General features: G+C 44.2%; 1 protein-coding gene across 1 annotated transcript; it reads left to right on the top strand.

Annotated features, from left to right (window-relative positions):
* Positions 1-43,036: 43,036 nt before the first annotated feature.
* Positions 43,037-127,328, top strand: LOC141082518 (visinin-like). The gene is made up of 3 exons (XM_073566425.1): positions 43,037-43,497; positions 112,093-112,204; positions 127,213-127,328. Exons 1-3 carry the CDS (start codon positions 43,117-43,119, stop codon positions 127,302-127,304), a joined length of 585 nt encoding a protein of 194 aa, XP_073422526.1. The 5' UTR covers positions 43,037-43,116; the 3' UTR covers positions 127,305-127,328.
* Positions 127,329-144,179: the final 16,851 nt, after the last annotated feature.

The raw sequence follows: 144,179 nt of genomic DNA, 5'->3' as shown, positions 1-144,179 counted from the left end.
TAGTGGGACAGTTTTATAGAGTGGGTCGTTACAGACATGGCGGTACCATATATCTGTACTTTTTTTGTTTAATTTTTATTTACATAAATAAATGTATTTAATAGAATAATATTTGTTTCTTTTTTTTGGGTCATTTATATGGGGATTTTTTGAAATAAAATATTTTTCCACTTTTTAATATCTTTTTTTTCTTTTTTACATTGTCCCAGGATGGGACATCACTGTACAGTATCAGATCGCTGATCTGATACTCTGCAATGCTTCTGCACAACAAAGAGTCATCATAAATGGTACGTTCTCTAAATGGGAAATACAGTAGTCAGCAATGGGGACCGCAGGGATCTGTAACCTCTTTATTAATGACCTTTTTTCATAGGATTGAGAGTAAATTGTCAGTCTTCGCTGATGACACCAAACTATGCAGGATACTAAAATCTGACCTTGACAATACGATATTGCAAATCGATCTGGATAAGATGACTGAATGGGCAAACACATCCCTTTGCATTCAAAACGTAAGGTCACAGCACATGAAATTTTGCGACTACAGATGAGTGGATTTTTTGAAAATCGAATTCGCAATCTTCACCAAATTTCCCCCCAAAATTAGCTTCATGGTGAATAAATTTGCGCTAATTTCAATGCTGGAAACCTTGTAATTGCTTGGAAGATATATGTGGGGGAGAAGAGAAAGAGAAACCTGCTGACCATAAGAGCTTATACTCTACAGGAAAAAGATAGAGAAAGGACCACACTGACCATAAGAGATTAGATTCTACAGGAGAGAGAGAGGACTTGGCTGACTATAAGAGCTGATACTCTACAGAAGAGAGAGACGAGAGAGAGGATCCCGGTAATCATAAGAGCTTAAACTCTACAGGACAGAGCGGACCCTTGCTTACCATAATAGCTTACAATATACAATAGAGAGAAAAAGAACACTACTGACTATAAGAGCTTAAAGTCTACAGGAGAAAGAGATTTACCCAGTGACTCTGTAGGTGGAAAATGACTCTGCTGTACAAACTGAGCTCCACTGAGAACCGCTGATCTGTGATTAGCCAGGTACTGATGTGGCGCCCCTGAGGCTCAGTCGCCACAGAGGTACTGCAGATTCTCCTAAGGTGCCCCGCCATCCAGGTAAGTTGGAGGCTCCTGACTACGCTCCAACACTCACACCCCACACAATAGAGTAGTTCAGCAAAACCACATTGCAGCTCCTTGCTTAGAGAGAAGCAGAGAACCTTTGGTGGTTCCCTGCTTGGAACACTAGACATGCTGGGAGGTGGGTGAAGTTTAGAATACATAAATGAGCAGGATGGTTTAGTATTACAGGTCAGTCAGTCTGAGGTCAGGGAGTCGGAGAGAGGAAGCCACTAGGAGAGGAGTGGGGATCCCTGGAAGAGGGATGGAGGAAGGATTGCTGCAGCTGCCTCAGTGATCTGAGCCAGCTGGCACGGGAAAGGAGAGAAGGAGAAAGACATTGAACTGAAGCCTGAGCTTCCATAGGAGAGAAAGACAAGTACGGAACGTAGGAGTGAAAGGGAACACAGAGGACATGGGTTAGAGGAAGAACCCTGCCTAGAAGTTCTAAGCGCAAGGCTGGGGCCCGGTCCCCGAGGTTGTATGGACACTAATGGTTCTGCAGCAGACACCGGTGGAGTAGTGGGCTGTAAATGCACTACTCCCATCTAAGACTTGGGGCACAACAGCAACACGGATAGAGAGCAGGGACTCAGGAGTAGAGTCCCCGAAGCAGGCTACAGCTGTCTGCCATACAAGTAGAGTTCTTGGGATCATCTGTCAGGAGGAACTCCAATGTAACTCAGTACTAGGAGATCTTCACACTCAAAGGCGCTATAGAGGAGACGTTCAGAAAAGGCACATAAGTTGGCGGAGTGTGGAAGGGAGCATTCCATCTTGCCTGGAGGTTGACTGAGTCCCTTACCCGGAGGACACGGCACAGAAGTGGGCACTACAGACTGTGAGTAAAGCTTTGGACCTACATGCCCTGGTGTCCTCCATTCCTTCCTGCGTCCATCCGCCTGGTACTGCTACATCCCCTGCGCCAAACACTACACCATCTAAGTGTCCCGTCACCTACCCTGCCCTGGGACAACATCCCTGCCTGTGGAGGGCTATAACATCATTGCTGCACCACACCATCTGTCCCGGAGGATCTGTCTGCAGCGTCAGCTTAACACCTCCCTTGCCGAACACCACAGGTGGCATCACAAACTATTCATCTAACTATATTTCCCCATTCACATCTTCCTATTACTTGGGCGCCCAGGGCCACGGTCCGGGTCACCGCTGCTGTGACATATCCCACTGATACCGGCCCGGTACCGAGTACCCCACAGCCCTGGGAGGGCGACCCACTGACCACCACCAGAATAGAGATGAGTGAACGTGTTCGGAAAACGTTCACCAATCTCAAATTCGGCACAAACATAGCACATTCATGTTTTCGCATTCACAAGCATTTTTACTCAGTCGGCAAAATTCGGACACAGTTCAGTAAATCATCGCGTTTCCATTAATGTGTTTGTTATTACTTTGGCTAAAACAGTGGCACTGTTTGATGAGCATGGTGGATGGGGGAAAGTGTTTGATTAGGGGAGGGAGTGTGGAGAGGTTAGAACAGCGTGTGGAAAGGTAACAGGTGCGGCACACACTTTTTTCTCTTAACTTTATGTGTGTTGATTCCGAAGTCACATGTCTCAGGCCATATAAAAAGCGGACATCTTGTTTTGCTAGCACCATTGTCTCAGTGTCACAGTGTTCCAAAAAATGGGAAAATACAGCTCAAAGGATAAAAATGATTTTTATTTTGACTTCAGTAAAATCATTAATACAAAAGGGCAGCTATGTACAAATAGGTATATCCCATGAAGGGAACTACCTTGGACTGAATTCTTAGACTCAGTCTAAGAACCTTTGTGTTCGTAGCGCGCCCAGGTGCTCTGTAATTCAGTCCAAGGTAGTTCCCTTCATGGGATATACCTATTTGTACATAGCTGCCCTTTTGTATTAATGATTTTACTGAAGTCAAAATAGAAATCATTTTTATCCTTTGAGCTGGATTTTCCCATTTTTTGGAACATTTTCCAGGTTTGCAGAGACCAATCCGTGCTCGGATCATATTATTCCAGCAAAGAAACAGTGAGGTGAGCTGAAATAACTCCTGGGTGCCTCAGTGTCACAGTGCAGAGAGGTCACTCCCTCACTAGTGCTGGTGCTGAGAGTGAACTTGTCATTTAAAAATATAGGATCCTGTCCTGTGTGAAATCGATCTTACAGCATCAAAGTAGATTGTGCAAAACCTGTGTGGCAGTCGCCGGAAGCCCCATTTACTACTCCCAATCGTTTATGCTAAAATTGTGTTTCAGTGGCAAATCAGAAGGCCAGCTTTCCACTTAAAAATCGTTAGGCCTAATATTGGGGTGCAGCTGCGAGGCCCAATGTGCTATTCCAAATCATTTGTGCTAAAACTGTTTTTCAGTGGCAAATCAGAAGGCCAGATTTTCACTTAAAAATCATTATGTATAAGAGTGTTGTTCAGGTACACTGTCAAAGAAAATAAATAGTGATTGTTTATTTAGTTACCGGTGACTGACAGCTGTGGGCCTAAAGTTGTGAAACAGTAGGTTACTTACAAGATGAGTGGGAAAAAGCGAGGTCGTCGTGTAAAGGTGTATAGGCTTGGTGTTTGACGTGCATGTGGGTTAGGAGTTAATGTGAATGAAAACTCAACTGAACAAACACCGTCTAGTCCTAGCCAAAGACCACTAACAACATCTGTTACTGGCCTGACTACTTGACTCCCTTTCTTTGCAGCCTCACAGCGGTACACCTTGTAGATGAGGCTCAGATAGAGCAAGTGTTTCAGTGGATGGCAAGTGTTGCATCAAATGGCCTCTCATCCTCTTCCTCCACCTTAACATCACACACAGTACAATCCTGAGAGGTGGCACCCCAATCACCCTTGTTTACCCCCGCAACAAAAATTTATAAGCGCCCAACTGACTAAGGGGAACCTCAGATGAGCCATTCTGCAGAGCTGTTCACATATTGTATTCCATGGGCATCAGAGGTCTGCTATGAAGATTCACAGAATCAAAAGGAAAGCATCTGCACCGATGCCCCAAAATTTATATGTTCGATCTGGGGCTGGACGTAGTAGGGTCCAAGCAGAATCCAGACCCCCGTCAACAGATGTTAACACCAATGGTGGAGGTGATCCTGATGAGACTCAGACACCAGAGGTGCACGCGGACTATACTGTGATGTAAAATCAGGAAGAGGAAGAGGGTGACTCTCATAGTCAGAAGTGTGAGAACAGAGAAGATGATGATGAGGTTGTAAATCCGACTTAGTGTGAACCCACAGGGATGCAATTGAGTGGATCAGCAGAAGAGTGTCAGGGTCCTGTCAGCGCCGGGGTGCAGCCTCCGCTGAGCAGGGACTCACCCGCATTGTAGGGGGGCCCAGGGTCAGGTACGGCTAGAAAGTACTGACAAACAGGACCTGGGGATGCTGAAGTTTAGCAAGCAGAGCAGGACCTACAGTCATGTGACTGCAAGGGGCGAGGCTTAGCGTCCTGCTTCCAGAGATCAGCAGGACGCTATACAGAAATACTCAGAGTCAGGCAAAACGGAGGTCATACACAGAGATAGCAGTAAAGTACCAGGGATGAGATAGAACGGATAGTCGGGGACAGGCAGTGGTCAAAGCCAAACAGACATAGAAGGTACCAAGCAGAGTCCAACAAGCAGTATCCAGAGAACAGACCGAGTCGTTCACAGAGTATCAGATAAACAAGAACACAGCACAAACACACTCAGGGGTCACCACACAATGCCAAGGGCGAACGTATAACTAACGGGGATGGGAGCGTCCTGAGGCTATAAGAAGCTTTCCCAGAACCAGGGAGAGGCCACAATCATAAGCCCCAGGTGTGCAGGTAAGCCTGCACTGGGATCACAACCTTTAACTCCAGAAATGCCAGTCATCAGCACTGGTTCCAGACATTAACCCCACATGTGCGAGTCAAACCGACACAGAGATCATAACAGTACCCCCTCTCACCGCGGAGCCTCTGGACCCCAAGGCTTGCCCGGGTACTTAGCATGGAAAGCCCGCAGCAGGCGATCAGCATGCATCAACCGGGCCGTTACCCAGGATCTGTCTTCCGGGTCCATACCCCTTCCAATGAACCAGGTACTGTACCGATCACCGTACCAACCTGGAATCTGCGATATGACCAACCTCGTACTCCACCTGCCCCTCGACCAAAACAGGAGGAGCAGTGGACTTGGAGTCTCTTCGGACTGTGTCAAAAGGTTTCAGTAGAGATTTGTGGAAGACATTAGGGATCTTGAAAGAGGGTGGAAGGCACAGCCTATACGCCACTGGATTGATTTTTTCCACAATCTTGTATGGGCCAATAAATTTGGGCCCCAACTTGGCTGAAGGAACCTTCAACTTAATGTTTCGCGTGGAAAGCCAAACCTTGTCTCCAACCTGAAACGTGGGCCCTGGTGTTCGTTTCCTGTCTGCGAAAAACTTATACCTGCCCTGAGACCTAGATATACTCCGCTGGACTTCTACCCACGTATTCTGTAATCGCTGAACAGAGCCCTCAGCCCCGGGACACCCCGAGTCCAGACGAGAAAACTCACCAAAATGAGGACTGAACCCATAATTGATCAAAAAAGGAGTCATACCCGTGGATTGACTCACCTGACTATTGAAGGCAAATTCAGCCAACGGCAGTGCATCGCACCAGTCATTCTGTCTAGCAGAGCTTAGACACCTGAGGATCTGTTCCAGGGACTGGTTAGTGCACTCCGTCTGACCATTGCTCTCAGGATGGTATGCAGACGAAATGGACAGAGAAATCCCTAATTTTTTGCAGAAAGCACACCAAAACTTAGCCACAAACTGCACACCATGATCAGACACCACTTTCAGGGGTACCCCATGCAACCGGATCACATGCTGCACAAACAACCTGGACAACGTCTCAGCTGACGGTAGTGCGGACAGGGGTACAAAATGAGCCTGCTTAGAAAACCTGTCCACCACTACCCATACCACCATATTAACCTTAGATGGAGGGAGATTGGTAACAAAATCCATGGATAAGTGAGTCCATGGTCTTTCGGGCACTGCCAAGGGCATCAGCTCCCCTGCTGGCCGGCTATGAGAGCTTTTGGAACGAGCGCAGACCCCACAACCAGCAATTAATTTTTTTATGTCCGAACCAAGGGTAGGCCACCAAAAGATCCTAGCTACCGCCAGACGCGTGGCTGAAATACCAGGGTGAGCACTCAGCTTGGATTCGTGGAACTCCTGCAAGAGTTTCAGGCGAAGTTGCTCTGGGACAAACAATTTACCCCCCGGCTTAACCACCGGAGCCCGCGACTGGGCCCCCTGAATCTCCCGTTCCAATTCAGACGAGACCTCTGCTAACACAACCCCAAGGTGAAGAATGGAGGACGGTGGCTCGGGGGAGACACCGGCTGAAAACTGCGCGATAAGGCATCAGCCTTGACATTCTTAGACCCTGGACGAAATGTAATCGTAAACTGAAAACGGGAAAAAAAAGTGACCAACGGTCCTCTCTGGGCGTTAATCTTTTAGCAGACTCAATGTATGACAAATTTTTGTGATCTGTGATCACCATAACCGGGTGACTGGCCCCCTCCAAAAAGTGCCTCCATTCTTCAAACGCCAATTTGACCGCAAGAAGCTCTCTATTGCCTACGTCGTAATTTCTTTCCGCAGCAGAGAACTTCTTGGAAAAGAAAGCACATGGCCTGAGGTTGGTTAGAGTGGCAGGCCCTTGGAACAACACCACCCCCACCCCCACCTCGGAGGCGTCCACTTCCACGACGAATGGTTTGGACGGATCTGGCTGTACTAACATGGGAGCAGACAAAGCTTCTTTTCAGGGTCGCAAAGGCCTCTTTTGCGAGCGAGGACCAGTTTCTCACATCCGCAACCTTTACATGTAAGATCTGTGAGTGGTTTAACCACCTGTGAAACCCCCCAAATAAATTTGCGGTAATAATTGGCAAACCTCAAGAAGCGCTGAAGACCCTTAAGGTCTTGGGGTTGCACCCAATCCGCAATGGCCTGCACCTTCTTGGGGTCCATGCGAAAACCCTCACAGGACACAATTAATCCCAAAAAAGACAATTCTTGAACAAAAAACACACATTTCTCCAATTTGGCATACAGATGATTTTCCCTCAGTCTTTGGAGAACGGTTCGTACATGATTCAGATGAGGTTGACAGTCTGGAGAGTATATCAGAATATCGTCTAAGTAAATTACAACAAACCGACCAATGAGATCCGAGAATACCACGTTGATGAAGTTCTGAAATATGGCTGGGGCACTGGTAAGACCAAACGGCGTGACTAAATTTTCAAACAGTCCCTCGGTCGTGAGGAACGCGGTTTTCCATTCATCCCCCTCCCGGACCCTTATCAAATTATATGCCCCCCGAAGATCCAGTTTGGAGAACCAATTTGCCCCTGAATTTGGTTACACAAATCGGGAATCAACGGAAGGGGGTACGTATTTCGTACAGTAATCTTGTTGAGCTCACAAAAATCGAGGCAGGGATGTAAACCGCCATCTTTTTTCTTTACAAAAAAAACCCCTGCCGCCACAGGTGAGACTGAGGGACGTATGTGTCCGTTGCGAAGACTCTCAGCAATGTAATCTTTCATGGCGAAGTGCTCAGGGCCAGATAAATTAAACAGACGGGCTTTAGGCAATTTAGCCCCCGGAACTAACTCGATAGCGCAGTCAAAGTGTCTATGTGGCGACAACGTCTCAGCCTCACTTTCAGAGAAGACATCTTCGAATTCTTTCAGGTACTCCGGAATACCTTCCAGCTCAACAGAAGACACAGATACAGATTTAACAGGTTCAACCAATAGTGCAGACTTATCACATAACATCGAATCATTAAACCCCCACTGAACAATCTCCCCTGTTTTCCAGTTAATGACTGGATTATGGCGTTGGAACCAGGACATGCCCAACACCAATCCTGCTGATAGATTGTTCAGAACCAAACAACTTAAGTTTTCCACATGGGTAGCGCCTACTTTGAGCGAAAACAAGTCAGACATAAAGAGAATTCCCTCTTTAGTGAGGGGAGAGGAGTCAATGGCCACCACTTTGATCGGAACCTTAAGTCTAACTGTCCCTATCTTACAGCGTGTGACCAATTGGGAGTCAATAAGATTGATGGATGATCCGCAGTCCACGAAAGCTGTAGAGGAGTCCTGCCAGGCTTTTACTTCCCTCTGTGCTGCACCTGTTAGCTGCCCAATAAGGATGTTCACCTTCTGGCTTTCAGACAGAGGATACACCTCAAACAAACTGCACAGTCTCTCTTTAAATTCACTCAGGGTATGTGACTCCCCTGAATTCTGCGGAAGCCAGGCTGCTCCCGGTATGTAGGGCATAGACAGCGGCATTATGGGGACTGCTGCGGTGGGCACTGCTTCTTGCGGTGCCGTGGAGGCAGCGCTGGCTGCTGGATTCAGTGGCGCTATGGGAGCCGCAGCTGTGCTGGGCCCTGCAGCTTGTGGTGCTGGGGGGTTTGCAGTGGCGTCCGCCGCTGCATCTGCTTTTGCTTCAGACATTCTCTTCCCCCCCTAGTTAACATTGGGCCAGGCCCTTGGTTGCGCTGGCTTACCAGTTGGATGATCGGGGGTCGCCGGGTGTTGTGAACTCATTTTCTGGTTTACCTCTGGCTTCTGGTGAGGGTGGTGGAGATGGCTGTGTTGACGGGGGAGTCGTGGGTTCTCCATCCGGGCTCCCTCTGGTGGTGACAGCAGGTAATGAAGCTGATCTAAATTGCAGAGACCTGCCACTGAGGAGGAGGAAAGTGAGTGGACATCAGGAGTCTCTGACTGGATTTAAGACAGCCGACTCCCTAATTTTGTGCTGGTGATTTTTTCCTGCCCTGAGGTTCTGGTTTCCAGTTCTGTTCCTGCCTTCTCAAGCTAAGTGTGCTCTGCTATTTTTTCACATGAGATTTGGTCTGGTTTACTCAGTTTTTGTGGTCAGCCAGCCCCTGCTGGGGCTGTGCTGAATTTCCATTCTTATGTCTCTGTTTATGCCAGTTTGCTTTTTGTCCCTGATCAGATTGGTCTCTTTTTGCTCTGTCTTCAGAATATACCAGAGTGCTGATATAGGGAATTGAAGTCTAGCGACTTCAGGGTTTTTGTTATCAGAAAGTGTTGGACATTTTTTGGCAGGGTTTTGTGCGCGATTGCAGACAGCATCTTTCCTTTCCTGTCCTTACTAGTTAGTGTGGGCCCCATCGTTTGCTCAGCCTATTTTTCTATGTGTTTGTGTTTTCATCTTGTCTCACCGACAATACATATTTGGGGGCTGTCTATTGCTTTGGGGTCTGCTCTGGGGCAGTTTAGATTTCCCCTTTTCTTGCTTTAGGCTTTAGGCTCTCCGGCTGTGACGAGGTGTCTAGGATCATCGTAGGTACGCTCCACGGCTACTGCTAGTTGTGTGGATAGGATCAGGGGTCTGCAATCCCCTTATTTACCAACTTCTCTGGCTTTCTGGGGCTTAGCTTGTTTTTGTTTTTCCTCCTCAGTGATGCATTCATAACAGCCGGGGCTGCAGGCTTCTCCTCCTCCCACTTCTTACGCGCTGGCCTCTTCCCGCACGGCACTTCACTGCTTCGCACTCTTCGGCTGGCTCCGCCCACAACGGCCTGCCTCTTTAGGTTCCCGCGTGCATCAAGCAGCGGGATATTGGCGGCAATGGTACAAACATTCTAATGCACACAACACAGTCTCTGGCACACAGGACCCGGGGACACCGGGCTCCGTAAATCCTGTTCGTGACGCCAGAAATGGGTCGCCCTCCCATGGGTACTCGGTATCGGGCCGGTCTCTCAGAGGGAGGTGTCACAGCAGCGGTGACCCGGTCTGTGGCCCTGGGTGCCCATGTAAAAGGGGTTGAGTGATGGAATAAAGTTTATGAGCGATCCGTGATGCCACCTGTGGTGTTCGGCAAGGGAGGTGTTAAGCCGACGCTGTGGTGCCTCCGAGTCTTAGATGGGAATTGAGCATTTACAGCTTCCTATTCCTCTGGTTTCTGTTGCAGGACCATCAGTATCCATACAACCTTGGAGACGAGGCTCCAGTTCATGCGCTCTAGCTGGGAATGAGCCTCCACTCTCTGCTCAATCTCCCCGCTCTTCTCCTTACGTCCACACACTTCGCCCTCCCCACAGAACTGACTACATTTTCCCTTCCTGGCCCCCAGAGAGCAGCTCTTCCCCCAGTTTTGGTTCAGAGCTCCCTCTGCTGGCCTGGAGTGGGAATTGTGTTGTGTGTATTGATTAACTGCTAGAGAGACCCTTCATTGCTTCCAGGCATGACATCACACTCCCTAGGAGGAAGGTAATGCCACTGTGGCGACCATACTCCTGGGGGCACCACACTCACATCCTCAACCTAGCAGTACAGAAATTTCTTTGCCACTATCCAGGCTTGTTGCGCTGCTGCAGAAAGCATGATTGCTGTGCACTCACTTCCGACGTTTACAGCCTGCAGGTCATCGACTTGCATCCCTACAGTGGTCTTTCAGCCTACCAGTTAACCATTTAATTAGCAATGTTACCACATGGTGGAATTCCATTCTGCACATGTTGCAGTGGTTGTGGCAGCAGTATGTCCTTTTCCAAAGCCTGGGCCAATGCAGTACAGATGTGGTACAAATGACACTTGCGGAGTGGGCACAAACGAAGGAACTCTGCACCCTTCTGTACTGTTATGAAATGACTACCAAAATGGCTAGCACTTACGATGTTGTCATCAGAATCGCTACTCCGGTTATCTACATACTGTAGGACACTTTCAATGCTTTACGTGAGGAGGTGATGGAAGAGGTGGAAGCAGAGGAGGATGCGCAAGGGATAACAATATCTTACATTTACATACTTTCGTCACACAGGCGGGTGCCATGGGAGGGTGGCTTACAGCGATCAAGGGGGTCTCATGGTACCAGACAAACTGTTAGTGAAAATGCAGGAGCCAAGGAGCAAAAGGAGGAGGGTGAGGTGATTGATGCGCAACAGTCAGGAAATGAAGAGGATAATGAGCCACTCTCTGTTGTTCGTCTTTGGTGGGAGGGGACGGTGGTAGTTTCCTTGAGTGTTACCCTGCCAACAACACTCCATGGACTTGGACCTAATGGATTCGCCTGCTACCAAGATGGTTATCGCTGATGATTGTGTCATCAGCATCCTTATTTCGGTCATCTACATGCTGGAGCACACTTTGAATAGTCTGTGTGGGGGGGTGGTCCCAGAGGAAGAGGTGGAAACAGAGGAAGATATGGAAGGGAAAACAATATCTCAAATTTCTGGACTGTCATTGCACAGGTGGGTGCCATGGGAGGGTGGTTTACAGTGATCAAGGGGGGCTAATGGTATCAGATAAAGTTAGTGAAGGTGCAGGAACCAAAGAACTAATGCACGCACAACAGTCAGCAGATGAAGAGGATAATTATCACCTCTCTGTTGTCCGTTGTTGGTGGGAGAAGATGGAGGAAGCAACCTTGAGTGTTACTCTGCCACCAACACATCATGCACTTGGACCTCATGGAAGCACCTAGAACGTGAACGCCTTCTTGCTGCTCTATTTTCAACACGATGCCTGTTTTCTTAGGGTTATAAATAATGCTGACTACTGGGTTGCCACTCTGTTAGATCGATGGTACAAGAGTAAATTTAGCCAGATGCTTAACCCTGGCTAAATTGAGCATACTCGAGTATTGAATCATGCTTATAGACAATCTTAAGAATGGTTTTCCCAAAGACAGGGGTGAAGCACATAATGTGCATCCCAGTTCCAGATGTCCAACCCCGGGAACTTCAAGGCATCATTGCAAAAACATTACCAGCAGCAGCAGTGTAAGTGTAATAAGCAATTTCTGTGAATCATTTAACATGTTTTTAGACCAGCCCGTACACCAGCACAACAGAGTACAAGCCTGACACTTTATGAACAATTGGAGAGGATGGAGCAGGAATGTCTTGAGCTCAATATCAATGCCATGAGGGGGGTTTGGACCCTTTTGCACTTGGTCTTCAAAAATTTCAAGAGCTTGACTGTCACTCCTTGGAGGTTTTGTCATGCCCGGCAGCCAGCGTTCTCTCAGAATGTGTCTTCGGTTCTGCTGGTCGTGTCCTCATGGATAACCGCATCCGGCTGTCCCTTAAAAGTGCAGACTGCCTAACTTTCATCAAAATAAAGTTCAAGTTGAGTCTCCATGTAGTGCATTTCTTGAAGTAGAAGGTGTATCACAGGCCTATTATACTGTTTCTTCTCAGTGGAAATTAATGAGACTTTATTGGTGTGTGAACCTTATTTTTGTTAAATGTGAAGACTCAAAGTTGGGTCTCCATCTGGTGGGTTGTCTGTGGTGGAAGCTTTGTCAGAGGCCTATTGTACTGTTTCTATTCTGTGGAAATTGATGATACTTTTCTGGTGTGTGACAATTATATTTTTGAAATGTGGAGACTCAAAGTTCGGTCTAATTGTAGTGGGGTACCAGTAGTAAAAGTTGTGTCAGAGGCCTGTTATACTCTTTCTACTCTGTGAAAATCGATGACACTTTAGTGATGTGCCACAATTATTTATTTGAAATGTGGAGATTCCAAATTGGGTCTCCATCTGTTGCATTGCCTGTGTAAGTAGAGCTCCCAGAGAGGCAGGACTGCACTCACTTTCAGTCAACTACCTGTCTTACTTTCCTTACATTTTTCTACCAACAGTAGTCTATAAAACTAATGTTTGTGCCTTCTGAGTTTGGCTGGAATAAAAAAAAAATTGGTGGTGTTGCATGAGGTATCAGGTCTCCTAGCTAAGAAGGATTACATTGCTCCCTTAACCACCAGGTCCTCGTTAAAACTTTAATTCCAAGCTGTAAAAACTGGGCCATACCCTGATACCTCATGCATGACTCATGGCTGACTGCTTCTGTGCCATTATAAAAGGTTCTAATGTGGATCAATTGATCAGTCAACAACCTTTGTTACTTTCCTTACATTTTTCTACCAACAGTACTGTATGGAACTGTTGTTTGTGCCATCTGTGTGTGGCTGGAATAAAGAGAATTGAAGGTGTTGCACGAGGTATCAGGTCTCTCAGCTAAGAAGGTTAACACTGCTCACTAAACCACCAGTTCCTCATTGAAACTCCAATTCCAAGTTGTAAATGCTGGGTCAGACCCTGAAACCACATGCATGGCTCATGGCTGACTGCTGCTGTGCCATTTGCAAATTTCTACTGTGGGTCAATTGATGCCAGTTTTCATGGTGTCTACCCATAATTTTAGCTGTTTGGGAAGCATTTTGCCCCCTTAAGGTTTTGTGTATACGTTTGGCTAGGCCTCCCATAGGGTTCAGGTACGTTCGTCCAAACCTTGAAAGGTTGCGACAGCTGTATTTGACAGCTAACACCCTGCAGCAATGCCCACAATCATTGCTATCACCGATCATGGGTATTTAACCCTCTCTGCGCGTTCCCACCAGAGCAACGCAATGCGATAGTGTTGTTCTGGTGGTCTCAATGGAGACCCCCTGGTACCAAGATGGCCGCAGGGTCCTTCTGGGTCCCGCAGTGATGGTGGCTTGTGAGCGCCTGCTGAGAGCAGATGCCGGCATGCCTTCTTCCCTGCCTGTCAGATCACTGATCTGATATTCTGTTGTGCAGTGTCAGATCAGCGATCTGATGTAAAATAGTAATGTCCCATACTGGGACAATGTAATAAAGTAGAAAAAAATATATTATAATGTGTAAAAATATTTTTTTTAAAAATCCACAAATAAAGTAAAAAAATTACCAATAAATACATTTATTTATGAAAATAAAAAAGACAATAAAAGTACACATATTTGGTATCCCCGTCTCTGTAATGACCTGCTCTATAAAACTGTCTCACGAGTTAACACCTTCAGTGAACACCGTAAAAAAAACTAAAAAATTAGGCAAAAACAATGCTTTATATATATATATATATATATATATATATATGATCTGCTAATATATAATTGTAACATAGCAAAAGCGTAGTACCGGAGTTGGTCACTAGATGGGGCACATGACACCTTAGTGTATTAGACAGTGTATATAGTTAACTATAGGAGGAGTTTACTGGGGGTAAGGCAGGAAAAGTTTCCTGGTGAGTTCAGAAGGGGCTAGGGAGCCCAAACAGCTGGGGTGGGCTTAGAGTCTGAGCTATGCAGTAGCTCCGTAACAGTTAAAGCTTAGGACCCAGCCATCCAGGGCCCAGTGAAGAGAAGTGTAGCTGAAGCAACAGTGTGACAGCAGTGGGGAGTGGTACTGGAGAAGAGATCCAGAACAGTACCTGGATGCATGTCGCTCATCATGTGGCAGATCATCGCATGGGCTGATGACCTCAGATCCGGGGCAAAACGGATGAGGGAACTCACAAGCACAAAGAGTCTGCACAGGGAGGACGCTGCCTTACCGCAAGAGGTGGCATGACCCAGACACATACAGGGGGACCATGGAAGGAGTGCAGGGAAAGTGAGAATGGAATTTGTTTAGTACCCTATGCAGATGCTGTCTCTGATAAGGATGTGCTGTGCAAAGAGGAAAATAAAGTTCTACATTTTCAGTTTTAAATGGACTCTGTCTCTTATTATGCAACAACGCTAGCAATGGAACTTCAGCCAGCCCAATGGGACCCTGACGGTGCAAAAGGTGAAGCAGAAGGTATGCAGCAGAGGTGACATTATATTCATGTGACGGGAGACCAGGGCGCGGTAAAGTATATACTCTCAGCCACGGCTAGAGCCCTTGCCCTCCCTCACAGCTCTGCACACATTTATCCTGCGCTCTGCGTTGAGTGTTTACACTGTGGTTTCCGTGTAAATCTCTGAAATACGTGATTCAGACAGAACCCCCGGCGGAAAATTCTCTATAATGAGGCAGATGGAGGCAATGTGGATGCCATAGGATCTGTTATCAGGGGGTGTCTGTCTTTTTAGGATTGCATAAAAGTGTCGTCAGCCACAGTTTTGTGCACTTCTGAAAAGAAGGAAACCACAGAACAGAGGCCAGACTGTTATGAATGAGTCACCGTAGGAGGCAAAAACAGAAATACAAGCTAAATCCAGAAAACCAGAGAAGTTGGCAGCTATCGGATTGCAGGCCCCTGAACCTAACAACAACAACTAGCAGTAGCCGTGGGGGGTTCCTACGGTGCCCTAGACCCCTCGATCCCAGCCGGAGAACTACATAGCCTAAAGACAGAAAGGGAAATCTAAACTGCCCCAGAGCAGACCCCAAAACAATAGGCAGCCCCCAACATATAATGACGGTGAAGCAAGATGAAAAAACACTCACACAGATAGAAAGCTAGGCTGAGCAAATGATGGGGCCCAAGCTAACTAAATAGGACAGAATAGAAAAGCTGCTGTCTGCAATCCGCCAAAACCCTCTCAAAAACAAGAGCCAACAGACTGATAGGGAAAAAAGCCCTGAAGACGCTAGGCTTCAAAAAGACTATATCAGTACTCAGGTAATATCCGAAGACAGAGCAAAAAGGAATTCAGCTCACCCAGCAGGGAAAGGCAGAAATCCAGAAAAACAAGGCAAAACAAAACCAAAACACAAATGCAAAAAGTTGAGCAGAAAACTTAGCTTTTGAGGAGCAGGAATCAGAGTGGTCTCCAAGAATCCCTCAGAGTAATCACCCGCAAGGCAGAAGGGCGTCGGCTGCCTTATATCCAGTCAGCAATCCCAGTCACCCAGTCATCATCAATCTGCTCAGGTGCTTTGTAATCAGCCTCACTACCTTCCTTCACCAGAAGAGGGAGTTCATCAGACCTCAATGGTGAAGGGGAAAATGAACTCACAACAGTACCTCCCCCTTGAGGAGGGGTCACCGAACCCTCATCCACGCCACCAGGGCGATCAGGGTGAGCCCGATGAAAGGCACGCACCAATCTTTTGGCATGAATATCAGAGGCAGAGACCCAGGAATTATCCTCCTGACCATAACCCTTCCACTTAACCAAATACTGGAGTCTCCGTCTAGCCAGACGGGAATCCAGTATCTTCTCTACCTCATATTCCATGTTACCTTCAACTAATACAGGGTCCGGAGGTGCCACCCCAGGAACAACTGGTTCAACAAACCTCTTCAACAAGGACTTATGAAACACAGTATGAATTTTAAATGTGACAGGAAGAGCCAAACGAAAAGAGACCGGATTAATAATCTCCAAAATCTTGTAAGGTCCAATAAATCTAGGCTTAAACTTAGGAGAAGCCACCTTCATAGCGATATTTTTTGATGATAACCAAACCATATCACCAACCTTAAACAGGGGACCAATGGTCCTATGTCGGTTGGAAAACCGCTGGGCCTTTTCCTGGGAGAGAGATAACTTATCCACCACTTGGTCCCAGATCTGGTGCATTCTCTCCACCACAGTGTCAACACCTGGGCAGGCAGAAGGCTCCACCTGCCCTGAAGAAAATCGAGGGTGAAACCCAAAGTTACAAAAAAAAGGTGACATCAAAGTGGCAGAACTAGCTCTATTATTTAAAGCAAATTCTGCCAAGGGCAAAAATGAAACCCAATCATCCTGATCGGCGGAAATAAAACATCTCAAATACGACTCCAAGGTCTGGTTTGTTCTCTCCATCTGCCCATTGGTCTGAGGGTGAAAAGCAGAGGAGAAGGACAACTGAATTCCCAGCTTGGAACAGAAAGTCCTCCAAAATCTAGACACAAATTGAACTCTTCTGTCAGATACAATGTTCTCAGGAATCCTGTGCAAGCGAACCACCTGTTGCAAAAACAGGGGCACCAACTCAGAGGAAGATGGCAACTTAGGGAGTGGTACAAGATGAACCATCTTAGAGAACCTATCACAAATCACCCAAATAACAGTCATTCTCTGAGAGACAGGCATATCAGAGATGAAATCCATTGAAATATGGGTCCATGGCCTCCTGGCGACCGGCAAAGGCATCAACAACCCACTAGAGCGAGAACAAGGTTTAGACCGGGAGCAAGTTCCACAGGACTGCACAAAATTCCTGACATCACAAGACAAGGCGGGCCACCAAAAAGACCGACTCACCAGATCTCTAGTACCAAAAATACCTGGATGACCAGCTAATGCAGAGCAATGAACTTCAGACATCACTCTCTTCTTCCACTGGTCAGGAACATACAACTTTCCACTGGGACAACGCTCAGGTTTGTCCTCCTGGAACTCTTCCAGAGCACGTCTCAAATCGGGCGAGATGGCAGAAAGAACTACCCCTTCGCCTAAGATGGTAGCAGGCTTGGTCACCACAGGAGAATCAGCAAAGAAGCTCCTAGAGAGGGCGTCTGCCTTGACATTCTTAGTGCCAGGAAGAAAAGAGACCACAAAATCAAAACGTGTAAAAAACAAGGCCCACCTAGCCTGTCTAGGGTTCAAGCGTTTGGCCGACTCCAGGTAAATCAAATTCTTGTGGTCAGTGAGGACCACGACTTGGTGTTTAGCTCCCTCCAACCAATGTCTCCACTCCTCAAATGCCCATTTCATGGCTAACAGTTCCCGATTCCCCACATCATAGTTACGTTCAGATGGAGAGAACTTTCGGGAAAAGAAAGCACAGGGATTCATTTTAGATGTTACAGGATCCTTTTGGGGCAAAACAGCTCCTGCACCAATCTCAGAAGTGTCCACCTCTACCTGGAACGGGAGACATCAGGTTGCCGCAAAACCGGGGCAGAAGTGAATCTTCGCTTCAGCTCCTGAAAGGAAGAAACAGCCTCCGGAGACCAATTCAACACATCAGCACCCTTTTTAGTCAGATCAGTCAATGGCTTGGCAATACTAGAAAATTTTGCTATAAATTTCCGATAACAATTAGCAAAACCCAAAAACTTCTGGAGGGCCTTCAAAGAAGTGGGCTGAACCCAATCATAAATGGCCAGTACCTTGGCCGGGTCCATTTCAGTAGTTGACGGAGACAAAATAAATCCCAAAAATGAAATCCTCTGTACCCCAAAAAGGCATTTCGATCCTTTGACATACAGGGAATTCTCCCTCAAGATCCGGAACACAGTCCGAACGTGTTCCACATGAGAATCCCAATTCTTGGAGAAGATCAAAATATCATCCAGATAGATAATCAAACATTTATCCACAAAGTCTTGGAAAATGTCGTTCATGAAGCACTGGAAGACAGAAGGGGCATTAGTGAGCCCAAAAGGCATCACCAGGTACTCAAAATGTCCCTCCGGAGTATTAAACGCCATCTTCCATTCATCCCCATGCTTAATGCGGATAAGATTATACGCCCCCCTGAGGTCAAGCTTGGTAAACCAGCAAGCACCTTTAACTCTGGAGAATAGATCCGAAATCAGGGGTAAGGGATACTGATATTTAATAGTAATTTTGTTGAGGGCACGATAATCAATACAAGGCCTTAATGAACCATCCTTTTTGGCCACGAAAAAAAACCCAGCACCTAAGGGTGAAGAGGATGGTCAAATATGACCCTTCTCCAATGCCTCCTTAATATAGGATCGCATAGCCTCGTGCTCGGGTACAGATAAATTGAAGAACCGACCCTAAGGAAATTTACACCCCGGGCTCAGTTCAATTGCACAGTCATAACTCCGATGAGGAGGCAAAGACGCAGACTCATTCTCACTAAATACATCATAAAAGTCCGCCAAATAGTCAGGAACATCATGCGACTGAGGAGAGGTGGAAAAAACCGGAGCCTCACTAAGGGAACACCGACAACCCCAACTCACCACAGACACAGATTTCCAATCCAAAACTGGATTATGAATTTGCAACCAGGGAAACCCCAGAACAATGGTATCATGCAAATTATGCAACACCAAAAATCTGCAATTTTCTTGATGGTCTGGGGCGACCCGCATTACCACCTGGGTCCAAAACTGAGGTTTATTTTTCGCCAAAGGAGTAGCATCAATCCCCCTCAAAAGGATAGGCGTCCGCAGAGGCGTCATTGGAAATCCACAACGTTTAGCAAAATCCAAGTCCATTAGATTCAGGGCTGCTCCCGAATCCACAAATGCCTTGGCAGAAAATGTGGACAGGGAGCAGATCAGAGTAATTGCCAGAAGAAACTTAGGTTGAACACCACCCACAGAAAACGTGTGTGCAAAACGTTTCTCTCATTTAGGACAGACAGAAATAATATGCGAGGCATCTCCACAAAAAAAACACAGCTTATTACGCCTTCTGAACTCCTGACGTTGCTCCCTGGACAAAACTCTATCACATTGCATAGGTTCAGACACTTGTTCAACAGGTGGCAACACCTCTCGTGCAGTCCTGCGTTCACGTAAACGCCGATCAACCTGAATGGCTAATGACATAGAATCGTCAAGACCAGAGGGAACAGGAAATCCCACCATAGTATCTTTTACGGCTTCTGACAAACCCTTCCGAAAGAGAGCTGCCAAGGCATTATCATTCCAGGTAGTAAGGACCGCCCGCTTTCGGAATTTTTGACAGTAGAATTCCGCAGAATCTCGACCCTGGCTCAATGCCAACAGGGTCTTTTCAGCCTGATCAATAGCATTAGGTTCGTCATACAACAACCCCAAGGCTTGAAAAAATGCATTCACATTAGTCAGAATAGGATCATCTGGTTTCAAAGAAAACGCCCAATCCTGGGGATCGCCACGCAGCAAAGAGATGACAATTTTAACCTGCTGCGCGGAGCTCCCTGACGAGTTAGGCTTCAAGGCAAAAAATAATTTACAATTATTTTTGAAATTCAAAAATTTAGACCGATCCCCAAAAAACACATCAGGAGTAGGGATCTTTGGTTCAGCAGCATGTGAATGAGCAAGGTAGGCGGAAATTCCCTGCACTTCCGCAGCGAGCTGCTCCACACGATCAGACAGTTGCTTTATCTCCATTGAGAGAAGAAAAAAAAAATCCCCCTATGGCCTCAGAGATATAGAGGAAAAAATATAAACCCTTTTTTTTTACAATTCTTTCCTGCTATTGAGTACCCTAGGATCTGCGGTATGGCGGGTGATTCTGTTATGAATGAGTCACCGTAGGAGGCAAAAACAGAAATACTAGCTAAGTCCAGAAAACCAGAGAAGTTGGCAGCTATCGGATTGCAGACCCCTGAATCTAACAACAACAAGCAGCAGTAGCCGTGGGGGGTTCCTACGGTGCCCTAGACCCCTCGATCACAGCCAGAGAACTACATAGCCTAAAGACAGAAAGGGAAATCTAAACTGCCCCAGAGCAGACCCCAAAGCAATAGGCAGCCCCCAACATATAATGACGGTGAAGCAAGATGAAAAAACACTCACACAGATAGAAAGATAGGCTGAGCAAATGATGGGGCCCAAGCTAACTAAATAGGACAGAATAGAAAAGCTGCTGTTTGCAATCCGCCAAAACCCTCTCAAAAACAAGAGCCAACAGACTGATAGGGAAAAAAGCCCTGAAGACGCTAGGCTTCAAAAAGACTATATCAGTACTCAGGTAATATCCGAAGACAGAGCAAAAAGGAATTCAGCTCACCCAGCAGGGAAAGGCAGAAATCCAGAAAAACAAGGCAAAACAAAACCAAAACACAAATGCAAAAAGTAGAGCAGAAAACTTAGCTTTTGAGGAGCAGGAATCAGAGTGGTCTCCAAGAATCCCTCAGAGTAATCACCCGCAAGGCAGAAGGGCGTCGGCTGCCTTATATCCAGTCAGCAATCCCAGTCACCCAGTCATCATCAATCTGCTCAGGTGCTTTGTAATCAGCCTCACTACCTTCCTTCACCAGAAGAGGGAGTTCATCAGACCTCAATGGTGAAGGGGAAAATGAACTCACAACACCAGACAGAGTCCAGAATAACTCTGCTACCTCATTATAGTGAATAGATCCTTCGGGGGTCTCATCTGAATCACATCACTCAGAGATTTAGATGGAAACCCCAAAGTAAGTGGTCAGTGTAAAGCGCCGGATAACTGTGATCCCAAATGTTATGTAAAATGTTCCCAATAAAAGCTTCCACTCAATCCACTAAAAAAGCAAGTCTCCACTCAGATCTGTCATCTGTTAACAGAAATATAGGGGGCTTCCATGTTACTGGTAGCACAAATGCTCTGGAAAAGCGAAATGGCTCCTCACCCACCAAAAGAAATTCAGCAAATTCTCCCCTCCCAAATCCAAATGCCCCCTCTCTTCTGAGCCCCAGTCTGCCTAAGTGTGTGTGTGTGTAGCCCATTCACTATCTCCATCTATCCCCCACTCCCTCAAGATGGCTGGACCATCATTGTGAATACACACCTTTACTTTTTATCTGCCCCACCACATTATAGATTGTAAGCTTTCACGAGCAGTAACTTTGTTACTTATGACTGCTGTGTTTGAAACTGTTAAACTGTAAAGCGCTGTTAAATATTTTGGCGCTATATAAATAGCGATTACTATTATTATTATTAGGACACAGAGAAGCGGGATGGTGTCACTAACTATGGCATCATCGCCGCTCACCATCTTGGTGGAGTGCTCAAAGTTTTGGAGGATGGTGCATATGTCTGACATCCAAGTCCACTCCTGAGGTCTTATGTGTGGAGTCTGAACTGAATACCAAATGCCTTGTTGATGCTGGTAGTGAACAACTGCCCTCTTCTGCTCACAAATCCTTTCCAACATGTTGTCACGGCTGCGGCCGTGGACCCGGCCCAGCAGGCGCCTCCACGCCGGCGGCGAGGCGGCGGGCGTCCCCTGTGGACACAATATGGATCTTCTATACCACAGAGGGGGGGCCCGAGCCAACCCAAACTAAGGAAGGGCAGCGAACGGCATTCTGTGGCAGCTAAGCATGTGGACAAGGAGAAGACACGCAGGACTTGATAACACCGCACAACTTCAGGTATAAAGAACGTAAAGTTTACTAAAGTAAAGTCACACAGTACATAGACAAAACAGGGCTATGCCAGGCTCCCAATTCCACACCTCCCAGAAGGGTACCACCAAGTGGACCCCAAGGCACCAACGGATCACCGAGGCACACGTAGACTGGACATCGGGACACAGGCAGGACATAAGGGTACATGAGGACATCAGGACACAGGTTGGACATCAGGATGGGCATCAGGACACAGACTGGACATCAGGACACAGGTTGGACATCAGGACACAGGCAGGAAATCAGGGTCACCAACAGGACATCAGAGTCACCGGCAGACATAAGACAGTGTTAGGCGTCGGGTTCCTGTACAGGGGCGGACTCTGTTGCTTCACAGAGCCGCACTACCGCTGAACATAAATGCCGGAACCTGTTAAAACTCACAGAGCTCGGCAAGGTAAACGCTCAGTATCAGGTAACAGAACTCAGCCCCAAGGACACAGGGTCAGAATCCCTCTAGACCTACTAAGCGTGCAGCATCGCAAATGCGGACGCCACTAAGTGACGCCTGCAACCGTGGAGTGTCGACCAAGCCACCACTTGGCGTTGATGCCAGTCTCCGATTCAGCCTCCTTCTTGCTCCTCAGCCTGGAAGCTAACAGACTAGGCTACACAACACTTGCGTACCAAGGGTAGGGGTTTCCAATGAGTCATTCACCAGAGACATTCATACAAGCATACAACTCTCACCCCACATTGTCTAAATCTTTCTCTATATTAGCGCATGGCCGAGCGGCCATGCAAACCTTTTATAGCCGCATCCTTCCGGGACCTTCCTGACCTTCCTGATGGTCCAATCAGAGCTGGAGAAGGACCTGAGCATGTGACCTCCGATCTCCAATGAGAGATTGTTCCACGGGCATGCTCAGTGGACTGAAAGGAGGACTTAGTCCCTGGAGTAGCTTGCTGCTGACCAGCATGCATTGTTATAGCTGGACCAGAGGTGGGAGCAGCAAGCAAACCTACATAGCTGGTCTGAGCAGAGCGCCTGGATCAACGAGACTGCTGAGCAACCTCCTCTGCGACTGGAGAGGAATGGGAGACTGCCGAATGCAAGGCTCTGGATTCCTGCTGTGCAGCGACCGGAACACGATATCTAACATTGGGCCCCCTCCTCTCTGAGCCTCGCTACACTCAAATGCCGCAATAAGGAGCGGAGCGTAGATGTTCTCCACTGGCTTCCAGGTCCGAGCCTCTGGACCATGACCCTTCCAATCCACCAAATAAAACTTTTTGCCCCACATCACCTTGCATCCCACGATGGCATTGACCTCAAACTCTTCCGAAGACAGGTCTGATGTCCCAGCAGATGACTCGGAGAACCAGGACATGTGAACAGGCTTAAGGAGGGACACGTGGAACGTGTCAGAGATAGCCAGGTGTGGTGGAAGGGCCAGACGGTAAACCACAGGGTTGATCTGCTCAAGGACCTTGAAGGGGCCAATGTAGCGTGGTGCAAACTTTGTGGACTCAACCCGCAGCCTGATGTTTCGGGCGGAAAGCCACACTAAGTCGCCAGGGGCAAAGGTCGGAGCAGGGCACCGATGTGCATCAGCGGAGGTCCTCATTCTCTCCTTGGAGGCCCGGATAGCATCCTGAGTGCAATCCCAAATGTCACGTGCCTCCACCGCCCAGTCTGCCACCCTAGAGTCGGTGGATGACAGGGGCATGGGCACAGGGATGCGCGGATGCTGGCCGTAATTTAGAAGGAATGGGGTCTGACTGGTGGAGTCGGCCACAGCATTGTTCAAAGCGAACTCCTCCCACGGCAGCAAGGATGCCCAGTCATCCTGCCTGGCCGAGACAAAATGTTGTAGATATGTGACCAGGGTCTGGTTGGCTCTCTCTACCAACCCATTCGACTTTGGATGATAGGCCGAGGAGAGCTTTAGCTCAATGCTGAGCAGGGAACAGAGCTCTCTCTAGAACCGAGACACAAACTGAATACCCCGGTCGCTGACAATCTTATCCGGCATGCCGTGTAGGTGCAAAACGTGCTTGATAAACAAAGCTGCCAGGCCCTGTGCAGAAGGTAGCCGAGAGAGTGGTACCAGATGCACCATCTTGGATAAATGGTCGGTGACAACCCAAATGACGGTGCTGCCACTGGACTTGGGCAGTCCCACCACAAAGTCCATACCGACTATCTCCTAGGGCCTGTCCGCTACCAGCAGGGGGTAGAGTAGCCCAGCGGGCCACTGCCGAGAGGACCGATTCTGGGCGCAAGTGACGCATGCCTGAATATAGTCCCTGACATCACGGGCCATATGCGGCCACCAGTATGTTCTCGCCAGAAGCTCAGAGGTCCGTTTGGTCCCAAAATGTCCACCCACCCTAGACGAATGAGCCCAAGAGAGGAACTCCGGTTGCAGATGGGCAGGGACAAAAGTCTTGCCCAGTGGTACAGACTCAAGGGCGACCGGAGCCACGGTCCTCAGGCTGTCAGATTGGACTATCAGCCGAGGCTCCTCCTCCGATGACACCACGGAGCGGGAGAGAGCATCGGCCCGGACGTTGTTCTCCCCAGAGAGAAAATGCAGGGTGAAGTGGAATCGGGAGAAGAACAAGGACCATCTGGCCAGGCGAGAATTCAGTCGCTGGGATGTTTGTAAATAGACCAAGTTCTTGTGGTCGGTGAACACCTGGAAAGGGTGGAGAGCCCCTCCAGGAGGTGTCTTCACTCTGAAAAGGCCAACTTCATTGCTAGCAACTCCCTGTCCCCGGTGTGAAGGTCTTGGAGAAGAAGCATGGGTGCTTCCGAGCTTGCGAGTCCTTCTGGAACAGGACCGCTCCAGCACCGACGGAAGTGGCATCCACCTCCAGAATGAAGGGTTATCCACATCGGGGCGATGTAGAATGGGAGCGCTAGCGAAATGGGATTTAATAGAGGAGAAGGCCTTGGAGACAAGTTCCGACCAAAACTTGGGGTTTGCACCCTTCTTGGTGAGGGCTACCAAGGGTGCTACCAAAGTCGAGAAGTGGGGGATGAATTGGTGATAGTAATTTATGAACCTCATAAAGCGCTGCACCGCTTTGAGAGAATGGGGTTCCTGCCAATCCATCACCACCTGTAGCTTGGCAGGATCCATGACCAAACCCTGGGCGGAGATGATATAGCCCAGGAAAGGCAAGGACTCCTGCTCAAACACACACTTCTCCAACTTGGCATAGAGGGAGTTTGCCCACAGGAGGTCGAAAACTTTGCAAACATCTCTCCGGTGGGAGTCAATATCTGGAGAGTAGATGAGGATATCATCCAGATAGACTACTACCGAGGTGGTAAGCATATCCCGGAAGATATCATTCACAAAGTCTTTGAAGACGGCCGGGTCATTACAGAGCCCGAAGGGCATCACCAGGTATTCATAGTGCCCGTACCTGGTGTTAAATGCTGTCTTCCATTCGTCCCCATCATGGATGCGAATCAGATTGTAAGCCTCCCGTAGATCAAGTTTGGTAAACACTCTTGCTCCCTGTAGCCTATCAAACAGCTCTGATATCAGGGGCAGAGGATACTTATTCTTAACGGTGATGGCGTTAAGACCCCTGTAATCGATGCAAGGACATAGTTCCCCACTCTTCTTCTGACGAAGAAGAATCCCGCCCCTGCTGGTGACACTGACTTCCTAATGAATCCTCTTGCCAGATTCTCCCTGATGTATTGAGACATGGCCTCTGTCTCCGGGAGAGATAGGGGAAAGACTCGACCCTGGGGAGGCTCAGCACCAGGCAAGAGGTCAATAGGACAGTCATAGGGGTGATGCGGTGGAAGGGTCTCCGCAGCCTTTTTGGAGAACATGTCCGCATACTGTTGATAGTGTTTGGGAAGCGAGGAAAGATCTGTGGGGACCTCAGTGGAGGCAACCTGGATGCACTCCCTCAGACATCTACCCTCACATGACTTACTCCAACCAAGAATTCTCCCCGAGGACCACTCTATATAGGGATAGTGATACCGCAACCAGGGGACCCCTAGAAGGACCTAGTCGATACCCTCGGGCATGATGAGTAGGGATATAATCTCCTAATGAGATGGAGACACCGAGAGTAACAGTGGAGCGGTTTGGTGGGTAATCTGTGAGGGCAGAGTCGCGCCGTTCACTACTCTGACGGTGACTGGCTTGGACATCATAACCAGTGGTATCGCGTGCCATTGAGTGAAGGCAGATGACATAAAATTGCCCTCTGCTCCGGAATCCATGCAAACCTCCCTCGCCAGAGTGGAAGAACCAAACCCAAGTGTCCACTTAAAGGGCAACTTGGAGGAAAACGCCGCGGATTCTAGTGAGCCGCCTCCTACGGCCACTAGGTGTGAGCGTCTTCCCAGCCGCTGTGGGCACCGGTTGGCAAAGTGACCAGACTGCCATCAACAATGACAGATCACTGGAGCTCGAGCAGGCCAGGGCCTTGATCCCTGACGGGAAGCTCCCTGACGCACAGACGCCAGATCGGGAGATTCCAGTGGTTTAGCAAAACTGGGTGCCAACCTAAACCTCTGCCTACACTGGGACCGCTCCAACCTTCGCTCGGCAAAGCGAAGGTCTATACGGGTGGAGAAGGTGATAAGCTCCTCCAGTGTAGCGGGAATCTCCCTGGTGGCCAGAGCGTCCTTCATATGGCCAGCCAAACCTCTCCAAAATGCCGGAATGAGGACCTTATCTGGCCACTCTAACTCCGAGGACAGAGTCCGGAACTGGATGGCAAAGTGGCTGACCATGGATGAGCCCTGTGACAATGCCAGCAGCCGGAGCGCGGTGTCATGGGTGACTCGCGGTCCCAGGAAAACCTGCTTCATAGTGTCCAAGAACCATGAGGCACTCTGCACCACATGATCACCACGCTCCCACAACGGTGTGGCCCACTCCAAAGCCCTGCCCGACAAGAGGGAAATAATAAATCCCACTTTAGCCTGCTCGGAGGGGAATCATGCTGCCAGCAGCTCCAGTTGTATAGAGCACTGGCTCACGAAACCCCTACAAGAAGCACTATCGCCCGAGTGTCACGCCGCGCTCACCTGGGGGCGGGACCTCGGTCCCGACGTCATCTCTTCCGGAGCCGCGGTCACTCCGGGGGTCCCGTCGGGTGCGCACGCGCAGCTCTCATCCCCGGGCCTCCTCCTACATGTCACGTTTGCGCTTGCTCGCTCCTGTCAGTGCTGTATAGGGCTCGGTCCTCTCTAAGGTAATGGAGGACCTGACCCGGAACCTGTAGTGGTCATGTGCTTTCTGGCTAGGTCCTGACCCGGAACCAGTAGTAGTCATGTGCTATATCAGACGACCTCCCCCTAGGGGAGGTGCCTGATTATTGTTGTGCTTCCTGGCTTGGTCTGCCGTGTCCCTGCCTGGCTGTGCGCTGTATTCAGGTCCCCTGCCTTGCACTCTGGTGTGCCTCTTGGCACACGCTCTGAATCTGCACTCTGCCTTGTACTTGGTTGTTCCTCCTGGCACACGCTCTGACCCTGTGCTCTGTCTCGTACTCGATTGTGCCTCCTGGCACATGCTCTGACCCTGTACTCTGTCTCATACTCGGTTGTGCCTCCTGGCACACGCTCTTACCCTGTATTCTGTCTCATCCTCAGTTGTGCCTCCTGGCACACACTCTGATTCCGTGCTCTGTCTTATACTCAGTTGTGCCTCCTGGCACACACTCTGCTCCTGTACTCTGTTACACCTCCTGGCACACCTGCTGCCTGACTCAGTGCTCTGACGTGCTCCTTGCACGCATCCTGCTTCACTCACACCCGGACGCACGAAGTCTCTGTATACCACGTGTTCCCGTGTCCACGCTTTACACGTTCCTGCAGACACACTCACCCACTCGTGTCTCCTGTGAGCCGGCCGCCTGGTGCCAGCAGTCGTGGTACCTCACCCCCTGGGGCTTGCCCCTGACACTCCCTGTATAGGGGGTGGTCTTCACTAGGTCAGCTCGCCCTGGGAGGGTTGGTGTCACGACCCAGAGGGTCCACTCCAGGAGTCGTCACACCGAGAACTTCTCGGGCAGCGGGAGGCGGGACAAAGTTGGGGCAGGGATGGCAGTGGTCACACGGGAGACAGCCTCTGTGGCTGCCTGAACAGCGACCACAGTAACATCCGCAGCTGAGGCTGTACGCTCGAGAGCTGCCAACCTGCCCTGCAGCTGCTGGATGTACTGCAGCAGTCGCTGTTCGTCCGCCATTACTAGCCAGACCCTGGCGCTAGTATAATGTTATGGGCTGGCGCAACGCACCAAATAATATAATGATAGTAGGTGCGTTCGCAGCCCGGGGTCCACCATGCAGAGGTGGTAAACTGCTGCTTAGTAATGGTGGATGTATATAGCGGTATACAAAGGTCATACGTGGGTTAACGTCACCCGGTGTGAACAGGAGCGGTCTCTGTTATGTCACAGAGCCGCAGTACCGCAAAACTTAAATGCCGGAGTCTGTTAGCACTCACAGAGGTCGGCAAGGGGGCGCTCAGTAAGTGGTCACAGAACCCTGCCCCTGTGGACACCACTATAGACACTGACCTTGGAGAAGTGTCGAGCACGTGCACCGTGGCGTGTAGTGCCAGGGGTGGACACTGATTCTAGTCTCTTACTCAGCCTCTACCTACACCTAGACCTGGGCGCTTGACAGGCTAGGCTGCACAACACATGCGTACCAAGGGTAGGGGTTTCCAATGAGTCATTCACCAGAAACATTCATACATGCATACAACACTCACTCCACGTGGTCTAATCTTTGTCTATACTGGCATGTGGCCATGTGACTCTTTTATAGCAGCGTCCTTCCGGGACCTTCCTGACCTTCCTGATGGTCCAATCCGAGCTGGAGAAGGACCTGAGCATGTGACCTCCGATCTCCAATGAGAGATCGTCCCACGGGCATGCTCAGTGGACCGAAAGGAGGACTTCATCCCTGGAGTAGCTTCCTGCTGACCTGCCTGCATTGCTATAGCTGGACCAGAAGTGGCAGCAGCAACTAAACCTACAGAGCTGGTCTGAGAAGAGCGCCTGGATCAACGAGTCTGCTGATTAGCCTCCTGTGCGGCTGGAGAGGAATGGGAGACTGCCGAATGCAAGGCTCAGGATTCCTGCTGTGCAGCGACTGGAACCTGACACCTAACACTTTGGTTTCATGTGGCCGTCCAGTACGTTGGTTCAGAGGGTTATTGGGGTGCGTGTAACTTTGGGGCAAGGCAGGCCTTGCATTCAATGCATAGCCAAACTGTATGGGAGTAAAAAAAAAGAAAAATGGGAACTTTGGTTTCATGTTGCCATCCAGGACGTCTGTTACAAGTGTTATTGGGGTGTGTGTACCTTTGGGGCAGGGCAGGCCTTGCATTCAATACAGAGGCTAACAGTATGGCAGTACCAAATGAAAAAAATGGCAACTTTGGTTTCATGTGGCCATCCAGTATGTCAGTTCAAAGGATTATTGGGGTGCGTGTAATTTTACGGCAAGGCAGTCCTTTCATTCATTGCATAGGGAAACTGTATGGGAGTAAAAAAAAGAATAGTGGGAACTTTGTTTTCATGTGTTATTGGGCTGCGTGTAACTTTGTGGCGAGGCAGGCCTTGCATTAAATGCATAGGCAAACACTACGGGAGACCCATTTTCTTATAATAGGAACAATTTTTCATGAGGCCCTCCTGTACATCTCGTCAAAGGGGTATTGGGGTGTGTCCTAATTTTTGGCAGCCCAAATGGTGTGATATGTTATGTGGGTATCATTCCGTGTATTCCCATATTGTCTAGAGTCTCAATTACCTTCCAAAAGTATGATAATTGAATTAGCTCACTTACTGTCTGCAGCCTCACTGTATCTATGCCTCTTGATGAACCCCCTGTAGTGCCTTAATCCCCAAGGCACCTTTGCCAGGTCTGGGAGGCCTGAAAAATTCCCCAACCTGTCTGAAAACCCCTGGACATAAGGAGGGGGCTGGGGAGGACAGAAGCTGTTCAAGTCAGACCCTGTGTGGTGATGATCGTGTGAAGCACATCAGAGAGGAGGGGAAGCATATGGACCTATTTTATCCTCTGTCTGCTGGATTATTGGACTCTCATCTCCTTAGACATTCATCCTTTTACTGAACTGCATTCGTGTTCTGCACTATTGTATCCTCAGTGTGGTGGATTGTTTATGGACCTTTTAGTTTTGCCTATAGTAAGGATCTTGTGATTGTTCACACTTCCCTCGCTCTGTTGATTGTGTGGTATGGTAGAAGGACCCCTTGACACAGCCACTTACTGCATAGGCATTAACAGTATTGGAGACCCACTGTTTAATAATGGGAACAACAAAGCATAGCCGGCTGATGGCCCTTTAAGAATATTAACCCCTTCATGACCCAGCCTATTTTGACCTTAATGATTATGCAATTCTGACCAGTGTCCCTTTATGAGGTAATAAATCAGTAACGCTTCAACGAATCCTAGAGATTCTGAGAATGTTTTTCCATGACATATTGGGTTTCATGTTAGTGGTAAATTTAGGTCGATAATTTTTGCATTTATTTGTGAAAAAATGGAAATTTGGCAAAAATCTTGAAAATTTCGCAATTTTCAAATTTTGAATTTTTATTCTGTTAAACCAGAGTTATGTGACACAAAATAGTTAAGAAATAACATTTCCCACATGTCTACTTTACATCAGCACAATTTTGGAAACAAATTTTTTTTGTTAGGAAGTTATAAGGGTTAAAAGTTGACCAGCGATTTCTCATTTTTACAACAAAATTTACAAAACCATTTTTTTAGGGACCACCTCACATTTGAAGTCCCTTTGAGGGGTCTATATGGCAGAAAATACCCAAAAGTGACACCATTCTAAAAACTGCACCCCTCAAGCTACTCAAAACTACATTCAAGAAGATTACTAACCCTTCAGGTGCGTCACAGGAACTAAAGCAACATGGAAGGAAAAAATGGACATTTTAATTTTTTCAACAAAAATTTTCTTTTAGCATCAATTTTTTCATTTTCATATGGGCAACAGGATAAAATGGATCCTAAAATTTGTTGGGCAATTTCTCCTGAGTACACCGATATCTAATATGTGGTCATAAACCACTGTTTGGGCGCATGGCAGGGCTCAAAAGGGAAGGAGCGCCATTTGACTTTTTGAATGGAAAATATGCTGGAATATTTAGCGGTTGCCATGTCACATTTGGAGAGCCCCTGTGTGCCTAAACAGTGAAAAACCCCCACAAGTGACACCACATGTGGGGGGAACCACTGTTTGGATGCATAGGAGAGCTCGGAAGGGAAGGAGCGCCATTTTGGAATGCATGATGGAATGTTCTGCTAGCAACATGTTGCGTTTGCAGAGCCCCTGATGTGCCTAAACAGTAGAAACCCTCCACAAGTGACCCCATTTTGAAAACTAGACCCCCCAAGGAGCTTATCTAGATGTGTAGTGAGCACTTTGAACCCCAAGTGCTTCACAGAAGTTTATAAATGCAGAGCTGTGAAAATAAAAAATAATTTTTTTCCTCAAAAATGATTTTTTAGCCCACAATTTTTTATTTTCCCAAGGGTAACAGGAGAAATTGTTGTCCAATTTGTCCTGAGTACAATGAAACCCCATATGTTGAGGGGAATCACTGTTTGGGCACATGTCGGGGCTCGGAAGGGAAGTAGTGACGTTTTGAAATGCCGGCTTGATGGAATGGTCTGCGGGCGTCATGTTACGTTTGCAGAGCCCGTGCGCTCAGAAGGGAAGGAGCGCCATTTGACTTTTTGAATGGAAAACTAGCTCCAATCATTAGCGGACACCATGTCATGTTTGGAGAGCCCCTGTGTGCCTAAACAGTAAAAAAAAAACACAAGTGACACCATTTTGGAAACTAGACCCCCCCATGGAACTTGTCTAGATGTGTGGTGAGCACTTTGAACCCCTAACTGCTTCACAGAAGTTTATAACGCAGAGCAGTGAAAATAAAAAATCATTTTTTTTCCTCAAAAAATGATTTTTTAGCCCACAATTTTTTTATTTTCACAAGGATAACAGGAGAAATTGGACTGCAGAAGCTGTTATACAGTTTTTCCTGAGTACGCTGGTACCCCATATGTGGGGGGAACCACTGTTTGGGTACACGTCGGGGCTCGGAAGTGAAGTAGTGACGTTTTGAAATGCCGACATTGATAGAACGGTCTGCGGGCGTCATGTTACGTTTGCAGAGCCCCTGATGTGCCTAAACAGTAGAAACCTCCCACAAATGACCCCATTTTGGAAACTAGACCCCCCCCCAAGGAACTCATATAGATGTGTGGTGAGCACTTTGAATCCCAAGTGCTTCACAGAAGTTTATAACGCAAAGCCGTGAAAATAAAAAATCATTTTTTTCCACAAAAATACTTATTTAGCCCCCAATTTTTTTTATTTTCTCAAGGGTAACAAGAGAAATTAGACCCCCAAAGTTGTTGTGCAATTTTTCCTGCGTATGCTGATACCCCATATGTTGGGGTAAACCACTGTTTGGACACACGTCGGAGAAGTGAGGGAGCACTGTTTGACTTTTTGAATGCAAAATTGGCTGGAATCAATGGTTGCGCCGTGTCACATTTGGAGACCCCCTGATGTGCCTAAATAGTGGAAACCCCTCAATTCTAACTCAATCCTATCCCCAACACACCCCTTACCCTAACCACAACCCTAACCACAACCCCAACACACCCCTAACCCTAATCCCAACCCTAACTCTAACCACAAGCCTAACCCTAATCCCAACCCCAACACACCCCTAACCTTAATCTTAACCCTAATTCCAACCCTAACCCTAATTCTCACCCTAACCCTAACTCCAACCCTAACCCTAATTCTAATCCTAACCCTAACCCTAATTCCAACCCTAACCCTAATTCTAACTCTAACCCTAATTCTAACCCTAACCCTGACCCTAATGGAAAAATAAAAAATTTTTCTTTATTTTATTATTATTTGTCTCTACCTATGGGGGTGATAAAGGGGGGGTTTATTTACGTTTTTATTTTGATCACTGTGATAGGGTTTATCACAGTGATCAAAATGTACCTGGAATGAATGAATCTGCTGGATGGCAGATTCGGCAGGCGCATTGCGCTTGCGCCTGCCATTTTGGAAGGTGGCGGCGCCCATGAAGGATGACTGAGGGACACCAGGACTCAGGAGGTACCGGGGGGAATCGGAAGTCGGGGGAATTGGAAGGTGGGGGGGAAGGATCGGAAGGCGGGGGAGCAAATACTGACGGTGGCGGCAGATTGCCGCCGTCAGTCGGTGGTTGTGGCACATTGCCCCGTCAGTCGTGGGGAGTGTGATCGCTGTCTCCAGCCATGGCTGATGCTATTGCAGCATTGGCCATGGCTGGATTGTAATATTTCATGAAGTTTCATTGGTGAAATATTACAATCGCTCTCATTGGCTGTTTCACTTTCAACAGCCAATCAGAGCAATCGTAGCCATGGGGGGGCAAAGCCACCCCCCAGGGGTGAAGTATAGGTCCCCCTGTACCTGCGGGTCAGGTGACCTTTCATTGACCCCGGTCACCCGACCCGCAGGAGGGCGATCAATTCATGACACAGCATATGCGTCATTGTTTGGATTAGCACCGACTTTAATGATGCATACGCTGTGTCACAGGTTGGAAAGGGGTTAATGCCGCCTGATGCCCCTATAAAAATAGGCTTTATGACTTTCAGAACCCCTCCTTCATAAATGAAACAGGGTGTGTCTGATGATGTGTCGCACTCCACATGGCCAGTTAAGGTTGTTAAATGTTAAAATGACATTTCCCAGTGAAAGCATTTGTATTGGTTGAAAGCAATGCTACAGTTTAAAAACGCATCAAAAACGCTACGTGTGAACATAGCCCAAGTGGTGGAGGTACATTTTTTTTTGGGGGGTGGTTATTTCTTTTGCCTTACATTCAAATCATTAGCCTGGAAAGGTTGTTCTTTAACCCCTTCACTACCAAGGGTGGTTTGCACGTTAACTCCCGGGCCAATTTTTACAATTCTGACCACTGTCCCTTCATGAGGTCATAACTCTGAAACGCTTCCATGGATCCCGGTGATTCTGACATTGTTTTCTCATGACATATTGTACTTCATGTTAGTGGTAAAATTGCATTAAAAAAACTTGCGTTTATTTGTGAAAAAAACGGAAATTTGGCGAAAATTTCGCAATTTTCCAACTTTGAATTTTTATGCCCTTAACTCACAGCGATACGGCACACAAAAAACTTAATACATAACATTTTCCACATGTTTACTTTACATCAGCACAATTTTGGAACCAAAATTTTTTTTTGTTAGGAAGTTATAAGGGTTAAAAATTGACCAGCGATTTCTCATTTTTGGAACACCATTTTATTTTTAGGGACCACATCACATTTGAAGCCACTTTGAGGGGTCTATATGATAAAAAATACCCAAAAGTGACACCATTCTAAAAACTGCACCCCTTAAGGTGCTTAAAACCACATTCAAGAAGTTTATAAACCCTTTAGGTGCGTCACAGGAATTTTTTGAATATTAAAAAAAAAATGAACATTTAACTTTTTTTCACAAAAAAAATACTTCAGGTTCAATTTTCTTTATTTTACCAAGGGTAACAGGAGAAATTGGACTGCAAAAGTTATTGTGCACTTTGTCCTGAGTACGCTGATACCTGATATGTGGGGGGGAACCACTGTTTCGGCGCATGGCAGACCTCAGTAGGGAAGGAGCGCCGTTTGACTTTTTCAATGCAAAATTGGCTGGAATTCAGATCGGACGCCATGTCGCGTTTGGAGAGCCCCTGATGTACCTAAACAGTGGAAACTCCCCCAAGTGACCCCATTTTGGAAACTAGACCCCCCAAGGAACTTATCTAGATATGTGGTGAGAACTTTGAACCCACAAGGGCTTCACAGAAGTTTATAACGTACAGCGGTACAATTAAAAAATCATATTTTTTCCACAAAAAATGATCTTTTCACCCCCAATTTTTATTTTTCCAAGGGTAACAGGACCCTAAAAGTTATTGTGCAATTTGTCCTGAGTACGCTGATAACCCATATGTGGGTGTAAATGACTATTTGGGCGCATAGCAGAGCTCGGAAGGGAAGCAGCGCCATTTGACGTTTTTGGCTAGAATTGAGATCGGACACCATGTCGCGATTGGAAAACCCCTGATGTACCAAAACAGTGGAAACCCCCCACAAATGACACCATTTTGGAAACTAGACCCCCCAAGGAACTTATCTAGATGTGTGGTGAGCAATTTGAACCCCCCAGTGCTTCACTGAAGTTTATAACGCCCGGGCGTGAAAATAAAAAAATCATATTTTTTCCACAAACATGATCAATTAGTCCCCATTTTTTTTATTTTCCCAAGGGTAACAGGAGAAATTGGACCCCAAAAGTTGTTGTCCAATTTGTCCTGAGTACGCTGACACCCCATATGTGGGAGAAAACTACTGTATGGGGACACGTCGGGGCTTGGAAGGGAAGTAGTGACGTTTTGGAATGCAGACTTTGATGGAATGGTCTGCGGGTGTCATGTTGCCTTTGGAGAGCCCCTAATGTACCTAAACAGTGGAAACCCCCCACAAATGACCCCATTTTGGAAACTAGACCCCCTAATGAACCTATCTAGATGTGTGGTGAGCACTTTGAACCCCCAAGGGCTTCACAGAAGTTTATAATGCCCAGGCATGAAAATAAAAAAATCGTATTTTTTCCACAAACATGATCAATTAGTCTCCAATTTTTTTATTTTCCCAAGGGTAACAGGAGGAATTGGACCCTAAAAGTTGTTGTCCAATTTGTTCTGAGTACGCTGATACCTCATATGTGGGAGAAAACTACTGTATGGGCACACGTCGGGGCTCGGAAGGGAAGTAGTGACGTTTTGGAATGCAGACTTTGATGGAATGGTCTGTGGGTGTCATGTGCGTTTGGAGAGCCCCTGATGTACCTAAACTATTGAAACTCCCCACAAGTAAACCCAATTTTGGAAACTAGACCCCCCACGGAACTTATCTAGATGTGTGGTGAGCACTTTGAACCCCCAAGTGCTTCACAGAAGTTTATAACGCCTGGGCGTGAAAATAAAAAAATCATTTTTTTCAGCAAAAATTATATTTTTGCCCCCAATTTTTTATTTTCCTAAGGGTAACAGGAGAAATTGGACCCCAAAAGTTGTTTTGTAATTTGTCCTGAGTAGGCTGATACCCCATATGTGGGGGTAAAACACTGTTTGGGCGCATGGCAGAGCTTGGAAGGGAAGGAGCACCATTTGACTTTTTCAACGCAGAATTGGCTGGAATTGAGATCAGACGCCATGTTGCCTTTGGAGAGCACCTGATATGCCCAAACAGTGGAAACCCCCCAATTATAACTCCAACCCTAACCCCAATACACCCCTAACCCTAATCTGAGCCCTAGCCCTAACCCTAGCCCTAACCCTAGTCCTAGCCCTAACCCTAATGGGAAAATGGAAATAAATACATTTTCTTTTAGTTTTATTATTTTTCCCTAACTAAGGGGGTGATAACGGGGGGTTTGATTTACTATTTATGGCGGTTTTTATGTTTGGCAGCTGTCAGACGCTAAAAGACGCTTTTTATTGTAAAAATAGTTTTTGCATCACCACATATTGTGAGTTATAATTTTTCCGTATTTTGACCCACCGAGTCATGTGAGGTCTTATTTTTTGCGGGACGAGTTGACGTTTTCATTGGTACCATTTTCGGGCACGTGACATTTTTTGATCGCTTTTTATTCTGATTTTTGGGACGCAGAATGAACAAAAACCAGCGTTTCATGAATTTCCTTTGGGGGGTGCGTTTACACCGTTCCGCGTGCGGTAAAATTGATAAAGCGCTTTTATTCTTCGCGTCGGTATGGTTACAGCGATACCTCATTTAAGTCTTTTTTTATGTTTTGTTGGTTTTTTGCAATGAAAACAATTTTATATAAAAAATAATTATTTTTGTATTTTTTTGCGGATGACACTGTATGGCGGCTCGTTTTTTGCGGGACAAGATGACGGTTTCAGCGGTACCATGGATATTTATATGCGTCTTTTTGATCGCGCGTTATTGCACTTTTTGTTCGGTGGTATGATAATAAATCATTATTTTTTGCTTCGTTTTTTATTTTTATTTTTTAAGGGGTTCGCTAAAGGGGTTAACTAATGGAACAGTTTTATAGGGTGGGTCGCTACGGACGCGGCGATACCAAATATGTGTACTTTTATTGTTTTTTTGTTTTCGCTAAAGGGGTTAACTAATGGAACAGTTTTATAGGGTGGGTCGCTACGGACGCGGCGATACCAAATATGTGTACTTTTATTGCTTTTTTTTTATTTTGAAAAAATGGATTTATTGGGGAATATTTTTTTTTTTTTTTACTAATTTATTTAGCGATTTTTTTAAAATTATTTTTAACACTTTTTTTTTTTACTTTATTACCTTTATTACATCACTGTCCTGTGACAGATTGCTGATCTGTCACATCACAGATCACTGTGACAGATCAGCGATCTGTCAGGCACTGCTGCAGACTTCCTCATGCCTGCGCTTTGCAGGCAGTGAGGAAGTCAGCTCCCTACAGGCCCCCGAAGGGGAAAGAGCCCCCCGCAGCAGCGCTGCACATTGCGCTGCTGTGGGGGGGCTCAGGGAAGCAAGGAGGGAGCCCCCTCCCTGCCGTTTGATCGCGGTGTACAAGGGGTTAACGTGTCGGGGGCGGTCCGTGACCGCCCCTGACACATTGTGCCGGGTGTCAGCTGTGATAATCAGCTGACACCCAGCCGCAATCAGCAGCGCTCACCACGTGGGCGCCGCTGATCGCTGGGACGTAATATTCCGTCCATGGTAATTAGGTCCAGGGTCACATGGACGGAATATTACGTCCATTGTAGGTAAGGGGTTAACATATTTCCCAGGAAAATCCATTTTGGTTTTGTTTTTGTATGTTTTAGTGTGCGCCTGTAAAAGTGGCGAAACACTCTGACAACATTGCTCACAGCTGTGACCTAGGAGTCAGAAATGCTTCCAGGGGTCTTCCCCATGATGTTCCCATGTCATTTGAGCACTGTTAGCATCGATTTCAGATGTTTTTAGACTATGAAAGGACCCCCGGGAAGGTTGCAGCAAAAATGCTCAGTTTTCTCGGTTCGTTGCTCAGGTCGAGCACCCGAGCATTCTAATTTGCTTGACCCGAGCAACGAACACCCGAGCATTTTAGTGATCGTTCATCACTATTCCTAATAAAGAAAATTTTGGTTCCAAAATTGTGCTGATGTAAAGGAGACATGTGGGAAATGTTATTTATTAACCCCTTCATGACCCAGCCTATTTTGACCTTAATGACCTGGCCATTTTTTGCAATTCTGACCAGTGTCCCTTTATGAGGTAATAACTCTGGAACGCTTCAACGCATCCTAGCGATTCTGAGATTGTTTTTTCGTGACATATTGGGCTTCATGTTAGTGGTAAATTTAGATCGATAATTTTTGCGTTTATTTGTGAAAAAATCAGAAATTTGGCGAAAATTTTGAAAATTTCGCAATTTTCAAATTTTGAATTTTTATTCTGTTAAACTAGAGAGTTATGTGACACAAAATAGTTACTAAATAACATTTCCCACATGTCAACTTTACATCAGCACAATTTTGGAAGCAAAATATTTTTTTATTAGGAAGTTATAAGGGTTAAAATTTGACCAGTGATTTCTCATTTTTACAACAAAATTTACAAAACCATTTTTTTTAGGGACCACCTCACATTTGAAGTCACTTTGAGGGGTCTATATGGCAGAAAATACCCAAAAGTGACACCATTCTAAAAACTGCACCCCTCAAGCTACTCAAAACTACATTCAAGAAGATTATTAACCCTTTAGGTGTTTCACAGGAACTAAAGCAACATGGAAGGAAAAAAAGGACATTTTAATTTTTCCAACAAAAATTTTCTTTCAGCATCAATTTTTTCATTTTCACATGGGCAACAGGATAAAATGGATCCTAAAATTTGTTGGGCAATTTCCCCTGAGTACACCGATACCTCATATGTGGTCAAAAACCACTGTTTGGGCGCACGGCAGGGCTCAGAAGGGAAGGAGTGCCATTTGACTTTTTGAATGGAAAATATGCTGGAATATTTAGCGCTTGCCATGTCGCGTTTGGAGAGTCGCTGTGTGCCTAAACACTGGAGCTCCCCCACAAGTGACCCCATTTTGGAAACTAGACCCCCCAAGGAACTTATCTAGATGCAAAGTGATCACTTTGAACCCCCAGGTGCTTCTCAAATTGATCTGTAAAAAAAAAAAAAGTACTTTTTTTCACAAAAATTATCTTTTAGCCTCAGTTTTTTCATTTTCACATGGGTAACAGGATAAAATGGATCGTAAAATTTGTTGGGCAATTTCTCCTGAGTACACCGATACCTCATATGTGGTCATAAACCACTGTTTGGGTGCACGGCAGGGCCCGGAAGGGAAGGAGCGCCATTTGACTTTTTGAATGGAAAATTAGCTCCAATCGTTATCGGACACCATGTCGCGTTTGGAGATCCCCTGTGTGCCTAAACATTGGAGCTCCCCCACAAGTGACACCATTTTGGAAACTAGACCCCTTAAGGAACTTATCTAGATGTGTAGTGAGCACTTTGAACCTCCAAGTGCTTCACAAAAGTTTATAACATAGAGCAGTGAAAATAAAAAATCATTTTTTTTCCTCAAAAATGATTTTTTAGCACGCTATTTTTTATTTTCACAAGGGTAACAGGAGAAATTGGACCCCAAAAGTTGTTGTCCAGTTTGTCCTGAGTATGCTGGTACCCCATATGTGGGGGGGCACTGTTTGGGTGCACGGCAGGGCGCAGAAGGGAATGAGCGCCATTTGACTTTTTGAAATGAAAATTAGCTCCAATCGTTAGCGGACACCATGTCGTGTTTGGAGAGCCCCTGTGTGCCTTAACTTTGGAGCTCCCCCACAAATGACCCCATTTTGGAAACTAGACCCCCTAAGGAACTTATCTAGATGCATAGTGAGCACTTTGAACCCCCAGGTGATTCACAGAAGTTTATAATGCAGAGCAGTGAAAATAAAAAATCTTTTTTTTCCTAAAAAAAAATTTTTTAGTTGGCAATTTTTTATTTTCACAAGGGTACTAGGATAAATTGGACCCCAAAAGTTGTTGTCCAGTTTGTCCTGAGTACGCTGGTACCCCATATGTGGGGGGGAACCACTGTTTGGGCACACGTTGGGGCTCAGCAGGGAAGTAGTGACATTTTGAAATGCTGACTTTGATGGAAAGGTCTCCGGGCGTCATGTTATATTTGCTGAGCCCCTGTGTGCCTAAACAGTGGAAACCCCCCACAAGTGACCCCATTTTGGAAACTAGACCACCAAGGAACTTATCTAGATGTGTGGTGAGCAGCACTTTGAACCCCCAAGTGCTTCACAGAAGTATATAACGCAGAACCGTGAAAATAAAAAATCTTTTTTTTCCTCAAAAAATGATTTTTTAGCCCTTAATTTTTTATTTTCACAAGGGTAACAGGAGAAATTGGACCCCAAAAGTTGTTGTCCAGTTTGTCCTGAGTACGCTGGTACCCCATATGTGGGGAGGAACCATTGTTTGGGCACACGTCAAGGCTCGGAATGGAAGTAGTGACGTTTTGAAATGCAGACTTTGATGGAATAGTCTGCGGTCGTCATTACGTTTGCAGAGCCCCTGATGTGCCTAAACAGTGGAAACCCCCCACAAGTGAACCCATTTTGGAAAATAGACCTTCCAAGGAATGTATGTAAGATGTGTTGTGAGCACTTTGAACCCCCCAAGTGCTTCACAGAAGTTTATAATGCAGAGACGTGAAAATGAAAAAATCATTTTTTTCCACAAAAATAATTTTTTAGCCCCAATTTTTTATTTTCCCAAGGGTAACACGAGAAATTAGTCCCCAAAAGTTGTTGTGCAATTTTTCCTGAGTACGCTGATACCTCATATGTTGGGGTAAACCACTGTTTGGGCACACGTCAGGGCTTGGAAGGGAGGGAGCACCGTTTGACTTTTTGAACGCAAAATTGGCTGGAATCAATGGTTGCACCATGTCGCGTTTGGCGACCCCCTGATGTGCCTAAACAGTGGAAACCCCTCAATTCTAACTCCAACCCTAACCCCAACACACCCCTAACCACAGCCCTAACCCTAACACATCCCTAACCACAAGCCTAACCCTAATTCCAACGCTAACCCTAATTCCAACCCTAACCCTAATTCTAACCCTAATTCCAACCCTAACCCTCTTTCCAATCCTAACCCTAACCCTCTTTCCAACCCTAACCCTAACCCTCTTTCCAACCCTAACCCTCTTTCCAACCCTAACCCTAACCCTCTTTCCAACCCTAACCCTAACCCTCTTTCCAACCCTAACCCTCTTTCCAACCCTAACCCTAACCCTCTTTCCAACCCTAACCCTCTTTTCAACCCTAACCCTAACCCTCTTTTCAACCCTAACCCTCTTTTCAACCCTAACCCTAACCCTCTTTTCAACCCTAACCCTCTTTTCAACCCTAACCCTAACCCTCTTTTCAACCCTAACCCTAACAGAAAAATAAAAATAAAAATATTTTCTTTATTTTATTAGTTCTGCCTACCTATGGGGGTGATAATCGGGGGGGTTTATTTACTTTTTCTTTCATTTTGATCACTGTGAGAGTGATCAAAATGAAAGAATGGAATCTGCAGCCGGCAGATTCGGGCGGGCGCACTGCGCATGCGCCCGCCATTTTCTAAGATGGCGGCGCCCATGAACCGGACCCGCCGGACACCGGGAGCGACAGGGGGACTTAGAAGGTGCCGGGGGAGGTGAGAGGGGGTGAGGGGGGGATCGGAGGCTGGCGGGGAGCAGAGGGAATGGGAGGGGGGCAGATGATGACAGCGGCGGCAGATCGCCGCTGTCATTCAGTTGCGGGGGGGGGCGATCGCCGGTGGGGGGGTGGAATCGGTGTCTCCAGCCATGTCCGATGCTACAGCAGCATCGGCCATGGCTGGGATTGTAATATTTCATCAATTTTCATTGATGAAATATTACTATCGCTCTGATTGGCTGTTTCACTTTTAACAGCCAATCAGTGCGATCGTAGCCACGTGGGGGCGAAGCCACGCCCCCTGTGGCGAAGAACAAAGCCCCCTGTATCTGCGGGTCGGGTGACCTTTCAGTAACCTAGGTCACCCGACCCGCAGGGGGGCTTTAAAGTCATGACGCCACATAGGCGTCATGGGTCATTCTGACACGACTTTTCATGACGCCTATGTGGCGTCAAAGGTCGTGAAGGGGTTAACTATTTTGTGTGATACGACTCTCTGATTTAAGGGCATAAACGTTAAAAGTTTGAAAATTGAGAAATTATTAAAATTTTTGTCAAATTTCCATTTTTTTCACAAATAAATGCAAGAAATTTTACCCTTATCATAAAGTACAATATGTCACGAGAAAACAGTCTCCACATCACTGGGATCCGTTGAAGCGTTCCAGAGTTATTACCTCATAAAGTGACAGTGGTCAGAATTGTTAAAATTGGCCTGGTCATTAAGGTGAAAACAGGCTTTGTCTCAAAGGGGTTAATGTAGAAATACTTTTATAAATTTGTTCACTGCCAAAAGTTTGAAACGTTTTTAAGTTTTGGTGTAAGTATTAAAAAAATATATATTAATTTGAGTAAAACATGGCTAAATTTGGCACACAGAGTTATGGCAAGAAAATGTTGTAAATTTTGCAATTTGTTGTGTAGCCACATACAAATTTGTTCTTGTTCAGTTGTTTTCTCTACTTGGAAAATGGAGGTGGACTATGAGCATATGGTGGAAATAGAAGACATGACTAAATCTGCTCAGGACTAAAATCCCCTAATGTTAAAACGAAGCATGCATCACTTAAGCCCTTTTCTCATGCAGTCCAGTAAGCTAGGGTGGAGTGGGCTGGCCTTCTGTTATCTGATGTCATAATTACCTTAAGAGTCTATAAAAGATGAAACTCTAAATCTTAACTTCTTTACTTCAAATCAGGTCTCTGGAAGTAATGCTGGTTTGACGTTAGCATTTAACCTAACAGAAGTAGCTGTAACCTCAAAAAATAGGTTCCGTGAATCACACAGAATGGGGAACAGTAAAAGTGGAGCCCTATCTAAAGAAGTTCTTGATGATTTAAAGTCAAATACAAGATATTCAGAGGACGAGCTTTGCAAGTGGTATGACAGTTTTAAGAAACAATGTCCAGATGGCAAGATTACTCGCCCAGATTTTGAAAAAATCTATGGCAATTTTTTTCCAAACTCTGATCCCAAAGCCTATGCGCAACATGTTTTCCGCAGTTTTGATACAAATGATGATGGCACATTGGATTTCCGGGAATACATCATCGCTCTTCACCTCACCTCTTCTGGAAAAACCAACCTGAAGTTGGAATGGGCATTTTCTTTGTTTGATGTTGACAGAAATGGTGAAATCAGCAAAGTTGAAGTCTTTGAGATTATTGCCGTAAGTAGACGTATAGTGCAATATTTAAACAAGCATAACAATTATTATTATGAAAACATGAAAATTAGGAAGTATATGTAAATGTTTTTATTAGAAATTAAGCAAATGTTTTATGAAAAAGTAGAACTAATTTTAACACAGAGAACGGTTACTCATAGAGTTTAATGGAGCCATTCATTCCGTGTGTTTGTTCCATTAAACTGCATGTACTATTCTCATTCATTTTGCATATCAGACTTTCAAGACAAAAATGGAAAAGATTTGTTTTCAATCTGTTTTTCAGATATTTTAATGGCAAAACAGTTTGCCTCGTCCAGTTTTTAAAAACTGATGTAAAATGTATGCAAATTGGATGAAACATGGGAGAAAACTTTCCTTTTTGAAGGACGCAAATGCAGAAATTGATGTGTGAACGTAGCTTATGGATTACTATGGACTAAGAGTGAGAATTTACATAATTATAACTGCAGAAAAGTAAAGGAAATAAACTTAGGAGTCTGACATATTGTCTTCATGTACCTAACAATCTGATTGGAGCTGATGTTTCCCCTGTATTTATGTTCGGTCAGCATTGCTTATTAAGCTCATTCATTGGCAGCGCTGTCCACAGATTGCAATCATTCAGTCCTTGTCCCCAATGGGTCTCACAGTCCTATTTTCCTATCTTTATGCTAAAGTGAATGAACCTGTGAGGATGTTTTTTGGAGCATGGTTGGAAACCCATACAAAATCAGAGGCAAACACATGACTCCTATAGAGATACAATAGAATAACAGTATGTGTGCTACATTATTGTGTTTTGTCTTTTGGGTTATAGTTTTAATTCTGTTGCATAAGTAGATTAATGTTTGTACAGAGTGAGGCAAAGATTCCATTGCTGCCTACCCTTACATCTACGTGTCTTATTAGTGCTCTCTAGAGCTCATCCCTTTAACACAGCTATGTGCCTAAAGGAACATTTACACTGCAAAGTAATCAAGAATAATCTTTGCCAAAAATGCTCGTTTCATGATTATCTTGCAGGATTTTACATGGTGAAGTTATCTTTTGTATACCATAACAGATCATTGTTGTCGGCAGTGCATGTTCCTGTGTAAACAGGTCTCCCACTGTTGTGAACTATGGTAGCCTGTGCTAAGCTGCCTGTGTAAACCGACATTCAGACGATCACTAATCAGTAAAAGTTTACCGATAGGCCGAATCTTAAGTTATTCATTTGTTTCAAGTAATATTTTAAGACTTTTTTTTTTGACAAATATCATTTTGCAATCTAATTTATAAGGTCAAATATATGAAAATCTATGGCTGTTTAATTCAACAGAATATATACCGTATATTTTTTCCATTTAACTGTAAAAAGGTTTTGTTTTTTTTAATAGATTGAATAGTTGAAGAAATATGTATATAGATACATATTTCACTAATATATATATAAATCTTTCATTTACAAACATTATTATAAGTTTGACTGAGATTCATACCAAGTAGATGCTATCTGCATCAATAGGATAGTGAGGTGCACATGGGTTGTCAGGGGCCTGCTGAAGTCCACCGTGCCTGTCATGATAGTGCTCCTGTGAACCCCAGCCTATCGCTAGACTTTCCTCTATATACTGCAGTACCATTATATTTTATATAGACTAAGTGATCAGATGATGGCAGCTTCAAATCTACCAAAAAGACTAAAAAAAAGTTTCTACAAATTCGAATCAACCCCTTTTTTCCCCCCATTAACAATATTATAAAAACATATTTGGTATCACTAAAAGTCAAAATGTAAAACTAATAAACCCCTACGGTAAAAGCTGTAAAAAAAAAAATGAAAATTGAAATACCTGATCTGCAGTTTTTCACTTACCACAACTCTGCCAAAAAAATGCAAAAAGAAGCAATCACCACACAGCAAATTTCTTTTGCAAATCTCTGTTTTTTTATTACTTACAAAAACAATTCTTACCAATTTGGCATCGCCTTAATTGATCTGGCCTACAACGTAAAAAATATAATCCAAAACACTACAGTGGAAATGTGGTTTTTTTTCGCTATTTTTTCACTGTTTCCCAGTGCATTGAGTGATAAATTGAACAGTGTAATATAGACTTATAACTCCTCCTTCAAAAAACAAACCCTAATACAGCTTTGTTGATGGAAAGCGAAAAAGTTTCGGTTCTTGGTGGAAAGGGAAGAAAAAAATGTAATCTCAAAAGGTTATTGAGGAGCCTTTTACCTGCGTCATTCTGTATTTCTGTATCGCCATGTCAGACTTACAACTGTCTTTACCATGTCCTGCAGCACTGACATCGCTCAATAAACATTCTGCTGTCCGCAGCCTGTAATCTCTAGCTTTTTATTATTCGCTTTTCGCTAACCAAGTACAACTATCTGAAGTCCATCTGTATCCAGACCTTTCCTGAATGCTTTCTCAGGCAGTACGTCTCGGGCACTTCTTGTGAGTAAATCGATATGAATAGGCAATTGTACATAGGGAGGAGACCTTTTCCTGTACATGTAAACTAATTTGAATGCCAGAAGCTTATTTCCTTAAACATACACATTTGCAGGCAAGTGATTGCGATAAGGCACAATCTGATGGCAGACACAATGCTGTGCAAGTCTGCAATAAACACGCCATGTTTGAGTTTAGAAAATGCGATCTTTACTTAGTAAGATCAGGATAATAATAATGTGGCATGATAATATTTGAAGATCTTCACTATGTCATATCCACAATGCTAACATGTGTTTTAAAAAGTAGACGTATATTGTTAGTGTACGTAATATTTTTTGATTATGAGCTATTTTTATCCTTACACAGATTTGATGTTTTTTCTATGCTTATGCAGTCTTACAGGTAAGCTAAGTGAAATATTTATAATCACTAGAGATGTGCGGATCATTTGAAACTTATATTCACCAGCTTTGCCAAATTATTATTATTTTTTTCGTTTGATTTGCGGTAAATAAATATGCCATGAATCGCAATACCATAAAGCCTCTAACTGCCTGGAAGAGATGTGTGTATCACTCAGAGGTATCATAAGACTGTACTAAACCCCTTTTGGGCTCCTTAATGCAAACATGGGCATATTAATGCCCGAGTACTTCACACTGGCTAGGGAAAAATGCAAGTAATGGCTTCTCAACTAGTCATGAAATGATTACCAAATTGAATACCCACTCTGACATTACAATGGAGTATGGACACAACAGTACGTTGCTAGGCTAACAAAATAGGCCAGTTCTTTCCACTGGTCCAATTTTCTGTCCCAGAAGTCCATGGAATCATAGATCAGGATATCTGACTGAGAAAGGACACAGTCTAGGTACAAATGAACCTGGCTTTTCAGCGGGTAGGACTGTGTGTTTGCTGAGGGGCATCAGGTTGTCATACTGGCACATGAAACATTTGGTCCATCATGTCAAATATACTCTAGCTATTGCTGCCTTGGCTACATGTTGTAGTCCTAGTGCTGGCACAGGCAGGGGAGCATTAGTCGGCAGGCATCACAAAGAGTCTCCTGGCCAGTTGTGAGGTCAGCAGGTGTCCACTCTGTGGAAGCTTTGTAGAGCAGGTAACACTGCTTATCCTAGTAAGAAGCCAATTTGGACAGAAAAAAAGCCAGAAAAATTCCCACGCTTGTAGCAAGGGTCTAAAAAGCATGGCTATTCAATATACTTCCATTTGCTTAATTGTTACAATGTGCCTATGATCTCACAAGAATTCCAGTATACAGCTTCCCATGCTTATCAGCATGACTGAGGGTCCCATTGGTTCATTTTAATTACTCAACTGAGACAGTTGGTTATCATGAGCAGCGCTGTCATCGTCATTTTCACTCGGTCAGCCTCATCATCTGCCTGTGCCAACTCTATTTATCCCTCAATATCCACCTGTTGTTATCCCACTAATACTCCTACAAATCGTGCATCATGTAACATGAACGGTGAGGAACCCCAATGGACACAGGATGGTGAAGAACATGTTCAAGTTACTGTTCTTCCTCCTTCACCTCATATATATAAGTGAATGCTGTTTCCAAAATAAATATGAGGGGGATGAAATTGCCGATTCCACATTCCATAATTTATTTCAGTTCTTCAATACAAAAAGTGAAACTCATATTGCATTTAATTTGGAAATCAAAGTTCCAGATTCTGGAGGAAGATTGGAGAGGCACACAATCCAAGCTGCTTGAGGTTTGTGTGTAATTTCTACAATCAGTGATGGTTTGGTGAGCCATGTAATCTGCTTGTATAGGTCCACTGTTTTAGCAAGACCAAAGTCAGCGCAGCTGTCTACCAGGAAATTTTAGATCACTTCATGCTTCCCTCTGCCGACAAGCTTTTTAGAGATGGAAATTTCTTTCTCCACCAGGACTTGGCACCTGTCCACACTGCCAAAAGTATCAATGCCTGTTTTACAAATGACGCGCCCCAGAGGCCGTGGGATACTCGGTACAAGGCCGGTTGTCTTAAAGGGATGTGTCACAGTGGCAGTGACCTGGTCCGTGGCCACAGGCGGCCATGTAAAAGAGGAGTATTGATTAGGGATAAAGTTTATGCAGTGATTTGTGACGCCAGTTGGAGTGTTCGACTGTAGTATAGCCGGCACTGCAGATGATCCCTGGGGGGTAGATGGTGATGGCAGTGCAGATGTTTAACCCTCTCCAACCTGTTCTGACCCTCACAGACTGTGATGGAAGTAGAAGGCACAGAGTAATGAGGCAGGAGACAAGGAAAGTCACTATATCATTTACTGTAGTTCAGGTGCAGTTCAGAGGAGATATTACAACTCTCACCAGGTTACAGTCTGCTTTGCAAAATGGGAGTTATCCTTCACTCTGCTGTGACTCGGTGTAAGCTTCCTGCTATTCTGATCCCTTCTGGGACCAAGGCGTCTCGGAATCTAGGACTTCCAGTATAGCCACAACTCACTGTGTATTCCTCATCTGGCAACTTGCAGCTTGGATCCTGTGTGAAGCTCAAGTTCCTTCTTGCACAATCCTTCACTGATCCTAGTTTGCTGCAGTCTTCCTGGGGAAAACACTCTGCTGTTGGTTGTATAAACTCACACAGTCCCTCAGCTTACCACCCTGCTCTGAAAGCATGGATGGCCTAGGGGCTGACTCCCTGATTCTTCTTAGCTTTGCTCCTGGAGGAAGCGCATGTCATGGCTTCCAGGAGCGTTCTCCATCTTCCTCCTTCTTCTTCACTGAAAACAACAACTCTACTCCTCCCCCTCCCAGTTAGGGTATGTCTGCAAAGCTCTAAGCTTCAGACAAGTAAGGGAGTGAGGTGAATTGTGTGTGTTGTGCTCTCTAGCAGAGAAAGCATAACTCCCATTCCTCACAAAACACATACAAAACAGTACTTATTTAACCCTTTTGTGGTGGCAAAGACGTAGGGCGCCACACAAACAACAGCATCACTGTGCTTGATTGGCCAGAAAACTTGCCTGACTTTAACCACATAGAGAATCTACGGGGTATTGTCAACAGGAAGATGAGAGACACCAGACCCAACAATGCAGACAAGCTGAAGGCTGCTATCAAAGCAACCTGGGCTTCCATAACACCTCAGCAGTGCCACAGTCTGATCGCCTCCATGCCATGCCGCATTGATGCAGTAATTGATGCAAAAGGAGCCCTGACCAAGTATTGAGTATGTTTACTGAACATACATTTCAGTAAGTCAACATTTTGGATTTTAAAATCATTTTTCAAGCTGGTGTTATAAAGTATTCTAATTTACTGAGATAATGACTTTTGAGTTTTCATTGGCTGTAAGCCATAATCATCAACATTATCAGAAATAAGCACTTGAAATAGATAACTCTGTTTGTAATGACTCTATATAATTTATGATTTTCACTTTTTGTATTGAAGAACTGAAATAAATTAACTTTTTGATGATATTCTAATTTTGTGAGAAGCACTTGTAGATGGTGCTCTTGTTTTTGTAAAGCCAGGAGAACATTTTCTGCCATATAAGAACACTTAAAATTAGCTGACACTTTCCTGGCTATCACCTTCCTCAAACAGGTATATTTCCTTCAGAAATGTTGCACAACTATATTCACTATGTGCAGCAAGCAGGGAGAGTTACCGTAGTTCCTTTGCCCGACCATAGCACAAACTGAATGTTGTATTCATTGTCACTCATGATAATTGCCAGCTGCAGTTCACAAAGAAGCAGAGACTGTGAGAGTTGCACACCAGGAATTCATCTAATGTATGGCTTTTGCCCCTTGCTTTCAAGCTGTAAAACCACTTGAAAACACTTTACCTTGCATAAGTGAAAAGAATGAGGTTGGTGTGCAGAATCAACACTGTGCTTTATGTCTGTTGGAGACATGTCTGTTGAGTATGATCTGGCATGCAGTAGGTATACGATGAGACAGAAAACAACTATATGGCAGTGGAAACAAATGTAGCTCACAGTCATGGTGATTCTACCACCTGTAGTGGTCGCAGTGGTGCATCGCTATCACTCCAAACATTCATTAAGTGGTCTATGAAGCTTATATATTGTTTCTGCCCATATTTGATGTTCCAGATGTTTAGAATACAGTGCACTCTGTAGCTCAAAGACAAATCTCAAGAGTGGCCTATTTTCTCCAGAATATGAATGCACACGTATCCTCTAGGAGCAGCATGCAAAAAAACTCCAACACAGAAGATGTCAGCATGTATGTTTTGCTACTACCATGACCAGACTTTTCAGGCTCCTTTGAGCCTTCTCCACCAATAGCACATGTAGAATTGGCTACTGAACAAGCAGATTGTGCCAGGAAAGATCTTTTTGCAGAATGCTGCCTGCACTGTATATCGAGAAGGCAAATCCTCTCCTTCTCTGATTACATCACCCCCTTGTCATCCATCTTGTCCACCACAAGATTATCATTCTCCATCATTCTCCTCTCTGATTCAGTTGACATTTGCATCTAGGTGGGAAATGGCCTAAGCTCCTTATCCTCCCACCCCTCCCGTGCCTAATTTCTACCTCAAGATTTGACCTGGCTCAATGTATTGCCATCACTGCCAGTACCTCCACCTGGTTCACAGAGCTGGCAACACAGCTTGGCCGTAAAATCAGGTCCTACCTCCTCTCTGGCCCAACTTCATTTGGGTAGAAATGCTGACTGTCCATCTTCAAAAAAAAAATCAGTTGGAAGAAGTTGTTGTGATGTCATATCTTCTTTAACACCTGGAGATAGAGGAGAAATTCCACTATGTACAATATTAAATGATATGGTGGCAGAGGAGGACAACTGAGAAAAACATTGACTCAAACTGATGGTGTCGCTGTCAGACACTGCATAATCCTGCTGTGACTGAGACGAGTAATGTGACACATATTCCATTATGAGCTCTGGTTCTTTCCCACTGATACACTTGCCAGAGGAAAAGTAGGCCAAGTGTAACCGGCGTTTGGTACTACTACTGTTGGGACGATTGCTGCCTGTGGTGATGCTGTAAGTGGCTGCCACATTTCTAGCTGTGGTATGAGTTTTTCTTTCTCTCATACTGCCACCAGTGCCAGAGCCACACACAAGTATAATGATGAAGTCGTTTACAAAACATGCTACTTACCACACTTGGTCAACCAAGGAAAAGCATGAAATCAACCAGAAATGCTAAGCAGTATTCAAGTCAAAGAGGCTAATTCAACATCAGCCGGTCCGTAATATTGGTGTGGAGTGTATATGTCTCCAATTTGACAGTTTAAACAGGTGTGTCAAAATAGATCTAAACAGTTAAATGGCTTGCTTTAATGTAATAACTTGCAGATTTTTGCAGAGTTTTGGTTAAAGCAAAATAATTACCCTGCCCCAAAAGGAATGCAACACCAAAAGCCAGAAGGTAGGGATATGACTTAATAATGCTGCAACAACACACAGCATTGTTGTGGGCTTTACAGCTGCCAAATTGGAATATGAAGACAGGTATGCAAACAGTAAAATGTTTGTAGAATGTTTTTAGATTTTTTTTAAATATTATTATAACCCTTGACAAAAATGTAACCAAGAATGCTTTGTTTACTAGTAAGTAAAGGAACTTATGGCAACTACAGCAGTATTTTTGTGGAGCATGTTAAATTTTACCAATAAAATACTTATGCAAAGTGTACCTTTTTTGCTCTTATTTTATATATACAGTATATATATATATATATATATTGTTTTAAATTCTCCCCCTTTAACAACAATGTAATATCCGCCCCATCACTCCACTGAGACAGCCCTGACCAAAATTACTAATGACCTACTTACAGCCAAATCAAACGGACAATACTTTATACTCCTGCTTCTAGACCTGTCTTCTGCATACGACATAGTTGACCACTGCCTCCTACTACAGATCCTCTCCTCCTTTGGCATCAAAGACCTCGCCCTATCCTGGATCTCCTCATACCTTTCCAACCGCACATTCAGCGTCTCCCACTCCCACACTACCTCCTCATCCCACCCTCTCTCTGTTGGAGTCCCCCTTGGCCTGGGTCAACTCATAAAGTCCCATGGATTCCAGTACCACCTTTATGCTGATGACACTCAGATCTACCTCTCTGGCCCAGATGTCAACTCTCTGCTGTCCAGAATCCCGGAGTGTCTATCAGCCATATCCTCCTTCTTCTCATCTCGCTTCCTCAAGCTCAATGTGGACAAATCTGAACTCATCATCTTTCCTCCATCTCACAGATCTTCCTTACCTGACCTACCCATCATAATTAATGACCTCAAGCTTTCCCCAGTACCGGAAGCCCGCTGCCTCGGAGTAACCATGACTCAGCCCTGTCCTTCAAGCCGCACATCCAAGCTCTTTCTACCTCCTGTCGCCTGCAGCTCAAAAAATGTTTCCAGAATCCGTCCTTTCCTCAACCCTCAATCTACTAAAATGCTTGTGCATGCCCTCATCATCTCCCTCCTCGACTACTGCAACATCCCTTTCTGTGGTCTCCCGGCTAACACCCTCGCACTTCTCCAGTCCATCCTTACCTCTGCTGCCCGACTAATTCATCTTTCTCCTTGCTACGCCTCCGCTTCTCCCCTCTGCAAATTTCTTCACTGGCTACCATTCCCTCAGCATATCCAGTTCAAATTACTAATACTGACCTACAAGGCCATCTATAACCTGTCTCCCCATATGTCTTTGAACTAATCTTCCGATACCTTCCCTCAAGTAATCTCCGGTCATCCCAAGACCTCCTTCTCTACTCCACACTTATTCGCTCCGCATCCAGCCCCCATCCTCTGGAATTCTTTGCCCCAACAAGTCCTACTATCACCCACATTCAGATCCTTCAGACGGAACCTGAACACCCACCTCTTCAAGAAAGCTTACAGCCTGCCATGACCCCGCTACCTCCTCACCACTACTGGAAATATCGCCTCAACCAACACCGGAACTGCGGCAACCCCCCAACCTACTGTCTCCTTCCCCACCATTCTGTAGCATGTAAGCCCGAAAGGGCAGGGTCCTCTCCCCTCTGTATCAGTCTGTCATTGTAAGTTTGTTTACTGCAAGTGACATCTGTAATTTGTATGTAACCCCTTCTCATGTAAAGCACCATGGAATCAATGGTGCTATATAAATAAATAATAATAATAATATCCCTAAAAAACTATGTTTCTTTGTCGGTACATGCACATAGAGTGATGAGTTGCCATAAGCAGCAGTATTGTGGCGTGTACACTTAATAAATTAAACTATTAACAGTTATGCAAAAATATAACTTTTTTGTATTTTTTTAATATACTTTTTTTGTTTAACCCCTTTACCCCCGAGGGTGGTTTGCACGTTAATGACGGGCCAATTTTTACTATTCTGACCACTGTCCCTTTATGAGGTAATAACTCTGGAACCCTTCCGTGGATCCCGGTGATTCTGACATTGTTTTCTCGTGACATATTGTACTTCATTAGAGTGGTAAAATTTCTTTGATATGACTTGAGTTTATTTGTGAAAAAAACTGAAATTTGGCAAACATTTTGAACGTTTTGCAATCTTCCAACTTTGAATTTTCATGCCCTTATATTATAGAGATATGTCACACAAAATACTTAATAAGTAACATTTTCCACATGTCTACTTTACATCAGCACAATTTTGGAACCAATATTTTTTTTGTTAGGAAGTTATAAGGGTTAAAAGTTAAACAGTGATTTCTAATTTTTACAACACCATTTTTTTTAGGGACCACATCACATTTGAAGTCACTGAGGGGTCTATATGATAGAAAATACCCAAAAGTGACACAATTTTAAAAACTGCACCCCTGAAGGTGCTCAAAACCACATTCAAGAAGTTTATTAACCCTTCAGGTGCTTCACAGGAATTTTTTCACAAAAAAAAATATTTCAGATCCAATTTTTTTATTTTCCCAAGGGTAACAGGAGAAATTGGACCCCAAAAGTTATTGCGCAATTTGTCCTGAGTATGTCGATACCTCATATGTGGGGGTAAACCACTGTTTCTGCACATGGCAGAGCTCAGAAGGGAAGGAGCGCCGTTTGACTTTTCAATGCAAAATTGGCCGGAATTGAGATGAGATGCCATGTCGCGTTTGGAGAGCCCCTGATGTGCCTGAACAGTGGAAACCCCCAACAAATAACACAATTTTGAAAACTAGACCCCCCCAAGGAACTTATCTAGATGTGTGGTGACTGGTGAGAACTTTGAACCCTCAAGTGTTTCACTAAAGTTTATAACGCCTGGGCGTGAAAATAAAAAAAATCATATTTTTTCCACAAACATGATGTTTTACTCCCCAGTTTTTTATTTTTCCAAGAGTAACAGGAGAAATTGGACCCCAAAAGTTATCAAATTTTTCCTGAGTACGATGATACCCCATATGTGAGCGAAAACAACTGTATAGGCAAATGTTGGGGCTCAGAAGGGAAGTAGTGACGTTTTGGAATGCAGTCTTTGATGGAATGGTCTGTGGGAATCATGTCGCATTTGGAGAGCTCCTGATGTGCCTAAACAGTGGAAACCCCCACAAGTGACCCTAGTTTGCAAACTAGACCCACCAAGAAACTTTTCTAGATGTTTGGTGAGAACTTTGAACCCCCAGGTGTTTCACTAAAGTTTATAATGCCCAGGCGTGAAAATAAAAAAATCTTATTTTTCCAAACATGATCCTTTAGTCTCCAATTTTTTATTTTCCTAAGGGTAACAGGAGCAATTGGACCCCAAAAGTTGTTGTCCAATTTGTCCTGAGTATGCTGATATCCAATATGTAGGAAAAAACTACTGTGCGAGCACACATCGGGGCTCGGAAGGGAAGTAGTGACGTTTAGGAATGCAGACTTTGATGGAATGGTCTGCGCGTGTCATGTCTCGTTTAGAGAGCCCCTGATGTGCCTAAACAGTGGAAACCCCCACAAGAGACCCAATTTTGGAAACTGGACCCCCAAAGGAACTTATCTACATGTGTGATGAGCACTTTGAACCCCCAAGTGCTTCACAGAAGTTTATAATGTAGAGCCGTAAAAATAAAAAATCATATTTTTTCCACAAAAATTATATTTTTGCTCCCAATTTTTTATTTCACCAAGGGCAACAGAAGAAATTGGACCACAAGAGTTATTGTGCAATTTGTCCTGAGTACGCTGATACCTCATATGTGGGGGTAAACCACTGTTTGGGCACATGGCAGAGCTCAGAAGGGAAGGAACGCAAGATTTTACTGCTATGGTTTGCAGGTGCCATGACCCACTGGGAGAGCCCATGAGATGCCAGAACAGCAGAACCCCCCATAAGTGAACCCATTTTACGAATTACACCTCTCAATGAATTCATCTAGGGGTGCAGTGACCATATTGACACCATGGGTGTTGTACAGAATTTTATACCATTGGGCAGCCATGTGGAGAGACTCGGGCGGACCGGGGGCTCTTTCCCTATTCTAGTGAATGGGTCTGTGTACGTCAGTGTGTTTCCACGGACCGTGTGTCCATGGGCAAAAGGCGCTGACATGTCTGTTTTTTAATGTCAGCACGGGCCACAAAACATCCAGCACACGTGCATACGCATAACACACATGGATATCATCCATGTGACATGCATCGGCACCGGGGAAGAAGCGCTAAAGTAAGTGCTGTTCCCCAGTGCCGGGTGCTGAACACGGCTCTCATCATTCTCCCCTGCTCTGCCGGCAATCGGCACAAGCAGGGGAGAATGATTCTCCCCTGCTTGTGCCGATTGCCGGCAGAGCAGGGGAGAATGATGAGAACTGTGTTCAGCACCCGGCGCCGGGGAACAGTGCTTACTGTAATGCTTCTTCCCTGGCACCCGCCCTTGTGGTACTGATGCAGCACACACATGCCACACGTGTGCCGCAAGTATTACACACACGGACACTGACATCTCCTGTACCGGAAATATCAGGACGTGTGTAAGAGGCCTTACTGCGGGTTTTTTATGTTTGGCTGCTGTCACATGCTAAAACGCTTTTTCTGGCAAAAAAATAGTTTTTGCATCACCACATTTTGAGAGCTATAATTTTTTCATATTTGGCCCACAGAGTCATGTGAGGTCTTAATTTTTTGCAGGACAAGTTGACGTTTTTATTGATACCATTTTCGACACATGACTTTTTTGATCGCTTTTTATTTTGATTTTTGGGAGGCAGAATGAACAAAAACCAGCAATTCACAAATTTCTTTTGGGGGGGCGTTTATACCGTTCCGTGTGTGGTAAAATTGATAAAGTAATTTTATTCTTTGGGTCAGTACAATGACAGTGATACCTTATTTATCTTTTTATATGTTTTTGCGTTTTTATATAATGAAAACTAGTTTATAGTAAAAATAATTATTTTTGCATCGCTTTATTCTGAGAGCTATAGCTTTTTTACTTTTCTGTTGATGGAGCTATATGGTGGCTTGTTTTTTGTAGGATAAGATAATGTATTCAGCGGTGCCATGTTTATTTACATCTGTCTTTTGATCGCGTGTTATTCCACTTTTTGTTCAGCGGTATGATGATAAAGCTGACATGTCCGTTTTTTAATGTCAGCACGGGCCACAAAACATCCAGCACACGTGCATACGCATAACACACATGGATATCATCCATGTGACATGCATCGGCACCGGGGAAGAAGCGCTAAAGTAAGTGCTGTTCCCCGGTGCCGGGTGCTGAACACGGCTCTCATCATTCTCCCCTGCTCTGCCGGCAATAGACACAAGCAGGGGAGAATGATTCTCCCCTGCTTGTGCCGATTGCCGGCAGAGCAGGGGAGAATGATGAGAACCGTGTTCAGCACCCGGCACCGGGGAACAGTGCTTACTGTAATGCTTCTTCCCTGGCACCCGCCCTTGTGGTACTGATGCAGCACACACATGCCACACGTGTGCCGCAAGTATTACACACACGGACACTGACATCTCCTGTACCGGAAATATCAGGACGTGTGAAAGAGGCCTTACTGCGGGTTTTTTATGTTTGGCTGCTGTCACATGCTAAAACACGCTATTTCTGGCAAAAAAATAGTTTTTGCATCACTACATTTTGCGAGCTATAATTTTTTCATATTTGGCCCACAGAGTCATGTGAGGTCTTAATTTTTTGCGGGACGAGTTGACGTTTTTATTGGTACCATTTTCGACACATGACATTTTTTTATCGCTTTTTATTTTGATTTTTGGGAGGCAGAATGAACAAAAACCAGCAATTCACAAATTTCTTTTGGGGGGGCGTTTATACCGTTCCGTGTGTGGTAAAATTGATAAAGTAATTTTATTCTTTGGGTCAGTACAATGACAGTGATACCTTATTTATCTTTTTATATGTTTTTGCGTTTTTATATAATGAAAACTAGTTTATAGAAAAAATAATTATTTTTGCATCGCTTTATTCTGAGAGCTATAGCTTTTTTACTTTTCTGTTGATGGAGCTATATGGTGGCTTGTTTTTTGTAGGATAAGATAATGTATTCAGTGGTGCCATGTTTATTTACATCTGTCTTTTGATCGCGTGTTATTCCACTTTTTGTTCAGCGGTATGATGATAAAGCATTGTTTTTTTGCCTTGGGTTTTTTTTTCATGGTGTTCACTAAAAGGGTTTACTAGTGGGACAGATTTATAGGTCGGGTCATTACAGGCACTCTGTGCACACTGACCTGAGAGACTTCCTGACTTGCACTGCACATGACAGGAAGTTTCTCAGCTCTAGTAACCCGAATGTCATCATGACAACATCGGGTCTCCATGGCAGCAATGGGGACCTCTCTGATCCAAAGGCAAAGGGGCTGTCAGCCCCTGTGCCGGCTCCGGAACACTGCGATCTTGTTTGATCGCAGTGTTCCGGGGGTTAAAGTGCCACGAGTGATCTGCGACCGCTCCTGGTACTTAGTCCCGGGTGTCAGCTGTGAGAGTCAGCTGACACCTGGCCGCGATCGGCCGCACACCATCCGTGTGCACGGCCGATCGCGATGACGTACTATCCCGTCCATGGGAAGCAGTAGCGTAGCTACCGGGGGGCAGGGGGGGCAGTGGCCCCGGGCCCCACGCTCTGAGGGGGCCCACTGGAGCTACACTACACCCCTATTCTGCGGCAGAGCAGGGAGAATTGATCTCCCTACTCTGCTTCCCGGCCGCTATGAGCAGTGGGGGGCTCCGGTGCCAGCAGTGGGCCCCCCACCTCTCAGCCAGCAATGTCGTCCTTCGCTATTCTGTGCGCACAGGACCTGCGATGAGATCACAGGAGGGGCGGAGTCAGGGGTCATATGATCAGGGGCTTCAGTGGCTGCAGGACTCTGCTGTGCTGGTTGTCATGGTGCTGGCTGGATGAGGTGACGTTTCTGTGTGGGGTCAGGAGGGGTTTACAGGGTAGATGTAGCAGATCTGTCTGTGCATGAGGTGTACAGAGCGGAGCCGTGTGTGTGTAGAAGGTATACGGAGCTGAGATATGCATGTATGAGGTGTATAGAGGAGCGGAGCCGTGTGTGTAGAAGGTGTACGTAGCGGAGATATGCATGTATGAGGTGTACGGAGGAGCGGAGCCGTGTGTGTATGGGGTGAGCGGAGCCATTTGTGTACAAGGTGTATGCAGCGGAGCCGTTTGTGTACAAGGTGTACGGAGCATAGTCGTGTGTGTATGGGGTGTACGGAGCGGAGCTGTGTGTGTACGGGGTGTATGGAGCAGAGCAGCGTGTGTACAAGGTGCACGGAGCAGAGTGCGTATGTACAAGGTGTATGGAGCAGAGCTGTGTGTGTATAGGGGGTGCGGAGCAGAGCCGTGTGTGTATAGGGGTTATAAGGTGCAGAAATAGGGACACATACGGTAGCAGCGGCTCAGCATTAGGGTATCAGGTGCAGTAATAGGGACACATGCGGCAGCAGTGGCTCAGTATTGGGGTATCAAGTGCAGTAAAAGGGACATGTACAGCAGCAGCGGCTCAGTATTGGGGTAACAGGTGAAGTAGTAGGGACACATGCGGCACCAGCAGCTCAGTATCGGGGTAACAAGTGCAGTAATAGGGACACATACGGCAGCAACGGCTCAGCATTGGGGTATCAGGTGCAGTAATAGGGACACATACGGCAGCAGCGGCTCAGCATTGGGGTATCAAGTGCAGTAAAAGGGACACATACAGCAGCAGCGGCTCAGCATTGGGGTATCAGGTGCAGTAATAGGGACACATACGGCAGCAGCGGCTCAGCATTGGGGTATCAGGTGCAGTAATAGGGACACATACGGCAGCAACGGCTCAGCATTGGGGTATCAGGTGCAGTAATAGGGACACATACGGCAGCAGCGGCTCAACATTGGGGTATCAGGTGCAGTAATAGGGACACATACGGCAGCAGCGGCTCAGCATTGGAGTATCAGGTGCAGTAATAAGGACACATAGGGCAGCAGTGGCTCAGCATTGAGGTATCAGGTGCAGTAATAGGGACACATACGTCAGCAGCGGCTCAGCATTGGGGTATCAGGTGCAGTAATAGGGACACATACGGCAGCAGCGGCTCAGCATTGGTGTATCAGGTGCAGGATAAGGGACACATACGGCAGCAGCTCAGTATTGCGGTATCAGGTGCAGTAATAGGGACACATACGGCAGCAGCGGCTCAGCATTGAGGTATCAGGTGCAGTAATAGGGACACATACGTCAGCAGCGGCTCAGCATTGGGGTATCAGGTGCAGTATTAGGGACACATACGGCAGCAGCGGCTCAGCATTGGTGTATCAGGTGCAGGATAAGGGACACATACGGCAGCAGCAGCTCAGTATTGCGGTATCAGGTGCAGTAATAGGGACACATACGGCAGCAGCGGCTCAGCATTGGGGTATCAGGTGCAGTAATAGGGACACATACGTCAGCAGAGGCTCAGCATTGGGGTATCAGGTGCAGTAATAGGGACACATATGGCAGCAGCGGCTCAGCTTTGGGGTATCAGGTGCAGTAATAAGGACACAGAAGAAGTGAAACGTGTCATTGTTGTATTCTCTGTAGCCGAGTCCTGGCTGGAGGAGTTGTCATGTCGGTCTGGGCCAGATGGAAAAGATGTGAAAAGTGAACGATTCAAATCAGAAAGATCGTCAGCGGTAAGATACCAACTATAACTGTGCTGTAATCACTTATATGTTTTGTAGGACTGGTATTTACCACTGACCATATGGTGGTAATATCAATATTGGTCTTTATATAGGGATTATTTTTAGTAACAGCGCAGTCATCTACATCCACTATAAGGCTGGAGTCACACTACAGCGAGATATGGCCGAGTCTCGCAGGTTAAAACCAAGCTCTGGCACCGGCACTCCGGAGCGGAGCGTGCAGCTCCATGTATTGCTGTGCGGCTGTACGCTGAGCTCCGGAGTGCCGGCGCCAGAGCTTGGTTTTAACCTGTGAGACTCGGCCGTATCTCGCTGTGTGTGATCCCGGCCTTAGGGTGCGTCACCAAGTTGTAATCAAAGTTACCTAGTTAGGAGCCCACTCAGAAGTTTCGCCCCCCTGAACCGAAACCCTAGCTACACCTCTGATGGGAAGTAAAGCCCAGGTCACATGGACGGAATAGTACGTCTGATGGCAGAAAGGGGTTAAACCCTCCCCCTCTCTTTAACAAAAATTCTGTAACCCCAAATAGCTATATTGGGCTTATTAAGTCGCCTTTTGGGCTTATTAAATAGCTCTTTTTTCACTACAAACAGTGTGCTGCCTCCAATTTTTCTGGATTTTTATAATTGAGGTTTGGTATTTGCCTGGGGGACTCTGCACCCAGACTCTTTCTTTGTGCTGCTCTAATTTTCTTCTTTTTATATTGCTAGATAGTTACAGGCTCAGAATGTAATATGTGGCAACAACCAGCAGTATTTCTGTCGCATGTGAAGTTGTTACATCTGTTTAGCAAAACAGTTGGAAAACTTTAACCTTTTTTGTTTATTTACCGTATTTGTTATCCCTCCTTTAGCAAAAATGCAACATGACCCTAAATTGCTACTTTGCTAAGTTACAACACATATCTTCACACCCGGAAAACGTACATGCGGCAGTATTATGCAGTATGGTCTGGGGTGTAGGGTTGCTAAACTGAACTATTAAAACAGATATTCAAAAAATTAAAATGTGGCTTTTGGGTTCCGTCATTTTTCCTTACCTGGATTATAACATAGTTCTCACTATGAACTAAGCACCTCTACCTGTGTTTCCTTTTCTACCTGCCTTGTAGAGTGTTTTGAGATCCATAGATGGCTGTTTCCCTCGCTGTCCTAAATAGCTGTTATCTGGAGCTTGCAGTGCCTGAGAGAATTACTCTCTTTTTCACTAAAAAGAAAAAAATGCTGTCATTAGGGTCTTGATACTACAGTATATCCCAGATCAATCAATTCCCAGTCACGCTGAGTGAGAGACTATACTGCTGCAGCACTCCTTTATATAGCACTTGAATCTTTGAAGTACTATTCACAGACAGACACCACCACTCACATTTTCAATCTGCTTCTGTACACCACAATCAGATTAGGCCTTTTTATATTCCTATGTGGATTGAGCAGTGTGCTGTGACCTTCTATCCCAATGCTGTAAAATCCAAAAATGACGCTGCTGTGCCAGCGCTTAACTTTTATACTGGCTGAGATAGCCCTGATGACTGGCTGCACTTGATCATGTGATGTGATCGCTGTAAGTCATTATGGGGAAGCTGTGCGGCCAAGCCTGACATCATTGGCCATTATAGTGTGTAAAATGGAGTAAAGCTTTTTTTTTTTTTTGCGACCTTGTGAATCAAATTGTAAACCGTTCGAATTTGTTGGAACTTGTGAATATGAGAAAATTCGACTTAAAGTCGATGCTCTGCAAATCAATCCACTCATGTCTAATAATTACTGAAAATATACTCTTTTCTTTTTAAAGGGTTTCTTTCTTTCTTTCTTTCTTTCTTTCTTTCTCCAATATTAACCCTCTGCCGCTGTGGGCTGTGGTCCCTGACTGACACTCTACACTGCATTGCATAAGCATAGGACTGTGACCTGCTGCAGTCAATGATCAACAGTGATCACCAACGTTCTAAGCACGTGACGATGGAGGCCAGTGATTGACCACAGTGGTCTTGTGCTTAGACAGAACATGATCCAGAAGCCCAGTATTATGCAGAGACTGGCAGGAAGTGGGAACATAAAGAGGTGAGTATTGATTAATTTATTTTTTAAATCACATACTCTTCATTTTGAAAAAAAAATTCTATGCAATCCTTTTAAACGAGGGCTTTGCATTAATGGCATGATACAGTGTGATCATACGCTATGCCAAAGAAGATTTGTAGACACACTGCAGTTGATGATTAGTAGAAAAGTGGACAATTATGACATGAAATGTGGTAGTAAGTTAGATAATTAAGTAGCACCACCTGCTGGTTGTTGTCCCAAATAAGATTATACATAAAAGAGTTAAAAGTTATTATACTGCTATAGGAAAACATGTACATATGCAGTTCAAGGATTTTAGTACTTGTTATGAGATTATTTACCTAAGACCAACACGCGAAGGACCAAGGTTTGATAGGACAGACAGTGACAGACAGTGACACAAGACTGGATGGTCATCCTCAAGTCATGGTTCCTGCGTGCATTATTTATAAAATGCAGGGTCAAACCAGAGTTGGCTTGGACCCAGTGCTGGACTGGCCATCTGACAATTCTGGCAATTCTGGTGGGCCGCTTTGTCTGCTATGTTGTTGACAGAATTGGTGTTCTCAAGACATCCATACTGTTAAGAGTTGTAACAGAGGTATCATTAGAAATATTGGTCTTGTAGTAAATCTTGCTTTCCTCCATCCAGGGTAATATTAGTAGTAATATATCCCATCTGGTGCTTGGGGACAGGGACAGCATGGGCCTGTGTGATTTCAAATGCCAGGGCTGAATTTTAGCCCCAGTCCGTACCTGCTTGGACCACAGGCCTAGGCAGGCTATTTCTAAGTAGATCCCCCAGTAAAAATATAATTTGTTCTCCTGGATCTACAGGCAGCTACAGAACGGATTACATGATCACAATAGACTATGTGGGAGAGTTTTTGAACAATTTTTAATTGAAAAAAATCAATAAAAAAGTCTTTCAGTGCGATTTGATATTAAGCAGGCTGTTTGTTACTGTCGGTTTACCATCCATTTCTATGGTGAGGACACTTCATATTACTAAGGCCATACTTGTGCTAAAGAGATTGAAAGGGGCTGTAGGCCTCAAAGTGTTACACATACTGGAGGCTGTGCGGTATTCGCAATTCTCTGCAATTCAAATTTTTGTGAATAATTTGTCGAAGCTGGCAAATCTGAAGTTCAAAAGAATCACTCATCTCTATTAAATACATTGAATTTACATTCATACAAGCGCCCAATGCTTTTTATCTTGTGGCTGAAATCTTAGCCCACCTTCTCTTCCTCCCTTTATGCTTCATACTGTTCTGATAGTGAATCGGCTGGTACTATGTGGTAATTAGAGGAAAGATGGAGCATGTGCAGTAGCTGTAACATGTGGGTATGACAGAAGAATATAAAGATTAGGATGAGCGGACCAGTGACTTTTCTGGTTCGCTAAGTTCAGCCAGACTACCGTTCTAAGTTCGGATTGGGCTTTAGAACTTGACCCTGAACTCAATAGAAGTCAATGAGAAACCGAACTTCAGTGATTCAAAATGGCTGAAAAACGGTGATAGTAAGTGCTAGGGGCTGCAAAAGGAAGCAAAATAGGTGTAAGAGCAGGATAAATTCCCTGCAAACAAATGTAGATAGGAAAATGACTTAAAATAGCATAAAATAAAAAAAAATAATTTTGAACCAGGAGGCAGAGGTCTAAGTGGTGGAAGAGGTTGAGGAGGAGAAGGTGCTGAAATGTAGACTGGTGTCTGAACCACACAATTAGCACAAAGGATTCATATGCTGGAAGGTCACGATTTGACACAGGATCCTATCTATCTAACAAAAAAATGCAGTGCTTGCAGACCTCAAATAATGCAAAGAAAACAAGTTTATAATCATTTAGAAACAACAATACTAATGTTTTAACTCAGGAAGAGTTCAGAAATCAATATTTTGTGGAATAACAATGAATTTAATCACAGCTTTCATGCGTCTTGGCATGCTTTCCACCAGCCTTTCACACTGCGCAAAAATTTAAGCAGTTCTTCTTTGTTTGATGGCTTGTGATTATCCATCATCCTCTTGATTACATTCCAGAGGTTTTCAATGGGTTAGGCCGGTTTCACATTTGCGCTTTATGGTGCAGCGACGGCCTGCGCATGGCCGCCGCTAAGCCCCGTCCCCTGCCGGCTCCCTGCCCGCCCCTTCCGGTCATCGCTGCCTACTAGCGCACATGGACGCTTGTGATCTGCGCACCCTATCTTTAGCATAGGGTGCGCTGGCCGTGCGCGAGCAGGATTTTGCCGTGCGCTGCGCACTTTTGAAGGTGCGCCCGTGTGCGCCGAACGCAGCATGTTGCAGGCCGTGCTCAAGCCGTCGCTGCGCCACAAAGCTCAAATGTGAAACCGGCCGTACAGGTCTGGAGAATGGGCTGCCACCCATAACAGGGTTTTGATGTGGTGGTCTCTTAATTTTTTCCAGAGCTGTGTATATATATATATATATATATACATACACACACACACACACACACACACACACACACACACACACAGTGGGATGAGAAAGTATTCAGATCCCTTTACAATTTTCACTCTTTGTTTAATTGTAGCCAATTGGCAAATTAATTCATTTTTTCTCATTAATGTACACTCTGCACCCCATCTTGACTGAAACCCCCCCAGAAATGTAGACATTTTTGCAATTTTATTAAAAAAGAAAAACTGAAATATCACATGGCTATAAGTATTCAGACCCTTTGCTTAGGCTAGGTTCACATTAGCGTTTGTGTGTGCAGCATTTTGTCTGCATGCTCAAACGCATGTTAAAATGCATACAAATTCATGTTTATGCCGCATTTTTATCCGCATCAGCTTATGCATGATGGAAAAAAATGCTGCATTTGCAGGCGGTTTTTGCATGCGTTTGCGTTTTTTTAGCGCATGCGTTCAGAGAATTTCCTTGACACATACAACACCCAATGGGCATGTCTCATTTCCCGGACATGAATATGTGAAAAACGCATGCATTTTGAACGCATGCATACGCATGCCCTGTCCCATAGACAGTAATGTGTTTATTTGACGCACTCATCTGCATGCGCATGAATGAGCATATTTGATGGATTTTTGCCGCTTCCAAAAATCCAACATGATGCGTTCGCCGGACCCCGCCGCACACCGAAAAACAACACATGAGTACGCTGACACATGCGTACTGATGCAAACGCATGCCCCTGCATACACCATGTTAAAGATAGGGAAACATGATGCATACGGATTGCTGCGGATGAAACCCTGTGCAAACACATGCAAATGTGAAACCAGCCTTAGACAGTTATATTTAAGACACATGCTGTCCATTTCCTTGAGATCCTCCTTGATATGGTCCTACTCCTTTTTTGGAGTCCAGCTGTGCTTAATTGTAATTAAACTGATGGGATTTGATTTGTAAAGGCACACACTTGTCTATATAAAGGTACTGTCACACTTAGCGATGTACCAGCGATCCCGACCAGCGATATGACGCGTTCAGGATCGCTGGTACATCGCTAAGTGGTCGCTAGTGAGCTGCCACACAGGCAGATCTCACCAGCGACATCGCTGGGGACAGGGGTCGCTACTTACCTGTCACACTAGGCGATCCTGCGTCCTCCCGCCCGGCTCCACGCTCGTCGCTCGTCTCTCCACAGGAAGCGCCGCAGGAAGCTGACGACGAGAAGCGGTCCTAAACGTTCTCGTGCAATCAGCGATAACCAGCGGGGGAGCGGGTCGTAGGTAAGTATCAGACACAGCGATGTCGCTAGCAATATCGCTATAACGTCACAAGTTATAGCGATATTGCTAGCGATATCGCTTAGTGTGACAGTACCTTAAGACCTCACAGTTCACAGTGTATGTCAGACCAAATGAGAATCATGAGGTCAAAGGAACTGGCCAAGGAGCTCAGAGACAGAATTGTGGCAAGGCACAGATCTGGCCAAGGTTACAAAATAATTTCTGCAGTACTCAAGGTTCCTCAGAGCAGAGTGGCCTCCATAATCCTTAAATGGAAGACGTTTGGGACCACCAGAAGTCTTCCTAGACCTGGCTGTCCAGCCAAACTGAGCAATCGTGGGTGAAGAGCCTTGGTCAGAGAGGTAAAGAAGAATCCCAAGATCACTGTGGCTGAGCTCCAGAGTGGCCTGATGGAAGCCTCTCCTCAGTGCAAGACATATGAAAGCCCGCATAGCGTTTGCTAAAAAAACATATGAAGGACTCACAGACTATGAGAAATAAGATTCTCTGGTCTGATGAGATGAAGATAGAACTTTTTGGTGATAATTCTAAGCAGTATTTGTGGAGAAAACCAGGTACTGCTCATCACCTGCCCAGTACAATCCCAACAGTGAAACATGGTGGTGAAAGCTTCATGCTATGGGGGTGTTTTTCATCTGCAGGAACAGGATGACTGGTTACAATTGATGGAAACATGAATGCGGCCAAGTACAGAGATATCCTGGATGAAAACCTCTTGCAGAGTGCTGTGGACCTCAGACTTGGCCAAAGGTTCACCTTCCAACAAGACAATGACCATAAGCACAAAGCTAAAATAATAAAGGAGTGGCTTCAGAACAACTCTGTGACCATTCTTGACTGGCCCAGCCAGAGCCCTGACCTAAACCCAATTGAGCATTTCTGGAGAGACCTGAAAATGGATGTCCACCAACATTCACCATCTATGTTCTGCCTTCATACACGTTGACACGGTGTGCAATCTAGCACACAGCATAAACCACCTTCTATCTTCCAAAATAAGCAGACCATTCTCTGTAGTCTAACTTGTTTATTGATGAAGAGTATAGAACATGCGGTAAAACTACAAAGAATACAAATGACATGGGTAAGTATTGGGCAGATGATCACACAGCTAACACAATTAAAGAAAGTATACAGCCTGATGCAAACTTTACATGGAATACACAGGTGTCTAATTACATCTACTGAGCACTAGCTGCAATACAGTCAATAACATCTCTGTTCAACACTGCATTGCAAGAAAAGATATTACTCTTACCAGATATGCTTTACCCGGATAACGAACTCAAGTAGGGGAGTTACACGAAGACAAATAAACAAAAAGTGTCCTATAAAATACACAGAAGAAAATGGCATCTTCCTCATTCCAGATAACATTGCTTCAATTCCACAATGCAACACTGTCTGCTATTAAAGGCACAGGCTATAAATGCTATTTAAGACACAGCTATAAATTCAGCAACCACTAGATGGTGGTATAACTAAACCAGCGCATAATATAAACATATTTGCCCTGTATTCAGAGGGCAGAACAATCTAACCTGACGGAACTGGAGAGGATCTGCAAGGAAGAATGGCAGAGGATCCCTAAATCCAGGTGTGAAACACTTGTTGCATCATTTCCAAGTAGACTCATGGCTGTACTAGCTCAAAAGGTGCTTCTACTCAATACTGAGCAAAAGGCCTGAATACTTATGACCATGTGATATTTCAGTTTTTCTTTTTTAATAAATTTGCAAAAATTTCTACATTTCTGTTTTTTCCAGTCAAGATGGGGTGCGGAGTGTACGTTAATGAGAAAAAAATGAACTTTTTTGAATTTACCAAATGGCTGCAATGAAACAAAGAGTGAAAAATTTAAAGGGGTCTGTTAGGGTTTGTGGATTGCACTAAATATAAATTATGATAAAGTGCGATCGCAACCCAGGGTCCACCACCGTGCAGAGATGTTAAACGGCAGCTAGTGAACAATGGCAGTACAAGGCAGCGAGCAAGCACTTTAAACACACTGAGTTAAACGTCACTCAATGTGAGCGCAAAGCACCTAGCTCTGTTACTCCACAGAGCAGTACTGTATAACAGAGCTCTTAGAGCTGTACCCTGTTAGACGAAACAGGAGTAGAGCAATTATGATGCTAATTGGGGTCCTTATCGCTACCCCCCCAGGGAAGTCTAGGCTGGTGGTTGTGCTTGCTCTGAAACTCAGCTGTGCTAACCGCACACACGACTGGAGTCAGATGTTAAGCCAAGCGTGGGAGTTCCCACCCTACACAGCCTGCCAAGACACTCAATCGCCGTTATAGTAGCGGCACAGGTGGACACAGAGTGGAAGCGTGTCCACTCAAACACACAACACAAATGACACTAGGACTTTGCTTGTGGGCCAATCCGGAGCTGCCACATCACCAGAGCAGCTGACGACTGACCACCAATGAGATGCCGCTACATCACGAGCATGCTCAGTAACTTGATTTCTGTTTGCCGCTGCCTATCGTTGGCTACCATAGACTTGGCTGGAACGCCAGCAGTAACCAAGCAAACAGCATGAGCCTGAGCATGAAGCTGGGACCGACGTCTTTGCTCGGTAGCACCCACTGCAGCTGAAGCAGAATGGGAGACCACAGAGGCAGACAAGGCTTGGGATCTACCTCGTGCAGCGGGAGAATCCCGGCGCCTATCAGGGTCTGAATATATATACACTACCGTTCAAAAGTTTGGGGTCACCCAGACAATTTTGTGTTTTCCATGAAAACTCAAACTTTTTTTAATCAAATGAGTTGCCATATGAAGTTAAAATCTAGTCCAGACATTGACAAGGTTTGGAAAAAAGATTTTTATTTGAAATAATAATTTTCTCCTTCAAACTTTGTTTTCGTCAAAAAATGTTCCCTTTGCAGCAATTCCAGCATTGCAGACCTTTGGCATTCTAGCAGTTAATTTGCTGAGGTAATCTGGAGAAATTTCACCCCATGCTTCCAGAAGCCCCTCCCACAAGTTGGTTTGGCTTGATGGGAACTTTTTGCATACCATAAGGTCAAGCTGCTCCGACAGCAGCTCAATGGGGTTGAGATCTAGTGACTGCGCTGGCCCATCCATTACAGATAGAATATCAGCTGCCTGCTTCTTCCCTAAATAGTTCTTGCATAATTTTGGAGGTGTGCTTTGGGTCATTGTCCTGTTGTAGGATGAAATTGGCTCCAATCAAGTGCTGTCCACAGGGTATGGTATGGCATTGCAAAACGGAGTGATAGCCTTCCTTATTCAAAATCTATTTTACCTTTTACAAATCTCCCACTTTACTTGCACCAAAACAACCCCAGACCATCACATTTCCTCCACCATGCTTGACAGATGGTGTCAGGCACTCGTCCATCACCTTTTCTGTTGTTCTGTGTCTCACTATTGTTCTTCTGTGTGATCCAAACACCTCAAACTTGGATTTGTCTGTCCATAACACTTTTTTCCAATCTTCCTCTGCCCAATGTTTGTGTTCTTTTGACCATATTAATCTTTTCCTTTTATTGGCCAGTCTAAGATATGGCTTTTTCTTTTCCACTCTGCCCTGAAGGCCAGCATCCTAGAGTCGCCTCTTCACTGTAGACGTTGACACTAGCATTTTGCGTGTACTATTAAATGAAGCTGCCAGTTGAGGACCTGTGAGGCTTCCAATTCTCAAACTGCAGACTCTAATGTACTTGTTGCTCAGTTGTGCAGCGGGGCCTCCCACTTCTCTTTCTACTCTGGTTAGAGCCTGTTTGTGCTCTCCTCTGAAGGGAGTAGTACACACCGTTGTAGGAAATCTTCAGTTTCTTGGCAATTTCTCGCATGGAATAGCCTTCATTTCTAAGAACAAGAATAGACTGTCGCGTTTCACATGAAAGTTTTTTCTGGCCATTTTGAGAGTTTAATGGAACCAACAAAGGTAATGCTCCAGATTCTCAACTAGCTCAAAGGAAGGTCAGGTTTATAGCTTCTCTAATCAGCCAAACTGTTTTCAGCTGTGCTAACATACTTGCGCAAAGGTTTTTAAGGGTATTCTAACCATCCATTAGCCTTCTTACACAGTTAGCAAACACAAATTACCATAAGAACACTGTAGTGATGGTTGCTGGATATAAGCCTATATACACCTATGAAAATATTGCATTACAAACCAGACGTTTGCAACTAGAATAGTCATTTACCACATTAACAATGTATAGAGTGTATTTCTGAATCATTTAATGTTAGCTTCATTGGAAAAAACGGCTTTTCTTTGAAAAATAAGGAAATTTCTAAGTGACCCTATGCTTTTGAACTGTAGTGTATACATATCTGTAAATAGATTAATGTGAGGTTATAGTGGGCTTCGGAGTTGGAATGTGTTTACATGGGTGGCTTCGTTAATTTTCCTTTTTTATTTCTTTGTATATAAAATACCACAAAGAAGTTATAAAATATTTTTTGAGCCAGGTTTTCTCTAGATGGAGTCCACCAGCCCCTGTGACAGTAGTGACAAAATCCTTTCTTTCTGCTGGGTCAAGGCTAATGGTGGCATTCTGTTGCCCCTGTTCAGTACATGACAAATAATGCTGAAGTGAACACTATTAGGGTATGTGCACTCGGTGCGGAATCTGCTGCGGATCCTCAGAGTTTTTGGCCATGCGGATTTGCAGCAGTTTCTGCTGCGTTGTACAGTACCATTATTTTCTATGGAAAATGAAAAACGCAGTGCACATGCTGCGGATTTTACCACACAGATTTGCTGTGGTTTTCAATACGCAGCATGTCACTTCTTTGTGCGGAATCCGCAGCGGTTTCACACCTGCACTATTGTAGAGGTGTGAAACCGCAGGGGAAAACCGCAGGCTAATACGCAGATAAAACGCAGGTCTTTTGACCTGTGGATTTACCTGCGGATTTAGCCAAATCCATGCGGAAAAATCCGCAGCACAATCCGCAACGTGTGCACTTACCCTGACATCAGTTCAGTCTTGGTCACTATGTTATAGGATTTTACAGAATTATTTCACAATTGCAGTTATATCCATCACAGCTGTTTATTAAAATTTCAATACAAAGCAACAACAGAGACAATGTAGGTGAATTTCACCTAAGATTGTTACAGCTACTATTATTATATTTTGTAGGAATTCTTGTAACTAAGGATTGTTACTACACTGTGTGCAGAATTATTAGGCAAATGAGTATTTTGATCACATCATCCTTTTTATACATGTTGTCCTACTGCAAGCTGTATAGGCTTGAAAGACAACTGCCAATTATGTAAATCAGGTGATTTGCATCTCTGTAATGAGGAGGGTGTGGTCTAATGACACCAACACCCTATATAAGGTGTGCTTAATTATTAGGCAACTTCCTTTCCGTTGGCAAAATGGGTCAGAAGAAAGATTTGACGGACTCTGAAAAGTCAAAAATTGTGAGATGTCTTGCAGAGGGATGCAGCAGTCTTGAACTTGCCAAACTTTTGAAGTGTGATCACTGAACAATCAAGCGTTTCATGGCAAATATCCAACAGGGTCGCAAGAAGCGTGTTGATAAAAAAAGGCGCAAAAAAACTGCCCATGAATTGAGGAAAATCAAGCGTCAAGCTGCCAAGATGCCATTTGCCACCAGTTTTGCCATATTTCAGAGCTGCAACGTTACTGGAGTATCAAAAAGCACAAGGTGTGCCATACTCAGGGACATGGCCAAGGTAAGAAAGGCTGAAAAATGACCACATTTGAACAAGAAGCATAAGATAAAACGTCAAGACTGGGCCAAGAAATATCTTAAGACTGATTTTTGTAAGGTTTTATGGACTGATGAAATGAGAGTGACTCTTGATGGGCCAGATGGATGGGCCCGAGGCTGGATCAGTAAAGGGCAGAGAGCTCCACTCTGACTCAGATGCCAGCAAGGTGAAGGTGTGGTACTGGTAAGGGCTGGTATCATCAAAGATGAACTTGTGGGACCTTTTCGGGTTGAGGATGGAGTGAAGCTCAACTCCCAGACCTACTGCCAGTTTCTGGAAGACACCTTCTTCAAGCAGTGGTACATGAAGAAGTCGGTATCGTTCAAGAAAAACATGATTTTCATGCAGGACAATACTCCATCACATGCATCCAAATACTCCACAGCGTGGCTGGCCAGTAAAGGTCTAAAAGAAGAAAAAATAATGACATGGCCCCCTTGTTCACCTGATCTGAACCCCATAGAGAACCTGTGGTCCCTCATAAAATATGAGATCTACAGGGAGGGAAAACAGTACACCTCTCGGAACAGTGTCTGATAGGCTGTGGTGGCTGATGCACGCAATGTTGATCGTAAACAGATCAAGCAACTGACAGAATCTATGGATGGAAGGCTTTTGAGTGTCAATGTAAAGAAAGGTCTCTGTATTGGTCACTGATTTTTTTTTTTTTTTGAATGTCAGAAATGTTTATTTCTAAATTTTGTGTTGTTATTTTGGTTTACCTGGTGAAAATAAACAAGTGAGATGGGTATATATTTGGTTTTTATTAAGTTGCCTAATAATTCTGCACTGTAATAGTTACCTGAAAAAACAGATATCCTCCTAAGATAGCCAAATCTAAAAAAAACCCCACTCAACTTCCAAAATTATTAAGCTTTGATATTTATGAGTCTTTTGGGTTGATTGAGAACATAGTTGTTGTTCAATAATAAAAAGAATCCTCTCAAATACAACTTGCCTAATAATTCTGCACGCAGTGTAGTCTTGAGGAGGCTTTTTTGAAATATACTGCTGAAAAGAGGCTCTTTATGTCGCGGAAAAGTTTATCTGACTATTTAATGCACCTGATGTCAGGTAACAGTACTTATACACTCACTGGCCACTTTATTAGGTACACCATGCTAGTAAGGGGTTGGACCCCCTTTTGCCTTCAGAACTGCCTCAATTCTTTGTGGCAGAGATTCAACAAGGTGCTGGAAGCATTCCTCAGAGATTTTGGACCATATTGACATGATGGCATCACACAGTTGGCGCAGATTTGTCGGCTGCACATCCCTGATGCGAATCTCCCGTTCCACCACATCCCAAAGATGCTCTATTGGATTGAGATCTGGTGACTGAGGAGGCCATTTGAGTACAGTAAACTCATTGTCATGTTCAAGAAACCAATCTGAGATGATTCGAGCTTTATGACATGGCGCATTATCCTGCTGAAAGTAGCCATCAGATGTTGGGTACATTGTGGTCATAAAGGGATGGACATGGTCAGCAACAATACTCAGGTAGGCTGTGGCGTTGCAACGATGCTCAATTGGTACCAAGGGGCCCAAAGAGTGCCCAGAAAAAATTCCCCACACCATGACACCACCACCACCAGCCTGAACCGTTGATACAAGGCAGGATGGATCCATGCTTTCATGTTGTTTACGCCAAATTCTGACCCTACCATCCGAATGTCGCAGCAGACATCGAGACTCATCAGACCAGGCAACGTTTTTCCAATCTTCTACTGTCCAATTTCGATGAGCTTGTGCAAATTGTAGCCTCAGTTTCCTGTTCTTAGCTGAGAGGAGTGGTACCCAGTGTGGTCTTCTGCTGCTGTAGCCCATCTGCCTCAAAGTTCGACGCACTGTGCGTTCAGAGATGCTCTTCTGCCTACCTTGGTTGTAACGGGTGGCAATTTGAGTCACTGTTGCCTTTCTATCAGCTCGAACCAGTCTGCCCATTCTCCTCTGACCTCTGGCATCAACATGGCATTTCCGGCCACAGAACTGCCGCTCACTGGATTTTTTTTCTTTTTCGGACCATTCTCTGTAAACCCTAGAGATGGTTGTGCGTGAAAATCCCAGTAGATCAGCAGTTTCTGAAATTCTCAGACCAGCCCTTCTGGCACCAACAATCATGCCACGTTCAAAGGCACTCAAATCACCTTTCTTCCCCATACTGATGCTCGGTTTGAACTGCAGGAGATTGTCTTGACCATGTCTACATGCCTAAATGCACTGAGTTGCCGCCATGTGATTGGCTGATTAGAAATTAAGTCTTAACACACAGTTGGACAGGTGTACCTAATAAAGTGGCCAGTGAGTGTATAATTTAGTTGTAGGACAGTAAATATTTTAAAAAATTAAACAGTGATTTTGTAAATGAATGGGTTGAGAAAAGAGAAGTACTTGTTATATTTCAGGGGTATCTGGGATGCTAGTCATAACCCACGGCCAGGCCGTGAATTAGCACAGTCAGACGTTCTGGGGTCAATATCTAAAGATTACGTAGTAAACCAAGGGAAAATATGAAGTCGCAAGTCAGGTCACATGCTAGGGTCAGAATTCCAGAGAAATAGCGGCTAAGCAAAGGGGAAATAACAAACAGGTAGTCTGAACACGGTCCGAAGGTCAGCAGCAGAATATCAGATGCAAAGGGGCAATAACAAACGGGTAGTCTGAACAAGGTCCAAAGGTCAGCAACAGAATATCAGATGCAAAGGTGCAATAACAAACGAGTAATCTGAACATGGTCCAAAGGTCAGCAGTGGAATATCAGATGCAAAGTGGCAAAAACAAATTGGTTCAAAGGTCAGCAGCAGAAGAAGATCAGAACTTACAGCACAGGGTACAGGCGAACACACCAGAGAGCACAAGTTTAGAACAAGCTTTTGACTGCCAATGATCTGGGCCAGACAGTTCACCTAAATAGCAGGGCAATTACCAAGAACATGGAGCACCTGTGGAAATCTCTGCACTTTCCAGCCAGATAGGTCAGCCGAGCTGTCAATCAAAGCACCGACAGCTCAGCACGCCCCAGCACAGGATAGGATGACAGAGCTGTCCATCGCAGAGTCCCAGACACTCTGAGCAGAGGAATCATGACACTATTTCAATAGTTGATAAAAAATGTAAGATGGCTGCCAGACAGATCCTCCAGGGAAGATATGTATCATCGAGGTTAGTAGTCTCAGTGATGTGAACCTGAAAAATCAGACTCCAGCGCGTATAGTGCTGAGAGAGTTAATAGGGCGTGTCCAGGGCTGAAATTATGAGCTGTCAAAGATGGGTGGGACTGTCCGCTCACATATTCCCACCCCGGGGCCTAATACAACAGATATAAGGAAGTCCAGCTGTGATATTAGTATGGTGTGTGCAAGGTGAAAAGACTTGACTTGTGTGGCTCAGTCTGCTGGAGGCTGAGTGAAGGTCTGACATTTAAACAGCTGATCCTATGCTATATACAGACTGCTTATCTTCCGTTTTGGTCCTATTATTCCTTTGTACCCAGAAGACGCTGTTCTTGTTTGTTAAGCTGGACAGTTTATGAACATTTAATAAGCCGCTTGTTTATTTTGAACCAACTAATCGGATTCCTGTGTGAACCAGCGTCTACCTGAGAGCTTATCCAATATAAAAAGGTTATACATGCTTTATACTTCAAAATGCAATGTTCAATTAGTCATAAATCAACTAAGAAGACAGTTTGGGAAAAGAGAAATAAAGGTTACAAAAGCTATCATCGGATGAGGTCACTGATAGATTTGAGTGTTAACATTCTGATATTTGTAATGAATCTGTGCAGCAAAAAATGTTTTTCAGACAAAAATACAAATATCTAAGGAAAACAATTTCCACAAAGGTGTCCATATTCAATGAAGCTCACCAGCTCTTCACATCCTAATGAACGCACCACTTTCCATTTTAGATGTGTAAAGCCAGTGTATCTTCACCATGGGATCGTGCTGCCTAACAGCGTTCAATTCCGCATGCTACCAAAGACATAGTAATAGGTCAATAGAGACCACTGTATGTTAGAAGGATGACAGGGTGTGTCACTCTATGGGCTCAGTGCGATCAGGTGGTTTCTATTGAGGCTGGAGATCTTACAATTGTCTCAAATCTCCCATGCACTACCTTGGTCTATTTTATGGACCACAATAATGCATTTAATATAAAGGCAGGTCTTGCATCCATCCGCATTGCTGATAAACATATGAAGCTGCACACAAGGGCAGATGCACAATTTGCAGAAACAACTAAACTGATTTTTAATACAGTTGTCTGAGCCAAGTCTTACACTGACAGGCTCGATAATGTATGAGGTATGCAGAGTACTGTAAATTCAATCCATGTTTCAGTCCACTTACAGGACTAATAAGTATTGAAAAATAGAGACACAAATATCATGTAAAAAAATGGAAAGAAAAATTCTGAATATAAAGACTTATACACTGTGTTCCAAATTATTATGCAAATTGGATTTAAGTGTCCTAAAGATGTAATTTTTTGTTTTTCAAATAAACTCATAGATGGTATTGTGTATCAGGGCTCTTTGGATCACTGAAATCAATCTCAAATGCCTGTGATAATTAGTTTACAAGATGAGCTCAATTAAAGGAAAACTACTTAAGAATGATGTTCCACATTATTAAGCAGGGCACAGGTCTCAAGGAATTTAGGAAAGAAAAAGGATCTATCTGCTGCTGAAAAGCATCAAATAGTGCAATGCCTTGGTCAAGAGATGAAAACATTAGATATTTCCCAAAAACTTAAATGTGATCATCGTACTGTTAAGAGATTTGTGGTTGATTCTGAGTACAGACATGTTTGTGCTGATAAAGGCAGAATGAGGAAGGTTTCTGCCAGGCACGTTCATCGGATTAAGAGAGTGACTGCTAAAAAGCCACTACAAACCAGCAAACAGATATTTAAAGCTGCTGGTGCCTCTGGAGTCCCTCGAGCCTCAAGGTGTAGGATCCTTCAAAGGCTTGCTGTGGTGCATAAATCTACTATTCGGCCACCCCTAAACAGTGTTCACAAGCAGAAATGGTTGCAGTGGGCCCAGACATACATGAAGACTAATTTTCAAACAGTCTTGTTTACTGATGAGTGTCGAGTAACCCTGGATGGTCCAGATGGATGGAGTAGTGGATGGTTGGTGGATGGCCACCGTGTCCCAACAAGGCTGCGATGTCAGCAAGGAGGTGGAGGAGTCATGTTTGGGGCTGGAATCATGGGGAAACAGCTGGTAGGGCTCTTTAAGGTTCCTGAAGGTGGGAAAATGACCTCTGCAAAGTATATAGAGTTTCTGACTGACAGCTGCCTTCCATGGTATAAAAAGCAGAAACATGCCTTCAGGAACAAAATCATCTTCATGCATGACAATGCACCATCTCATGCTGCAAAGAATACCTCTGAGTCATTGACTGCTATGGGCATAAAAAGAGATAAACTCTTGGTGTGGCCACCATCTTCCCCTGACCTCAACCCTATGGAGAACCTTTACTCTAACCGGTGATGACTTTATTAGACTGACTGTCATTTGTACTGACTATTTAGGAAAATCATAGAAAAATATCATTTGCTTAATAATTTGGAACACAGTGTAATGTCATAAAAAAACAAATGCCCACAAAAAGTCACATATCTGGTATGACTAGCATTCCAATGTAGCAGTATCCACTACTACAAAAACACTATACAAAGTAGTTAAAGGGAACCTGTCTATATGACAATGCCGACCAATCTACAGGCTCCATGTTATAGAGCAGGGGGAGAAGAATAGATTGATATATAGTTTTGTGAGAAAACATTCAGTATAACCATTGTTTTCATCACTTAATCTTCTGCTCTTTATGGATTTTCAGCCCAGTGGGCGGTTCTATCAGTGACTGACAGCTATATATGTATGCATACGAGATAGATGTCGGTCACTGATACAGCCGCCCACTGGGCTGAAAATCCATAAAGAGCAGATGATTAAAAGAGTTTTGAATCCAATTCACCTCAATTCAATTCTCTCATCTCTAGAAGCCAATGCACATAGTACATCAACTAACATATGCAATTGTTTTAATGTATATATCTAATATATAAAGCTCAAGTGTGTGTATGTATGTATGTATGAATGTGTGTGTGTGTGTGTGTGTATGTATGTGTGTGTATGTGTGTGTGTGTGTGTATGTCTGGGATAGGCATCCGCACCGTCGCAGCTACAGCCACAAAATTTGGCACAGTCACACATCTGGACCCCGAGAGCGTCCTAGGCTATGTTGTGAGGCGAAATTTTAACCCTGCACATTCCAATTCACCAAACAATTTTGCCCCTGTCTACATACTGGGGAAAAAGTGTGTGCGTGTGAAGTCCCGCCCCTCATTATGATGTCATAATGCCCCTATCTACATACTGGGGAAACAGTGTGTGCACGTCAAGCCCCGCCCCTCATTATGATGTCATAATGGTTGCCATGGCAACGCTGATGTCATCATAGGTTGCAAGCCCCGCCGCTCATTATGATGTCATAATGGTTGACTATGGAATGGAGGATGTGTGATGGGTATATGGGCACTGGACTATGGGATGGAGGATATGTATGACGGGTACATGGGCATAGGACTATGGGATGGCGGATATGTATGATGGGTATATGGGTACGAGACTATGGGATGGAGGATGTGTGATGGGTATATGGGCACTGGACTATGGGATGGAGGATATGTATGATGGGTATATGGGCACGGGACTATGGGATGGAGGATATGTATGATGGGTATATGGGCATGGGCCTATGGGATGGAGGATGTGTGATGGGTATATGGGCATGGGACTATGGGATGGAGGATATGTATGATGGGTATATGGGCACTCGACTATGGGATGGCAAATATGTATGATGGGTATATGGGCATGGGACTATGGGATGAAGGATGTGTGATAGGTATATGGGCATGGGACTATTTGATGGATGATGTGTGATGGGTATATGGGCACTCGACTATGGGTTGGAGGATATGTATGATGGGTATATGGGCACGGGACTATGGGATGGAGGATAATTATAATTTGCTATAACTAACCACAGTTAGTTACTATGCCATGGCAGCGCCGGGCTCTTCAGCTAGTGTTTCAATAAAAATAAAAATTGACCAAAATCAATGTGACCAAGAAAACTCAGAAACTCAGCTCAGTTATTGTTATGCTGTTTTTCGTATTTGTTTAAAGCTAATGTAGTGCCCATCTTCAAAAAGGGCTCTATGGAAATAAGACTGAAGAGCAAAAGGGTAGCAATGTTTTGAACTTTTCAATTTCATTCTCTATGTCACCATCCAATAATGCTTTGAACGTGAGACTACCATCATTTTATAGACAATCATCTTGGCTATTTCATACATAAATTTGACTGGCAACTACTTTGCATATAATTAGTTATGCAGATTCTTGTTATAGAATGTTAGAGTTGGAAGGGACCTCCAGGAACATCGTGACCAACCCCCCCTGGTCAATGCAGGATTCACTAAACCATTTCAGACAGATGTCTGTCCAGCCTCTGCTTGAAGACTTCCATTGAATGAGAATTTGTGGCAGACTTTTCCGCTCATTGATCACCCTCACTGTTAAAAAGTTTTTTCTTTAATCTGTATCCCTTTCAGATTTATTCCATTGCTTCTCATGTTTCTATGTGCAATTGAGAATAAGAACAAACCCTCTACACTGTGACATCCCTTTAGACATTTGTAAAGAGCTGTTAAGTCTCCTCTTAGTCTTCTTTTTTGCAAGCTAAACATTCCCAGATCCTTTAACTGTTCCTAGTAGGACATAGTTTGCAGTCCGCTCACCATCCTGGTAGCTCTTCTCTGAACTTGTTCCAGTTTTTCAATGTCTTTTTTAAAATGTGGTGCCCAGAACTGGACACAGTATTCCAGATGAGGTCTGACAAAGGAAGAGTACAGGGGAATAATTAATTAACATAATCAAGACTTTATGCTTCTCTTAATTTATCCCATAACTGTGTTTGCCTTTTTTTGCAGCTGCATCACATTCTTGACTCATGTGCAGGCAGTGATCTATTAGTATACCCAAGTCTTTTCCACATGTGCTGTTGCTTATTTCTATTTCTCCCATTCTGTAGATGTAATTTTCGTTCTTCTAACCCAGATGTAAGATCACACATTTCTTCTTGTTAAATACCATTCTATTAGTCACTGCCCATTGTTCAAGTTTATCTAGATCTTCTGAATCCTTTCTGTCTTCTCTAGTGTTAGCTATCCCTCCTAGATTTGTATCACCTGCAAATTTGATTAGTTTTCCTTCAGTTCCATTATCTAGATCATTTATAAAAATGTTGAACAACACTTCAGCCATTACTGAGCCTTGTGGTGCCCCACTTGTGGTGCCCCACTCTTCTAATTGAATGTGCAACAAAACATTTTTTACCACTAATGGAGTACGAACGCTGAGCTAATTATGAATTCACCTAACCTTAGCCTTGTCAATCCTATACTTGGTCATTTTTTTCAATAAGGAAAGAATGAGACACTTTATAAAATGCTTTGCTGAAGTCGAGATATGCTATATCTACCAAATTTTCCTTATCCACCGAGTTGGTGATTCCATCGTGGAAGCAAATTAGATTTGTCTGACATGACATGTTTGCTACAAACCCATGCTGGCTTTGGTTAAAGCGAACCTGTCACCAGGTTTGGCTGATATGAGATATGGCCACCGCCTTTCAGGGCTTATTTAGAGAATTCTATAATGCTGTAGATAAGCCCCCCGATCCAACCTGAAAGATAAGAGTATGATAAAACGCATTTTTCTTATCTTTCAGGTCAGATCGGGGGCTTATGCACAGCATTATGGAATGCTGTAGATAAGCCCTGAAAGACGGTGGCCGTATCTTACATCGGCCAAACCTGGTGACAGGTTCCCTTTTATTACTGTACTCTTATCCAAGTACTTACATACATGCTGTTTAATAATTTGTTCCAAGATCTTTCCTGGTATAGGAGGTAATCTCACTGGCTTGGAATTTCCTGGCTCCATCGTCTTTCTTTTTTGAAGATAAGGAAAACATTTGCCCTTCTCCAATCTCCTTGGACTTCTGCTGTTCTCCATGGATTTTTCAAAGATTCTAGCTAGTGGCTCTGCAATTTAATCTGCTATCTCTTTCTGTAACCTAGAATGTAATTCATCTGGAGCAGGATATTTAAATTCATATAAATTAGATAAGTGTTCCCTCACCATCTTTCTGTTTATAGATAGTGCGTATTCTTGTATTCCTTCGATAGCACAGTGAAGATTAGTTGATGTTACATTTGCTTTCTTAGAGAATACAGATGCAAAATAGAAATTTAAAAGTTTGGGTTTTCTCAACAACATTTTTGTCCACTTCACTCTTTTCATCTAGTAAAAATGCTATAGTATCTTTGAATTTTCTTTTGCTTTTGACACACCCACAAAATCCTTTTTTATTGTCTTTGGTTTCCGTTGCAAGCTTCACTTCATTACTGGCTTTAGGTCTTCTAATGCTTGACCTGCATTCCCTGCAGATAGCATTATTTTCGTCATTAAATATGCCCCCCTCTTTCCATTTGATATACATTTCTTTTTTCCTTTTCAGGAAATGTTTAAGTTCTGAGCTCATCCATCCTGATCTCTTTAAATGCTTCCAATTCTTCCTTCTTTTTGGGATTGTTACAAATTGTGCTGTGAGAATTTAATTTAACAACCTCTCCCATCCTTCTTGAACATTTCTGTCCTTTTAAACATCCAGCCGTTGGACCTTTCCTACCCTCTTTCTGAGTCCATTAAAATCTGCCTTTCTGAAGTCCAATCTTAAAGTTTGAGTCCTTGCAGGTTTTCTTCCTTTTGTAATCCAAAATTTGAGGATAGCATTACCTATGCCTCCTAAATTCCCAGCCACCTTTACTTCCTCAACCATTTCCTCCCTTTTGGTAAGAATTAGGTGCAAGATGGCAGATCCTCTTGTTCTCTCTTTTACCTTTTTAAAAAGTTGTCAGTGAGAGAAGATAAGAATTTTCTGGGTGCATTATATTTGCCTGAGAGAGATTCCCAACAAATATCTGAAATATCTGGATTGTTAAAATCTTCAATTATCATTATGTCATACTTTTTTGAGAACAGAGACATCACTTAAAAATAGTTCATCAATATCTTCAGTCTGTCCTGGTGGCCTACAATAAACACCTACCATAGTGTAATTTCCATTCATCTCTCCTTGTATTCCTACACAAACAGTTTCTACAGAGCTACCTTTCCCTGAAGCTTGGATCTCTTTGGAGATATACACTTTCCTAACACACAATGTAACACCTCCTCCCCTCTTATTAAGCCTGCTTCTAATAAATAAGTTGTAGCCTTCAAGGTTTGTATTACAATCATGTGTATCTTCCCACCAAGTTTTAGTGATACCTATGAGATCATATCTCTTTTCCTGTGTTAGCAACTCAAATTATCTTTATTTGATTCTCATACTCTGTATTTGTAAAGAAACATTTTACTTTGTAGTTGGTTTCCCTTGCTCCTGTATTTTCATTCAGAATCTCCCATGACCACCACTCTACTTTCTTTCTTTACCACAGTGCTTCTTTTCCTTCCTTCAAGAGGCTTCTGATTGCTTACTAGAGTGTTCTTTGTGGGCAAAGCACATTTTGATGTATGTCTTCATAGTTGTCCTGTGTGAGAGCCTGGTAGTGGTTCTTCAGCAGTATGGATGCTGACAGCCTCTTCATCCTCCTTCTTCTTTGGATCACATGCTTCCTTTTCTTCTGCAGGTACATTAAAAAGTGCTTCTCTGCGAACATATGAATAGTTCATTCTACTCTGTGATTAGCTTCCTCAGGAGTGCTTAAAAGTTCTTCTCTTGCAACATTCTGAAGAGATTTTTCTGCCGAGTTTCAGTGTAGTTATTCTCTCCTGAAGACTTTGCACCTTTTCCTCTGAGAAATTCACCAGGAATATGCAAATTATCTTTGTCAATGTCACTGCATTGTTACTGTTTTTATCCTGGTGGTGGAAAAATCTTTTTCTTCCAATATACTGCAAATCACAACCTATTCTCATATTCCCCAATAGCTCAGTGTGTTATAAGGTGATTTCAAAGCAAAAGGTCACTGGTTAGAATCAAGGAGCACCCATGAAGAAGATTTCCCAAGAAAAGAGAAACAGCATCACCCAGCTCATCGAAAGCGGTCTCTCGGCCAAGAAAATTACCAAACTGCTTCATGTGAGTGTCATAACAGTTGTAAGAATAAGAAATAAAGTCCATCCATCCATTCAAAAGCCAAGAGGTGGATGTCCAGGCAAAATATCAGGGTCAACCAATTGGCTCATCACAAGGTCTATCAGTTCTGGTGCGACAAACATGGCAATGGTGAATGCTTGTATGATTCGTAATACTGAGATGACAGACGTCCATGCAAGCATCTTGTGATGCATGTTACATAAGTCTGGAATTGTGGCCTGAGAAAAGGTGAAGAAGCCTCGACTTCAATATGTCATAAAAAGCATTTGCTCGAGTTTGCAAAAAAGTACGAAAAGTGGACAGGTGAAGATTGGAAACAAGTGATTTGGAGCAATGAGCTGAAAGTCAGGAAAGGAAAAAGGGGCTAATGGATTGAGAAATTGAAGAAACTGTCAAGTTTGATGGAGGAAGCCTGATGATATGGGGTTGTTTCACAACCAAAGGCACTGAATACTTGACTAGGATCGATGGTGGTCTCAATGCTGAGGTATATGTGAGTATGCTACAAGATGAATTACTTCGTACACTCGAGTACTATGGGTATGAAAAGGAGGACATAGTGTTCCAATAGTAAATGTCCCAAAGCATATGTTGAGATTGTCGAAGAAATGGTTCAATAATAATGAAGTAAAGGTGCTGGATTACCTTCCACAGTCCCCAGCCCTCAACCAAATTGAACACTTTTGGATAGAGTTGAAGAAAAAGCTGTACACATACGCAAGTGAGTCAAGCAGTATGCACCAACTTTTGGAAAGTGTAGAAGAGACCTGGGATAAGATTTTGGTTAATACATGTTTGAATCTGAACATGCCCAGAAGGATTCAGGCAATGTTGAGAGCCAAAGGGGTTTACAAAATGCTAACAAAATAATAAAAATTAAAATTTAGATTTTTAAGAGCAGACCAGTAACAATTAAATGACATGGCAAGAATCTGCATAACTAATCATATGCTAAATAGTTGCAAGTCAAATTTATGTATGATATAGCCAAGATGATTGACTATAAAATGATGATAGTGTTATGTTCGCGGTAGCGGATGGTGAAATATCGAGCCTGAAAGTCAAAAGTTCAAAATATTGTTATCGTTTTGCTAATGAGTGTATAGACCAGTTAGCTTAACATCTACTGTGGGAAAATGTTTGAGGGGCTTGAAGGGGATTGAGTACAGGAGTCTATGGTAGAAAATAATAATATGGCCGGGGTCACACTAACCAACGCAAAATACGGTGCGTAGTTTACATACGTAATACGGAGAAATGTCCTCTAAATAGTGCTCCGTATGTCATCCGTAAGCAAGGTGTGGTCGCGTATTTTGTGCATGTCAGCATCCGTATGTAATCCGTATGTAATCCGTATGCCGAGATTTTCTCGCAGGCTTGCAAAATGGACATTTAACGGTTTTGAGGCCTGCAATCTATTTAAATCATTAGCCTACACCCTATTTATTGGCTCTGTAACAGATGGCTGCCTCCATTCTGTCCATTTTTGACCTTGCCTTGACTAGTGTGTTGGTGTTGTATGGCCAACATGACAAACAGTCTGAGTTTCAACACAACTGAGCAGGTTCTCTTCAACTGGCTTTTGTCACGCCGCTTTGGTCAGCCATACCGAGTGATAGTGGATCCGCGGAGGAGACGCATGTTGGTCCATCCACTTTTGAGGCAACAACTCACAAGAGGTCATTTCCACCGGCTCTATTCTTCTCTGCGGGATCATCCGGAAAAAAAATTTCAATACTGTTGCATGAGCCTTGCAACATTTGATCTACTCTTGGAGACAGTGCGCCCTGGGATAACCTTTCAGGACACAAGGATGCGCAAAGCTATATCTGCAGAGGAGCGACTTCTACTCACATTACGGTATGTACTACACAACCACATTTTCTATGTTCATGATGTGTTGGCCAAAGTATGTGTATTTTATTATTTGGGCTAATTTTTTTGGCCTCATCTTAGTCCAGATATATTTAAACTTACAGACCAGAATGTTATGTGTAATATGTACTGAACATCACGTAGTCATTATGCTTGAAAAAATATGTGTGTTAGTAGATATGAAAAAATAAATGTTTGGTATGTATGTAGCTGTTGTTTTTCTAATTTTTGGCTTCAAATGTTACATTTCTGTTGTTCTTCAGCTTCCTGTCCACTGGTCTGTCTTATGCCGCCCTCCACCATGAGTTTCTCATTGGAAGATCTACCATTTCTGGCATAGTCAGGTCGACATGTAGTGAAATCTGGTCAAGACTACATCAACTCGTCATGCCCGAGCCCAGGATGGAAGACTGGTTGAGGATCTCAAGGGACTTTGAGGAGGAATGCCAGTTTCCAAATTGTATTGGGGCCCTTGATGGGAAACATATCCGGGTGCGTAAGCCACCGAACTCTGGCTCCCAATTCTTCAATTATAAGCAATACTTTTCTGTTGTATTGTTGGCTCTGGCCGACCCTCAATACAAGTTTATAATTGTCGACATTGGGGCCTATGGAAGGACGGGAGACTCAAGAGTCTTCAATACTTCCATTATGGGTCGGCGGCTACGCACCAACCATTTGGATCTACCCCCACCACGCCAGCTACCAGGCTCTACTCAAGAATCAGTCCCTTATGTCCTTGTGGCAGATGAGGCATTTCAGTTAACGCGCAGTGTAATGAGGCCATATCCCTGGCGCAACCTGGACCACCGGCGCAGAATTTTTAACTTGCGCCTATCACATGCTCGGCGACTGGTGGAGTGTTCCTTTGGCATTCTTTGTGCCAAATGGCGGGTCCCCCAGTCTGCAATTCAGCTGAGTGAACAAAATGTGAATGAAGTTATCAAAGCATGTGTTGTTCTTCATAACTTCACCATGATTGTTCCTCTTCTGCTGGTGTTGTGCGTGGGTCGGACAATGTGCGTAGGGCAAGACCACATGTCAACCCTCAACATAGACCGCTCTCTGGTCTCAAAGTGCGTGATATTTTCACAAATTATTTTATGTCACCTGAGGGGGAAACTTCTTAGCAAGAGCACGGTGTGTCAATAAATTTAGGCTTTTTGTCTGTGTAAATATATATATTTCAACCCCTTATGTTTCTCTCGCTGTGTAATTGGCTTGGTAAGCGTATGTTAGTATGTCGTGAACTTTTTGCTTAATTGAGACAGAGACGTAAAATTGTGTTGACAAATTTTTACTTTTGCTAATTTTTTTTTTTTTTTTCAAACCATATTATTGGCATATGGTAAATGTGGCAATGGCCCAAAGTGGCCTTTTTGCAGATTTTACAATTTACAAACAACACATTTGCTGAACCCCCACCAAAAAAACCACAATATTATGTAATAACAATATTCCAACATTACAAATGGTGGTAGGTCGGGTGAGGAGAAGGTGGAAGACCAGCCTGTGTTTGCTGCTGGCTATTTTGCCCAACTTGGCCATCACCCTGTGTGGGGGCATACTGTTGCCCATGATGTGGGTAGTGTACTGCCTCCTGTAATTGAGGTGGGTACAGGGCTGACTGATACTGGAGAGGGGCTTCCTGTTGGGGCTGGTAGGCCCGTGGCTCATACCCACTAAAATAGCCATGTCGTCTCCAACCAGGTTGGGACCAGCCTCCAACACTGGATGGGACCAAGTGGCCATATTGGTGAGGTTGCCTAGAGGCAGACATATGTGGCTGCTGTGGGCAAGGTTGGGTAGGGGGTGAAAGGGGGTGAGGTGTATGCCCACGTGTTGGAGGATCCTCAGAGCCTGATTGAGCAAGCATGTGTGTGGGGGGGTCTAAGGCGCATCAGATTCCTTGGGGAAAGCTGCCACCTCTCCAGATATTCAAATAACTAATATGGGGTATTGGGGTGTGTGCTTGGGTCAAACAGGATCTGAAAACATGCTCAAATACGTAGCATCACCTCATGGGGAAGGGACCGAATATAACGGGCCAGGCTGTATGAGTACGCCTCCTCCCCATCATCATTATTCACTCTAGCAGGATAGCTGAGTACATCTGTGTCAACACTGGTACGGCTATCTTGGGCAGGGATCTGACGCCTTCTTCTTCCTCGCCGGGATGGTCCAGCAGGCTAAGGGAAGCCCTGTAGCTGGGCAGTTGGGCTGCTGCTGATGTTGCCCTGATCATCCTATATGGCGGATGGTGCTGCAGCAGACGGTCCTGCTTGTGGATGTGGTCCTAGAGGTGGGGTTTGCGGTGCAGGTCCACATGCAAGGGCAGGCGCAGGGTTATCAGGAGAAGAAACTTGACCCATGCTTCTTGGAGGGGGAGAAGATGGACCAGCCACCTCTTCCCCTACAGCCACAGGATTGATGATGGGCTCTGTATCTGAGCCAGTTTCCCTTTCCGTAAGGTTAGACTGAGTTCTGTTATGAAATATAGAATATATAAAAATATAGAATAGCCAAAACAAAAAACATTAGATTTGACCCTGTAAAGTATCTGTGTAATGTGGTTTGAGGTATCTACTTACGGCCTCAGATCCAGAATTGGCGCGAGGAAGGAGAGGCGATCATAATACACATATTTTCTCTTTGTGTGGCCCGCATCACCACTCCTGGCCCGCTGCTGACGTTCCTGCCTGTACTGGTCGCGGATGCTGTGCCAGCGTCTCATCACATCTTCCACTGCAATGTGACAGGAAATATTCTAAATTTCACATATTTGCTGCATAAATTTGGCTAAAAGTTGCATAGTCATGTTGCCTTTTAGGGTGTGCTTTCTACCCAGGGTGGCATATATAATTGGGGCAGCCAGGCCAGATACACAGAGTCACATTAGCTCTTAAATTGTTTGCTTAGGAGGATGAGGAGCTTGTGGACAAGGACCAATTATGTCAGAGTAAAACAATGGATCAAATAAAAATCTACACGCCTCAAGAGGCAAAAAGGTCAAGCACAGGAAGGAAGGTGGGGCCTTATTCCAAATGCCTTTTTTGATGTGAGGTAATTTTACACCCTTTTTTTGGTTGTACTTACTCATTTGCTGATGCTCCTCACGTGGCCGATCACCAAAATTGTGGAACATCTGGCGACATATGCGCCTCCATGATGCCTGCTTTCTTGCCCAGTTGGCATAAAGGGCATCACGTTGGTCCTAGATTTCCAGGCGCTCCTGCACTAATACAATAAGTATCTCCACATTGAGGTAGTAGGGTGCCATGATGCTGTACTCCGTGGAGGCGTACTTCCTGGATGTCTGGAGAGCTTTTTGAGCTAATTAGCATGTCTAAGCTTCCTGATTATTGGTTGGCCCATTTCCTGTCACCTGCCAAAGACCTGCGTATTTCTCGCAAGTCACACGTGTGGTCCGTGTGTAATGCATTGCTTTTGCGCACCCATAGATTTGCATTGTCATACTACGGGCGTAGTACGCTGACAATCGCTGCATGCTGCGATTGGCATGGACCATAAAATACGCGGAGAAATATACGGCTGATGGGAGCAACCCCATAGAGAATCATTGAACCGTGTGCAATGCGTGGTTTTTACGCCTCTCACTCATCCATATTTCTCGCTAGTGTGACCCCATCCTATAAGTGATTATAAGTGATAGTCAGTAGGAATGAGCGAGCACTAAAAAGCTCAGGTGCTCGAAGCGAGCAATTTCTAACACTCCCATGCTCGTTTTAAATAACAATTATAATACAGTAGGAGTCAATGGGAAAGCCAAGCTTTTCTCCGCAGACCATGCAAAGGAGGGCTGAGGGTCAGTAAAATTTTCAAATCGATGGGAAAAGTGCTGAATGAAAGGAGAACAGCATGGCAACCTGGAATCACTTCTGACTCCCAGATCACTGTTGAGAACAGTGGTGTCACACTTTTACTCCACTTTAAGGAGTGACAATAAAACATTCCAAACCAATGAGAAATGGCATAATAGTATAATAGTATAATATTAATGACTTTTATATAAGGCAAAATCCTAAAAGGATTTAAAAATATATACAGCTGACACGAAAAGTTTATATACACCCTATAAAAAGACATATACTGTATGTATGTTTTGCTCATTACATGACATGAAATCAGAATAAACCTTTCCCGTTTTATGTCAATTAGTATTACAATAATTGTTAATATTTGCTAAATGGCAGAATAGAGAGAGAGAGAGAATGTGTTATGGCATTTTTATTACTTACTGCAAAGTCAAAAAGTTTCCATACACTATGATTACTATGCCTTTATACAATTTTCGACTACCCATATGATGATGTCATGTGTTTGAAAGCTGTTTGACATTTGAGTTAACTAGAGACACACCTGTGGATGTATTTTAATGCACACCTTAAACACACTGCTTCTTTGTGTAGCATCATGGGAAAGTCTAAAGAATTCATGGGAAAGTCTAAAGAAAGAGAATTGTGGACTTGCACAAGTCTGGTTGAACGTTGGGTACAATTTCGAGATACCCAAAGGTGCCTCATTCATCTGTATGAACAATTATATGAAAGTACAAACAAGATGGGAATGTCCAGCCATCATAGTGCTCAGCAAGGGGATGGGTTCTGTGTCCCAGAGATGAACATGCTTTGTTCCAACATGTGCATATCAACCCAAGAACAAAAGCAAAAGACCTTGTGAAGATGATGGCGGAAGCTAGTAAGATTGTACTGTATCAACATGGGCTGAAAAGTCACTCTGCCAGGAGGAAGCCATTATTCCAAAAGAAACATAAAAAACAGGACTAATGTTTGCAAATGTACACAGGAACAAAGACCTTAATTTTTGGAGAAATGTCCTGTGGTCTGATGAAACTAAAATTTTTGGACATAATGACCATAGTTACATTTGGGGGAAAATGGGAGAAGCTTGGAAACCTAAGAACATCATCCCAACTGTGAAACATGGGGGTGACAGCATCATGTTGTGGGGTTGTTTTGCTGTAGGAGGGACTGGTGCACTTCACAAAATAGATGGTATCAGGAGAAAGGAATACTGAAGCAACATCTCAAGACATCAGCCAGGAAGTTAAAGATTGGGCGGAAATGGGTCTTCCAAATGGACAATGACCCAAAGCATACTGCCAAAATGGTAACAAAGTGGCTTAAGGATAACAAAGCCAATGTTTTGGAGTGGCCATCACAAAGCCTGGATCTTAATCCTATTGAAAATTTATGGGCAAAGCTGACTTACAAACCTGGATCACTTACACCAGTTTTGTCAGGAGGAATGGGCACAAATTCTGACCAACTATTGCGAGAAGCTTGTGGAAAGATATCCCAAATGTTTGACCTAAGTCATTCAGTTTAAGGGCAATGGTACTACCAAATACTAATGTAATTTATGCAAACTTTTGACTTTGCACTAAGAAATAAAAATGTATTTAAACATTCTCTCTCTCATTGTTCAGGGATTTGGCAAATAATAATTATGGTAATCCTAATTTACCTAAAACAGGAAAGGTTTATTCTGATTTCATGTCAGATATTGAGAAAAACATGTACATGCGTCTTTTTATATAGTGCATGTAAACTTCTGGCTTCAACTGTAATTTAAGTAAGCCAAAACTGTTTTTTTAATTCAAAAATTGGAAATGTCAGTGTAATTTATGAATGAAGTAAGAGCTGCCAAAAATAAGGGACTCAGATACACCCTATATTGGACATAAAGGAGGGCCTCATACACATTCTGTTCAAATTGCCATGTATTGATACATAGAGTTGAGCGACTTTTGGTTTTTTAGGGTCGCGTTTCGTTTCGTGAAACCCGACTTTTCCAAAAGTCCGGTCGAGCAAGATCGTCCGATTATAGGGAAAAGTCGGGGTCGTCCCGAAACACGAAACCCAATGTAAGTCAATGGGGAATAAAAGTCGGCAGTGAGAGGAGGACAGGAAACACACCTACAGTGCCCATTTGAATGCCAAAAGCATCAATTCTTCTTTCTTAAGCTTGTCAACCTTAATTAACTTCATAATACAAGTTACGCACTGAAAAATGGGGGTTATTTGGCTAAAGTTGTGGGGGGGGAGGGCTGGCTGCAGGTTTTCATGTGCCCTGGGCGAAAGAGCGCCCCTTTAACACATACCACAACTCATCATGCTCCGATACGGCAGAGAAATAGCGGTATAGTACAATGAAAAATACCTCACTTTTTACATCTCATGACGAGGCCCATCTATTTCTCCATACAGAATCATTGGTCCCATATAATGTTTGAAACAGTATATGAAGAGTAAAACTAGGAAGGAAAAAAAGCGCAATAGGGTGTTATCTGGGTTGAAGATGGAATAAATTCGGTTAGAATCTACTCACCTTTTCCAGGTCGGATAAAAGCATTTGAATCAATGTCAGCCTGCTGCACGCCCGAGGTTCACAATTGTGACCGCCAATATAGCTCCTTTTGGATGAGAGATTTAAACCAGGCTTGGTTTCACATTTGCGTTTTTTAGCGCTGGAAAAAAACGCATATGTGCGCATGCGTTTTTTCCCCTATATTTAACATGGGTGCGCATACCTGCGCGCTGGTAAGCGCATGTATGCGATTTTCATGCGCTGCGTTTTTTTGGGGTGTGCGTTTGTATTTTCCAGACGCAGCATGTTGCATTTTTTGGCCCTGCAAAAAAGCGCATGCGCACATATGCGCACGTTTTGCGCTAAAAATGGCCATTATAGCCTATGGATGCGCATATGTGCGCACTGGCATGCTCATGTATGCGTTTTTTTGCACATGCGTTTTTTTTTGTTAACCATGGAATTTAGGGGTTTGGGTTAGAGTTAGGGTTAGTTAAGGGGTTTAGGGTTAGGGTTAGGGTCAGGGTCAGGGTTAGGGTTGGGGTTTGGGTCAGGGTTAGGGTTAAGTATGGTTTGGTTAAGGGTTAGGGTCAGGGTTAGGGTCAGGGTTAGGGTTAAGTATGGTTTGGTTAAGGGTTAGGGTCAGGGTTAGGGTTAGGGTTAGGGTTAGGGTCAGGGTTAGGGTTAGGGTTAGGGTCAGGGTTAGGGTTAAGTATGGTTTGGTTAAGGGTTAGGGTCAGGGTTAGGGTCAGGGTTAGGGTTAAGTATGGTTTGGTTAAGGGTTAGGGTCAGGGTTAGGGTTAGGGTCAGGGTTAGGGTTAGGGTTAGGGTCAGGGTTAGGGTTAAGTATGGTTTGGTTAAGGGTTAGGGTCAGGGTTAGGGTCAGGGTTAGGGTTAAGTATGGTTTGGTTAAGGGTTAGGGTCAGGGTTAGGGTTAGGGTTAGGGTTAGGGTCAGGGTTAGGGTTAGGGTTAGGGTCAGGGTTAGGGTTAAGTATGGTTTTGTTAAGGGTTAGGGTCAGGGTTAGGGTTAGGGTCAGGGTTAGGGTTAAGTATGGTTTGGTTAAGGGTTAGGGTCAGGGTTAGGGTTAGGGTCAGGGTTAGGGTTAGGGTTAGGGTCAGGGTTAGGGTTAGGGTTAGTTAGGGTTTGGGTTAGGGTTAAGTATGATTTGGTTAAGGGTTAGGGTCAGGGTTAGGGTTAGGGTTAGGGTCAGGGTTAGGGTTAGTAAAGTCATGGTTTGGGTTAGTGTGAGGGGCCACCTAATGTTGGAAAAAAACGCAAACACGGTAAAAATGCACTAAAAACGCATACAAACGCATAAAAACGCTGCGTTTTTTCATGCATGCTCATAAAAATGCTTGAAAAAAACGCAGCAGTTGTATGCTCTTGTATGCGTTTTTTCAATGCGTTTTTTTGCGGGAGCCAAGCAAGGTATATGGCTGAGTTTTGAAAGGGCTATGGCTGCCACAAAATTACGGCCGTTATCACTAACTACCTTGCCTGCCTCAAGATGTACACTGCCCAGCCATGACTCAGTTTGTCGCTTCAAGTACTCGGCCAGCACCTCGGCGGTGTGTCTGTCGCCCAAACACATCATCTGCAACACAGCCTGCTGACGCTTTCCACTAGCTGCTCGATAGGGGGACACATCGTGTGCAACAGTGGCAGCTGCAGATGGAGTGCTCGTACGACTGCGCTCTGTGGACGAGCTTTCGCTTCTGGAGGAGGAGGAGGAGGAGGGTCGAACGCCTACAGCCAACTGTTTCCTATACCGTGGGCTAGGCAGCACTGTCCCACCACCGCTGTCCCCTGTGGACCCTGCATCCACCACATTAACCCAGTGCGCAGTGATGGACACGTAACGGCCCTGGCCATGCCGACTGGACCATGCATCAGTTGTGAGGTGCACCTTTCCGCTCACTGACTGCTTGAGTGCATGGACAATGCGGTCTTTCACATGATGGTGGAGGGCTGGGATGGCTTTGCGAGAGAAGAAGTGGCGACTGGGTAGGTCATAGCGTGGTACTGCATAGGCCATGAGTTCGCGGAAAGCTGTGCTTTCCACCAACCGAAAGGGCATCATCTCAAACGAGATTAGTTTGGCAATGTGGGCGTTCAAACCCAGTGTACGCGGATGAGAGACTGAGTACTTTCTTGACCTACTCATAGTGTCTGGGAGGGTGAGCTGGACTTGAGAGCTGCATATGGTGGAAGTAGCGGTGGACAGGGCGGACTGAGAGAGGGTTGATGATGGTGATGGAGTTGGTGTTCTTTCTGATGGCCTAGAATCAGTCTTTCGTTGATATAACAGTGGGATTCCCTGACTGCTGTGGTCTTGCAACGACACCTCAACATTTGCTGCTGTGCTAACCTGTGGGCTTACAGTGGGGGAAACAATGTAGCGTTGCTGACTACCTTCGTTGTGATCAGTTGCACATGTGGCACTTGAGGTTTGGTGTTGTGTCCACGCTTGCAAGTGCATGCTGGTTAAATGTCTAAGCATGCAACTGGTATTCAAATTTTTCAGATTTTTCCCTCGGCTAAAGGTCTTTGCGCACTTCTTACAGATAACCTTGGCCTGATCATGAGGATTTTGTTCAAAAAAGTGCCACACTGCACTCTTCCTACTTTGGCAGACATTTTGCGGCCTAGCACGCTGTGATCTTTTGACCCTCTGAACAAGCTGTCCAGCAACTCTTTTGATGTTTGGAACCTGTCTTTGGAGTGCTCCAGGCCTGCCAGATAACAGCTGTTGCGATGTCGATGTCTGCTGTGGATGCTCCTCATCTGAGCTATTGGAAGCAGCACCCTCTTCCCCCAATGGATGCCAATCTGGGTCAACAACTGGGTCATCCATCACCTCCTCTTCTATGTCATGTGCACCTTCCTCTGTGTCACCGTGTATGGTGGTATAGTGTGCGGGAAGGGGCACCTGAGTCTCATCAGGGTCAGAATCTGGCTCTGTACACTGCGAGGACAATGTAGTGCTCTGAGTGAATGTACCAGCAGAATCATCCATCAGCGGCTGTGCCTCAGTGCACTCCATGTCAGATTCATCTTGGCCTGGGTAATTCACCATTTCACTTGATAATCCAGGCATGGTATGTGAAAACAGCTCCATGGAGTAATCAGTAGTATGGCCTGCATCATCCTTCAATCTTGGTTGGGGTGAAGGACACAAGGAAAGGTGTGGTTCATGAACATGAGCCTCCAATGACGACTCAGTGCTTTTACTTTTTACAACTGAAGAAGAGGAGGCGATAGAGCTGGAGGCTGAGTCAGCAATGTAAGACAAAACTTTTTCCTGATGCTCTGGCTTTAAAAGCGGTTTGCCAACTCCTAGAAAACTAAGCGTTCGAGGCCTTATGTAGCCAGACGATGATGCAGGGTCAGCACCTCCTGCATTCGGTCCTATTTTGCTCTTGCCACTACCATCAGATCCAACACCAACACCATCATTACCAGCTGCCAACCCCCGCCCAATTCCACGGCCTCTTCCACCAGCCTTCCTCATTTTTGGTAGAAATGTAGACAAAATCCAACAAACTATATAGTAATGTAAAACAAGGTACAAGGTGTCTATAGGACAGGGGAGATTTTGAATTTCTGCACACACTTTTGGACACTGGACACTTTTGGATTGTGTGAGGCCCACTGATATCTGAGTGCTATGTAACAGGCTCGATGGCACAGCTGTGACAAAAGTGACTAGAGGATAAGGGAGATTTTGAATATCTGCACACACTTTTGGACACTGGACACTTTTGGATTGTGTGAGGCCCACTGATATCTGAGCGCTATGTGACAGGCTCGATGGCACAGCTGTGACAAAAGTGACTAGAGGATAAGGGAGATTTTGAATTTCTGCACACACTTGTGGACAGTGGACACTTTTGGATTGTGTGAGGCCCACTGATATCTGAGCGCTATGTGACAGGCTCGATGGCACAGCTGTGACAAAAGTGACTAGAGGATAAGGGAGATTTTGAATTTCTGCACACACTTGTGGACAGTGGACACTTTTGGATTGTGTGAGGCCCACTGATATCTGAGCGCTATGTGACAGGCTCGATGGCACAGCTGTGACAAAAGTGACTAGAGTATAAGGGAGATTTTGAATCTCTGCACACACTTTTGGACACTGGACACTTTTGGATTGTGTGAGGCCCAATGAATATCTGAGCGCTATGTGACAGGCTCGATGGCACAGCTGTGACAAAAGTGACTAGAGGATAAGGGAGATTGGATTGCTTTTAAAAAAGCAGTTTGCGGAGCAGTGGGTAAACAGCAATGCCAGCCTGTCAGGAAGCCTTAAAAGGCAGCCCAACAACCAACACCACTGATACACCACTATATAGCCTCCCCTTGCACTGCACACACAGTGACTGGTGTGTTGTGCAGGCCAAATTGCTAGCAGCAGAAGCAGTTTTTTTTTCTTCTCAGCAGGACAAAAAAAAAAAATTGGGATTGCTTTTAAAAAAGCAGTTTGCGGAGCAGTGGGTAAACAGCAATGCAGGAATGTCAGGAAGCCTTAGAAGGCAGCCCAACAACCAACACCACTGATACACCACTATATAGCCTCCCCTTGCACTGCACACACAGTGACTGGTGTGTTGTGCAGGCCAAATCGCTAGCAGCAGAAGCAGTTTTTTTTGTCTTCTTCCCTGCCTAACGCTCTCCCTACAGAATCAGCAGCAACCTCTCCCTATACTAAGATCGGCAGAAGTAAGATGGCGGTCGGCGTGCACGCCCTTTTATACCCCCTGTGACGCCCACCAAAGCAAGCCAATCACTTGCATGCCCTTCTGAAAGATGGTGGTGACCCGTGCCTATGTCATCACGTTGCCCACAGTGTCCGTGGATCCTGATTGGCTGAAAAAGAGCGCAAAACAAACTTTTGAAACGCGACTTTGGCTCGTAAGTCGCCGACCTCGTGGCCGACCTTATCCTAGGGTCGGGTTTCGTTTCATGAAACCCGACTTTGCCAAAAGTCGGCGACTTTTGAATTTTTTCGACCCGTTTCGCTCAACTCTATTGATACACCTAGACTCATCAAGGCTATGTACTTTTTAGGGGTTATATACTAAGGAAATGTACTCCAGAACATGGAATAGTCCATGGGTGAGCAATATAATACCGATAAGGGTATGTGCACACATGGAGTAAAATTTCTGCACCATTTCTGAATCTCTTGGCAGGAAAAACGCAGCTGCAAAAATATGTGTTTTTGATGTATCTTTGCTGTGTTTTTGCCCCACGTTTTTGATTGATTTGAGTCAAGTGAATGGTCAAAAACCCATGTTGAAAACTCTCAGAGAATTTATATGCTTCAGATTATTTTAAGCACCAATCTGCAAGTTAAAAATACTCAATGTGTACATGACACTTGAAGTTTTTCATTCACTTTGCTGTCATCAGGTTGTGTTAGAAATACGTGCAGAAAAAACACAACAAAAATGCATCCAATCTGCGACGTGTTCACACAGTCTAAATTTTTGAAGACATTTTTTGAGGGTTATATAGCAACGAAATTTACCTATGAAGATGTAATAGCATATGGATGAGCAATATGATACCGATAAATTTTGTACAAGCTTTTTGAGGCTTTCATAGCAACAAAATGTTCCAAAGAAGATGTAATATCCTATGGGTGAGCAAAATAATGCCCATACATTTTGAACAAGTTTTTTGAGAGTTGTGTAACAACAAAATGTACTCCAGACCATGGAATAGACTATAGGAGAGCGTTACAATAGTGATACATTTTTTAACATGTTTTTTGACTCTTTTTTAGCAACGATATGGACTTTAGACCGCAGAATAGTTTATAGATGAGCAATATAATACCAATACATTTTGAACAAGTTTTATGAGGCTTTTATAGCAATGAAATAGAACCAAAGAACTTAAATAACTTATAGGTGATACGTGTTGTGAGTTCACTTTCCCCTTCACCATTGAGGTCTGATGAACTCCCTCTTCTGGTGAAGGAAGGTAGTGAGGCTGATTACCAAGCACCTGAGCAGGATGATGATGACTGGGTGACTGGAATTGCTGACTGGATATAAGGCAGCTGATGCCCTTCTGCCTGGCTGGTGATTTCTCTGAGGGATTCTAGGAGACCAGTCTGATTCCTGCTCCTCAAAAGCTAAGTTTTCTGCTCTGCTTTTTGCATTTTTGTTTTGGTTTTGTTTTGCCTTGTTTTTCTGGATTTCTGCCATTCCCGGCTGGGGTGAGCTGAATTCCTTTTTGCTCTGTCTTCAGAAAATACCTGAGTACTGATATAGTCTTTTTGAAGCCTAGCGTCTTCAGGGCTTTTTTCCCTATCAGTCTGTTGGCTCTTGTTTTGATAGGGTTTTGGCGGATTGCAGACAGCAGCTTTTCTATCCTGTCCTATTTAGTTAGCTTGGGCCCCATCATTTGCTCAGCCTATCTTTCTATCTGTGTGAGTGTTTTTTCATCTTGCTTCACCGTCATTATATGTTGGGGGCTGCCTATTGCTTTGGGGTCTGCTCTGGGGCAGTTTAGATTTCCCTTTCTGTCTTTAGGCTATTTAGTTCTCCGGCTGTGATCGAGGGGTCTAGGGCACCGTAGGAACCACCCACGGCTACTGCTAGTGATTGTTGATAGGTTCAGGGGTCTGCAATCCGATAGCTGCCAACTTCTCTGGTTTTCTGGACTTAGCTAGTATTTCTGTTTTTGCCTCCTACGGTGACTCATTCATAACAGATACGGATACATTTTGAACAATTTTTTTAGTTTTTTCTAGCAAGGATATATACGGTACCTTAGAAGTTGTAATACCCTATATGTGAGCAATATAATATTGATACATTTATGAACAAGTTTTTTGAGGGTTATATGCCAAGGAAATGTACTTCAGACCATGGAATAGCCTATAGGTTAGCAATATCATACCGGTAAAATTTAGAACAAGTTTTTTTAGGCTTATATAGCAACAAAATGTACCCAAGAATATGTAATACCCTGTGGGTGAGCAATATAATACTGATAAATTTTTAAGCAAGTTTTTGGAGGCTTATATAGCACTGAAATCTAACAAAGAATATGTAAAAGTCTATGGATGAGTAATATAATACCAATACATGCTGTAAACAAGTTTTGGGAGGTTTATAAACCAACTAAAGAAATATAATACTGATAAATTTATGAACAAGTTTTTTGAGGGTTATATACCAAAGAAATGTAATCCAGACCATGAAATAGTGTATGGAAGGGCAATATAATACTGATGAGATTTTGATCAAGTTTTTGGAGGGTTATATAGCAGCGAAATTTACCCAACAAGATGTAATACCATATGGAGCAGCAATATAATACCAATACATTTTCAAGAAGTTTTTTGGAGGTTATATATCAATGAAATGTACCCTAGAACACTTAATACTCTAAAACACATACTAATAGGGAATTTAGGTTGTGAAGCCCCATTGGGGACAGCGATGAAAATATGTGCAAACTGTAAAGTGCTGCGGAAAATGTTAGCGCTATATAAAAATCAAGATTATTATTATTATTTATTATTATGGGTGATCAATATAATAACAATATATTTTTAACAAGTTTTTTGAGGGGTATATACCAACGAAATCTACCCAAAAAGAAATAAAACTGTATGGCTGAGAAATGTAACCCAGCTAAATTTTTAAACTTTTTTTTAGTGTTATATATCACAAAAATGTACCCAGAGCAAGGATTAGAACATTTTCAAACACTTTTTTTGTACAGTATATGCCACCAAAATGTGACAGAAAGCATGTAATACTCTAAGGATCAGTAATCTCTTTCTGAAATATTTTTCTATGCTTTTTGTAAGTTTTACATACCATCGTAATGCAACAATAAACGTGTTAAACTATATGAATGAGTCATTTAATCCATAACATCATTTTGAAAGAAAATATTTTGTAAGTGTAGTTGATATACTTTTACAGTCATAAAGGCTTTGCAGAAAGTGCAAGGCCAGACATAAAATATGATTAAGATCATCTATAGACCCCTGAAATGTAAGAACTGGCGGGCCTCACTAAAATACTGAATATTAAAGTTTATGTGCTGCTGTCATCGTGTCGTGTGGAAAGGTGTGGGCTAATCAAGGCTTTGCTCATTTTTATAAGAGTGAGCCTGTCTGCATTCTCTGTTAACAAGCAAAAGCACCTGTCCGTTATGACCCCCCCTTGCGGCACTAAAAACCCACTCAGATAAGACCCTAGTGGCAGGGCAGCACAACACCTCCAAGACATAGATTGGCAGCCCATGCAAGATGTTGCACTTTCAGAGCCAATAGTTGAAAGTCACAGAAAAATTAAGGAGCACACTGGTTTCGTCGGACAGGTATTCCTTGCTTGACCATCTTTAAAAGCATTTACATCCTTATCAAAAATACCCGATTATCAGTCCTTGGACACTTGGCTGGTGTCATGAAATTGGTCCACACCTTTGACACTGTACCCCTGTCTTTGCTTTGTGTTTCCCTTGCTTCTTCTGCTTGGTTAGGCAAAGAAACTTGCCCCCTGCAGCGAGCGCTGCATGATGATTTTTTCAACATATTTTTCACAATTGCCTTCTGGTATAGCACTCTTTTAGAAGAACTCGTCACCTCAGGAAGAAGAAATGCAAAGTTCTCCTAGTAGTGTGAGTCTAGCAGGGTGAACAACCAGTACTATTTTTGGCCAAGATGAATGTAATGCAAGAGTCATGGGAAAGGCAGCGGTACATAAAATTGGCCATATGTGCCAAGCTCCATACAGACAACACTTCCATGTCTCCACCATGATAATGCCTCACCATCTCCTCCTCCTCTCTCTCTTCATCCTCATTCCCATCCTCACCATACCGCATAGGAGAGATGGGATGACGATTGCGTGGCCACTAGCCTCTGCTGCACAAGACACCAGTTCCTGTTTCTTTTCTGTCTCCTCCTCAGCATCCATCTCCTCATTGTTACCCAATCTGTGCTGAGCAGATGAAATTATGGCTGGGCTGGCTACAATCTCTCTGTGTTATGTGATCCTTCATCCGCACCTAGTCAGCATGCAAAGCTTCTTGTTTAACAGTGAGCAGCAACTGTTTAAATAGGCACAAAAGCGAGATGGTTGTGCTGACTATGATGTTACCACCACTCACCATTTTTGTGGAGTCCTCAAAGTCTCGGAGAATCAAACAAAGGTCAGCCATCCATTCCCACTCTTCAGTTGCTATGTGCAGAGGCTTACCAAAATATAAAGGGGCATGTTGGAGCCAGTACTCAACCACTGGCCTCTTCTACTCAAAGTCTTGCCAGCATGTGCAGTGTGGAATTCCAGCACATGGTGATATCGCACACCATTCGAAGAGCTGGCACTTTCACGTGCAACTGCAGCACTGTGAGTGCGGTGGCATCTGTAGCCGGCTTGTGGAAATGGTTGCTGAAAAGCTCTAGAAAATCTGGCTATGTGTTCAGAAACCGCTAAACTACCAAGTTGAGCAGATGTGCCAATTATGGTACGTGTGTGAGCTTGCCAAGCTTCAAAGTCGCCACCAGGTTACACCCATTATCAAACCACAGATTTGTCTGGTCTGTTATTCCTTTAAGTAAGGGCCCCGTCCTTACATACTACATACATACTATATACATACTACATATATACAACATTCATACAACATACATACATACTACATACATGCTTCATATATACTACATTCATACAACATACATACATACTACATATATACTACATTCATACAGCATACATACATATTACATAATACATACATACTACATATATACTACATTCATACAACATACATACATACATACTACATACTACATACATACTACATATATACTACATTCAGACATCATACATAAATGCTACATACATACTACATATATACTACATTCATACAACATACATACATACTACATACTACATACATACTACATATATACTACATTCATACATCAGACATACATACTACATAATACATACATACTACATATATACTACATTCATACAACATACATACATACTGCATACTACATACATACTACATATATACTACATTCATACAACATAAATACTTACTACATAATACATACATACTACATATATACTACATTCATACAACATACATACATACATACTACATACTACATATATACTACATTCATACAACATACATACTACATACATTCTACATATATACTACATTCATACAACATACATACATGCATAGTACATACTACATACATACAACATACATAAAACATGCTACAGACATACTACATACTACATACAATACATTCTTTACATTCATACATTCATACAATACATACAGTACATATAACATAGAGTACATGCTCACCATCACTTGTGACTTTGATCCCCAAAGCCAGTGTCATCTCACTGTAAAAAATATTAAAATAACAAACAACCAATATACTCCCTGATCCGCAGAAATCCACGAGTGTCCCACGACGATCTCCTGCAGTGCATCACTGAGAGGTTACTATAGTTCACTGGTCTCACTTTATGGCAAAAGCTGTGTGGGAACTTTCTCACACAGCAATGCCAAAAGTGAGACTAGGGACTATTTTTTTTACAGTGGTGGAGGAATACAGTGCGGAAGGACACCTACCTCCCGTCATCGTATTCCTGGAGCCCCTAGAGAGCGGTCGCATCAGCTGATGCTGCTGTTCTCCACGGTAGATCGTCGTGGGACACTCGTGGATTTCTGCAGATCTGGGAGTGTATTGGATGTTTGTTATGTTAATATTTTTTACAGATGACACTGGCTTCGGGGATCAAAGTGACAAGTGATGGTGCGTATGTACTCTATGCTATATGTACTGTATGTCTATATGTATGTATTGTATGAATGTATGAATGTATTGTATGTAGTATGTATGTAGTATGTTTGTAGTATGTATGTATGTATGTTGTAGGAATGTAGTATATATGTAGTATGTATGTATGCTGTATGAATGTAGTATATATGAAGTATGTATGTAGTATGTATGTATGTTGTATGAATGTAGTATATATGTAATATGTATGTAGTGTGTATGTATGTATGCTGTATGAATGTAGTATATATGTAGTATGTATGTAGTATGTATGTATGTATGTTGTATGAATGTAGTATATATGTAGTATGTATGTATTATGTAGTATGTATGTATGTTGTATGAATGTAGTATATATGTAGTATGTATGTAGTATGTATGTATGTTGTATGAATGTAGTATATATGAAGTATGTATGTAGTATGTATGTATGTTGTATGAATGCTGTGTATATGTAGTATGTATGTAGTATGTATGTTTTTTGTTTGTTTTTTTACATTCAACATATTAGCCGGATGATGGGACTACAACTGTCCCATCATTGGCTAATGTGTCAATCACTGTCATTGTAGCAGGCATAGCCTGGCACTTGTAGTCCCATCGGACAATGCCTGCACACACACACAACCCCCGGCAGGCCCGCACAGACCCCCGGCAGCCCGCACAGACCCCCAGCAGGCCCATACAGACCCCCGGCAGGCCCGCATAGACCCCCGGCAGCCCGCACAGACCCCCAGCAGGCCCATACAGACCCCCGGCAGGCCCGCACAGACCCCCGGCAGGCCCGCACAGACCCCCGGCAGCCCACACAGACCCCCAGCAGGCCCGTACAGACCCCCGGCAGGCCCGCACAGACCCCCGGCAGGCCGCACAGACCCCCGGCAGCCCGCACAGACCCCCGGCAGGCCCGCACAGACCCCCGGCAGGCCCGCACAGACCCCGGGCAGCCCACACAGACCCCCGGCAGGCCCGCACAGACCCCCAGCAGGCCCGCACAGACCCCCGAGAGGCCCGTACAGACCCCACCCGCACACACACACACGCACAGTCTCCGCCCAAGCACCGCCCACACTCTTCCCCTCTCCCGAACTGGATGTGCAAGGAAAGAAAGGGTTTATTTTTATTCCGATATTTGTGCCCCATTGACTTGCATGGGTTTCCGGTATCGGAATCGGCGATACCCGATATTTTTGGGGTATCAGTCTGATCTAATCCGATCCAATATTTCCCGATATCGGAAGGTATCGCTCAACACTAATCAAAAGCCAATAATTAGTATGTAACCCCCCCACATGTCATCCCCTTAGTCAAATTACTTTTTTTAATATTATAATTTTTATTTCTTTCATTCTTTGTCATTAGGATTAGGGTTGGGGCCAGGGTTAGGGTTGTGGTTAGACTAGGGTTTGGGCTAGGCTAGGGTTGGGGTTAGGCTAGGGTTAGGGTTGGGCTAGAGTTAGGGTTAGCATTGGGGTTAGGATTTTTTCAATAGTTAAATTATAATGATGACTATATGACAACTAGTGTTGAGCACAAGTGCTCGCTACTCGAGTTTGTATTGGGGTCGCTTGAGCACCTGCGATATTCGGTCAATAAGGTCAAAATAAATTCTCTCACTAAGAGGTTATATAACAGCATGCAATCTCAGTCATCTGTTCTTATAACCAGCAGGATATTGTCATTGATTCAAAGAGACTTGGATTTCTGTGACAGAAGCGTAATACTACCACTTTAGAAAGCATTAGTGCAACCTCATCTGGAATATCTTCACAAAAAATGCCCAAACCAGTAATCAATCCCCACAAGAGGGTGATACACCATGAAACAACAATCTCACCTTGTGGTAACCTTAAATTCTAATAAAGAACAGGTGCCACACAATGGTACATCATAAAAAGTGCAAATTTTATTAAATGATACAGCAAAAAAATGTAAATAGCTATAAAAAGAAGGTGCCAGACCAATCAAAAAGAGACCCATAAATTATGGGAGCACAACACTGCAACGTTTTACAAGGCATTCATATATGGCATAATAAACATTGCACAATCAAGAAGAAAGACACGGAATGTACAGGGAGACATTGTCCACTATTGTGATCATAAACTACCCTCAGGCATATTTGATTAAACAAACCAGGACAATCTACATATAACCCCAGGATGTACTCCCTATCAGTGCCACATACTCCATATTGTAAAAAATGCAAAATGCATAGATGTTCGCCATAACTACATACCGCAAACTGGTGGTGCTTCCTGGGCGTCCCTTATGCCCCGACGCGCATTTCGCACTGCTTCATCATGGAGGCGTCATCTTTTTGATTGGTCTGGCACCTTCTTTTTATATCTATTTACATTTTTTGGTTGTATCATTTAATAAAATTTGCGCTTTTTATGATGTACCATTGTGTGGCACCTGTTCTTTATTAGAATTTAAGGTTACCACAAGGTGAGATCATCTGGAATATGCAGTTCAGTTCTTGGCACTAGTAGGAAGGAGTTAAAAAAAGTACAAAGAGTAGACAAAAAACTATTAAAGAATATGGTCGATTTTTAGAAACAGGTTAAAAGAATAAAATGCATTTAGTCCTGAGAAGAGACATTTTGAGGGGACATGATTACTTTTTACAAGTACATAAATAGCTCATATGAAAAGGATATTGAAAAACTGTTCTAAATGAACCCCCCAAATGACATAGCGCAAATCTTACATCTACTAAAAAAAAGTTAATTCTCTAGAGGCGGTAACCCTTCTTTACCATGTGAACTATTAAAAAGTTGTGTAAAGTGGAAACCATCAAAGCTATCAAAAAAGGGTGAAAGGATTTCTTAGGACTGAATGCAATAAAATAACATAAGTCTAAAAGTCTAAAATTCTTGTTCTACATGTCGATTCAGTCAATTGACACCTGCCATTGGCAAGGAAAATGTGATCTTTTAAGGCAGGTTGTTTCATGCATTATAGGTGTACCCATTCCTCTTTTCTTTATTCAATATCCACTGCCATATCTGGTTTGAAACTGATAGACAGGTGTCTTTATTCAAATGTCATTAGGGTTTGCAGCTGGCTGCAATTTCTCCTTAGTTTATATTTTAAGCATAGGAAGAGATATTTTACCCTTTCTAAACTCATTGCTTTTCTATACAGATGACAGAGACCACAGATGCATCTCACAATGTTTTCTAAAAAAAAAAAAAAGATGTCACACTACCTTTATAATTTTTTTTTCACTGCAGTTTTTGAATTGGATTAAAAAAGAATAAAATTGTAAACTTTCTTTTCTAATTATTCTTTAAATCTTAGTAAAGGATTCATACTGCAGGGGAGGGTGGTTAAAATATAGCAGGCTACATTGTTTTTGGGGTTTTTTTGCCAATAAAGAAAATGAGAATATTAAAATTGACATTGGCAAATGTCGCATAATCCAGGCAGGTACAAAATGTCCATGAGAAGAATTACTAATCTGTAGAATTACCAAAGTGACGCTGATTTCTACCTTCGTGGAGGACATGTAAGGTTATACTGTATAAATTCACGAAGGCAATGTTTGTGATTTTTATTTCAATGAAGTGGATAAATAAAAGAGAGAGTTTTCCATTTAAAATGTAATTAAATGGAATCATAGAAATACACTTTAACCCCCTAAAGTAGGTCTAATCTGGATCTTTAAAAGCAAAAAACATCTCATCATCACATTCCTGTAACCATAATTCATTTTAAGTTGATATAGCTGAGGCATTGTTTGTTTGCTGTAAAAATTGTATTTGTCAGTGGCACAATTTGGCGAAAGAGGAAAAAAACATCTATTCTGCTGTTGGTTTTGACATTTCAAATTTTACTCTATTTATGTGCAGCACAAGTAAAATGTTATTCTGTAGCTCAGGATGGTAAGGGTGCTATTAAACATGTTTATTACTTTTCTGCATGTTTGAAAAACAACATACCCACAGCCTCCCACACACAGAATGATTGACGCAACAGCCCTCCAAACATAGTATGATGGGCCCCGCAGCCTCTATATACAGGTCTAAGGCCCCCGTAGCCTCCAGACACAGTATAATGGAGCCACAGCCCCCTACACAGCTTGATGGCCTCTACAGTCTCTCACACAGTTTGATAGCTTCTGAAGAATTAGGGTTAGGGTTGTAATTAGGGTTGTAATTAGGGTTAGGATAAGGGTTAGGGTTGAAATTAGGGTTAGGATTAAGGTTAGGGATTAGGGTTAGGGTTGGGATTAGGGTTAGGATTAGGGTTAAGGGTGTGTTGGGGCTAGAATTGAGGGGTTTCCACTATTTAGGCACATCAGGGGGTCTCCAAATGCGACATGGCGCCACCATTGATTCCAGCCAATTTTGCGTTCAAAAGGCAAATGGTGCTCCCTCCGTTCCGAGCCTAGACGTGTGCCCAAACAGTGGTTTACCCCAACATATTGGGCATCAGCGTACTCAGGACAAATTTCTCCTGTTACCCTTGGGAAAATAAAAAAATTGGGGGCTAAAAAAAATCACTTTTGTGGAAAAAAAAAGACTTTTTATTTTCACGACTCTGCGTTATAAACTTCTGTGAAGCACTTGGGGGTTCAAAGTGCTCACCACACATCTAGATAAGCTCCTTTGGGGGGTCTAGTTTCCAAAATCGGGCCACTTGTGGGGGGGTTTCTAGTGTTTAGGCACATCAGGGGCTCTGCACATGCAACATGACGTCTGCAGAACATTCCATCAAAGTCTTCATTCCAAAATGGCGCTCCTTCACTTCTGAGCTCTCCCATGCGCCCAAACAGTGGTCCCCCTCAAAATATAGGGTATCAGCGTACTCAGGAAAAATTGCATAACAACTTTTGTGGTCCAATTTCTCCTGTTACCCTTGCGAAAATAAAAAATAGTGGGCTAAAAAAAATCACTTTTGTGGAAAAAAAAGGATTTTTTATTTTCACGACTCTGTGTTATAAACTTCTGTGAAGCACTTGGGGGTTCAAAGTGCTCACCACACATCTAGATAAGCTCCTTGGGGGGTCTAGTTTCCAAAATCGGGTCACTTGTGGGGGGTTTCTACTGTTTAGGCACATCAGGGGCTCTGCACACGCAACATGACATCCGCAGAACATTCCATCAAAGTCTGCATTCCAAAATGGCGTTCCTTCCCTTCCGAGCTCTCCCATGCACCCAAACAGTGGTCCCCCTCCAAATATAGGGTATCAGCGTACTCAGGACAAATTGCACAACAACTTTTGTGGTCCAATTTTTCCTGTTACCCTTGTGAAAATAAAAAATAGTGGGCTACAAAATCATTTTTGAGAAAAAAAAAGGATTTTTTATTTTCACGACTCTGTGTTATAAACTTCTGTGAAGCACTTGGGGGTTCAAAATGCTCACCACACATCTAGATAAGCTCCTTGGGGGGTCTAGTTTCCAAAATCGGGTCACTTGTGGGGGGTTTCTACTGTTTAGGCACATCAGGGGCTCTGCACACGCAACATGACATCCGCAGAACATTCCATCAAAGTCTGCATTCCAAAATGGCGTTCCTTCCCTTCCGAGCTCTCCCATGCACCCAAACAGTGGTCCCCCTCCAAATATAGGGTATCAGCGTACTCAGGACAAATTGCACAACAACTTTTGTGGTCCAATTTTTCCTGTTACCCTTGTGAAAATAAAAAATAGTGGGCTACAAAATCATTTTTGAGAAAAAAAAAGGATTTTTTATTTTCATGGCTCTGCGTTATAAACTTCTGTGAAGCACTTGAGGGTTCAAAGTGCTCACCACACATCTAGATAAGCTCTTTCGGGGGTCTAGTTTCCAAAATGGGTTCACTTGAGGGGGGTTTCTACTGTCTGCACACGCAACATGACGTTCGCAGAACATTCCATCAAAGTCTGCATTCCAAAATGGCGCTCCTTCCCTTCCGAGCTCTCCCATGTGCCCAAACAGTGGCTCTCCCCACGTATGGGGTATCAGCATACTCAGGACAAATTGCACAACAACTTTTGTGGTCCAATTTCTCCTGTTATCCTTGTGAACATAAAAAAGAGTGAGCTACAAAATCATTTTTGAGGAAAAAAAATGATCTTTTATTTTCACTGCTCTACTTTATAATCTTCTGCAAATCACTTGGCTGTTCAAAGTGCTCACCACACATCTAGATAAGTTCATTAAGGGGTCTAGTTTCCAAAATGGGGTCACATGTGGGGGGTTTCCACTGTTTAGGTACATCAGGGGCTCTCCAAACGCGACATGGCGTCCAATCTCAATTCCAGCCAATTCTGCATTGAAAAAGTCAATGCAGAAGGGAAGGTGCTCCTTCCCTTCTGAGCTCTGCCATGCGACCAAACAGTGGTTTGCCTCACATATGGGGTATGGGCATATTCAGAACAAATTGTACAACAACTTTGTGAGTCTAATTTCTCCTCTTACCCTTGTAAAAATAAAAATTTGGGGGCAAAAAGATCATTTTTGTGGAAAAAAAGATTTTTTTTATTTTCACTGCTCTACGTTATAAACTTCTGTGAAGCACTTGGACGTTCACAGTGCTCACCACACATCTAGGTAAGTTCCTTAAGGGGTCTAGTTTCCAAAATAGGGTCACTTGTTCGGGGTTTCCACTGTTTAGGCACATCAAGGGCTCTCCAAACGCAACATGGCGTCCGATCTCAATTCCAGCCAATTCTTCATTGAAAAAGTCAAACAGCGCTCCTTCCCTTGCAAGCTCTGCCATGCACTCAAAAAGTGGTTTACCCCCACATTTGGGTTATTGGCGTATTCAGAAGAAATTGCACAACACATTTTTTGGTTTATTTTCTCTTTTAACACTTGTGAAAATAAAAAAAATGGTTCTGAAGTAAATTTTCTGCAAAAAAGTTAAATGTCAATTTTTTCCTTCCACATTGCACGTCACTTTTGGGTATTTTCTGTCATGTGCACCCCTCAAAATGACTTTAAATATGATGTGGTCCCTAAAAAATGGTTTTGTAAATTTGGTTGTAAAAATGAGAAATCGCTTGTCAACTTTTAACCCTTATAACTTCCTAACAAAAAAAAATTTTGTTCCAAAATTGTGCTGATGTAAAGTAAACATGTGGGAAATATTATTTATTAAGAAATTTGTGTCACATATCTCTCTGATTTAAGGGCATCAAAATTGCTAAGGCTGGTTTCACATTAGCGCATTTTCAGCGCGCGCACGGCCGGGGGTAGCTCCGCCCCCGAGCCGGCTCTCTGCCCGGCGTGCCCGCCCCTTCCTTGTAGCGCCGCCTCCTAGCGGACAGCGGCGCCTGCGATCGGCGCACCCTATCTTTAGCATAGGGTGCGCCGATCGTGCGCAGGCCGTGCGCTAGTTGCGCTTTGACCTGCGCTGCGCACTTTTGACGGTGCGCCGTGTGCGCCAAAATCGAACTTTTCGGATTTTGGCGCGCACGGCGCACCGTCAAAATTGCGCAGCGCAGGTCAAAGCGCAACTAGCGCACGACCTGCGCACGATCTGCGCACCCTATGCTAAAGATAGGGTGCGCCGATCGCAGGCGCCGCTGTCCGCTAGGAGGCGGCGCTACAGGCAAGGGGCGGGCACGCCGGGCAGAGAGCCGGATCGGGGGCGGAGCTACCCCCGGCCGTGCGTGCGCATAAAATGCGCTAATGTGAAACCGGCCTTAATTTTCAAAATTTTCGCCATATTTCCATTTTTTTCATAAATAGTCACAAGTCATATAGAAGAAAATTTACCACTAACATGAAGTAAACTATGTCATGAAAAAAGAAACTGAGAATCAGCAGGATCCCTTAAAGCGTTCCAGAGTTATAACCTCATAAAGTGACAGTGTTCATAATTGTAAAAATTGGCCTGGTCATTAAGCTGCAAAGTGGCTCTGTCACTAAGGGTTTAAAAACACCCCCTTTGTTTTCCTATGAAAATAATAACGCCTCTAAAGGTAAATAGGAGCAGTCACAGAAGAGTAAACTTCCCAACTTTTGAAAACACAGAATATGTATTGCAACACATACAGTTATTTTGCCTCTACTGACACCCGTTAGTGTCCTTACCCTCTATGATACCCTTTCTATGGCCTCGAAAGAGTACGATAACCCCCCAAAAATGATGTCCATATACAGTATAACGACCCCACACAGAATGATGTCCCAACAATTCTCCGCCTACACAATATGATGGCCTCAGTAACCCCACACACTATACACAGCATTATACACTGTAAGATGTCCCCACAGTCTTCATAAAGTATGATGGTCTCCACAGCCCCTCATACAGTATAAGTCACCATAACTCAACATATAATATAATGGTCACTACAGCCCCCATACAGTATGCTCACTACAGTTCCCCATATAGTATGATGGTCACCACAATCCTCCCCCATACATACACACACACAACACAGTATGATGGTCAATAAAGTCCACCATTCAGTATGGTCATCACCTCAGCCCTCCACACATTATGATATCCAGCACAGCCCCCCACGAAGTTTGATACATCCACTGAACGATATCCAACACAGCCCGCATACAGTACGATGTCCACTACAGCCCCCATATAGTAAGATTTATACTTCAGTCTCCCATATAATATGATGTCCACCACAGCTCCTCATACAGTACGATGTCCACCACAGCCCCTACATAGTGTGACGTCCACCACAACCCTCACACAGTATGATGTCACCCACTACACCCCCCAAAATTATGATAGTCGCCAATGAAGTCCCACACAGCTACCCATTAAGCAAAGAGGATGCACAGCTCCATATGTACAGTATTATGTCCCCCTCAGCGCGCTCATAAAGTGTGATGTCCCACACAGCACTCAAGTAGAATGATAGCTGCAAAGCTCCTTATAAACTTTAGTATGTCACACACAGTCACCCATACAATATGCTGTCCCTCACAGCCTCCATATGATATGATGTCACCCACAACCTACCTTACAGTATGATACCTACCTTACAGTATGATACCTTCACCACCATGGTCACCAGACAATTCAAAGGTGACATCAACCCCACAAATACTAACCCCACTTGCCACCGCTACAGGGCAAGTGGGAAGAGCTGGGAAAAGTGCCAAAATTGGCGCATCTAATAGATGTGCCTTTTCTGGGCAGCTGCGGACTGCTATTTTTTGGCTGGGAGGGCCAATATCCATGGCCCCTTACCAGCCTGAGAATACCAGCCCACAGCTATCTGCTTTAGCAAGGCTGGTTGTCAAAAATGTGGGGGACCCAAAGCTGTTTTTTTAAATTATTTCAATAATTTTAAAAAACAGCGTGGGGACCCCTCTATTCTTGATAACCAACTTTGCTGAAGCTTAGAGCTGAGGGATGCAGCCCCCAACTGTGAGTTTTGCCTGGCTGGTTATCAAAAATACAGGGAAACCCATGCCGTTTTTTTTTAAATTATTTATTTACAATCCGTATCACATCCAATATTACTGCCATACAAAAATCAAGCACAATAAACTGAAAATATATTAATTGAAGTATTGGATGGATATAAGAACCTAGTGTTTCTCCATGAAATACAATTGTACAACTAAGGAGATACTACGCAAGTACAATGTACTTTACTAAGCAATTCTAATTGGGCTGAGTCAATGATACAGTCAGAGGCATAATTATAATAGGTGCAGGGGTTACAATTTATCCGGCCCTGGAATCTAGGAGGCCCAAAATTTCCCTTTGGCTCAAATGAAAAGAGTATTACTATTAAAATCCAGTGATAGTTGAAAGCCCTGTTGGAGATTTTGCATTGTGGTCCACAAGCTTCAAGTTACTGCACTAGACACAGTATTTCCTTTAGATTATTATGCCTAGGGATTAATCTGCGCAAGTTGGCAATGTACAGTAATTACTATCTACTTTTTCCAAGGTTCATGTGAATGTGAGATAGCATTTTTTAAGGTTCCCAGAATATTAAGGTTACTGAACTTTTTAGATAATATACAACATAAAGACTTCATTCTTAAGAAAAAGGTAAGGTCTTGTAATTTATCTTCTTCATTATTCAATTTTAAATTCTACATTGTGAACAAAATAGTGTTATGTTGTAGACAACTTATATTTGTATGGCTTACTTGTTATGTATCTAATCAAGTAATGGAACTTTTTAAACTATTTCAATCAAAATTCCAAACTTTATTTCCATTGCTTACAGGCAATATTCAAGATGATTCCTGACGAAGAACAGAAGAGTCTACCTGATGATGAAAATTCACCGCAAAAAAGAACAGATAAATTATGGGCATATTTTAAAAAGAAAGACAATGGTAAGCTACCATACTTGTCTTGGGTATCCTTTATGGTTTGCGGATGATAGAAAACTATATTTCAAGTTATTACGGTAGATAGAGCTTTTCAGCAGAATATGTGCTGGAATCAATTAGTAGTCTGTATTAAATTGTGTAAGGCCACGTGTCGATGATTATATCACAGGATTCATGGGTATGAAGATGCAATAGTCAAAACCCGAAAAAAAAAAAAAGAACATATACCATACAGTACGTAAATCAGTAAATGGAAATAGTACATATAAATAACATAGGGTAATTAGCTCAAAAAAGCATAAAAGACACTCTAATGTGACAAGGTGTATACCTTGTTGTGGTGGGATAGCTTTTATGCTTGATATGCTATTTCTATTTCTGATTTACTTGCTGTAGGGTATATGCTGATTTTTTTTTTTTTCCTTAGGTTTTGTCTATGAAATAGTCATAGTCTGAAAGTCTGAACATGCTCTTATAATTCAGATGTGTACTGTGACGCTAGTCACTACACATGGATAAGCCATGTTGTTGGGTAGTCAACAGGTACAAGGTCAAAAGCCAAGAGAATATGTCATAAACAGCGACTTTATTCTAGCTGTGTGTTTATTTGCCATGTAACTATAGGAGTCGTAATGGATGGATGTCTTACAGACGCCTCTCCATTACTAAGCCGTGGGCTTGATGTCACCTGACAATACAAAGGTGATATCAACCCCACAAATATTAACCCCATTTGCCTCCGCAAAGGCAAGTGGAAGAGCTAGGCAAAGTTCCAGAATTGGTGCATACAGTAGATGAAGAGAAAAGCCGGGGTATGTCTGTGCTAGACCACAAGGAACCAACCGAAGATGCAAGCAAACCTTTATTCACACTCAAGCCAACGCGTTTCATGGCCACCTGGCCACTTCATCAGGGCAACAATGTTACAGTCAGTTCACAAGAAACCATTATATACATTACACAGATGACATCAAAATGATGTCAGTTCTTGTGGGAACGCCCACATTGAACTAAAAACCCTAAAAATTATTAACATCCTGATGAAAAAATTATTATAAAACTATGGATAAAGACATTTATATAATATAAAATACTAAAACCAATATTTACCATATATAAAAAATATAAAATTGTGTCAATCGATGTGAAATTCAACAAAAATGATAGCAGCATAGAACCCATGCTTCAACTATATTTATGGAGATGGTGCACACTCAGATCTAGGATGAGGTAGGTGCTGGTGAATTGGACCACTAGGGCCTTGCACATATAAAAAGAATGATTCACCGCACTCAACACGTTGATAATATGCAGAAACTCATATATTTATTAAATGTGTCCAATCCATCAACAAAAAAAGGGGGTGTGCCCAAGCAAGAATAAAGAATATACAATCAGAATACCTGACGTTTCGATCCTCCCGGATCTTATTCATGGGGTACACTAAAACAAAAGAATATATACAATATATGGTGAATATACAAAGATAAATATAGAATATAAACATCAATTGTGAATAGATATTAACTTGAAAAGGATATGCATCCGCTTAAGGTAATCTTAAGCGGATACATATCCTTTTCAAGTGCCCTAGGTCCGCTACTAATTATATTAAGGTAAATCTGTGGTGTCTCTGATCTCTTCGTCTCGATTTCGAATTTTGTACTTGACTGAATAAATCAAAATAATATGATAGAGCTGACTAATAGCATTTCATCAGTAACTTTGCATATTTTATTATTCATTTATTTATTTTTCTTTCTCCATATTTGTATCTGTTACTATGTTTATACATTGGCTAATGTCTATCCACAACTGATGTTTATATTCTATATTTATCTTTGTATATTCACCATGTATTGTATATATTCTTTTATTTTAGTGTACCCCATGAATAAGATCGGGGAGGATCAAAACGTCGGGTATTTGATTGTATATTCTTTAATCTTGCTTGGGCACACCCCTTTTTTTGTTGATGGATTGGACACATTTAATAAATATATGAGTTTTTGCATATTATCAACGTGTTGAGTGCGGTGAATCATTCTTTTTATAGAACCCATGCTTCAGTGGCTAAACGGTAAGCTTAAGAACATAATTTCCAATTCTAGATGCTTTCAGCTTCTGCAGTCATCATCTAAGGTTACTTTAAAGCTTCAGCACCATGGTTAAATCATCTAAGTAAAAGAACATTGGGGGGGTTTGAACTCATATTAGAGAGCCACCACTCCAATATACACTGATGACACCGCTAACCTGCGGCTCCACCAGAACTTCATCTGATTTGACACCACCAGTCATCAGTGTATATTGGAGTGTGGGCTCTCTAATATGAGTTCAAACCCCCCCAATGTTCTTTTACTTAGATGATTTAACCATGGTGCTGAAGCCTTAAAGTAACCTTAGATGATGACTGCAGAAGCTGAAAATAGCTAGAATTGGAAATTATGTTCTTAATCTTATCATTTAGCCGCTGAAGCATTGGTTCTATGCTGCTATCATTTTTGTTGAATTGCACATCGATTGACACAATTTTATATTTTTTACATATGGTAAATATTGGTTTTAGCATTTGATATTATATAAATGTCTTTATCCATAGTTTTATAATAATTTTTTCATCAGGATGTTAATAATTTTTAGGGTTTTTAGTTCAATGTGGGCATTCCCACTAGAACTGACATCATTTTGATGTCATCTGTGTAATGTATATAATGGTTTCTTGTGAACTGACTGTAACATTGTTGCCCTGATGAAGTGGCCAGGTGGCCATGAACCGCGTTGGCTTGAGTGTGAATAAAGGTTTGCTTGCATCTTCGGTTGGTTCCTTGTGGTCTAGCGTGGACATACCCCGGCTTTTCTCTTCATCTACTGTATGTCTCTGCATTCCGGGATCTGCAGCGGCCAAAACTTCTCCAGGTGGTTGTGACCCTTCACAACCACACCAGGTGAGTGGATTACCTTTGTTAAACACGCTGGTGTCCCTCATTTACCGCCTTAGTGCACTCCCCCCTCTCTATTTTTTGCAGAATTGGCGCATCTAATAGATGTGCCTTTTCTGAGCAGCTGCGGACTACTATTTTTAGGCTGGGGGGCCAATATTCATGGCCCCTTACCAGCCTGAGAAATACCAGGCCCCGGCTGTCTCCTTTATCAAGGATGGTTGTCAAAAATGGGGGGATCCCACGCTGTTTTTTAAAATTATTTATTTAAATAATTAAAATAATAGCATGGGGACCCCTCTAACCAACCTTGTTGAAGCTGACAGCTGAGGGTTGCAGCCCCCAGCTGTGAGTTTTGCCTGGCTGGTTATCAAAAATACAGGGGAAACCACGCCAGTTATTTTAAAATTATTTATTAACAGCGCAGGAACGGCTGATGAATACTTCCATCCGCCGCTCCTGCTATCACTGTTATTAGTGACTGCAGGTGTCGGATGATGGGAGCAGTAGTCCCATCAGCTGACACCAGTCACCGGAGGTAAACTTCATACTTCCGATCACAGCTGAGTGCCCATGGTGTCTTTCGACTGCGTGGGAACCATGGCTCTCTGACCGGCGGGGATGATTTCACCGCCAATCAAAGTGGTGTTTGCCGCGCTGTCATGCACATGACATAGTGGCAAGCACTGGATGTTCGGGCCCCCAATTCAAGTGATTTTTTGTAACTGTTCGGCCGAACCTTCCGGACTTGAACATTCAGGAGTTTGCCCGTCTCTAAACATGACAAGTACCAGATGACAAGCCCCAGTGTTTAAAATAGCAACTTTGTGAACACTTTGATTTAATCATGTTTTGCACTGGTCTGGCATTTCAGTGTGTTACTTCGCCATTCACATCCAATCTATTAAAACACCACTCCAGTGTTTCTTTTTTATTTCAGTGCTGAAGTGGTGCTAATAACCTAATTTCCCTTACCCTAGTCTTATACATGCAAGCTGCCGCCTTCAGCTCTTCTTGGTGCTGCTCCGGATCCCTGCTGCCATCTTGGACTGCAACTTCTGACTGAACGGAAGTCAGAGGTAACGGTCACAAGCTCTCCATTCAGTCTATAAGAACCTCATTCTAGCCTCTTTCCAGCTGTCATATACTTACATTAAGTAGTGATGTCAGGCTCACCCAGGAAACACTGGAGCGATCCAGCAAGTCACAAACTGGAGTGGTGCTGATAAAAGATGAAGATGTCGGCTGGAGAGTATAGGTCTAGGGGCAAGGAGTTTGCATTTGTGTCAGTAAGTAAAAAGCATGGTAGTTACTGTTTGGAATCAAGCAATACATATGATGGGGGTGCAACAAAAAACGAGAATTACTTATTTAAAATTTTTTATGCAAGATGACATCTTGAAAACATTAATAACCTTCAAAATACTGTCCAATAGATAATATGCACTTGTCCCAATGGTTTTTCCAGTGTCCAAAACATTTTTTATATTCTTCTGAACTAATGCTGTTAAGTGGCTCCTTCTAATTTTTTATTAAGCTCTTAATGTCCTGAAAGGTTTCTATCATCTTGGGAATAAGTAGAAGTCGCAAGGGGCTAGGTCGATCAAGTAAGGGGAGTGGGAAACTTTTGTCATGCTGTTTTTTCACCAATAACCGGTTCATTTTCAATGCTGTGTGGGCAGGCGCGCTGTCATGATGAAGCAGCCAAGTCCTCCACAATTCAAGTAGTTTTTTCTCAATGCCTCACGCAATTGTAAGGGGGTGAAGAGAAGGAGGAACTTAAATGGGGTTACCTCTCCAGCTCCGTGTCCGGAACCACCTGGCCAGGCAGCAGCATTTAGTGGGGGAAGGTTATCAGACGTGGACCGACCCTTCCATGTGACTGTGGGGGACGGTGACTTGTTAGAAGGGGATGCTTGCAGGAAGCTGAGCAGAGTCAGGGCGGGAAAGTACAGCGCACAGGAGAGAGAGCTGTCAGCTGCACCGCATTTCTGGAGAGAGCCCTCCGGCTGAGAACAGAGACAGAGAGAGAGTACGTGGTGAGCACCCTTTGTGTGAACGTGGACCCGCCAGCCTCAGTGACCGGAGGATACGCCCCTGACAATTCAGAGGCAGTCACTAGTGCGTGCAGGTCCGGCGTGCGCAGAGACCAACCTGAGCCCTGAGAGAAGTAGCTGGACTGATCGAGGAGCGCAACATCGTTCCTGTGGTTTGACAAATACTGAGTGTGAACTTCTGACTAAGAGTGGTGAGAGCAGGACCCCATCTCACCGCCCAGCATCCTACTGTTTTCCCCGGAGGCGATTTCTTCATTGTGGACAGAGACTTGAGAGTCTGCACGTGCCGCTGTTGACGGTGCCAATGTTGGAGAAGTAGACCCTTCAAACAAGCCTTCTACAGACTGATAAGTTTATTCCTGCCTACGTTTATATCTTTAACCACCCCATTACCATTTACTTGTTGCAATTATCCCCCTTGTTGCCACTCCCTGCGTGGAGTGAATATCCCTGTAAATAAACCTTTAACTCTTGGTCTACCTCAGATCCCTGGCGACATCCTCCGTACCTGCAGGTTATTATAAGTGGCGTAGTCGGCAGGATGTCGCACAAAGGTGCGGAGGCGGCAGACCAAGCAGTTGGGGCAAATAAATCCTAAAAAAAGCTAGGAAGCTTAATGCCATAAAAATCAATGAAATTTTATTGAAATACATTTTAAAAAGCATTACAAAAATGCAAATGGGGACAACAGATGCAAAAGAAAGGCCATAAAGAGTCACAATGGGGTTTCAATAATACATATATATCTGAATCCTATTGTTTGGATGGACGGTATAATACAAAAAAACAATTTCAAAGATGGTAAAAAGAGCTTATAATACAAAGCTTCTAATATATATATAATATTAAATTAATCCATTATCCAAACAGACAATAATGATCCTAGATAAACAAACCCCTTTAAGTAAAGAGCCAGCAAAAAATTCTATCTACAATGGCTATGGTATATCTCAGCTGCCTATATACATAGTGTAATGTTAGCGTGCATGCCACAAAAGGTGACGTATATCATTAGCCAAAACAAGAAAAGGAGGAATGACTGTTGCTGCTTACATGAATACTGTACCTTGGAGGCCGTGGCACCCCTGACGAGCGTTTCACGGCAAGCTTTTTCTAAAGGGAGCGTGCGTGTCTAGCATGTCCCTGGGAGCCATGTTAAATAATTTGCCAAAATTCTCTCGGAACAATGTTATGTTGTGGAGTTGGACGGAGCACATCCGAGGGATGATGCGGATGCATCCCATGATGCCGGCCCTGGAAGCAGAGATAGCAGTGATGGCCCTAGAGGGGGAGAAATGGGACTTCGTTATGCTTAGACCCCCCTCAGACAAGGGATACCCTGGACAAAGTTCTACTTATACTCGAGGAGACGCATGGGGACCCCACTGACGTAGGGGATCTGTGCATGCGACTGTTCCACTGAGTTCAAAGAGAGGGGGACATGGTGACGCAGTTCATGAATGCCCTGCAGGAACTCCATATTGCCATTACCCGGAAGGATGGCATAGGCGTAGGGCCGATTGACGTTGTGCTGCGAGACCAGCTGGTGACGGGTTTGCATGATGTGATGATGAAGCAGGCCCTACGAGAGCGCATGCGGGTAAAGCCAAGCATGACTTTCTCTGAGGTCGGGAGTGAGGCGCACGTGCTGGAGCAGGAGAAGGGAGTTATAGTGCCGGTGGGGAAGGTTCAGAGCGAGGAGGTAGCTGCCACCACAGCCGCTGCCCCCAATGGGTGGAAGACTTGAGAAAGGAGATAAAACAGATCCATGAAGAATTGGCTGAATCCAAGAGAACCCCTGCCGTACAGTACAGTCCACCGGTGCGAGACTGAGAGACCATTCCTCAACGTGAGACTAGTGTCACCCGGCGAAGAGGACCCCCCATGTGTTATAACTGTGGAGAACCCGGGCACATAGCTAGGTGGTGCGTCCGGCGGAGCCGACCTTTCCAGCGCCATCCGTTAAACTAGATGGCTCGGAGCTTGGGGGGCGCTGCCCGGAGCCTGATAATTTGAGGAGTATCGAAAGTCCCACCAACCTCATTTCCACGTGTCCCTTGGTCTGGGCCGAGATGATCGAACGAGCAGTACGTTGCCTAGTAGACACAGGCTCTCAGGTTACCACCATGCCTGAGGGGTATTTCCGCTGACACTTCACGGAGGCGATGTGGCCAGAATGGGGACCGGTGATTAAGCTCACGGTGGCTAACCACCTACCCATCCCGGTCACAGGGGTGGTAAGGATGAGCATAGTGGTCTGCGGTAAAGATGTAGGGAGAAGAGGAGTAGTACTGGTAGATGGAGAAGCGGCCAAAGATCATACCGTAACCCTGGGCATGAATGTGTTTAAAGACTTCAGGAGCCTTCTCATCAATGAGTCCCCAGACCAGTTCCTACGACAGTGGAGCATCCATACCCCTCAAAGGAGGATCTTCCAGCAACTGATATCGACAGCACAGGCCCAGGAAACATAGAGTGATGGGAAGTCGCTCGGCAAAATAATTGTGCCTGCTTCTGTCAATCGAGTGTTGCCCCCTGGACAGACCGTGCTTCCCCTGCCTGTCCAGACTGGTATCCCTCTGGAGGGGGTCAAAGTGCAAGTTGAACCTAGCAAGGCCAATCAGCTACCGTCAGGAATATTAGTTGCATGGACACTGGCTACGGTGTAAAATGGAACTGTCCTCGTGCGATGTGTAAATTTCAGAGACGTGACCTTGTGTTAGGCTGGCGGAACACACCAAATAATAAAGATGATAATGAGGTTCGCATCCTGGGGTCCACCGTGAAGAGATGTAGAACTGCTGCTCGGTAATGGCGGACACTGACTGGCAGTTCAGCAAATATACACAGGTTAACTTCATCCGGTGAACTAGAAGGCGAACCCTGTTACTTCACAGGGCCGCAATACTGCAGGATGAGCGCTAGGGTTTGGTCATAGGAGCCTACCCCAATGGCACAGGGTTAGAGTCCTTCTAGACCCCCTAGCATTCGGCACTGCAACAATGGTGCTTGAGTAACCTCACTAAAGATAAAGCACTTGATGTGCATACAACACAGTCTCGGCGGACGCCACTAACCACCCTAAGCTTAGGGTAGGAAAGCGCACTATTTTGTGCACGGCGCCGCTACTGATGGACGCTGCTGTCAACGCAGTACACTTGTGCCTCATGCTGGATGACACAGTATGGCGCTAGGTGTGGTGCTGAGACTGGGTAGCACAGTGGCTCAAGACAATGCCACTAGCAGGCGTTGACTCTAACTCTAATTGCCCTATACCATGCGTATCCAAGGGAGGGGAGTTATAATGCGTCAGTCACCAGTTTCATGCATCCATAATCACACATACAACTAACCATAAGAGTCTATACTGGCTGACCAAAGACGAACCCTGAGTTAATGCCAGCAACTGAAGTGCAGTGTCATGTGTGACCCGAGGTCCCAAAAAGACCTGCTTCACAGTGACCTGAAAATGAGTGGCACTCTGAACCAGGGGATCAACGCGCTCCCACAGCGGGGTGGCCCTCTCCGAGGCCCTGCCCAACGGGAGGGAGATGATGAATCCCACCTTAGCCCGCTCAGTGAGGAATCATGTGGCCAGCAGCTCTAGGTATATAGAACACTGGCTCACAAAACCCCTGCAGGATGCACTATCGCCCGAGAACTTCTCGGGCAGCGGGAGATGAGACAAAGTCAGGGCAGGGATGGCAGTGGAAACAAGGGAGACCGAGGTAACATCCGCAGCTGAGGTTGAACGCTCTAGCGCTGCCAACCAGCCCTCCAGCTGCTGGATGTACGTATGCAGTCGCTGGTTGTCCGCCATTACTAGCCAGACCCGGGCGCTATTATAATGTTAGGCTGGCGGAATGCACCAAATAATAAAGATGATAATGAGGTGCATTCACAGCCTGGGGTCCACCGTGCAGAGATGTAGAACTGCTGCTCGGTAATGGCGGACACTGACTGGCGGTATAGCAAATACACACAGGCTAACATCACACGATGAACTAGAAGGCGAACCCTGTTACTTCACAGGGCCGCAATACCGCAAGATGAATGCTAGGGTTTGGTCTGGAGCCTACCCCAGTGGCATTTGGCATTGCAACAGCGGTGCCTGAGTAACCTCACTAAAGGTAAAGCACTTGATGTCCGGACACCACTAACCACCCTAAGCTTAGGGTAGGAAAGCGCACCATTTTGCGCACGGCGCCTCTACTGATGGACGCTGCTGTCAACACAGTACACTTGTGCCTCGTGCTGGATGGCACAGTATGGCGCTAGGTGTGGTGCTGAGACTGGGTAGCACAGTGGCTCAAGACAATGCCACTAGCAGGTGCTGACTCTAACTCTAATTGCCCTATTCCAAGGGAGGGGAGTTATAATGCGTCAGTCACCAGTTTCATGCATCCGTCATCACACACACAACTAACCATGAGTCTATATTAGCGCATGGCCGAGCAGCCATGCAACTCTTTTATAGCGGCGTCCTTCCGGGACCTTCCCAGTGGACCAATATGAGCAGGAGCAGGACCTGCACATGTGACCTCCGACCTCCAATGAGAGGTCGTCCCATGGGCATGCTCAGTAAACAAAAGACAGGACTTAGTCCCAGGAACATCTGCTTGCTGCTGACTCAAGCATGGTGTTATAGTAGAGCCAGAAGAAGCAACCAGATGCCTAGCATCAGCCTGGGCAAGACACCGGGACCGACGTCTCTGCTGATCAGGAATCTCTGCGGCTGTAGAGAAATGGGAGACTGCAGAGGACATGGCTTGAGATTCCCCCTGTGCAGTGGGGGAAACTCGATGCCTAACACCTTGCCCCCCAGAAGTGAAGTGGCCCACATCCTAGGCATGCCCAATGGTTCTGTCTGAAGCAGTGCAGCTGACTGTGAAGCCGGAAGATCCATGAATGGTGACTGTAGATGCTGAAGTGACCCCAGACCCTCGATTGCTGAAGGAGGGGCAATGGATACTGGAACACATGCGGGCGGAACTCTCGGAACTGACCCCCCCAACAGGTTCCACAGGTGGAGTTCCTGATAGGAAAATTCCAGGATGTGTTTGCAAAGCATGAGGGCAATTTTGGGCCCACCACCGCAACAACACACGAGATACCCACCGGGGATACGGAGCCTATCAGAGAACAATACCGTCAAATACCCCCACAAATGTACCAGGAGGTGAAGTGGATGCTGTCACAAATGTTGAAGAAAGGAGTAATACGAGAGAGCCAGAGTCTGTGGGCCACACCCATTGTCCTGGTGTGGAAGAAGGATGGGACATTACGCTTCTGTGTGGACTACCATTGGCTCAACGCCTGTACAGTGCGGGATTCGTATCCGTTGCTGAGAATACAGGAGTCCCTGTCCATGTTAGGAAATGCTAGGTACTTTTCTACACTAGACCTGGTCAGCGGTTATTGGCAGGTTCCAATGTCTGAACAAGACCGAGCCAAGACAGATTTCATTATCCCAATGGGACTATATGAGTTTGACCGCATGCCATTCGGCCTTGCCAACACCCCAGGAATGTTTCAACGTCTCATGGAAAGATGTTTATGGGACTTGAACTTTGATGCTACCCTAATCTATCTGGATGACATCATCGTCTTTGCCCCCACATTCGAGGAACATCTACGGAGACTGAAGCAGGTTCGGAGTCGGCTACAAAAGCATGGGCTGAAAGTAAAGCCTCAAAAGGGTCATCTCTTCCAAACTCAGACCAAGTATTTGGGGCACATTGTCTCAGTCAAAGGAGTGAGACTCTCTCAAGAGTAGATTGCTGCGGTGCAGGAATGACCTACCCCAAAAACCGTGAAGGATGTATGAGCATTCCTGGGACTCACAGGATACTTCCGATGCTTTTTAAAGAACTTTACACACATCACAAATCCCTTTCTCGAGCTACTGAAAGGGGTGCCCTCCTGTGCCCAAAACAGGAACGTGCAGTAGGGTGTGCGCCAGGAAGAAGCGTTCCTAGCCTTGAAGAAAGCTTTGACGGAGGCCCCTGTGCTAGCCTATGCTGACTTCACTCAACCATTCATCTTGCATACCGATGGGAGTCTGCATGCGCTTGGAGCAGTACTAGCTCAGATACAGGATGGGAAAGAATGTGCCATAGCCTATGCGAGCCGGTCTATGCATGGCTCCGAGAAGAACCCAGATAACTACAGTTCAGTCAAGCTGGAGTTGTTGGCGTGTGTGGGCTATGACGGAGAAATTTGCAGAGTACCTGGCTGGCTCCAAAGTTCACGTGCGCACGGACAACAATGCGTTGGCCCATTTGGAAAAATCGAAGCTCGGGGCACTAGAACAACGCTGGGTAGCTCAAATGGCGAAATTTCAGTACAAGATCACCTATAAAAGAGGAGCAGAGAATACTCATGCTGATGCCCTTTCCCGAATAAACTATTATAGGCCGGCGCCTAATCGGGATGAAGAGCTGGTGGTTGTGGAAGTCCCGAAATTTGGAGGAATTGCCAGGGCAGTGGCGGCCACGCGGGAACAAAGGCAGGAGATGTCTCGTGTAATTTTAATGGACCAACCCCGTGACGAGTGGGTCTGAGCATAGCAAGAGGATCAGGAAATAGCCCAGCTTAGGCAGTGGGTCGCAGCTGAACAAGTGCCCAGTCATCAGGAGAGGAGTGCTGCGTTGCCCGAAATGTTGCAGATGTTACGGCAGTGGGAAAAACTTCAGCCGTGGGACGGCATATTGTATCTGAAGATATTCCTTCTGTCAGAACTCAGTGTTACTTGGCAGACAGTGGTTCCCTCATCCTCATTATCGCAGATAGCTATGGAGGCTCATGAAAAAGGAGCTCACTTCGGCCCCGAGAAGACCTTTCAATTGTTGCAGTGCCTGTTTTATCATCCAAATTTGAGAGGTGTGGTGGAGAAAGTCTGTCAGTAGTGCCGGAGCTGTGAGCCGGCCAAGCCACCCGAACAGCGGGCTCCCACGCAGATGGTGATGTTATCCGGCCCTCTAGAATTGCTAATGATATACTATCTGATGATCAGGCCAGCACATCAAGGCTTTGAACACTGCTTGGTGATAATAGACCACTTCACGAAGTTTGCTGTCATAACCCCGACACAAGATCAGACCTGCTGAATCCGCTGCTCATGCCATCTGCAAATACTAAGCATATCCACTCCGACCAGGGTGCCTGTTTTCTCGGCAGAGTGATGGAGGAACTGCACCAGTTGTATAAGATGGAGAAGTCTCGGACAACGCCTTATCATCCACAGGGGAACGGGGCTTGTGAGAGATTTGACCGTACCCTGATCCAAATGCTAAGAACCCTGGGGAAAGAGAAAAAGGCACGATGGCCTGAATATCTCCCTGAGCTGGTATGGGTGTACAACAATTGTAAGCACAGCACCACCAGCTTTACACCCTACTCTGTTCTCTTCGGACGGCCCTGAAAGGAGATGACTGAATTGGAGTTAGAGCCTGAGGATGACTACACATGGACGGTGGTGTCCTCCTGGGTTCGGGAACACTGCCATCGGCTGCAGACACTCCACCGTCTGGTGCGAACCAGGCTGCAGGAGCTGGAATATCCTCAGGACACTTCTCCACGTGGGACAGCTCTGTGGGCCGGAGACCAAGTTTTGGTAAGAGAGAAGCGCCCTCGTGATAAATTAGAGTACCGTTGGGAGAAGAGCCTGTACAGGGTGAAACGTCGAGTCAATGCTAAAGGTCCTGTTTATGAAGTCCAGCCAGAAGAGAAGGAAGGTGCCCCCACTCGCACGCTGCATCGGAATATGTTACAACCTTGTCTGTCTCAGGATCCTCATCAAGAACAGGAAGTAGTTAATGTCCCACAGGCAACTCCATCAGCTGTCATTGATTCCAAAGATGACGAAGGCTCCCAATCTCTCCCGAGGGACACCAAAGAGAGGCAGGTGCCTGAGACTGACGGCCCAGGGGGGAGGGACTCAATCCCCTGTTCCTCCCGTGCGACGCTCCATCCGCTATCATCAAGATCAATTCGTTTGGCGACAAAATTGTACAGGGACTTGAAGGTTCTCAACGGGAGCTGCGGAAGATACTGCCTGTGGAAGGGCGAGCAAAAAGAGAGGGGGAATGTTACGGGGTGAAGAAAAGGAGGAACTTAAATGGGGTTACCTCTCCTTCTCCGTGTCCGGAACCACCTGGCCAGGCAGCAGTGTTTCCTGGGGGAAGGTTATCAGACCCGGACCAACCCTTCCATGTGACTGCGGGGGGCGGTGACCTGTTAAAAGGGGATGCGTGCAGGATGCTGACCAGAGTCAGGGCGGGAAAGTACAGCGTGCAGGAGAGAGAGAGCTGTCAGCTGCACCGCATTCCCAGAGAGAGAGCCCTTCAGCTGAGGCCAGACAGACAGACAGTATGCAGTGAGAGCTCTTTGTGTGAACGTAGACCCGCCAGCCTCTGTGACCGGAGGAGACTCCCCTGACAAGTCAGAGACAGTTGCTAATGCATGCAGGCCCGGTGTAGGCAGTGACAGACCTGAGCCCCTGAGAGAAGTAGCTGGACTGATTGAGGGGCGCAGCATCATTCCTGCGGTGACACGTACTGAGTGTGAACTTGTGACTTAGAGTGGTGAAAGCAGGACCGCCCTCTCACCGCCCAGCATCCTGTTGTTTTCCCCGGAGGCCATTTCTTCATCGTGGACAGAGACTTGAGAGTCTGCCCATGCCACTGTTGACAGTGCCAACGTTGGAGAAGTAAACCCTTCAATCAAGCCTTCTACAGACTGATAAGTTTATTCCTGCCTACGTTTATCTCTTTAACCACCCCATTACTGTTTACTTGTCGCAATTATCCCCCTTGTTGCCCCTCCCTGCGTGGAGTGAATATCCCTGTAAATAAACCTTTAACTCTTGGTCTGCCTCAGATCCGTGGCGACATCCTCCGTACCTGCAGGTTATTACACAATCACTTTGGCACTTGCAGATAGTAATGTTGATTCACTGTGGTGCCCTGGACAACAAATTCAAAGTGAACAACTCCTTTGATGTTCTGAAAACAAACCATTATGGAAATTAGATTTCACGTGTTTTTTTGGTCTGGGTGATTCATTCCCTGTGAAGACTTTTGACAAAACAATCAGGGTCACCTTCCTCCCCTTAGTCACCCGACCTAGCCCCCTGCGATATCTTCTTATACCCAATAATGAAGAAAAACTTAAAGGGAAAGCATTTTCAGTACATAGAAGAGGTTACGAAAAAATAGCTGGAGGAGTTTAACAGCATTAAATTCAGAAGAATATAAAAAATGTTTCAAACAGTGGAAAAAAAAGTTGAGACAAGTGCATATCATCTAATGGGCAGTATTTTGGGGGGGTTAATGTTTTCAAGATGTTATCTTGAATAAAAAAATAAATAAGTAATTCCCATTTTTATAAATACCATCTTGCATCTACTGGCTGCTACTTTGAAACTGACAATCATGTGACAACTGTCACTTTCACTACACTATTATGATAAAAATAAATCAATGATACGAGCAAACATAGAAAATTTTGTAATATGTTTTATCAGATAAATGTGCTTCCCTCACTACTTATTAGCCTTCTCTTCTCCTCCATGCTATCTCCATGAAGCATTTTACAGCTGTCTATTGAAGTCTATGGAATGGGGAGTGTGATAAAAAGATATTTCTCCCCTAGAGCTGGATCCACAGCTTCACTGCTCAGTGACTAATGTATAATGATGCTACTTCTGAGCATGTGCTACATAGACTAGGAAACACAAGTGTGTATTGTGTATGGAAGACATCATTGCACCTAGTTTCCATCCATTAAGTCAGACACAATGGAGCATGTAGAGGGAAAAATAGTGAATGAGCAGGATTCTAATGATACAATGGCCAGAAAAAGAAAATAGATATTCCTCATGTACACATATAACAGCTTATTCTGACAGGTTATCTGAAATGAAATGTGTGGTTTAAATTAAGCTTTGGATGTGAATGAAGTAAAATTTACTCTAAATCTTATGTACTATTGTTTTTTCTTGTTTTTTTAGATAAAATTGCAGAAGGAGAATTCATTCAAGGTGTCATGGCAAATGATGACATAATGAGGCTTATCCAGTATGACCCCAAAGCGAAGAAATAAATGAAGGCATAAAATAATTCTAAATATGATTACATGAAGTTTTTATGTGTTTGTGAATTATCATGTTAATTTTACATGTCCTAATTTTCAGTACAGTAATTAAATATAAAATTGACAAACAATTACTTACATTTCTGTTTTACCAGTTCCATTAAACTAAAAAGTTGTCTAGCAGTCAAAAAAACATTATTTCCCATATTGAAGTAATGCAGATATGAAAACTGTTATAGTAATGGCACCAATGTACAGTCACTATCTGTTTATGTGGCCTTTATTTGCAATAATCGCAGTAATATGTTCAACGCTTATCTGGTTGCCTGAGATTTCATACATTCAACAAAGTCTCTATTGCAAGGCCCTAAGACCCTGAAATGCCCTGTTTGTCCTCTACAAGCAAATCTTTTAGGGAAGAATATCTCCATAATACTCCATGTGCAGCAACAGGTCCTGATTTTTTAGGCTGTGTGCACACGTCTGGAATTCCCGTAGATTTTATGCGTTTTTGCCGCATTTTTTCGCCGGGAAAACGCGGCGAAAACCCTGCAAAAACGCATAGAATAAGCAGCCCATTGAATTCAATGGCATTCCGCACATGCTGTGCTAATGCTGCATATTTTTCTGCGGCAAAATCGCATCATGGAAAAATATGCAGCAGACTCATTCTTTGTGCGGAATCGCGGGAATTCCGCACATATAGGAATGCATTGTTCCACTTACTTTCCGCATGTGGCTATGGCCACCATGCGGAAAGTAAGCGGAAAATGTGTGGCTGGTACCCATGGTCTGGAGGAGAGGAGATTCTCCTCCAGGCTCTGGGTACCTTATCCCTGTAAAAAAAAGAATTAAAATAAAAAATGGTGTTATTCTCACCTTCCGGTGTCCCACGAAGCGTCCCCAGGCCTCAGCGATGCACCCGGCAAGTCCCGTTCCCAGTGATGCCTTGCGACAGTGACCCGAGATGACATAGCGTTCTCGCGATGCCATAGCGCTCTCGCGAGACCTCTACGTCATCAAAGGTCATTGTTGTAAGGCATCATTGGGACCAGAAGATACCGGGAGCATCGCAAGGATTGGGAACACTGCGTGGGACGCTGGAAGGTGAGAATAGCATGATTTTTTTTTAAATTATTTTTAACATTATATCTTTTTACTACTGAAGCTGCATAGGCAGCCTCAATAGTAAAAAGTTGGTCACACTAGTCAGACACTATGTTTGACAAGTGTGATCAACCTGTCAATCAGTTTTCCAAGCGATACTACAGATCGCTTGGAAAACGCTAGTTTTTCGCGGGAATTACGCATGCGGAATACTAGCGTATTTCCCGCGGAAATTTCCGCAGCAATTCCGCAACGTGTGCACATAGCCTTATAGCGTCCATAAGAAAAAACCTCTGTGTGCCACTATATGAAATAAATGAACAGCCAGGGCTCATCGGTTTCTATGGGAGGCATTTTATGGGTCTGTACAACATGCATCCATTATTTGGTTGCTGGCATGAGATCATATAGGTCACAGAGACACTCAATATTATTGCATAACATTTGGCATGTGTATGTTGCTTAGCAGCTTAGCACTGCAAAATAAAGAATTAGTGATTGATTCCTCCAAAGTGCTTTGATCTTTTCTTTGTGGTACCAGTGAAATGATCAAGATAACCACTTTGACTATTCAAAGCAGGGGCATGTCACATAACTTGTCATGCCTTAAAACAAGGCTGATGCTCTGTAATAGCAGACTTGTCGAAGACATTTTGGTAGTGAAAGATTAACCAGCTCAACCCAGCTAGGCATCCTAGGAGGCACGGATCTGCAAGGAGCCACTTGCGGAAATGAAAAAAGAGATGATCCAGCTTCCAAGCTTGCAAAAATTTGAAGTTAAAAAATAATAATAGGTTCCATCAAGACTGTAGACACAGCTACGCGTTTCAAACATCCATTGCGTTCTTTAACAAAGCCCAAAGTTTTGTTAAAGAAAGCAATGGATGTTAGAAACGCGTAGCTGTGTCTACACTCTTGATGGAATCTATTACTGTTTGTTAACCCAATAAATTTTTTAAGGAATTTCGATGACTGTCCTAATACAAATGTAGTTTGCAGAAATTCAGAGGCATCTACAGGAATTTGTAAAGAAGGGGTGGGAGTTTGCAACTAAATGCTCCACATTCCCTGCTGTCTACATATAGTGAAAGACATTTCTCCCATGAAATGTTCATCCCTTACCAGCAGACTGCAGATAGCAATATATTCAGACTGTATCATAATCCCAAAGAGGAAAGTCATGGAAAAGAGGAAAGGCACGAAGGGAATTTTTTAACTCTATGCATCTTTCTTGTGTACTTTCTTGTATACCTCCCCTCCTCAAAAATCCATGTAACTGCTGCACATATGATTATAAGAAACCATGATTAGTTTATTTGCTAATAACAACAATAACAATTAATAATAATAATTTTTATTTATATTCACGTCAATGATTTTTCATTTAAAAATAGGTTATATATTTTATAGCTAAAAACTTTCATATTTCATGTTTTGACATCCTACTTATGAATCTATTTGTAGAATACCCATTGTAAACTTGTGAAATATAGCATGTTTGTAATCTTTATTCTGATGATTAAAATGGTATGATTTGTAATGTCTCATCCCCAATTTAGTGATTGGTGTATCCTTTATATATAAGACTGTGGTAAAGAGCTTATATTTCACCAAATGCCAGAACATGACCAAATTAGATGAAAAAAATATTTAAGGGCTTGTATCATCTTCTTCTTCAAGCATTGTGCTCCTCAATATTGACATTTGGAAATGGAGGCATGGCCCTAATGGTGTGCTACCCAATACTGCAAGCAGACGTAGCTTTATATCTGCTGCATCAGAGGAGAGCAGGGGCACTGAAGTTGGCCACATTTAGTAATCCAACCACCGTTAGAGAAGCACTGGCAAGATCTAAAGCAAAGAGCTTCCTTGTGTGCGCTCCTTGCTTAGGAAACCAGCCACCTTTAGAAGAATGCAGAGGTAGCCGGTAACCTAGACAATGAGCAGTAATCTATAGCATTTAAAACCCTCTGTTCTTGAGAATAGAAAGGATTTTAAATAAGAGGTAAATTGCAAAGTTGCTTGCTTTGTTTTCACAAGAATTTAGCAAAATGATCAATTTAACAAGATGGGACAACCCCTTTAAAGTATTTCAGGCCTTAAAAGAACACTAAACCTGAAAGATAATAAAATGATAAAGGTGGTAATAATGCATTGTTTATCAGTCTATGGAATGTTCTGAATATCCAAAACAGTAGATATGTTGCAAAGAATATCGGTGTTAATTTCCTAATGTTGTCCTCCATTTTGAGCTTGTAGACAATAATGAGTCAGGAGTTGGACAAGAAACAACCAGGCACTTGTTTGTCGAGTCAGGAAGTTGAGGAGAAAATGATTGAGTTCTTCACACACGCACGCAGGCTCATTCTTTACATATATTCTATTTTTCATTGCAATTTTATATTGCAAAATAAACTGAAAGGATATAAATTAAAGGAAGGGCTGAGATTTATTTGACTTATGGTAGTTATTCTGTTTTTTGGCATTCTTTTAAGTGGTGAATTTCTATATTTATAGTATGTCAGTCAACATTTTTGTTCAGCATGAATAATTGTTAAAATAAACAATGTATGCCCCAGTACAGTTGATTGTGTCTTTTTCTTTAATAATGATTTATAAAATAATGAATACTTAACAATTGAAGCATTTTATCAGAACAACACATTTCATTACATACACATATAGAAGTAAAACCGCTGAGGCCCAGGAAGGCTGCGCGGGAAGCAGGAAGGTGAATATAACCCGATTTTTTATTTTTTTAAATTATTTTTCACATTAGATTTTTTTTACTACTGATGCTTTATAGGCAGCCTCAATAGTAAAAAGTTGGTCAATCTGTCAATCAGTTCTCCAAGCGATGCTACAGATCGCTTGGAAAACGCTAGCATTCTGCAAGCTAATTATGCTTGCAAATCTCTAGTTTTTCCGCAGGAAAATCGTGGGAATTTAAAATGCGATTTTCCCGCGGAATGGAATTTCAGAATTCCCGCGGAAGTTAACGTGGGAATTCCGCAACGTGTGCACTTAGCCTGACAGTTATGTGTGGACATTCACACTTTGGCCATTTAACAGACAGAACCTAGGATGAAAACAAATGAGCAAATACTCTGAAGTAACAGTAATAGTAAATGTTAATAACATAGAGTGCTTAGTTGACCCTATTTTGGTCAAAAGAGCATAAAACCCACCCCATCACAACAAGGTGTAACCAACCAGGATAGTTCCTAACTCTTGTAGTTCACCTGTCTAGGTGGCAGCAGGCCTTAAAAAATCCATACTACTACCTAATAATAAAGAACATCTTATAGATAAGTTTATAAAATGTAGCACCCATGATTTGGTATACTGTGTAGAAGGCATTATATGCAAATTATAGTACATCGGGTGCACTACAAAAAGAAATGCAAAAATGAGTGTCAAAATATATTTATAACATCAAAAAAAGTAATAACGCTTTTTCTGGATTGACTAAACACTTTATAGAGGTACATGAAGGTAGTTTAGGACCATATGTGTCATGCCAGCTTTTGACTCTGTTCACACTGGGGAGTCTGTTGTGCAGTCTTAAGGGCCTTTTACACATAGCGAGATCGCGAGACCAAGTTGTGACGCAACAGCGATATCGCTAACGATCTCGCTTTGTGTGACACGTACCTGCGCCCGGCCCCCCCCCCACTGGATATCGCTGATCGCGCTGGAACGTCCTGGGCCATTTTTTTGTCGTTGGTGTCCAGCTGGCACCGACTAGCGACGCATGGACGCAGGTGGAAGTCGTCATCATCGCTGCGGTGTGACAGGCAAGAGCGACCGCCGATGGATCGCTTATCGCTGCTGCATCGCTAGTGAGATCTGCATGTTTGGCAGTTCACTAGGGACCGTATAGCGATGCACCAGCGATCCTGAACAGGTCGTATCGTTGTCTGGATCGCTGGTGCATCGCTAAATGTAACGGGAACCCTTAGACTTTTCTGTTGCTGAGCCTGAGGCTGGGCTTCAATGTTGGTTTGTTCACTGGTGTCCAGCTTGCCAGGAGTTAAACTTTTTTGATTTGTGGCTGAGGCTGCTGGGAACTCCTTCTTCCTTTTAGTATGGCTCAGAACATTCCTGGGTGCCGACTATAGTATTTGATTACCTCTTGCATACTGGTCCACTGTTGAAGTTACTGTTGATACTCGTGTCTTCATCTAGGAGTTGGGTGAAGTATACCGTCTTGTTCATCTCGTTATTGGTTTTGTGTTTCTCCCACACATATATTGTATCGTCATGTTAAATTAGCTTTGTGCTGTTGTTTACTTTAACCCCTGTCATTTTCTATTTGTTATAACCATTACTGTTCACTTCCTGGGGTGGGGTTGGGGGTTTATCTCAGAGCTGGACAGGAGATAGTGACGTGGGCCTCCCTACCTTCAAGGGTACCCCCAAGTTAAGGAAAGTCAGGGCCCCCCCCAGTCTTAGGGGCAGTGCAGGAGCCCAGTTTCCTCATCTCCTGTTTTCCCGTGACATTCCCGTGACAATATGCTATTGAACGAGTAATATGTCCTGAAAGTGGCAAAGACTGGAAGAAAAAGGAAAGGTGTTTTAAGGGAAATGTTCTGGATCCTTTATGAATACCAAACAGCCCAATGGCTGTAAGTTTCGTAATGACACAAAGTATTTGTAGTGATAATATCAAATTGATGGAATATATATGTATATAATGGTGGAGGAGTGGGCCTTTTCCTTTATTCCAACTGTACCTTTAACCCAATCCCAATTCTACCCTTCCTTATCCTCCCCTCTTTTGAAGTCCATTCTGTCTGCATCTACTCCCCCTCCAACCTCCAAATGGCCGTCATACACCGACCACCGGGCCCGACCACTGCCATTATTGATCAATTCTACCTGGCTTCTTCACTTCCTCTCTAATAACATTCCCACCATCATCATGGGTGACTTCAACATCCCCATTGACTTCATCATTTGGACTTAATCAGTGGTCCTCCTCAGCCACCCACACAGACGGACATACATTAGACCAGGTCTTCACCCGTCTCTACTCCCTATCTAACTTCACAACCTCCCCTCTCCCTCTATCTGACCACCATCTATTCACGTTCTCATCACTGTCCTCACCTGTCACCCATGTCCAGCAACAAGCGCACCCATGCAGAAACCTCATACATCTAGACACTCGCACACTCTCTGACTCTATTCTGCAACTGTCCTCCATAGAACTCCACGACACAGACACTGCCACTAGTTTCTACAATGCCACTCTTGCATCAGCCATGGACTCAGTCACCCCTGTAATGCATAGCAGAGTGCAACGAATCAATTGACCACCCTGACATCACTAAAAGCAAGTGTCCAGGGTTGCAGAATGGCGTTGGAAGAAAATGCATTCGCAAGATGATTTCAATGCACTCAAGCAAGCAACATTCACATTCAAATCAGCTCTCACCTCTGTTAAACAGGCCTACTTTACATCCCTTGTACATTCCTTATCCCACAACTAGTGTTGAGCATTCCGATACTGCAAATATCGGGTATTGGCCGATATTCGCTGTATCGGAGTTCCGATACTGAGTTCCGATATTTTTACAATATCGAATACCGGAATCGGAAGTTGGCTGCTGAAATGATGTCATCATGATGCACGGTCTGTGCGGGCCTGCCGGGGGTCTGTGCGGGCCTGCCGGGGGTCTGTACGGGCCTGTCGGGGGTCTGTACGGGCCTGTCGGGGGTCTGTGCAGGCCTCTCGGGGGTCTGTGCGGGCTAGCCGGGGGTCTGTGTGGGCTGCCGGGGGTCTGTATGGGCCTTCTGGGGGTCTGTGCGGGCTGCCGGTGGTCTGTGCGGGCCTGCCGGGGGTCTGAGCGGGCTGCCGGGGGTGTGTGCGGGCCTGCGAGGGGTCTGTGTGGGCCTGCCGGGGGTCTGTGCGGGCTGCCGGGGGTCTGTGCGGGCTGCCTGGGGTCTGTGAGGGCTGCCTGGGGTCCGTGCGGGCTGCCGGGGGTCTGTGTTGGCCTGCCGGGGGTTGTGTGTGTGTGCAGGCATCGTCCAATGGGACTACAAGTCCCATCGGGCTATGCCTGCTACAATGACAGTGATTGACACATTAGCCAATGATGGGACAGTAGTAGTCCCATCATCCAGCTAATGTGTTGAATGTAGAGCTACAGCACTAAGTGGATTAAATACCCACAAATTCTCACGATACAGAGTAGCAAATCAGCAATAGAGAAAAATCATAAAACATAACCTTTAATGGATATAATAAAAGCTACCAAAGATTAAAGTGCAGATAAAAACACACTGAATCAAATACCACAGCCCATAATGGAAAGTGTCTGTATAAATCTCTGCAACAGATCACCCCCAGTATATACATGTGGCTATTCCAAGTCCAAAAATTTGAAAAGATTGGACTAAAGAATACTTGGTCTAAACCATTATGAGTAAAGACCAGGTACAAACAATGAACAGTTTCCTTATCAGAGGAATATATAAGAAAAACCTCTACCCTGTACAGGTTATCAAGGAATATGCCTATTCATGCATATAGAGAAGACATCAAAATAACAAATCCATAAACATTATGTGAAAAGGAAAGGTCTCACCACATGCAAATGGAGGATGTCCGAAGTCAGATGTCCCATCTGAGTCATGTCAGGTCAGGAAAAAAAAGCATTTGCCCTATTCAAGCACTAAAGGAGCTAACAATTCTAACACCCATGACTCCCGCCCTGACAAGGGCAGTCCACATCTAACCCTCACAATAATGACCCTACAAAGTCCCTGTGCATCCCGACGCGTTTCATCACTTGTTGACTCTTCAGGGGACCTACTAGCACATATTGGGCATCATAACAGAGTATACAGGCTGCCTCCTAAGATGACAATGGAGTGAGGCAGACTGGTTAAGAGGGCACTTATATAAACTGCCAATCAAAATGAATACACCCACCTGAGGTATCTTGGGACGCACGCCGTCCGCCATTAGCCCTAATGGAATGCAGGCACATGATAAGTGAATTGATAATGGCACCCACCTCATTCACCTCATTCAGTTCCAGGCAAGAGTGTACATAGGCGAGCGCGTCCCGCGGCAGGAGCCGCCTTATTTCCAGTTAATCACACTGCCTTCCGGTCATGCGCACTCATATTCTGTCAGTGCACAACTAAAAGGGCGGAAATAAGCCGTGCAGCAGAAGTCGCAATACCACCAGAAGGCAATATGGCCCCCATACTTCCGGTCATGCGTGCATTAATCAGTCCGTGCGCCGATGTTCACAAGTGGACAGACAGGCCGTGCAGCTCTAAAAGGCCTCCCCCCACAACAACGGTTAATTCCCAGGGACGGGATAGTACGTCATAGCGATCAGCGGCGCCCACGTGGTGAGTGCCGCTGATCGCGGCTGGGTGTCAGCTGATTATCACAGCTGACACCCGGCACAATGTGTCAGGGGCAGTCACGGACCGCCCCTGACACGTTATCCCCTTGTGCACCGCGATCAAACACAATCACGGTGTACCGGGGGTTAAAGGGAAGCATCGGCAGGGAGGGGGCTCCCTCCGTGCTTCCCTGAGCCCCCACAGCAGCGCAATGTGCAGCGCTGCTGCGGGGGGCTCTTTCCCTACAGGCCCCCGGATCCAAGATGGCGACGGGGACCTTTGGGGTCTGTAGGGAGCTGGCTTCCTCACTGCCTGCAAAGCACAGGCATGAGGAAGTCTGCAGCACTGCCTGTGACAGATCGCTGATCTGTCACAGGACAGTGATGTCCCACCTGGGACAATGTAATAAAGTTAAAAAAAAGTGTAAAAATAATTTTTTTAAAAATCGCTAAATAAATTAGTAAAAAAAAAATAAAAATATTCCCCAATAAATTCATTTTTTGAAAATGAAAAAAAAACACAATAAAAATACACATATTTGGTATCGCCGCGTCCGTAACGACCCGCTCTGTAAAACTGTCCCAGTAGTTAACCCCTTTAGCGAACCCCTTAAAAAATAAAAATAAAAAACGAAGCAAAAAAATAATGATTTATTATCATACCACCGAACAAAAAGTGCAATAACGCATGAACAAAAAAAAGATGCATATAAATATCCATGGTACCGCTGAAAACGTCAGCTTGTCCCGTAAAAAACGAGCTGCCATTCAGCGTCATCTGCAAAAAAATAAAAAAGTTATAGCTCGCAGAATAAAGCGATGCAAAAATAATTATTTTTTATATAAAATAGTTTTCATTGAATAAAACCGACAAAACACAAAAAAACTACCTAAATGAGGTATCGCTGTAACCGTACCGACCCGAAGAATAAAACTGCTTTATCAATTTTACCGCACGCGGAACGGTGTAAACGCACCCCCCAAAAAAATTCATTAAACGCTGGTTTTTGTTCATTCTGCGTCCCAAAAATCAGAATAAAAAGTGATCAAAAAACGTCACATGCCCGAAAATGATACCAATAAAAACGTCAACTCGTCCCGCAAAGAATAAGACCTCACATGACTCGATGGGCCAAAATACGGAAAAATTATAGCTCTCAATATGTAGTGATGCAAAAACTATTTTTACAATAAAAAGCGTCTTTTAGCGTGTGACAGCTGCCAAACATAAAAGCCGCCATAAATAGTAAATCAAACCCCCCGTTATCACCCCCTTAGTTAGGGAAAAATAATAAAATAAAAAAAGTATTTATTTCCATTTTCCCATTAGGGTTAGGGTTAGGGCTAGGGTTAGGGCTAGGGCTAGGGTTAGGGCTAGGGCTAGGGTTAGGGCTGAGATTAGGGTTAGGGGTGTGTTGGGGTTAGGGTTGGAGTTATAATTGGGGGTTTCCACTGTTTGGGCACATCAGGGGCTCTCCAAATGCAACATGGCGTCTGATCTCAATTCCAGCCAATTCTGCATTGAAAAAGTCAAATGGTGCTCCTTCCCTTCCAAGCTCTGCCATGCGCCCAAACAGTGTTTTACCCCCACATATAGGGTATCAACATACTCAGGACAAATTGCAAAACAACTTTTGGGGTCCAATTTCTCCTGTTACCCTTAGGAAAATAAAAAATTGGGGCAAAAATATCATTTTTGTGGAAAAAAATGATTTTTTTATTTTCACGTCCAGGCGTTATAAACTTCTGTGAAGCACTTGGGGGTTCAAAGTGCTCACCACACATCTAGATAAGTTCCGTGGGGGGTCTAGTTTCCAAAATGGGGTTACTTGTGGGGAGTTTCAGTAGTTTAGGTACATCAGGTGCTCTCCAAACACACATGACACCCGCAGACCAATCCATCAAAGTCTGCATTCAAAAACGTCACTACTTCCCTTCCGAGCCCCGACGTGTGCCCATACAGTAGTTTTCTCCCACATATGAGGTATCAGCGTACTCAGGACAAATTGGACAACAACTTTTGGGGTCCAATTTCTCCTGGTACCCTTGGGAAAAGAAAAAAAATTGGAGACTAATTGATCATGTTTGTGGAAAAAATACGATTTTTTTATTTTCATGCCTTGGCATTATAAACTTCTGTGAAGCCCTTGGGGGTTCAAAGTGCTCACCACACATCTAGATAAGTTCCTTAGGGGGCCTAGTTTCCAAAATGGGGTCATTTGTGGGGGGTTTACACTGTTAAGGTACATTAGGGGCTCTCCAAAGGCAACATGACACCCGCAGACCATTCCATCAAAGTCTGCATTCCAAAACGTCACTACTTCCCTTCCGAGCCCCGACGTCTGCCCATACAGTAGTATTCTCCCACATATAGGGTGTCAGCGTACTCAGGACAAATTGGACAACAACTTTTGGGGTCCAATTTCTCCTGTTACCCTTGGGAAAAGAAAAAAAATGGGGACTAAAAGATGATGTTTGTTGAAAAAATATGATATTTTTATTTTCACGCCCGGTCGTTATAAACTTCTGTGAAGTACTGGGGGGTTCAAAGTGCTCACCACACATCTAGATAAGTTCCTTAGGGGGTCTAGTTTCCAAAATGGGGTCACTTGTGGGGAGTTTCAGTAGTTTAGGTACATCAGGCGCTCTCCAAACACACATGACACCCGCAGACCAATCCATCAAAGTCTGCATTCCAAAACGTCACTACTTCCCTTCCGAGCCCCGACGTGTGCCCATACAGTAGTTTTCTCCCACATATGAGGTATCAGCGTACTCAGGACAAATTGGACAACAACTTTTGGGGTCCAATTTCTCCTGTTACCCTTGGGAAAAGAAAAAAAATTGGAGACTAATTGATCATGTTTGTGGAAAAAATACGATTTTTTTATTTTCATGCCTTGGCATTATAAACTTCTGTGAAGCACTGGGGGGTTCAAAGTGCTCACCACACATCTAGATAAGTTCCTTGGGGGGTCTAGTTTCCAAAATGGTGTCATTTGTTGGGGGGTTTCCACTGTTTAGGTACATCAGGGGCTCTCCAAAAGCAACATAACACCCGCAGACCATTCCATCAAAGTCTGCATTCCAAAACGTCACTACTTCCCTTCATAGCTCCGACGTGTGCCCATACAGTAGTTTTCTCCCACATATGGGGTGTCAGCGTACTCAGGACAAATTGGACAACAACTTTTGGGGTCCAATTTCTCCTTGTACCCTTGGGAAAATAAAAAAATTGGTGACTAAAAGATCATGTTTGTGGAAAAAATACCATTTTTTTATTTTCACGCCTGGGCGTTATAAACTTCTGTGAAGCACTGGGGGGTTCAAAGTGCTCACCACACATCTAGATAAGTTCCTTTGGGGGTCTAGTTTCCAAAATGATGTCATTTGTGGGGGGGTTTCCACTGTTTTGGTACATCAGAGGTTTTCCAATCGCGACATGGTGTCCGATCTCAATTCCAGACAAAAACTTCAAATGGCGCTGCTTCCCTTCCGAGCTCTGCCAAGCGCCCAGATAGTCATTTAGACCCACATATGGGGTATCAGCGTACTCAGGACAAATTGCACAATAACTTTTAGGGTCCTGTTACCCTTGGAAAAATAAAAATTGGGGGTGAAAAGATCACTTTTTTGGAAAAAATATGATTTTTTAATTGTACCGCTGTACGTTATAAACTTCTGTGAAGCCCTTGTGGGTTCAAAGTTCTCACCACATATCTAGATAAGTTCCTTGGGGGGTCTAGTTTCCAAAATGCGGTCACTTGTGGGGGCTTTCCACTGTTTAGGTACATCAGGGGCTCTCCAAACGCGACATGGCGTCCGATCTGAATTCCAGCCAATTTTGCAATGAAAAAGTCAAGCGGCGCTCCTTCCCTTCTGAGGTCTGCCATGCGCCGAAACAGTGGCTCCCCATATGAAAAGAGCAAGAGGGCACTATCACAACAGTAAGGCTGGGGTCACACTAGCGAGAAATACGGACGAGTGCGAGTCGCTAAAGGCATGCATTAGACACGGACCAATGATTCTCTATGGGGTAGCTCGCACCAGCCGTATATTTCTCATCCGTATTCTACGGTCTATGCCAATCGCAGCACAGTATCCAGCAGCAACCACAGACTGCTCTTCCACGTTCTCCTTCCCCAACGTATGAGAATTTATAAATATGTGGCCACAATCAGTCTGATGGCCGGAGATGTCCAGTGCGGTTTCACTGGTGCTCCAAATACAAATCCAATGGAAAAAACAGGTGGTCTCCATCACCAAACTTTGTTTACAAATTGAACATTCACATTTTTTTCCAATGTTTTCCAATCATATTAATAATCCATCATGACAGGCAAGGCTACCTCACGCCTTTCAGACAGATATTACTTGTCTGTACAAAAGAGAAAATTTAACGGCGCTATACTGTAAAGTCAAAGGATGAAAATACACTACTCACTTGCTAATGCCTAGGAAAGGCGTGCTGGCCTTAGTGAAGTAGTCACCTTTTTTGCAAGCTATCTATAGTAACAAATCAAGGCGACCAGCCTTCATAATATCATGCTCTCTCTATGTCTTAACAAGTGAGTATTGTATTTTCATCCTTTCACTTGACCAGTATAGCATGGTTAAATATTCTCTGTTCTACAGACATCTAATATCTGTCTGAAAGGCGTGAGGTAGCCTTGCCTGTCATGGTGGAATATTACCGTATTTTTTGGACTATAAGACGCACCGGACCATAAGACGCACCCCAATTTTCAGAAGGAAAATAGGGGAAAAAAAAATAATGTGTCAAATGGGGGTCCGTCTTACAGTCCGAATTCAGCTTACCTGGGAAGGGATCCGGCACAGGTGGAGAAGTAGTCACAGTGGTCACTCAGTGGTCCAGGCTCGTGCGGTGGCGGCTCTGTGCTGGGGCAGGTTGGTTGTGCTGGGGCAGCTGCGCTGGGGTAGGTGCAGCTGTGCTGGGGCTGTGGCAGCTGTGCTGGGGTAGGTGCAGCTGTGCTGGGGCAGCTGTGCTGGGGTAGGTGCAGCTGTGCTGGGGCAGCTGTGCTGGGGTAGGTGCAGCTGGGTCTGGGGCAGCTGTGCTGGGGCTGGGGCAGCTGTGCTGGGGCTGGGGCAGCTGTGCTGGGGCAGGGGCAGCTGTGCTTGGGCAGGTGGGCTCTGCGGTGGTGGCAGCGGGCAGCGCTCTGCTGTGCGGTGGTGGCAGCTGGCTGTGCTCCGGTGCAGGGGCGGCGGCTCCGCCGGCATTTCTTCGCAGCCCGGCATCCATGCTCCCGGAGGCCACCACAACATGGCGGCGGCCAGCAAGGGAAGTGCGGGGGACTCCGGGCTGCGAAGAAATGCAGTCGGAGCTGCCATCCCTGCACCGGAGCACAGCCCGCTGCCACCACCGCACCACAGAGCGCCGCCCGCTGCCACCAGCACACCAGCCAGAAGGTTAGTACCGTGTATTGCGACCATAAGACGCACCCCCCACTTTCCCCAAAAATTTTGGGGGAAAAAAGTGCGTCTTATGGTCGGAAAAATACGGTAATATGATTGGAAAACATTCAGAAGAAATGTGAGTGTTATCTTTTAGCAATAATTATGGTGCTGGAGATCACCTCTTTTTTCCTTTGTATTGAAATATTCTCATGCAGAAATGTTGTTATTGCCTAATGTTTTTTTGTGCTATGTTCGATAATGTTACTTTGCAAAAAAGTATTATTATGCAAAAAGGGCAATTGGGCCCATTGCCAAACTTTTCATATGGCAATATTATGTTTGCCTTTAAGAAAAAAAAGCAAAAAGGAAAAATTAAAAATTTGTCTACTACAGTTAACGTCTCTGTGTGATTTCTCAAAAACCCTGTCAACATACTAACATACACTAACCAATGCAATGAAACAGTCATTGAATCAGAAGGGGTAGAGATATATATTTAGACACACTTAAAAAAAAACAAATTATAACATAGACACAGCATGCTCTTGCCAAGAAGTTTCCCCCTCAGGTGAGATAAAGTAATTAGTGAAAATATCACGCACTTTGAGGCCAGAGAGCGGTCTACGTTGAGGGTTGATAGGTGGTCTCACCCTGCGCACATTGTCCGGCCTACGCACAACACCAGCAGAGGAGGAACAATCATGTATCCTGGTGAAGTTATGAAGAACCACACAGGCTTTCACAACTTCATTAACATTTTGTTCACTCAACTGAATGGCAGACTGGAGTACCCGCCATTTGGCACAAAGAATGCCAAAGGAACACTCCACCAGTTGCCTAGCACGTGATAGGCGCAAGTTAAAAATTCTGCGCCTGTGGTCAAGGTTGCGCCGGGGATATGGCCTCATGACATTGCGCGATAACTGAAACGCCACAAGGACATAAGGGACTGATTCTTGAGTGGAGCCTGGTAGCTGGCGTGGTGGTGGTAGATCCAACTGGTTGGTGCGTAGCCGCCGAGCCATTATGGAAGTATTGAAGACTCTAGAGTCTCCTGTCCTTCCATAGGCCCCAATGTCAACAATTATAAACTTGTATTGAGGGTCTGCCAGAGCCAACAATACAACAGAAAAGTATTGTTTATAATTGAAGAATTTGGAGCCAGAGTTCGGCGGCTTACGTACCCTGATATGTTTGCCATCCAGGGCCCCAATACAATTAGGAAACTGGCATTCCTCCTCAAAGTCCCTTGATCTTGATATCCTCAACCAGTCTTCCATCCTGGGCTCAGGCATGAAGACTTGATGGAGTCTTGTCCAGATTTCACTACATGTTGACCTCACTATGCCAGAAATGGTAGAACTTCCAATGAGAAACTCATGGTGGAGGGCGGCATAAGACAGGCCAGTGGACAGGAAGCTGAAGAACAACAGAAATGGATAATTTTAGAATGCATAAAGTCCAAAAACATCAGTTACATGCCAACCAAACTTGGTAGGAATTGAGATAGAATAACAGACACATATTTGGTTGCACAATGACTAAGTGATATGCAGTACATATTAGACCTAACATTCTGGTGTGTAAGTTGAACCATATTTGGACTAAGATGAGGGCATTAAACTTAGTCCAAGAAGGCAAAAAAACATACTTTAGCCCACACATTATGAACATAGAGAATGTGGTTGTGTAGTACATACCATATTGTGAGTAGAAGTCGCTCCTCTGCAGATATAGCTTTGCGCATCCTTGTGTCCTGAAAGGTTATCCCAGGGCGCTCTGTCTCTAAGAGTCGATCAAATGTGGAAATGCTCATGCGACAGTATTGGTAAAATTTCACTGGATGCTCCCGCAGAGAAGAATAGAGGCGGTGGAAATGACCTCTTGTGAGTCGTTGCCTCAAAAGTGGATGGACCCACATGCGTCTCCTCCTCCGCGGATCCACTATCATTGGGTATGGTTGCCCAAAGCGCTGTGACAAAAGCCAGTTGAAGAGAACCTGCTCAGTTGTATTGAAACTCAGACCCTCTGCCATGTTGCACATACAACACCAACACACCTAGTGAAGGCAAGGTCACAAATGGACAGAATGGAGGCAGCCACCTGTTCCTGAGCCAATAAATAGGGTGCAGGCTAATGATTTAAATAGTTTGCAGGCCTCAAAACCGTTAAATGTCCATTTTGCAAGGCTGCGAGAAAATCTCGCCATACGGATTGCATACGTATGCCATACGGATTACATACGGATGCTCACATGCTGCAGTTAGACAGCACCCCGAGCAACCCCGAAACCCTTTAACCCTATACAGGGATCTGGATTTACAGCAGAGCCCAGGAGGTAGCTGTCTGAATAAGAGCAGCGGACTAGAGCAGGACGGTCGCCAGAAAGGAGTTAAAAAACAGGACCAAAAGCGTAGTCAGGAATCCAAGTCTAAACCAGGCGGGCCCCAGATGTACAAAAATGGCAGACAGAAGCAGAGTCAAATGCAGGCCAAGGCCTGAGTCATAAACCGAGAAGGAGGCAGAGGTACAAAATCATTAGGCAGTCGCAGGCGGCAGAGGTACAAAATCGTCAGGCAGGAGCAGAGTAAGAAATCCAGGCAAAGGTCAGACTCAAAAGATAGCAAATTACAAACTAGCACACTGGGGAAAACAAGACTATATCTGGCGGCCTGCAAGACAGGCCCCAAGATATTTGAAGGATCAGGCTATCCCTCACAGGTTCACAGTCTGATGATGTCATTTGGACCGCCCCAGGACCAGGACAGATGGTGATGCACCAACCCTTTCATGACTGACAGAGGAGCGGAGCCTGCGCCCACCAGATGCCTGCGCAGGAGCCCCTTCTCTGTCACCACCACCCACGGGGAAACCACGGCGCCTCCTAGTGGCCAAGGCAGGAACAGCCGTCCCCAAGTCTGACGGCGATGTGACCGCCTGGTGCCTCCCAGTGGTTGAGACCAGAACAGCAGTCCCTGTATCTGACGGCGACGTG

This window comes from Dendrobates tinctorius, unplaced genomic scaffold (assembly GCF_039654945.1).
Source record: "Dendrobates tinctorius isolate UK_male_01 unplaced genomic scaffold, ASM3965494v1 ptg000018l, whole genome shotgun sequence".
NCBI classification, from domain to species: Eukaryota; Metazoa; Chordata; class Amphibia; order Anura; family Dendrobatidae; genus Dendrobates; species Dendrobates tinctorius.
Note: the sequence above shows the minus strand (reverse complement) of the source record. Positions and strands in the feature narration are given on the sequence as shown.

Bases quoted from the DNA above. Each gene is read 5' to 3' on its own strand.
- LOC141082518 (XM_073566425.1), top strand. From the start codon at position 43,117: ATGGGGAACAGTAAAAGTGGAGCCCTATCTAAAGAAGTTCTTGATGAT. The intron at 43,498-112,092 runs GTAAGTAGACGT...CATTGCTTACAG, and splicing joins AAGTCTTTGAGATTATTGCC to GCAATATTCAAGATGATTCC. The intron at 112,205-127,212 runs GTAAGCTACCAT...TTGTTTTTTTAG, and splicing joins TTTTAAAAAGAAAGACAATG to ATAAAATTGCAGAAGGAGAA.